Raw genomic sequence first — 138,871 nt, forward strand, 5'->3', positions numbered from 1 at the left:
TAATATCTTTATGCTATTAATCTTTATTACATCCGGGTTTACCTATTGGACAATGGTCATTTTATTATAAAAACCCATGCCTGATTTATAAACATGAGTTGGATTTCCAACCTTCAAGGCGGTCACTACGGATATTTCTTGGATTACCAGATAGTGAACTGTGTGTGAACATTATCTGGATTACCAGATAGTGAACTGTGTGTGAACATTATTCAAATTCGGAACTTTTATAAGGTGGATCGCCATCAACGGACAAATAATTCATTGTCTACGTTGGATTACCAATGCGAGTGAACTTTCATTTTATTTCTATGTAATGTGCCACATATGTTTGATATATGAGAAAGAAATACAATACAAGAGAAAAGCAAATTCCACTTGAATTCTTCGTTTTGTGTCCTGTGATTTATATCATTACCAACGGTCCGAACTGAACTTGAAAACAACACACATTTTCTTTATTAAAGGTGGTTAAATAGCAAAATATCCTTAACGGTTGCCTGAAGTATTGACTTTAAAATGTTGATTTAAATGTAGCTAAATGGCAATCCAAAAATAGTACCATGAATGAAGGAAAATGCATTTTTAAAATCTAGTTTTTAAGATGGTGAAACATCAGTACTTTACCCTTGAGTATTAGTAACGATTTTCTAAATATTGATATAAAAGCTTTTCCAAGATAACTTCCAGAACCGATATACGAAGATTCCCTTTGCTTATACAGTTCTACTGTAAATACCGGCTTTGAAAATGTCAGGATATCTTTAAATGTAGTCTGGCTATATATACATATATATATATACATATGTAAAAAGTCGTACACTTTTTTTTTTTTTTTATATTTTTCTTGGTTTATATACATGTGTATATATAGAACATCAATAAACATCTCCTGAAGAACAGCGGCAGCTGGGAAAACGTTAGCTCGATTGCAGATTTGTTTTAGTTTTGTTTTTTTCTATTTAAATTCCATCACAAGGATATTCAATATATATATATAAACATCTAAAAACGTGTTTTTCTCTCACAGGAGTAGCTTTACTTTTGAATTAGTATATTGATACAAATATAACTATAGATTTGCATGAAAAGCACAAACACAAATGGTTTACTACATGTATATCCGACGGTCTCTTTTAGCGGATGCTGATACTTATGTTGTATATGTATATATATGCAGTTTTAATCAATTCCAATAGTTAAGAAAAAAATCATCGAAGTTGTTAGGAAATTAGCTTTATAAAATGTCGGGACCCGTAGAAGGAATATCTTCTAGTAGATTTTAAATACCGCTCGCCAAAATAAAAAGCTAATGTATCAAGAATAAAAAATAACTAGTAAAAGAGGATGTATGAATTAAAATCCGTTAAAATCATTATAATAGTTATATAAACATGCAGATTTTCATGCAGGTAAAAACAAAAAGTAATATTTTAGAGTGAGCTGCGTGTTTACCATTGATGTGTTTTAAAACAGCTATGCTTGGGGTAATGATTTGTAGCATGTAACACTTTATGTACGTATCGTGTGCCATGACATGTGTCTTACTTTTAATCCGGATTTGGCCCCTCTTATGAAAAAAAAGATATTATTTTTATCTTTCTTTTAACGTTGTTGCTATGGTAGCTATTGTTCGTATATATCTAGTGACACTGACAGTTTCCGTTAGCGTAATTCATTATCCACTACTTTAGTGGATCCCGATGTGTATTCTTTTACTTCGTTAAATGGACTTTACTGTTACAACCTGAAATAAATTATGTTATTAAAACGCGTGTTTGTGAAAATAAATCAAATCTAATTTAGTATTTTTCTGTTTGTAGCTATTGACTTTATTTGACATGTACATGTATATAGTCAAAAGTTGCATGTTACATTGTTTTAGTTTCAATCTAGTTTAAATGAAGTCTACATATACATTATCTTTTTGCCTGGAAGTAGCGCATGCAAACTACATTTTATATTTAATCCACAGTACGCATTAATGTAAATTTAAAAAAAATGTGCTGATCGATAAGAAAAAGTTTAGTGACTCGTACTATATCATACTCGTAGAGCCAAATAATGTTGCTGTAAAGCCATTTTTTTCATTTCAACAGCCACGTGTGTTTGATATGATTTCAATTTGAAAACATTGCTAGCGACACCTCCCTTTTATGTATCCCATCCATGCAAGTGCTTGTTGAAAGTCATTGCTGCATTCTCATTCACTAAAATTTTATGCACCAATTACACGTGATAGAACCATTCTCCGTATATGTAATACAAAATGTGATTAATATTTACTGCTTTAATGTCAAAACAATTTCTTTTGTTTTTTCTTAAAACATAATTTCTCGATTTCCCTCATTTTCGGAGTGGAGTAAACGAAAATCGGAATATAGTATACGGACACCGATTAATTTGTTATAATGCATTTACAACTTCCTGTAGTTATAAGTAACCATGAACATTTTATTAATCCTTGAAATATGCATTCAATAGATCCACTCGACTGGACAGAAGGTTTGGAATCAATAGCTATATACAGTAGAGATGAAACATTGATAAAGAAGATGAAAACGAGCAAGGTATGTATACGTCGAAACTAATAATAGATGTAAACATCGGACTTATCCAGATATCCGGATTTCCTCGTTTCGATTTTAGTTTTAACCAGCGTTGGGAGCGACATAAAAAGTAAATCTACTCTTTAAATATAAAAGATGATAATTAATATAAACGAAAACACGTTTTATTTTTATCGTCTTGTTTAAAAATACATGAACTTCGTTTGGCCACTGTGGTCGATAATATTCTTCAGAAATTTCTTGGAAGTTCGATATTTATCTAACGATATTTATGACGATATAAAATTGTGGCTTGTCATTACACGATTTAATGAATAAAAGAATTACGGTTATCTTGTAAGATATTGAACAAAACTTCAACTGGTTATCTTGTAAGATATTGAACAAAACTTCAGCTGGCACGTTTGAATAAACTATAATACCAACGCAGTACATTATGATTTAGTTAAGGGTATAAATGATATTTTTTAATAAAAAATATTTTATAATTATAAAGACTTTTTCAGTCTGACAATAGAAAACAACAGTAACAACTGTATGATGATCTTGTTGTTGATTGTTAATTTCCCTTTTCTGGACAATGATATCGGGGGATTACATACATATATCTCTTTTGTCCCGTGTTGTCTTGTCTCATTTGTACAAATATTCTACATCTGTAGGTTTCTCTTTCATTTTCGATAGAAACAAATTGATGGAAACGAGAACGTTTTGACTGTTGCATATATATATATCATCCTCGATACACCAGGGGTTACCTTCACTGACGTTATATATCCACTCCATAGTAAAACCGCACTTAAATTATAGTGCGTAAATTCTTAGTATAATTCACGAGGTCACACGATCCTAGCTGATATTAAATTCCGATCCAGATTTTACCTGGATATGATTTTGAAATGCTTAACCACCCTGAGTACATTTGTTATTCTCATTACAAACTGATTTAGTCGTTTCAATAGAGATATAGATTTAGTATTATGATGCTTATAAAATTATGTTATTCAATAGATTGTGCGCACGTAGATTGTGGTTTATTTGTATATCACTATTCTTTGTTGATCATTGCTTATAACACGTGCTCTTATTGAATAAGGGGGTCTCTTATCTCTATCAATGCTATATGTTGCACTGTTTCTGCAATATAAAACGACGTCACACTCTTCACTAATATTAATTTTTCGACAATCACATTATATAATCTAGTACAGCTAGTAAATCTAACATTTGGCTGTGGGAGTAGTGATTTTAAAGATTAATAAACGTGTGAGATGCAATCAATATTCCTTTGTGGAGCTAGTTATGGCAGGTTCGCCGTGGTTCCGGTACTGGTGAGATTTATGGGATGGGTGAGGTGTGGGATGGCAGGATGGCCCTCGAGTATTTTATAATTCAACATTAAATCGAATAAGTTTCCTGTGGGACACACATATCGGAAAGGACAATAAATTCTAATTGTGATGATTTATAATAATTTCGGGGATCGGTCGGATATGGATATAATTACAAATGTAAAACATGTAAACATCACCAAAGATAAATTTACATTTCTAGATAGAGTCCCATGTGGTCATGGTATGGCAGCGTGTGGTAGACTTGTTGTGGATATATAGATAAATGATGGACCTTGGTGATATACTCAATCAGTACATGCCAGAAGTGTCCAAAGGTCAAAAAAAACAGCTTTGAGGAAAGAGAGTCTATAAAAGACACACTAGGGATAAAAAGATCACCAGAGCGTTAGTAAGTTAGCTGCTCCTTCACAAATACATATTATCTTGGCGCAGTTCCTAGTATACTAGCTATTCTATAAAGATTTTGCACATAAATAATAATAATAATAATTTACAAAAAAAGACAAACAAAAAAAATATAAAAAAGAATTAAAAACTTAAAAAAAACTAGTGACTACGACGCAATTAGTATTGAACACCATTCAAAGTCAAATGCGTTGTCATTTGCACAGCTTCGTTTAAATTGTGCTAGTATTACAAGTAAAATAATTACAAAAGTAAACATCAACACGTGTGTAAATCCATGGGCTAACTTAAAGGCTTCTGATTTAGGTAGAAATGTGAGGGTCACGGGAATTTTAACATCGATATTTAAACATCGATTTTAAAACACGAAAATATTTGAGCAGACATATCAACCGCTTCCAAAAGCAAAAAACCTGCCAAACATGTGATGCTGTACTTTTCATTATCTGGTATTGTTGTCAATTTTGGGAGGCTGCCGTGTGTTGATTGAAAATTAAATATTATCAGGGACTCCACAGGACGACAAACATATCTGATATTTCGATGAGATAACACTTTACGATAGATAATTGGAATTTGACCGTATGCTTGCAATATCGACATACAAAAAAAAATCGAAATCAAATCCCTCGAAACGATTAAACGAGTGATACAAATAAACTCTCTATATATATACTGGATACACCTAAACATCGATGGTCGGGGCACAGGGACCTTGCACGATACATTATTATCCCCCGCCCAACGAAGTTGGCGGGGGATATACAAATGGGTTTCCGTCCGTCCGTCCGTCCGTCCGTACGAATGGTTTCCGGAGCATAACTCTAAAACCAGAAGAGATATTTCCACGAAACTTCATAGACACATTAGTCTTATGGTCTAGTAGTGCCTTTTGCTATTTTAAGGTTTTCACTTTTTGTACTTTTTTCTGTAACCATGGAAACATTGCTGAAAATGGCAGATTTTTGTGTAAGAATCGTTTCCGGAGCACAACTCTAAAACCAGCAGAAACACATGAAACTTCATGGACACATTAGTCTTATGGTCTAGTAGTGCCTTTTGCTATTTTAAGGTTTTCACTTTTTGTACTTTTTAGCTCACCTGGCCCGAAAGGGCCGGTGAGCTTATGTCATGGCGCGGCGTCCGTCGTCCGTCCGTCGTCCGTCGTCCGTCTGTCCGTCAACATTTCCTTTAAATCGCTACTAGTCATAGAGTTCTGCATGGATTTTAACCAAATTTGGCCAGAAACATCCTTGGGGGGAGGGGAACAGAACTTGTATAAATTTTGGCTCTGACCCCCCGGGGACAAGAGGGGCGGGCCCCAATAGGGGAAATTGAGGAAACTACTTGTCCTAGAGTTCTGCATGGATTGAAACCAAATTTGGCCAGAAACATCCTGGGGGGAAGGGGAATAGAACTTGTATACATTTTGGCTCTGACCCCCCAGGGACAGGAGGGGCGGGGCCCAATAGGGGAAATTGAGGTAAATCCTATAAATCTCTACTTGTCCTAGTGTTCTGCATGGATTGTAACCAAATTTGGCCAGAAACATCCTTGGGGGAAGGGGAACAGAACTTGTATAAATTTTGGCTCTGACCCCCCGGGGACAGGAGGGGCGGGGCCCAATAAGGGAAAATTGAGGTAAATCCTATAAATCACTACTTGTCCTAGTGTTCTGCATGGATTGTAACCAAATTTGGCCAGAAACATCCTTGGGGGAAGGGGAACAGAACTTGTATAAATTTTGGCTCTGACCCCCGGGGGGACAGGAGGGTGGGGCCCAATAGTGGAAATTTAGGTAAATCCTATTAAATCGCTACTTGTTCTAGAGTTCTGCATGGATTGTAACCAAATTTGGCCAGGAACATCCTAGGGGGAAGGGGAACAGAACTTGTATAAATTTTTGCTCTGACCCCCTGGGGACAGGAGGGGTGGGGCCCAATAGGGGAAATAGAGGTAAATCCTATAAATCGCTACTTGTCCTAGAATTCTGCATGGATTGTAACCAAATTTAGCCAGAAACATTCTTAGGGGAATAGGAACAGAACTTATATAAATTTTGGCTCTGACCCCCGGGGGCAGGAGGGGCGGGCCCAATAGGGGAAATAGAGGTAAATCCTATAAATCGCTACTTGTCCTAGAGTTCTGCATGGATTGAAATCAAATTTGGCCAGAAAACATCCTTGGGGGAAGGGGAATAGAACTTGTATAAATTTTGGATCTGACCCCCTGGGGGCAGGAGGGGCGGGGCCCAATAGGGAAATTTAGGTAAATCCTATAAATCGCTACTAGTCTTAGAGTTCTGCTTGGATTTTAACCAAATTTGGCCCAGAAGAAACATCCTTGGGGTTAACAGAATTCCTATAATTTTTGGCTTTCACCCCCTTGAGCAGAAAGAGTGGGGCCCTAAATAGGGGAATTAGAGGTAAATATTAAAATTCCTTCAGAAAAGAAACAATGAACCTTACTAGGCATTACAAACCAGGTGAGCGATACAGGCCCTCTGGGCCTCTTGTTTCTGTAACCATGGAAACATTGCTGAAAATGGCAGATTTTTGTGTAAGAATCGTTTCGGAGCACAACTCTAAAACCAGCAGAGATATTTCCATGAAACTTCATAGACACATTGTTCTTATGGTCTAGTAGCACCTTTTGCTATTTTTAGGTTTTCACTTTTTGTGTTTTTTTCTGTAACCATAGAAACATTGCTGAAAATATCATATTTTTGTACCAGGTTCGATTCCGCAGCATAACTGGAAAACCGGTTGAGATATATGCACGGAACTCCATAGGCCACATTAGTCTTATGGTCTAGTAGTGCCTTTTGCTATTTTTAGGTTTTCACTTTTTGTATTTTTTTCAGTAACCATGGAAACATTGCTGAAAATGGTAGATTTTTGTGTAAGAATCGTTTCCGGAGCACAACTCTAAAACCAAGCAGAGATATTCCATGAAACTTCATAGACACATTGTTCTTATGGTCTAGTAGTGCCTTTTGCTATTTTTTAGATTTTCACTTTTTGTGCTTTTTCTGTAACCATAGAAACATTGCTGAAAATATCATATTTTTGTAGCAGGTTCATTTCCGGAGCATAACTCTAAAACCAGCAGAGATATTTCCACGAAACTTCATAGACACATTCTTTTTATGGTCTAGTAGTACCTTTTGCTATTTTTAGGTTTTCATTTTTTGCACCTTTTCCGTAACCATGGAAACATTGCTGAAAATATCATGGTAAATGGTAAATGTTACTTTGCAAAAACTCCATCCATCTTTTGTGTATATAGTCTAATATAAATGTCAAGGCTGTATACCTGATTCAACAATTGCAGCCCCGCTCTACTTGAATTATACTCCATCTTTCTTTAGCTCAACTTCCTTTTTCCTGGGTTTTTTTTCCATACACATAAGTCTCCACAATCAAACTTACTTCAGCTTTGATATCTCCATTGGCGGGGGATCTGAAATGACTATGTCCTTGTATATATGTATATTATTTTAGTACATAGCGTGACTTTATTATTTTTGTTTTATGATGTTATACCACCCCGATTGGAATTATCAATAGGATTATCTGAGGTGCTTGTTAGTAAGAAAAAGGATGGCCATAAGGGACACTACCCTGATGGACTCAATATTTTGGATAGTGGAATTTAAAAGTCCAATTTCGATGCGACTATGACGTCACAACACTAAAATTAAACTGATGTTTTTAGAAATAATCCGAGTCCATATGCTATACATCACAGGTTTACGACGCGCGCAAAAAAAAAAATCTAAAAATACTGTATTTTTTAGTTGTTTTTGTTTTTTTGTTTTTTTGCGCGTCGCAAACCTGTGTATACATCGACCTCAGCGTGACCATGGGATTAGCGGATTTTTTTCTTTCATACCTACGGGTGTAATACTAGCTGGTCCAGGGCAATACATTTACACTTATGTCACCCGAGGCTGTATTGCATGGCTACCCATGCAATAAAGCCTCGTGACGTCAAGGCGTCAACAAAATCTCTATTTCCTCGGTAGAATTTAAACATTTTTCTAACAAATATGACTGGTTTTCCTATGAAAAGATGCAAACAATGGAATTTGTGTTGAAAATATCACGTAATTTTTCATGTATAGAAAATTGTGACTTCAAGTCGTGGATTTCTGCGAATTTATTTCAAAATGGCGGGATATTATAGTTGTAAAATTGCAATAAAACGTCGAGGTATGGAAGAAAAAATACTCTTTCATAAGTGGATATGAAGGATAGGGATATTCTACCCTCGGAATCACAAAATGATGCAAAACCCTCGGTAAGCCTCGGGTTTTACTACATTTTGTGACCCTCGGGTAGAATTATCCCTATCCTTCATATCCACATATGAAAGTCTTATAGTCTTATATATTTGGATTTACTCGAACTTTTAAATAAAAAAATAATTCTTTGTACATTAATGGATTTGCTAGGAAGTATAGATAGTCCATGGGGAATATTTTAGCAACAGTATAGATACAAGCAAAGAGAAAATTTACTTCCTATAAATTGTGTGTAAAATGGTAATCAGAACCTATTCTAAAATGAACATGAAAATTATGTGGATGTACTTGAGTTTCGTGTAATAACGCCAAAGTTTCGCGTAACCACGCCAAAAATTTCGCGCAATAACGCCAAAAATTTCGCGCAATAACGCCAAAAGTTTCGCGTAATAACGCCAAATATTTCGCGTAAATAACGCGATAGTTTCGCAACTTTCGCGTAATTACGCGAAATTTGTTTTTTTTTCTTCTACCAAAATGAGCCCGATCGCCCTTTCGTAGAATCTTAACTGAATCCAAGTACTCGTAGTAAAGTGGGAAAAAGAACGATAACTCATTTCTCTTTGACCAATTTCACTAGCTTAGGGTATTAATTCTCGGACCGATACGGAGAGTACTGAAAAAGTGAAAACCATTGTACAGGCGAATATGCACTTTTTACATGCATGAAAATTCTTTATGTTACTAATATAACTCGGTAAATAATACATTGCCAAATGTTTATTGATAATTAGGGATGGGGGATCTCAGTTGTTCCGAGGGTCAAAAATGGGCGTCGAATGAAATCATTGTATTGATCTTTCGGCTAAATTAACAGACAACCGTACTGCCATCATATTTAATTGTTTTAACTATCACAGAAAGCAGCTGCTAACATTGATCCCCTACTTCGCCCTTCTGTTCCGGATCTAAATTAGAATCTCCATCGAGTTGTGTTTCGCCACCCCCGCTCGACATTCCGACAGACAGAGAAAAACCGCTTTAATCCCCATCATTATGGCGAGGACGTCAGTTGTAACACCTTACAATTAGTCAGCGTATATAATCCGTATTGATTGGCAGTGGCAATCAGCGGCGGTGCTCTTAAACAATCTTTCCTGTAAAGTAATCGTGGTAATTGTAGCTGTAAGTAGATCCTACAAGGTACCCCGGGATAGGAGCACCGACTTTCTATCGTGTAGAAACATCTGAAGATTTAAAAAACAAACAAACTTTATTTATAGAAGCGGTTTGTAATGAACGTAGACCTGATTTTCAATTCAAAGTTCCTTAACATGAACTATGTAAAAGTCTATATTCATCCTAATTCCCGAAATCAGGAATATTACATGAGTGGCTGTATATATGAAATTTATCAAACGGGTTCATTGTATATGATTTGGTATGCCACGAGCCTTTAGGTAACGAGTTGGATAAATTTCCTTTTGCATAGTCATATGTGTAAGATTTTATTTTGATAACTTTTTATTAATAGAGATATAAGTGAAACTTTTTAAATTTTGTCTCTATTTAAACAGTAGAAATCCGGCTCGGATGTGACTTTTTCCGTCTACTGAGACAGTGCCACAGAATTTTTCCGAGATGCAATATTAACTATTTTTGATATTTTTATCTTGAAATAAAATTGGAAGCTCAAAACTTTTAATGGTGGTAATGGTTTAAAGTAAGTAACTTTTGTAACTGAATAAAAAGACTAATTCGTATGCAGTGTGAACATTATCTGGATTACCAGATAGTGAACTGTGTGTGAACATTATTCAAATTCGGAACTTTTATAAGGTTTCTTAAAACAATTTCGATCATAGGATTGCTTGAATGTCGCCATCAACGGACAAATAATTCATTGTCTACGTTGGATTACTAATGCGAGTGAACTTTCATTTTATTTCTATGTAATGTGCCACATATGTTTGATATATGAGAAAGAAATACAATACAAGAGAAAAGCAAATTCCACTTGAATTCTTCGTTTTGTGTCCTGTGATTTATATCATTACCAACGGTCCGAACTGAACTTGAAAACAACACACATTTTCTTTATTAAAGGTGGTTAAATAGCAAAATATCCTTAACGGTTGCCTGAAGTATTGACTTTAAAATGTTGATTTAAATGTAGCTAAATGGCAATCCAAAAATAGTACCATGAATGAAGGAAAATGCATTTTTAAAATCTAGTTTTTAAGATGGTGAAACATCAGTACTTTACTCTTGAGTATTAGTAACGATTTTCTAAATATTGATATAAAAGCTTTGCCAAGATAACTTCCAGAACCGATATACGAAGATTCCCTTTGCTTATACAGTTCTACTGTAAATACCGGCTTTGAAAATGTCAGGATATCTTTATATGTAGTCTGGCTATATATACATATATATATATACATATGTAAAAAGTCGTACACTTTTATTTTTTTTTATATTTTTCTTGGTTTATATACATGTGTATATATAGAACATCAATAAACATCTCCTGAAGAACAGCGGCAGCTGGGAAAACGTTAGCTCGATTGCAGATTTGTTTTAGTTTTGTTTTTTTCTATTTAAATTCCATCACAAGGATATTCAATATATATATAAACATCTAAAAACGTGTTTTTCTCTCACAGGAGTAGCTTTACTTTTGAATTAGTATATTGATACAAATATAACTGTATAGATTTGCATGAAAAGCACAAACACAAATGGTTTACTACATGTATATCCGACGGTCTCTTTTAGCGGATGCTGATATTTATGTTGTATATGTATATATATGCAGTTTTAATCAATTCCAATTATTAAGAAAAAAATCATGGAAGTTGTTAGGAAATTAGCTTTATAAAATGTGGGGACCCGTAGAAGGAATATCTTCTAGTTGATTTTAAATACCGCTCGCCAAAATAAAAAGCTAATGTATCAAGAATAAAAAATAACTAGTAAAAGAGGATGTATGAATTAAAATCCGTTAAAATCATTATAATAGTTATATAAACATGCAGATTTTCATGCAGGTAAAAACAAAAAGTAATATTTTAGAGTGAGCTGCGTGTTTACCATTGATGTGTTTTAAAACAGCTATGCTTGGGGTAATGATTTGTAGCATGTAACACTTTATGTACGTATCGTGTGCCATGACATGTGTCTTACTTTTAATCCGGATTTGGCCCCTCTTATGAAAAAAAAGATATTATTTTTATCTTTCTTTTAACGTTGTTGCTATGGTAGCTATTGTTCGTATATATCTAGTGACACTGACAGTTTCCGTTAGCGTAATTCATTATCCACTACTTTAGTGGATCCAGATGTGTATTCTTTTACTTCGTTAAATGGACTTTACTGTTACAACCTGAAATAAATTATGTTATTAAAACGCGTGTTTGTGAAAATAAATCAAATCTAATTTAGTATGTTTCTGTTTGTAGCTATTGACTTTATTTGACATGTACATGTATATAGTCAAAAGTTGCATGTTACATTGTTTTAGTTTCAATCTAGTTTAAATGAAGTCTACATATACATTATCTTTTTGCCTGGAAGTAGCGCATGCAAACTACATTTTATATTTAATCCACAGTACGCATTAATGTAAATTTAAAAAAAAATGTGCTGATCGATAAGAAAAAGTTTAGTGACTCGTACTATATCATACTCGTAGAGCCAAATAATGTTGCTGTAAAGCCATTTTTTTCATTTCAACAGCCACGTGTGTTTGATATGATTTCAATTTGAAAACATTGCTAGCGACACCTCCCTTTTATGTATCCCATCCATGCAAGTGCTTGTTGAAAGTCATTGCTGCATTCTCATTCACTAAAATTTTATGCACCAATTACACGTGATAGAACCATTCTCCGTATATGTAATACAAAATGTGATTAATATTTACTGCTTTAATGTCAAAACAATTTCTTTTGTTTTTTCTTAAAACATAATTTCTCGATTTCCCTCATTTTCGGAGTGGAGTAAACGAAAATCGGAATATAGTATACGGACACCGATTAATTTGTTATAATGCATTTACAACTTCCTGTAGTTATAAGTAACCATGAACATTTTATTAATCCTTGAAATATGCATTCAATAGATCCACTCGACTGGACAGAAGGTTTGGAATCAATAGCTATATACAGTAGAGATGAAACATTGATAAAGAAGATGAAAACGAGCAAGGTATGTATACGTCGAAACTAATAATAGATGTAAACATCGGACTTATCCAGATATCCGGATTTCCTCGTTTCGATTTTAGTTTTAACCAGCGTTGGGAGCGACATAAAAAGTAAATCTACTCTTTAAATATAAAAGATGATAATTAATATAAACGAAAACACGTTTTATTTTTATCGTCTTGTTTAAAAATACATGAACTTCGTTTGGCCACTGTGGTCGATAATATTCTTCAGAAATTTCTTGGAAGTTCGATATTTATCTAACGATATTTATGACGATATAAAATTGTGGCTTGTCATTACACGATTTAATGAATAAAAGAATTACGGTTATCTTGTAAGATATTGAACAAAACTTCAACTGGTTATCTTGTAAGATATTGAACAAAACTTCAGCTGGCACGTTTGAATAAACTATAATACCAACGCAGTACATTATGATTTAGTTAAGGGTATAAATGATATTTTTTAATAAAAAATATTTTATAATTATAAAGACTTTTTCAGTCTGACAATAGAAAACAACAGTAACAACTGTATGATGATCTTGTTGTTGATTGTTAATTTCCCTTTTCTGGACAATGATATCGGGGGATTACATACATATATCTCTTTTGTCCCGTGTTGTCTTGTCTCATTTGTACAAATATTCTACATCTGTAGGTTTCTCTTTCATTTTCGATAGAAACAAATTGATGGAAACGAGAACGTTTTGACTGTTGCATATATATATATCATCCTCGATACACCAGGGGTTACCTTCACTGACGTTATATATCCACTCCATAGTAAAACCGCACTTAAATTATAGTGCGTAAATTCTTAGTATAATTCACGAGGTCACACGATCCTAGCTGATATTAAATTCCGATCCAGATTTTACCTGGATATGATTTTGAAATGCTTAACCACCCTGAGTACATTTGTTATTCTCATTACAAACTGATTTAGTCGTTTCAATAGAGATATAGATTTAGTATTATGATGCTTATAAAATTATGTTATTCAATAGATTGTGCGCACGTAGATTGTGGTTTATTTGTATATCACTATTCTTTGTTGATCATTGCTTATAACACGTGCTCTTATTGAATAAGGGGGTCTCTTATCTCTATCAATGCTATATGTTGCACTGTTTCTGCAATATAAAACGACGTCACACTCTTCACTAATATTAATTTTTCGACAATCACATTATATAATCTAGTACAGCTAGTAAATCTAATATTTGGCTGTGGGAGTAGTGATTTTAAAGATTAATAAACGTGTGAGATGCAATCAATATTCCTTTGTGGAGCTAGTTATGGCAGGTTCGCCGTGGTTCCGGTACTGGTGAGATTTATGGGATGGGTGAGGTGTGGGATGGCAGGATGGCCCTCGAGTATTTTATAATTCAACATTAAATCGAATAAGTTTCCTGTGGGACACACATATCGGAAAGGACAATAAATTCTAATTGTGATGATTTATAATAATTTCGGGGATCGGTCGGATATGGATATAATTACAAATGTAAAACATGTAAACATCACCAAAGATAAATTTACATTTCTAGATAGAGTCCCATGTGGTCATGGTATGGCAGCGTGTGGTAGACTTGTTGTGGATATATAGATAAATGATGGACCTTGGTGATATACTCAATCAGTACATGCCAGAAGTGTCCAAAGGTCAAAAAAACAGCTTTGAGGAAAGAGAGTCTATAAAAGACACACTAGGGATAAAAAGATCACCAGAGCGTTAGTAAGTTAGCTGCTCCTTCACAAATACATATTATCTTGGCGCAGTTCCTAGTATACTAGCTATTCTATAAAGATTTTGCACATAAATAATAATAATAATAATTTACAAAAAAAAGACAAACAAAAAAAATATAAAAAAGAATTAAAAACTTAAAAAAAAACTAGTGACTACGACGCAATTAGTATTGAACACCATTCAAAGTCAAATGCGTTGTCATTTGCACAGCTTCGTTTAAATTGTGCTAGTATTACAAGTAAAATAATTACAAAAGTAAACATAAACACGTGTGTAAATCCATGGGCTAACTTAAAGGCTTCTGATTTAGGTAGAAATGTGAGGGTCACGGGAATTTAAACATCGATATTTAAACATCGATTTTAAAACACGAAAATATTTGAGCAGACATATCAACCGCTTCCAAAAGCAAAAAACCTGCCAAACATGTGATGCTGTACTTTTCATTATCTGGTATTGTTGTCAATTTTGGGAGGCTGCCGTGTGTTGATTGAAATTTAAATATTATCAGGGACTCCACAGGACGACAAACATATCTGATATTTCGATGAGATAACACTTTACGATAGATAATTGGAATTTGACCGTATGCTTGCAATATCGACATACAAAAAAAAATCGAAATCAAATCCCTCGAAACGATTAAACGAGTGATACAAATAAACTCTCTATATATATATACTGGATACACCTAAACATCGATGGTCGGGGCACAGGGACCTTGCACGATACATTATTATCCCCCGCCCAACGAAGTTGGCGGGGGATATACAAATGGGTTCCGTCCGTCCGTCCGTCCGTCCGTACGAATGGTTTCCGGAGCATAACTCTATAACCAGAAGAGATATTTCCACGAAACTTCATAGACACATTAGTCTTATGGTCTAGTAGTGCCTTTTGCTATTTTAAGGTTTTCACTTTTTGTACTTTTTTTTCTGTAACCATGGAAACATTGTTTCCATTTACATTTACATGTACATTTACACTTATGTCACCCGAGGCTGTATTGCATGGCTACCCATGCAATAAAGCCTCGTGACGTCAAGGCGTCAACAAAATCTCTATTTCCTCGGTAGAATTTAAACATTTTTCTAACAAATATGACTGGTTTTCCTATGAAAGATGCAAACAATGGAATTTGTGTTGAAAATATCACGTAATTTTTCATGTATAGAAAATTGACTTCAAGTCGTGGATTTCTGCGAATTTATTTCAAAATGGCGGGATATTATAGTTGTAAAATTGCAATAAAACGTCGAGGTATGGAAGAAAAATACTCTTTCATAAGTGGATATGAAGGATAGGGATATTCTACCCTCGGAATCACAAAATGATGCAAAACCCTCGGTAAGCCTCGGGTTTTACTACATTTTGTGACCCTCGGGTAGAATATCCCTATCCTTCATATCCACATATGAAAGTCTTATAGTCTTATACATTTGGATTTACTCGAACTTTTAAATAAAAAAAATAATTCTTTGTACATCAATGGATTTGCTAGGAAGTATAGATAGTCATGGGGAATATTTTAGCAACAGTATAGATACAAGCAAAGAGAAAATTTACTTCCTATAAATTGTGTGTAAAATGGTAATCAGAACCTATTCTAAAATGAACATGAAAATTATGTGGATGTACTTGAGTTTCGTGTAATAACGCCAAAGTTTCGCGTAACCACGCCAAAAATTTCGCGCAATAACGCCAAAAATTTCGCACAATAACGCCAAAAGTTTCGCGTAAAAACGCCAAAAATTTCGCGTAATAACGCGATAGTTTCGCAACTTTCGCGTAATTACGCGAAATTTGTTTTTTCTCTTCTACCAAAATGAGCCCGATCGCCTTTCGTAGAATCTTAACTGAATCCAAGTACCGTAGTAAAGTGGGAAAAAGAACGATAACTCATTTCTCTTTGACCAATTTCACTAGCTAAGGGTATTAATACTCGGCCCGATACCGAGTACTGAAAAGTGAAAACCATTGACAGGCGAATATGCACTTTTACATGCATGAAAATTCTTTATGTTACTAATATAACTCGAATAAAACATTGCCAAATGTTTATTGATAATTAGGGATGAGGGATCTCAGTTGTTCCCGAGGGTCAAAAGGCGTCGAAGAAATCATTGTATTGATCTTTCGGCTAATTAACAGACAACCGTACTGCCATATTTAATGTTTTAACTATCACAGAAAGCAGCTGCTCACAAGATCCCTACTTCGCCTTCTGTTCCGGATCTAAATTAGAATCTCCATCGAGTTGTGTTTCGCCACCCCCGCTCGACATTCCGACAGACAGAGAAAACCGCTTAATCCCCATCATTATGGCAGGACGTCAGTGTAACACCTTACAATTAGTCAGCGTATATAATCCGTATTGATTGGCAGTGGCAATCAGCGGCGGTGCTCTTAAACAATCTTCCTGTAAAGTAATCGTGGTAATTGTAGCTGTAAGTAGACCTACAAGGTACCCCGGGATAGGAGCACCGACTTTCTATCGTTAGAACATCTGAAGATTTAAAAACAACAACTGTATTTATAGAAGCGGTTTGTAATGAACGTAGACTGATTTTCAAGTCAAAGTTCCTTAACATGAACTATGTAAAAATCTATATTCAATCCAATCCCGAAATAGGAATATTACATGAGTGGCTGTATATATGAAATTTATCAAACGGGTTCATTGTATATGATTTGGTATGCCACGAGCCTTTAGGTAACGAGTTGGATAAATTTCCTTTTGCATAGTCATATGTGTAAGATTTTATTTTGATAACTTTTTATTAATAGAGATATAAGTGAAACTTTTTAAATTTTGTCTCTATTTAAAACAGTAGAAATCCGGCTCGGATGTGACTTTTCCGTCTACTGAGACAGTGCCACAGAATTTTTCCGAGATGCAATATTAACTATTTTTGATATTTTTATCTTGAAATAAAATTGGAAGCTCAAACTTTTAATGGTGGTAATGGTTTAAAGTAAGTAACTTTTGTAACTGAATAAAAAGACTAATTCGTATGCTCTTGCTTTTTATTGAGGAAGATACTGTTTGTCAGCGATGGAGCATCTTTAATATTGTACAATGACTAACAGTTGTATTATTGCACCAAACTAAATAAGACATGTTAACATAAAGTCTTAGACAGTGGAAATCCGAGTTAAAAGTAAGATTATTTATTTAAGAACTTATTTAAATATCTAAAAGTGATGACTATTTTGAGAATGAAAGCTCGTTTGATTTCTTTTACTCCATGCAATTTACTTCATCTTGAAAAGCGTACAAATATGAGGAATTATTGACACAAGATAGTTTCTTAAAACAATTTCGATCATAGTTCAACATTGCTTGAAATTACTTTTTCTTTTATATTCGTTAATTATCATTACTCAAAAATATAATCATTTCTAAATCCAATTATTTTCAGTTCAATTTCAAAGGTTTCTATAAAATGTCTGTAAATATCCATATCGACTCAGTGAAACGGAGAATCAGACATGTTAAGTATTACGTAACCCTACAGTTTTTGTTCTTTATACCATTTAAATGACAAAATCGGTATTTAGATTTTGTATCACGATCTCGCTGGTCGTTGATATCATTCTTTGTTTCTATAATAAGATCCTACATGAAGCCTTTCAGGATTATCTAGAATGATAACGTTTTTATAGAGAATTGAAAATTTTTACTCCAGAAATAATGCTGGCGTTGATATCAGGAAAATCTTTCCTGTATGTAAAATATCATGCCAATTTAGAAATAATCAAGTATCCAGGATATTCCTTACACCGCAATGTCTAATGACCAATTAATGATAGATTGTAGAAAATCACGTTCCTCTTGGTTTTCCATTTTTGCTTTGGGATAAATATTTCCAAAATGATATTGCTGAATGCATGAAAATTTGTTATCGTTAAGAGCAAACTTTACGAACCAGAATATTTTGCTTTCTACAATCAGTCGTTTTATAAGTGACAGTATGAAGTTAATACTAAATATTTTACCAAAGATTTAAATGACGATTATTGTTTACATTTCAGTATGTGAAGGCTAACATTCCGGGTCCCGGTAGTGATATGGGAGATTTCGAGACGCAGATACTCGGCTGTCAATGTTCTTACTGTCCTGAAGCGTGTCCGTGCACCAACAAATATGGAAAGACTTACGAAGATGGGAAAATAAATCTGTCTCTGATCGACGGTAAAAGTATGGTGCCTATCTTTGAGTGTAATACTCGTTGTAAATGCCCATCAGATTGCCAAAATAGAGTAATTCAGAATGGAATTACCACCAAGCTAGAGGTTTTCCACTCTGAAAGAAAAGGACTTGGTTTGAGAACGTTGGAAAACATCGATCACGGAATGTTTGTGTGTGAATATGCCGGTGAGATTATATCCTTTGACGAGGCGAAACTGAGGACAAAACGACAGACAGAGCACGACATGAATTATATCATTGTTGTCAGGGAGCACCACGGGAAGGGTGTCATGGCAACACACATGTGGACCCGACCTATCGGGGGAAACATTGGACGTTATCTCAACCATTCATGTTGTCCTAACCTGGCTATGGTGCCAGTCCGGGTTAACACGATGGTACCAAAACTGTGTCTGTTCGCTAACAGAGACATTCCCTCTCAAACGGAACTGAACTTTGACTATGGACACAGCAGTTCTTTGTCTAACACGGGTAATGTGGAGCTGCCAGACTCCACTAAACCGTGTCATTGTGGAGCATACAGTTGTAAAGGTTATTTACCGTATGAACCGCTTCTATACCAATAAACTAAATCCATGATGCACAAGTGAAAGTAGGCTTTATTTTGTAGCTTTTGTTATTAAATTATTGAGTGTGGTGTTGGTGGAAAAAAATCTTATACGATGGCTATGGGAAAAATAAGTACAAAATGATTAGAACACTTGTTCTTTAGTACACCAAAACTAATTAATCTAAACAATGACATATCAATACATGTACTGTTTGGCTCCTTTGCGCTAACCCTATTAATATCGGATCGTATACATAGGTTATTCCCAATGCATAAAGCAATGTGACAGCAAAGAAAAGGAAACAGTCTAAAAATTTAATTAATTTTATTTATATTAAAAGCACATCAAACAAGTGCTCTCCTTTATGGGCCATGTTTGATATTGAATTGTATCTCAAGGCCTGTAGTCAAGTAGTCTAATGTTGTCAAAATGTTAAAGTTATCTAGAATTATGCGACTCAATACATGAAATTCGTTAATTTCGTTAACGAAATCCTTCTTCTTCAGTCTTTGTGGATGTTGCATATATTTCAAGATATTTTCAAATGAAGATGCTTTCCTTTTTGACCAACTAACTGTTTCCTTGAGTTGTGGTTCTCAAACATTTAAATGACATCGTCCCTTTGGCCACTTTATCCAGTCTTACTTACGGTTGTGATTCTCAAACGTGTGTGTGACAGTGTCCATCTTAACAACTTTACAGAAGCTTTACGGTTACTTATGGTTTCCTATTTGCTCACCTGTGTGACATCATCCATTTAATCTAGAACATTATCCAGTCAGAGAGTGTCACTTTTGTCTGTGATTTTAGGATACTTTTTTTGTTTTGTTAGGTTTATCAGAAGAAGTTCACTTTGGGTTGTGTTTCTAACATAAATGTGGCCAGTGCTATGTTAGATTGTGTTTCTCAAACATTTCTATCACACTATCCTTTTTGGCCAGTTTATCTGGAGTATTACCCGCCATATCCGGTACCAGTACTGCCCCATGTTTTAGTAGAATCTCCACACACATTGGGTGTTGGGCACCACTGGCAATGTGGAGCGCTGGAATGGTAGAATAAACAAATGTTTGAAGGGAGAAAACTCTTAGTACAGAGAAGATATAGGAATAATATACATGTAAATCTCAATAATGCTGTTTACAGAATTACTGGGGTTAAATGCCCCAAATCTTTACAACATGTAGGTAATAAGGTGCATAGACAGATATGTATCAACCTGTACCCGAAAAATATATCATAATGTTGTTATTAGGCCATGAGGTAGGAGGGTCCCACATGCACCCTTTCAAAACCTCCGAACCAATATTTTTCTGAACCCTAATGACCCACTGATTACAAATCAAAATATTAACATTGCATAAGTTGGGATGAACTTCCGGTTATAACGTCATCAAGATGGCCGCCATCTTGAATTTCACTGAAAATTGAAAAATAGTCACAATATTGACATTTTTTCAACCGAAGTAGACAAATGAGGTATCAAAATGATCAGAATAGAACAACAAATACATATCAGGACCAAATAATCCATTATATGTAGTCATTTTGACGCAGGAAACGAAAAAATGTTTTTTTAGCTAAAAAATGGCAATTTGCCATTTTAAGGATGTACACCTCTGAGAAGTCAAAATTTTCTTGTATTAAACTTTTTTTCTCATATAGATTTTTGGGAAAAAGGAGTTCATACCATAAAAGAAAATGAAAGAAAAAACATATGTCCGTGTGCTCGTTTTTGAGCTTTTGTCACTCAAAGACACCTAATTGACAAAATATTGGATTTTATGGGAATTTTGGCGTTTTGACCATATAAGATGGAGATTAAAGCCATAATTTCCTAATGAGGTGTTTGACATGTATGAATGTTTGTAGAATTCATTTTCTAGTAGTCTTCTTTAAAAATATACCAGTTTTGATCAATTAGACTAATATATTTTCTCAGAATAACAACTTATGCTACCCCTACCCCTTAATTTTGTGCTACCAAATGCACCATTTTCAGCCATTTTTGCCAAATTTAACCCTTTATAAAAAAAGTTCTGGTATTAAACTTTTGTTATTATTTTGCATATCAATAGGGAAACGGTTGTTCTTTCTAAATCAGGAAGAAAAATTGGGGGTCCGTGTGCTTACTTTTTTGCCCCATTTGAATTTTTGTTATTTTTAGCCCACCATCATCAGATGGTGGGCTATTCAAATCGCCTTTCGTCCGTGGTCCGTCGTCCGTCCGTCCGTCCTTCCGTCCGTCCGTCCTTCCCGTCCGTCCGTCCGTTAACAATTCTTGTTACCGCTATTTCTCAGAAAGTACTGAAGGGATCTTTCTCAAATTTCATATGTAGGTTCCCCTAGGACCCTAGTTGTGCATATTGCATTTTGCGACCGATCGGTCCACAAGATGGCCGACAGGCGGCCATCTTGGATTTTGATAGTTAAAGTTTGTTACCGCTATTTCTCAAAAAGTGCTGAAGGGATCTTTCTCAAATTTCATATGTAGGTTCCCCTAGGACCCTAGTTGTGCATATTGCATTTTGCGACCGATCGGTCCACAAGATGGCCGACAGGCGGCCATCTTGGATTTTGATAGTTAAAGTTTGTTACCGCTATTTCTCAAAAAGTGCTGAAGGGATCTTTCTCAAATTTCATATGTAGGTTCCCCTAGGACCCTAGTTGTGCATATTGCATTTCGGGACCAATCGGTCAACAAGATGGCCGACAGGCGGCCATCTTGGATTTTGATAGTTAAAGGTTGTTACCGCTATTTCTCAAAAAGTGCAGAAGGGATCTTTCTCAAATTTCATATACAGGTTCCCCCAGGGCCCTAGTTGTGCATATTGCATTTTGGGACCGATCAGTCAACAAGATGGCCGACAGGCGGCCATCTTGGATTTTGATAGTTAAAAGTTTGTTACCGCTATTTCTCAAAAAGTACTGAAGAGATCTTTCTCAAATTTCATATATAGGTTTCCCTAGGGCCCTAGTTGTGTATGTTGCATTTTGGGACCGATCGGTGAACAAAATGGCCGACAGGCGGCCATCTTGGATTTTGATAGTTTAAGTTTGTTACCGCTATTTCTCAAAAAGTACTGAAGGGATCTTTCTCAAATTTCATATGTAGGTTCCCCTAGAACCCTAGTTGTGCATATTGCATTTTGGGACCGATCGGTGAACAAGATGACCGACCGACGGCCATCTTGGATTTTGATAGTTAAAGTTTGTTATCGCTATTTCTCAGAAAGTACTGAAGGGATCTTTCTCAAATTCCAAGCATAGTTTTCCCCTTGTACCCTAGTTGTGCATAGTACCTTTAAGGACTGCTCCATAATGCTTTTTGGGACTGATCGGTAAAAAAGATGGCCAACCGGCCGCCATCTTAGATTTCATTGTTTTGATGTTTGTTACCACTTTTTCTTAGAAAGTACTATAGCGATCTGTCTCAAATTTTATATGTAGTGTGTTTGAAAAAGTTTGAAAAGCAGGGAAAAGATCCTCTTTCCATTGTCAGACATAAATCATTCTTTGGTGGGCGCCAAGATCCCTCTGGGATCTCTTGTTTAATTAAAGCTTTAGTATATAAGGTAAACAAAAAGCATTCTTAAATGATTCATGAAAATGTCACTGGTGATAAGAATGTTGTCAAATATATCTTCATTACAACTTTCACTACTGCTTTGTAACGGCCTGCGTACCATTTAGAATAATGATTATTCAACAGAGTTTATTAGCATTCATTTTCAGTGTGAGGTTTGAAATACCTTAGTGCAGTGAAACACTTAATATTTCTTTTAATAATCACATTTCATTCTCAACTTCTAAACAGGAATTAGATAAGGTAATGGCAGCACAGATCTACAAGTTATAGTGTAGACTTTTATATTTTATAGTAGACTAGATACATTATAGTTAGAAAAAAATATATCTTCACTTTAAATCCATTTGCTTTTCAGTAATACCAAATCACATTTTTAAAAGTTTGTCTAAGGGAGATAAGTCTATTACAATTCACAATTCCAAAACTGACAAGCAATTTGTTCACATTATTTTATCACCTCACTGTTTAATACCATATGTAATATAATTTTACATATTCATTATAAAAAAGAAAATCACATTTCACTTCTAACCTTGAAAAACAAAGTAGAAATTAGTTCTTTTGTTTATGTATTTGCATGTGTTGTACATTCTACTGAAACATTTACATTTATTTTTCGCAATATAATTGTACCTACTACCAGTAACATATGTTCTATCAACATTTTAGGAAAACTATGTACACAGTTCAAGGGAAATACTCATTGATAAATGTCTTTTGAATATCTAAGATATGAATTTCTTTTTCAACAGTATCAATTTTAGATTGTAGATACACGTACATACATGTACTTATTACTGATGTATATAAATGTATATACAAAATGTTCTTTGAATCTGTATTTATTCTCTGTGAATCCTGATACACTGTAAACACAACAAAACCTTACCTTATTTCTTGGTTTACACCTTTTTGCCTTATAGGAACTATCATATTTGAGTGGACTACTGGCCATTAAACGCCGTCAAGGACCAGAAAAAGCTATTGAACTACTCAATTCTGCCATCGAAGTTCACTTCCAAGGATTAAAGGTGAGGATTCACATATTTTAGCTGTGATCAAGTTTTGGACTAAAATTTAATTGTGTATATTACATTGTATTTGTGTTTTTATATAGCAACTGTTGTGAATACCAGTATTTGTCAGTTTGGTAACCAGATCAAATCCAATTCTGTGCTTACCTGGTACGGTAAATTTGATTATACCAAATTCAAGTTCATTTATGTTATCAAAGGCTAAAGGTCATTTTAAACAAACTTTTGTTAGGTTAATTCTAAGAAACTCAAATTACTGCTGAAGTCTGACTTATAATACATGTCTCAGTGTCTTCATCTGATAATTTACTACTGACAATGTTATTTATTGTATGTTTTTTTGTTACCAGGGATACCCTCTAGGAAATCATTATTACCTGCTCCTAAACCCAGACTTTCTACTACACAAATCATCAAGGACTATCTTCAGTTTGCTCCACAAACGGTAGGCTCAATTTTAATTTGTTCGACAGACATATACAATGCATACATTTCAAGATTGTGGTTGTCGTTAACGTTGATAGTGAATATACCATGGCCACAGCCTCCCCAAACTTACAGACATTCACACATGCAACATAATGGAGACTGTCATTAAATTACCTTTAGCTTTAATAGAATGTTTAAGCCTAATTAATCATCCAACTAACGATCAGTTATACCGGTAATATTGTTTTCATTTTGTTAATCATGTTCGAAATAAAGTATCATTGAAACTTTGTAATATTCAAAATCAAATAATCCTTGTGGATCAAGAAGTTTGAATAAAAAATCCAAGGATTCCATTATGTATATGAAATAGATAGTTATATTCTACAAAAAAATTCAGGTGTATGAGAAACACAAAAACAATTCATGATTTATGTAGCTCCCTTAGCTAATACAATGTGTTTTGCCATATGTAGCCCCCACAGACTGGCCAGGCTGTCAGCCCCGTCCTGAAGCGCTGTAATCAGGTGTTAGATCCACATAGCCAGAGCTGTTCCCGGTTTACTAGAGGCACTATATTATCTCGGCAGAATCAAGTTTCTACAAGGTTTGTACAAAGGATTTCAATATAAAGTAGTGTTGAGAATCATCTGTTCAATTTTCAAAACCAACTTTTTTTAGAGCTTTTCCAGTACTATGTCTAAGGAGCACCAGAAGTCTGGTAGATTCTAAATAGAGGATCTTGCATAGGTGGTTTTGTGATATGATATTTTTTTTTTTTCGTACAAGTAAAATGTTTGTATATATAAATGGTAGATGGAAATAAAAAGTGTATAATTGATGAGGCTAAAACTGAAATCACTGAATGTTATCACAAGTCAGGTGTATGAACGTGTTTGTGTTTCAGGGGATATCGACGGTGCCCAGGGCACACACTGAATCACTGTCTAGAAGTAGATACAAACATTCTCTGACGCCCACTATACTCATGGCACAGGTAGGTACTGCATAGTTAAAAAGTCAAAACTTGTGAATGACCTTCAAAACCTATCAATGATGATTTTATATCTAGGAATTTTGATAGTTGTTTTCAGAGCGATTGTAATATTACTGAAATTTGCTTGTCATAGCTAAACAGGGTACACTGATTAAAGATAGAACATGTATTGTTGAAAATAAGGTATCTGAATAGGATTTTTGTATAGTGTATTTTTTTCTTAATACAAAGTACCATAAAAAGCTGGTATTTCTTCATGAAAAAAAACAATCATTGAAAGTAATACAAATTCATTTTGACTGTAATTTTTAAGAATATCCGCTCTGATGAGTTTCTGATATAATTAACTTCTGATATTCTCTAATTCGTTGTTTCCTGACTTAGTTATACATCTCCACCAGGAGTAACATTCAAGTTAGCTACACCAGCACAATCCCTAGAAGTCGAGACTCAGCTACCAACCTTTGAGGTAAGTACAATAATCAACAAGATGGGCTAATGATACTTAATGATTAACGTATTTTTATGATGTAATTTTTATCTTAATAATAATTCCATGAATGACAAAATGAGATTAGGTTTATTATCTGTACTCTAATATATTTTGAACTTAGTACTGAGTCTCAAAGATGCTTTCTTTTGACGGTTAAAGCTACTAGATCTTCCTTTCTTCTAAGTATTATGTTCTTTACCTTATTTGATAAATTACTCAGATAGTGAGTATGAGTAAGAGACTAGAATTACATTGTCTTTCCTAAAGGTGCGTGACTCTCCTTGAGTACCACTCACATCAATAGCCTCTAGAATTCTGAAGAAACAAGGGGAACTACGCCGACGCCGTGAAGACACTTCAGATGGCCATGACGTTGCCTGGAGTGAAAACTTCGGGTAAGTATAATAATTCACCTACCCATAGAATTTTTTAAAGGACCATAGAAATTTAGGAAATAGGTTTGATTTTACATTTTGGACCCAATGGTATAGCAAAAACAAGATGAAACTGACTTGAAAATTAAGTGTAGATTGCTCGCAGATAATTAGGTTAGACTAAATGATAAATGTAAAAATCGTTTAACAGAATAGTACCAGTGATGAGAATTGTGTAAAAGACTTTGTCAGTTCTATCACACTTGACCTAATGTAATTTGTTTTCCTTTTACAGGTAGAGGAAATGTTCCAAAGAAAGGCAAAGCCACTGCGATAAGTGTCAATGACCGTGTCTCTGTGTTCTTAGAGCTGGCCGAAGCTCACAGACTACTAGGGGAACAGGTACATCTAGTAAAAGGGAATTTTCTAGAAAGTTGTTACAGTTAAAAAAATATTAAGTTATACACAACATTTAGAAGCTATATCTCTTTTAATATGCTTTAAATATTTTAACAGAGACGGTATTTTATATCCCAATAACATTCTTTGCATTCTAATAAAAATTAATAAGTATTCTTTGACTATAGACATGTAAAATTGCTTTTGTTTATTGCATGATTTTGTTATGTAATGAATTTTTAAGTAGTCTAAGAGTAATAGACACATTGTAAAAAATACAAGGTCTGTAAATTTTGTAAAACTACCATTTAATTTTAAATGAATTAATATAAATATTTAATAATCTAGTTCCAGAAGCATTTTTAAGCCCACACCATCATCAGATTGGTGGGCTATTCAAATCGCCTTTCGTCCGTGGTCCGTCGTCCGTCCGTCCGTCCGTTGGTACCGCTATTTCTCAGAAAGTACTGAAGGGATCTTTCCTCAAATTTCATATGTCGGTTCCCTTAGGACCCTCGTTGTGCATATTGCATTTGGGACCGATCGTTCAACAATATGGCCGACAGGCGGCCCATCTTTGATTTTGATAGTTAAACAGTTTGTTACCGCTATTTCTCAAAAAGTATTGAAGGGATCTTTCTCAAATTTCATATATAGGTTCCCCTAGGGCCCTAGTTGTGCAATGTTGCATTTTGGGACCGATCGGGTGAACAAGATGCCGACAGGCGGCCATCTTGTAATTTGATACTTAAAGTTTGTTACCGCTATTTCTCAAAAAGTGCTGAAGGGATCTTTCTCAAATTTCATCACTATATAGGTTCCCCTAGGGCCCTAGTTGTGCATATTACATTTTGGGACCGATCGATGAAACAAGATGGCGGAGAGGCGGCAATCTTGGATTTTGATAGTTAAAGTTTGTTACCGCTATTTCTCTCAAAAAAGTATTGAAGGGATCTTTCTCAAATTTCATATATAGGTTCCCCTAGGGCCTAGTTGTGCATGTTGCATTTTGGGGACCGATCGGTGAACAAGATGGCCGCCAGGCAGCCATCTTGGATTTTGATACTTAAAGTTTGTTACCGCTATTTCTCAAAAAGTACTGAAGGGATCTTTCTCAAATTTCATATATAGGTTCCCCTAGGGCCCTAGTTGTGCATGTTGCATTTTGGGACCGATCGGTGAACAAGATGGCCCCAGGCAGCCATCTTGGATTTTGATAGTTAAAGTTTGTTACCGATATTTCTCAAAAAGTACTGAAGGGATCTTTCTCAAATTTCATATATAGGTTCCCCTAGGGACCTTAGTTGTGCATATTGCATTTTGGGACCAGACTGGTCAACAAGATGGTCGACAGGCGGCCATCTTGGATTTTAATGGTTAAAGTTTGTTACCACTATTTCTCAAAAAGTGCTAAAGGGATCTTTCTCAAATTTCATATACAGGTTCCCCAAGGACCCTAATTGTGCATATTGCATTTTGGGACCGATCGGAAACAAGATGACCGACTGACGGCCATCTTGGATTTTGATAGTTAAAGTTTGTTATCAATATTTCTCAAAAAGTACTGAAGGGATCTTTCTCAAATTCCATGCATAGTTTCCCCTTGTACCCTAGTTGTGCATAGTACATTTTAAGGACTGATCCATAATGCCTTTCGGCACTGATCAGTAAACAAGATGGCAAACCGGCCGCCATCTTAGATTTCATTGTTGAAGTTTGTTACCACTATGTCTTAGAAAGTACTATAGCGATCTGTTTCAAATTTTATATGTAGTGTGTTTGAAAAAAGTTTGAAAAGCAGGGAAAAGATCCCTCTTTTCCATTGTCAGACATAGATCATTCTTTGGTGGGCGCCAAGATCCCTCTGGGATCTCTTGTTCATTATTTTAGAGTAAAAAATAAAAGTGCCCAAATTACCATTAAATGTAAAAATAAAGTCACTAAAGTGTATCGTTTCACATATTAATGCTAAATATTTTAATTACTACGAACCTAGTAACGATTTGCAACAAAAATTAGCTAAATACAGCTAAAAATGCCGGCGCAGTAATGATTTAAGTAAAAACAATTTCAGTAAAAAATGGTAAAACTGTGGCTCTACTTGAAGCAAAAAAAGACACAATTTCAAAATGGCCGCCAAATGGGCCATTTCTTAAAATCCCCGTATAAAAAAATCTACTAAAAATAGAAATGTAATTTTTTGACAAAATTTGCATCTGGCAACTTGCTACAGATACTGATAAATTATATTTGAAAATCTCATAACTTCTTTGGTCTATGTTGAAACGAGACTTCAACGGGACCAAAACCTCAGAAGAATACATCCTTAATGGCAATTTGCCATTTTTTAGCAAATTCTTTCATATTTGGCATGACGCAACAAAAATGTTTCCCAACAGCAAACTAATATTTCTAATCAGTTTTTTGACCACTTATTAATCAGCTTAAACAACAACAACAACAACAAGAGATCCCAGAGGGATCTTGGCGCCCACCAAAGAATGATCTATGTCTGATAACAGAAAGAGGGATCTTTTCCCTGCTTTTCAAACTTTTACTACATGCTATATATGAAACTTGAGAAAGATCCTTTCAGTACTTTCTGAGATATGTAACAGTAATAAACTTCAATTATTAAAATCAAAGATGGCTACTAGTCGATCATCTTGCTGACCGATAAGTCCGAAAATGCACTAGACCCCTTCAGGAACCTGCACATGAAATTTGAGAAAGATCCCTTCAGTACTTTCTGAGAAATAGCGGTAACAAACTTTAACTATCAAAATCCAAGATGGCCGGCGGTCGGCTATCTTGTTGACCGATCGCTCCAAAAATGCAATATGCACAACTAGGGTTCAAGGGGAACATGCATATGAAATTTGAGAGAGATCCCTTCAGTACTTTCTGAGAAATAGCGTTAACAAACTTTAACTATCAAAATCCAAGATGGCCGTCAGTCAGCTATCTTGTTGACCGATCGCTCCCAAAATGCAATATGCACAACTAGGGTTCAAGGGGAACATGCATATGAAATTTGAGAGAGATCCCTTCAGTACTTTCTGAGAAATAGCGGTAACAAACTTTAACTATCAAAATCCAAGATGGCCGTCAGTCAGTCTGCCATCTTGTTGACTGATTGGTCCCAAAATGCAATATGCACAACTAGGGCCCTAGGGGAACCTACATATGAAATTTGAGAAAGATCCCTTCAGTACTTTCTGGGAAATAGCGGAAACAAACTTTAACTATCAAAATCCAAGATGGCCGCCAGTTGGCCATCTTGTTGACCGATTGGTCCCAAAATGCAATATGCACAACTAGGGCCCTAGGGGAACCTACATATGAAATTTGAGAAAGATCCCTTCAGTACTTTCTGAGAAATAGCGGTAACAAACTTTAACTATCAAAATCCAAGATGGCCGTCAGTCAGTCTGCCATCTTGTTGACTGATTGGTCCCAAAATGCAATATGCACAACTAGGGCCCTAGGGGAACCTACATATGAAATTTGAGAAAGATCCCTTCAGTACTTTCTGGGAAATAGCGGAAACAAACTTTAACTATCAAAATCCAAGATGGCCGTCAGTCGGCCATCTTGTTGACCGATTGGTCCCAAAATTCAATATGCACAACTAGGGCCCTAGGGGAACCTACATATGAAATTTGAGAAAGATCCCTTCAGTACTTTCTGGGAAATAGCAGTAACAAACTTTAACTATCAAAATCCAAGATGGCCGCCAGTCGGCCATCTTGTTGACCGATTGGTCCCAAAATGCAATATGCACAACTAGGGCCCTAGGGGAACCTACATGTGAAATTTGAGAAAGATCCCTTCAGTACTTTCTGAGAAATAGCGGTAACAAGAATTGTTAACGGACGGACGGACGGAGGACGGACGGACGGACGACGGACCACGGACGAAAGGCGATTTGAATAGCCCACCATCTGATGATGGTGGGCTAAAAACCCAATGTTAACATTGTATAAGTTCCGGTTATGACGTCATCAAGATGGCTGCCATCTCGAATTTCACTAAAAATTGAAAAAAAAAATATTCATAACATTGACATATTTCAACCGCAGTAGACAAATGAGGTATAAAAATGACCACAATCGAATAACAAATACATATCAGAATCAAATAATCCAATACATGTAGTGATTTGTTCGCAGGAAATAAAAAATAAGATTTTAAAGATGCTCCACCGCTGACAAATGGTATTTTTACTCTATCAAAAACAGCAGCAGACGATTTAGTAATTTTCTTCAGTTACAAAAGTTACTTACTTTACACCATTATCACCATTTAAAAGTTTGAGCTTCTAATTTTACGTCAAGATAAAAATATAAAAAATAATTAATTGCATCCCGAAAAAATTCCATGGCACTATGTCCTATATGGAATGAAGTACTGATTGCGCATGCACCAAAAACAAAATGAATTATTTAATATTATTGTTTGTGTAAATTAGGCCTATATATACACAATTAAACACCAATTACTGTTCAAATGATGAGTGTCATTTATGCTCTGTTAACGGTGGAGCATCTTTAAGCTCAAAAATGGTGATATTTCAGCAAATTTTTCATACTTGGCTTGACGCAGCAAAATTGTTTCCCTACAACAAATTATTATTCGTAATCAGTTATTTGAACTCTTATCAATCAGTAAAAACAACAACAACAAAAACAAAAATATATAGAAATGCAAAAGAGAATTATTGTTACACTTTCATTAGGTTTACAAAACATCACCGGGTGCGTATAATTGGCATATACTATTTTTCGAACTCCAAACCGCTGACACTACAGTTTCCTGGTTTATTATACTTTCCTTAAATAGAACATCGACTATTGACGATTTATAAGTAGAAAAACAATCATTTAAAGTTGACAGAATATCTAGGTGGGACAATTCACAGTTTGCTTACTTCAAAATTTCCTAATATTCATGTAATCCATTTTGATGTTTCAAATGTTTTAGATTAGCAGCGTCTCAAAAACAATTATCAGAGCACAACACCTACTGATAGCGTATCAAATGTAACCTAGGATTAGCCTGTGTTTCCGGTAAAATCATTAAGTTTCAAAAACGTTTTTAAATGAGCACATTCATTGTTAATTTCCTATACATAGCATAAGCAAATGTTAGATGGTTACTACAGTGTCACATATTTCTTTCACTAGCTCTCAATGGTAACCATTATCATTGTGCGTGCTTTCTCGCCTCACTGCTCTATCCACTGAAGAGACTCGACATGTCTGGTAGCTGGTGCAGTAGTGACATTCAGTCCGAATCAGAGTAATCAAGATACCAGTATCCAATTCGTCGAAAGCCAGTGCGTCGTCTTCGATGTCGATGAGCCTATATGACACTACATTACCAGTGTTGTTCTAGCCTGTCATCTTTCATGGCCCATCCATGGCCAGAGTTCATATCAGAAACAACAAGTTCAGGGATGTGAAACAACAAGTTCAGGGATGTGGAATCTCCTTAAGATTCTAACATATCGTATATGGTGTGTCAGACTTCTCCGGCACAATTAAAATTACAACAAATCAATATTTTTCGAATGGTGGAATTGGTTCTCCTTAGCAAATAGCTCCATACTTCGTATGAGGTACCATTCATCAACCTTGTGGACCCTCGTACGACCGTAAATGGCACAGGTGATATCATCGAGGTCATTAATGAGGCCAAATATGTTAAATGTTTTTCATTTGTTTGACTTTTCCCACTCCATTGAAGGTGCTGCTTGTGTCACATGTGGTGTATGCATAAAGATACCATTGAAAAAAAAATCTACAGAAAAAAGTTCGCTTCAGTGCTTTTCAGACTTGGCAAAGAGTGGAACTTCACTCCAGACCTCATTTATGACTAAAATAATCCACCTGTGTGCTTTATAGGAACTAAGGAGAACCAACTCAACCCTCGGCAGAATGTGGATTGGTGTCTTTTTCATCATGCCGGGGAAGTATGGAACATCATATACGATATGTGAATCACTGGGTTGGAAACAGGAAGAGCTCCCACATCACTGAACCCGATGTTCCTGATGTTAACTTTGGCCATGGACGGTTGACAAGTTAGAACCAAGGTAATGACACATCAGCTCATCCGCTCATCGACATCAAAGAGGACACTCTGGCGATTATCAATGTTATATTCAGGGAATTCTAAGACACCAGGAAAAAGTGTCATCGGTTTGGAAAAAATAATCATATGCTCAGTATACGCACCCGGTGATGTTTTGTAAACCTAATGATGGTATAACAATAATTCTCTTTTGCATATATATATATATATATTTTGTTGTTGTTGTTGTTTTACTGATTGACAGGAGATCAAATAACTGATTACGAATAATAATTTGTTGTTGGGAAACATTTTTGCTGCGTCCGAATATGTATTTGTTGTTCCATTGTGGTCATTGTGATTGTCTACTTCAGTCGAAAAGTGTCAATTTTATGACTATTTTTCATTTTTTAGTGAAATTCGAGATGGCGGCCATCTTGTTAACGTCTTAATCGGAACTTATACAATATCAACATTGGGTTTATTTTGTTTTTGTTTTTTGTTGTTGTTTAAACTAATTAAAAAGTGGTCAAAAACTGATTTGAAATAATAGTTTGCTGTTGGGCAACATTTTTGCTGCGTCTAGCCAAATATGAAACATTTGCTAAAAAATTACCATTTTTGAGCTTAAAATCCTATTTTTTGTTTGTTTCCTGCGTTAAAAACACTACATACATTGCATTATTTGGTCATGGTATGTATTTGTTGTTCTATTGTGGTCATTTTGATACCCCATTTGTCTGCTTCGGTTGAAAAATGTCAATGTTATGACTATTTTTCAATTTTTAGTGAAATTCGCGATGGTGGCCATCTTGATAACGTCATAACCGGAAGTTCATCCCAACTTATGCAATGTTAACATTTTGATTTGTGATCCGTGGGGTGTTGCATGTGGGACCCTCCTAGCCCATGGCCTATATTAGAAATGCTGAAAATGCCAATTTATCATGAATTTAAACAAGTTAAAACCAATGAGAATTATTCTTTTGATATGTCATTGAAAACAGAAAAGGAAAAAATAAGAAGAGGAATGCTCACCAGATCTGCCTTTGTTGTCTACAGTGTTAATGTTAGCTCCCGCTCTCAACAGAAACTCTAGAACGGCAAGCTGGCCTTCCTGGTAAACATTGAAAACGCTTTATTATAGGGCATTATTCATGGCCAATTAGTAATTCTGTTAATGCTAACGATAATAAACATTTTTTGTACTGTAGCAAACCGTGGAATGATGTCTAGTATATATATTAGGATGAAAGGAGAAAATATAGGATTACTCATCACATCGACTTTGATAAGACGGAAGAGGATGACTATTGTTGGCAATCGAAGTACAAGAATGCATTTACATCGCTGACACCGCATCTGAGTCTGTAGCTAGTAGGCCTTTATTATACATATTGATATAGAATAAAGATATAAAGCTACTCGAATAACGTGGTTTCACATACCTAACTATTTCTTCTGACAAAGAAAAGGAAATGACAATCGAAGCCATCATTGTGGTTATATGTGATAGGGTACGTAAGTAAGCTTCTAAAAGACATACATTTGCATTGAAAGTCACGGTCTTGGTCGCTGAGTCTTGTTGCATTTTCATGCTTCTTGGACAAATTGTGCTGGGGTAAAAGGTTGAAACTTATATTGGAAGCCACAGTCTGGATCGTGGAAACTGTAACTGTGGGAGATATAGGATGACAACTAACCTTTAAAGTAACATTTAAGGTCATTGAACTAATTGTAGTAAGGCAGAACGTACCAAACTTAAAATTGACAGTCAGGGCAATGGAACTCATTGTGGTAGGCGTGTATGATACAGGATAGGAACTAACATGAGATCATTAGACAAGGGTTATTGGACCAGTTATGGTAGGTATTGGGCATTCAAAGGTATAGTCAGGGCTAGTGGTCTTGATGTGGTAGCTATAGGATGTAGGGTTATAACTAGTCATTGAAGCTACAGCCAGGCCAGTTGATCCTGATGTAGAAAGGGTTTAGGTTTTTTTACTAACCTTGGAAGCTATACAGCCATGGCTGTTGATCGTAATGTTGTAGGGTGTAGGTTTATCACTGGCCTTGGAAGCTAGAGCCACGGCTGATGTTGTAGGGGGTAGGGTTATTACTTACCTTGGAAGCTACAGCCACGGCTGATGTTGTAAGGTGTAAGGTGATTACTGAACTTGGAAGCTACAGCTTGAGCTGTTGATCCTGATCTTGTAGGGGGTAGGGTTATACTAGATGTAAGGTGTAGGGTTTTTATTGACCTTGGAAGCTACAGCCATGGCTGTTGATCCTGATGTCATAGGGTGTAGGGTTATTACTGACATTGGAAGCTACAGTCACGGCTGTTGATCCTGATGTTGGAGGGGGTAGGGTTATTACTGACCTTGGAAGCTATAGCCACAGCTGTTGATCCTGATGTCGTATGGGTAGGGTTATTACTGACCTTGGAAGCTATAGCCACAGCTGTTGATCCTGATGTCGTATGGGTAGGGTTATTACTGACCTTGGAAGCTATAGCCATGGCTGTTGATCCTGATGTTGTAGGGGCAGGGTTATTACTGACCTTGGAAGCTACAGCCACAGCTGTTGATCCTGATGTCGTATGGGTAGGGTTATTACTGACCTTGGAAGCTACAGCCACGGCTGTTGATCCTGATGTTGTAGGGGGTAGGGTTATTACTGACCTTGGAAGCTATAGCCACAGCTGTTGATCCTGATGTCGTATGGGTAGGGTTATTACTGACCTTGGAAGCTACAGCCACGGCTGTTGATCCTGATGTTGTAGGGGTAGGGTTATTACTGACCTTGGAAGCTACAGCCACGGCTGTTGATCCTGATGTCGTATGGGTAGGGTTATTACTGACCTTGGAAGCTACAGCCAGGCTGTTGATCCTGATGAGGGGGTTATACTACTTGGAAGCTAAGCAGGTGTTGACCTGATGTTAGGGTAGGGTTATTACTGACCTTGGAAGCTACAGCCAGGCTGTTGATCCTGATGTCGTATGGGTAGGGTTATTACTGACCTTGGAAGCTATAGCCATGGCTGTTGATCCTGATGTTGTAGGGGTAGGGTTATTACTGACCTTGGAAGCTACAGCCACAGCTGTTGATCCTGATGTCGTATGGGTAGGGTTATTACTGACCTTGGAAGCTACAGCCATGGCTGTTGATCCTGATGTCGTATGGGTAGGGTTATTACTGACCTTGGAAGCTACAGCCATGGCTGTTGATCCTGATGTTGTAGGGGTAGGGTTATTACTGACCTTGGAAGCTACAGCCATCGCTGTTGACCCTGATGTCGTATGGGTAGGGTTATTACTGATCTTGGAAGCTACAGCCATGGCTGTTGATCCTGATGTTATAGGGTGTAGGGTTATTACTGATCTTGGAAGCTACAGCCATGGCTGTTGATCCTGATGTTATAGGTGTGTAGGGTTATTACTGACCTTGGAAGCTACAGCCATGGCTGTTGATCCTGATGTTGTAGGGGTAGGGTTATTACTGACCTTGGAAGCTACAGCCATGGCTGTTGATCCTGATGTCGTATGGGTAGGGTTATTACTGACCTTGGAAGCTACAGCCACGGCTGTTGATCCTGATGTTGTAGGGGTAGGGTTATTACTGATCTTGGAAGCTACAGCCATGGCTGTTGATCCTGATGTTGTAGGGGTAGGGTTATTACTGACTTGGAAGCTAAGCCAGGCTGTTGATCCTGATGTTGTAGGGGTAGGGTTATTACTGACCTTGGAAGCTACAGCCATGGCTGTTGATCCTGATGTCGTATGGGTAGGGTTATTACTGACCTTGAAAGCTACAGCCATGGCTGTTGATCCTGATGTTGTAGGGGTAGGGTTATTACTGACCTTGGAAGCTACAGCCATGGCTGTTGATCCTGATGTCGTATGGGTAGGGTTATTACTGACCTTGGAAGCTACAGCCATGGCTGTTGATCCTGATGTTGTAGGGGTAGGGTTATTACTAACCTTGGAAGCTACAGCCAGGCTGTTGATCCTGATGTGTAGGGGTAGGGTTATTACTAACCTTGGAAGCTACAGCCAGGCTGTTGATCCTGATGTCGTATGGGTAGGGTTATTACTGACCTTGGAAGCTAAGCCACGGCTGTTGATCCTGATGTTGTAGGGGTAGGTTTATTACTGACCTTGGAAGCTACAGCCATGGCTGTTGATCCTGATGTCGTATGGGTAGGGTTATTACTGACCTTGGAAGCTACAGCCACAGCTGTTGATCCTGATGTCGTATGGGTAGGGTTATTACTGACCTTGGAAGCTACAGCCATGGCTGTTGATCCTGATGTTGTAGGGGGGGTAGGGTTTTATTACTAACCTTGGAAGCTACAGCCATGGCTGTTGATCCTGATGTTGTAGGGGTAGGTTTATTACTGACCTTGGAAGCTACAGCCATGGCTGTTGATCCTGATGTTGTAGGGGTAGGGTTATTACTGACCTTGGAAGCTACAGCCAGGCTGTTGATCCTGATGTCATAGGGGTAGGGTTTATTACTAACCTTGGAAGCTACAGCCATGGCTGTTGACCCTGATGTGTAGGGGTAGGGTTATTACTGACCTTGGAAGCTACAGCCATGGCTGTTGATCCTGATGTTGTATGGGGTAGGTTATTACTAACCTTGGAAGCTACAGCCATGGCTGTTGATCCTGATGTCGTATGGGTAGGGTTATTACTGACCTTGGAAGCTACAGCCATGGCTGTTGATCCTGATGTCGTATGGGTAGGGTTATTACTGACCTTGGAAGCTACAGCCACGGCTGTTGATCCTGATGTTGTAGTAGTGTCCACTTCCACACCCTGGATATCGACCAAGTACTGGACTGACTCTGTGTGTCCAGCTTGGGCAGCCTGATGGAGAGCCTGATATCCTACATTATCCACTTCATTCACATTGGACTGTGGACAATTGTATCAGATGTATAACATTTCTAGGTGGATGATTGAGAGCATAACAGTTAAGGTATGATATCACCTGCCTGAATTTTTTTGTTTTTGTCCCTTTTACTTTCCAATTAAATACATAAAGCTGATCATCCTGATAAGTTAATACAAGTAAATAGATTTCCCAGCTGCTGCTACCGTTATACGTATTTACATGATACTGACAAACTTTTATAGAATTATGTGGTATTAAAACTTAAGATAAGAAATCTAAAAAAGTCACATGCCATTGCAATTCGTCACTTCTTTACATTACTGTTAAACATTTATCTAATATAAGGAGTGAGGGAGATCGTTTATTCTATTTTGATTAATCTTAAAGATTTGGTTTAAAATTTAGAATTTATTTTAAAAGTATTTCTTATCATTATACTTTTCAAAGAGAGGAAATCATCATATCAATTGACCTTTCCCATTTTATTTTAATGATTCAGACCATGCAAACAACTAGATGTGTATTATACCATTGTCCCAAAGATATAAAAAAAACTGCATGAATATACATGGACAGATAAGGTAAACGTATATATTCAATGCACCTTTTGTTTCTCAAAAAGTAACTGTGCAACATTCACGTGGCCAGACCGCATAGCATCCATGAATGGAGTACTTCCGCAGCTATCCTTGACATCCACGGAATACCCACAATGGTCCAGTAGAAACAAGGTGACATCATAACAGCCATGTAGTGCTACAGAAAATAACAGGATATTTTAAATGAAAGTTTTTGAATAAGAATGTCATAACTATCCTAATGCAAGTTTAAAGTGTAAAGTAAAATGTCATTACAATGTTCATCCGAGTCACAAATGCAAGGCCAGAAAGAAAAATAGTGTATTTTATAACAAAGTTAAAAGATAGCTAAGTGATGTCACAAAAATAATGTATAGATATTCAAAGAGAAGGTGTGATGTCTGAAAAATGACATAAGCTGGTTACAGTGTTTGAATAACTCACACAAAAACTAATAATTCAATTTTCTGGATGATGCTGATTTATTACATTGTTCCATCAGGAATATCAGAAGCAGTTACAATGATACCCTAATTTTGCATTACACCATATTATCTGATCACAACTGCAGTAACTAGACTAGATTTACCTGTGGTATGTGACTAGATTTACCTGTGGTATGAGACTAGATTTACCTGTGGTATGAGACTAGATTTACCTGTGGTATGAGACTAGATTTACCTGTTGTATGAGACTAGATTTACCTGTTGTATGAGACTAGATTTACCTGTGGTATGAGACTAGATTTACCTGTGGTATGAGACTAGATTTACCTGTTGTATGAGACTAGATTTACCTGTTGTATGAGACTAGATTTACCTGTTGTATGAGACTAGATTTACCTGTTGTATGAGACTAGATTTACCTGTTGTATGAGACTAGATATACCTGTTGTATGAGACTTGATCTACCTGTTGTATGTGACTAGATTTACCTGTTGTATGAAGTGGTGTTCTTCCATTTTTACTGACAGTGTCCCAAAGATCCCCTCTGCACTTGTGGTAAAACTCTACTATAGGAAGATGGCCTTCTCTGAAAATGAAAATAATTCACTTTTAGACAATTGTATACCATAAATATAGGTATCATGGCGCCCACTAAAGAATTATTTATGTCTGACAAATGAAAGAGTGATTTTTTCTCTGCCTTTCAAAATTTTACTACATAATACATGTACTACAGATAAATTTGAGAAAGATCCTTTGAGTACTTTCTGAGATATATAACAGTAACAAACTCCAATTATCAAAATCCAAGATGGCAACCTGTCAGCCATCTTTTTGATGATCAGTCTGAAAATGCAATATGCACAACTAAAGTCCTAGTGGAACTTACATTTAAAATTTGAGACAGATCCATTCAGTACTTTCTGAGAAATAGTGATAAAAAACTTCAATTGTCAAAATCAAGATGGCGACCTGTCAGCCATCTTGTTCAACGAACAATACCAATATTCAATATGCATAACAAGGGACCTAGGGGAACCTGCACATGAAATTTAATACAGATCCCTTCTGTACTTTCTGAGAAATAGTGGTAACAAACTTCAGCTATAAAAATCCAAGATGGTAGCCTTTCGGCCATTTTGTTGATTGATTGGTCCCAATATGCAATATGCACAACTAGGGTCCTAGGGGAACCTACATGTGAAATTTGAGAAGAATCCATTCTGTACTTTATGAGAAATAGAAGTAACAAACTTTAACTACCAAAATCCAAGATGGCGGCCTGTCTGCCATCTTGTTCACCAATCAGTCTGAAAATGTGATATGCACAACTAGACACCTAGGGGAATCTGCATATGTAATTTGACACAGATCTCTTCTGAATCAGTACTTTCTGAGAATTAGTGGTAACAAACTTCATTTGTCAAAATCCAAGATGGCGGCCTGTCTGCCATCTTGTTCACCAATCGGTCTGAAAATGTGATATGCACAACTAGACGCCTAGGGGAATCTGCATATGTAATTTGACACAGATCTCTTGTGAATCAGTACTCTCTGAGAAAAAGTGGTAACAAGAATTGTTAACGGACGGAAGGACAGACGGAGGACGGTGAAAACTAGTGTAATTTGCACAAATTTTCTGTGCTGAAATGAATTTTGAAGTAGGGGGTGCACAAATTTCATTGATATAGGAGATTTACAAATTTTACAGGAAAAATGATCCAGCATCAGGGGCTATCAGTAGTTAAACAAGGACATAGTCATTCAGATCCCCCGCCAATGGAGATATCAAAGCTGAAGTAAGTTTGATTGTGGAGACTTATGTGTATGAAAAAAAAACAGGAAAAAGGAAGTTGAGCTAAAGAAAGATGGAGTATTATTCAAGTAGAGCGGGGCTGCAATTGTTGAATCAGGTATACAGCCTTGACATTTGTTGGCGATAATTTTCCCGTTTTTTTTTTTAATATTTTACTCCACGCAGTATTAAATTCAAGGTCTGTGTTGTCTAATGTCATAAGATACATATATCATTCAAATTTGACCGCAGTTTTAAATTCGTATTTTCTTTCATCCACCAAATAACTCTGCCACGAATATAATCCAAATGTTTTTCTTTCTTTTCTGGTAAGGGCAGATACAGCAAGGTGAATAGTTTTATGAATGTGAAGCATATAGGTGAAAAACTATTAACCTGTTTATAATTAGTACAATGACAGTGTCATAAAGGGCCTAAAAAGAATGTGTCTATGAAGTTTCGTGGAAATATCTCTGCTGTTTTTAGAGTTATGCTCTGGAAATGAACCTGCTACAAAAATATGATATTTTCAGCAATGTTTCTATGGTTACAGAAAAAAGCACAAAAAGTGAAAACCTAAAAATAGCAAAAGGCACTACTAGACCATAAGAACAATGTGTCTGTGAAGTTTCATGGAAATATCTCTGCTGGTTTTAGAGTTGTGCTCCGGAAACTATTCTTACACAAAAATCTGCCATTTTCAGCAATGTTTCCATGGTTATAGAAAAAAGTACAAAATGTGAAAACCTTAAAATAGCAAAAGGCACTACTAGACCATAAGACTAATGTGCCTATGGAGTTCCGTGCATATATCTCAACCGGTTTTCCAGTTATGCTGCGGAAACGAACCTGGTACAAAAATATGATATTTTCAGCAATGTTTCCATGGTTACGGAAAAAATGCAAAAAATGAAAACCTAAAAATAGCAAAAGGCACTACTAGACCATAAGACCAATGTGTGTATGAAGTTTCGTGGAAATATCTCTACTGGTTTTAGAGTTATGCACCGGAAACCATTCGTACGGACGGACAGACGGACGGACGCCAACTTCGTTGGGCGGGGGATAATTACTGAAGTAGGACATCTTGATTTACATCATACATAAGCAATTTCTTTCCTCAGAATTGGTATAAATACATCAATATATACTATCCATATCCATTGTTAATTTAGTATATAAGGCTTACCTACAAGCCAGATGGAAACAGTTCCAGCCATCTTTGTTCCTGATAACAGGATCAGCTCCAGCATTGACTAGTGTCTTTATGATGTCCTGGTCTTGCTTTGTACTGGCCAGCATCAGTGGGGTCCTGTGTGGTAAAATGATTGTCAAATATAATTATTCAAAACCATATAATGGTTGTTTTGTATCATCATGATTCATGAAAAACTGTAAGAATTCAAATTCATGCTAACTGACAGTAACTGTTGCATTTAATCAGAGTTTAGATTTCATTAATGTGTATGTATGACCCCAAAATCAGAAGCTGGCCATGGTTGACCATACTGGGTAGACTAAACAAAGCCAATATCACTAATTGTTTAATCATGGTTTTATTAGCAGGTTCATTATATATGGAAGCAACAGAATGTAACATTACACATGACACAATTTGAGAGGATAGTATGGATACAGGTAAAAAGTCTGTTCTTCATTTCATAATGGGGACATAAAATTGATAATTTTCTTTTTCAAAGTCCAGACCTTATTTCAGGTCTGATGTTCATTGACTATCACATAACAAAAAATTGGGTCTTCCATGACAAGGAGATAATATATTATTAGTGGTATTTTTAGGAATTTTCATGAAATGTTTTTTTTTTCAAGAGGAAAATATTGTTGGATTTGACCTACCAATCTGCCCTCTTTAAGGAGTCCACACACACATCCTGTGACAGTAAATACTTCACACATTGTTGATGTCCTGCCTGGGCTGCTTCGTGTAACGGTCGCTTCCCATCAAAGTTTGGCAGCTCTAAATCAGCGCCAGCTTTGTGTAGAAACTTCAGCAGATCTATATGACCATGCCTAGCAGCATAGTGTAGAAGGTTGTCACCTGATTTAGGGTATGTCACCTTCAGCCATTGATCAGAGAATCTGATGTGGGCATCACCATTCTGTAGTTCTTGAAAAAATTGAAGATCTCCCTGGGTAGCTGCTTTAAAGATTTCTTGAGGGGCTGGCATCTAGGTATCCTAATATCAATTTCCAACACTGTCCTGATATGGTACAATACAAACCACATGTAACGTCGTCTTTTTACGATTGAGCTTCATCAATTACTGGTAAGTCCCTGCTCAGTATTTATGTACTTCTGAGATTCAAAATTCTTGTTCAAATTGTGTATATTCCTATCTGGAAAGGATAAAGCATTAAAATGCTATTTTCAAACCGTCAAATAAATCCAATTTAATTCATCAAGACCAGTAGAACTACATACAAAACTGTTAAAAATGACAAATTCCCTCAAAGCATAAACCATGTAATATGTACATAAAAAAATAATACATGACTGTGTATGAGATATATAGCATAACTCAATACCTGTATCACAATACACATTACCTGTATAACAAAACACAGTACCTGTATCACAATACACAATACCTGCATCACAATACACCGTACCTGTATCACAATACATTGAACCTGTATCACAATACACAGTACCTGTATCACAATACACAGTACCTGTATAACAATACACAGTACCTGTATCACAATACACAGTACCTGTATCACAATACACAGTACCTGTATCACAATACACAGTACCTGTATAACAATACACAGTACCTGTATCACAATACACAGTACCTGTATCACAATACACAGTACCTGTATCACAATACACTGTACCTGTATCACAATACACAGTACCTGTATCACAATACACTGTACCTGTATCACAATACACAGTACCTGTATCACAATACACAGTACCTGTATCACAATACACAATACCTGTATCACAATACACAGTACCTGTATCACAATACACAGTACCTGTATACAAACACAGTACCTGTATCACAAAACACAGTACCTGTATCACAATACACGTACCTGTATCACAATACACAATACCTGTATCACAATACACAGTACCTGTATCACAATACACAGTACCTGTATCACAATACACAGTACCTGTATCACAATACACTGTACCTGTATCACAACACACAGTACCTGTATCACAATACACTGTACCTGTATCACAATACACAGTACCTGTATCACAATACACATACCTGTATCACAATACACATACCTGTATCACAATACACATACCTGTATCACAATATACCTGTATCACAATACACAGTACCTGTATCACAATACACAGTACCTGTATCACAATACACAGTACCTGTATCACAACACACAAGTACCTGTATCACAATACACAGTACCTGTATCACAATACACAGTACCTGTATCACAATACACAGTACCTGTATCACAATACATAGTACCTGTATCACAATACACAGTACCTGTATCACAATACACAGTACCTGTATCACAATACACAGTACCTGTATCACAATACACATTACCTGTATCACAATACACAGTACCTGTATCACAATACACAGTACCTGTATCACAATACACAGTACCTACCTGTATCACAATACACAGTACCTGTATCACAATACACAGTACCTGTATCACAATACACAGTACCTGTATCACAATACACAATACCTGTATCACAATACACAGTACCTGTATCACAATACACAGTACCTGTATCACAATACACGTACCTGTATCACAATACACAGTACCTGTATAACAATACACAGTACCTGTATCACAATACACAGTACCTGTATCACAATACACAGTACCTGTATCACAATACACAGTACCTGTATCACAATACACAGTACCTGTATCACAATACACAGTACCTGTATCACAATACACAGTACCTGTATAACAATACACAGTACCTGTATCACAATACACAGTACCTGTATCACAATACACAGTACCTGTATACAATACACAGTACCTGTATCACAATACACAGTACCTGTATACAATACACAGTACCTGTATAACAATACACAGTACCTGTATCACAATACACAGTACCTGTATAACAATACACAGTACCTGTATCACAATACACAGTACCTGTATAACAATACACAGTACCTGTATCACAATACACATTACCTGTATCACAATACACAGTACCTGTATAACAATACACAGTACCTGTATCACAATACACAGTACCTGTATCACAATACACAGTACCTGTATCACAATACACAGTACCTGTATAACAATACACAGTACCTGTATCACAATACACAGTACCTGTATCACAATACACAGTACCTGTATCACAATACACAGTACCTGTATCACAATACACAGTACCTGTATAACAATACACTGTACCTGTATCACAATACACAGTACCTGTATCACAATACACAGTACCTGTATCACAATACACAGTACCTGTATCACAATACACAGTACCTGTATCACAATACACAGTACCTGTATCACAATACACAGTACCTGTATCACAATACACAGTACCTGTATCACAATACACAGTACCTGTATCACAATACACTGTACCTGTATCACAATACACAGTACCTGTATCACAATACACAGTACCTGTATCACAATACACGTACCTGTATCACAATACACAGTACCTGTATCACAATACACAGTACCTGTATCACAATACACAGTACCTGTATCACAATACACAGTACCTGTATCACAATACACAGTACCTGTATCACAATACACAGTACCTGTATCACAATACACAGTACCTGTATCACAATACACAGTACCTGTATCACAATACACAGTACCTGTATCACAATACACAGTACCTGTATCACAATACACAGTACCTGTATAACAATACACAGTACCTGTATCACACAATACACCGTACCTGTATCACAATACACAGTACCTGTATCACAATACACATTACCTGTATCACAATACACAAAATGCCTGTATAACAATACACAATACCTGTATCACAATACACAGTACCTGTATCACAATACACTGCACAGTACCTGTATCATAATACCCAATACCAGTAACCCGTATCACGTACACTGTACATTTACATTCTGTATGTTGTTAAAATACTTTATCTAATGTTACAGATATAGAATACTCACCCGTCCCTGTTGCAAGCGAAAACGAAAGTAGCTTCATGCCGACAGGAAGTGCTTGTAAACAAGAACGATAACTCTCGTTAAAAATTAAAATTGCACGACTGACAGGTGAAAAATACTGGTATGTCTATAGACAGTTAGACTTATAGTTACGTATATGTGATTTAGATATTGAATAAGCTACTTATAGATGTGTAGTTTTGAAACCGTTCAGTATTTATATAGACTCATTGATGTCATTGTAAATGTATAAAATATTTTTCCCATACGCATACACTCGACTGGGTAAAGTTCACTCACAGGGCCATGTAGCCAGCCAGTATAGTATCTATATGAAAAAATAGCCAGGAATACATATAAAATGTATTTCTGGCTATTTTTTCATATAGAAACTATACATGGCCCTGTGGTTCACTTTAAACTTACAGTTTTTGTTTTGTAATTCACTAAGGGTTATGATCTAGATCTATTTCTTTGTTTGCGACATTTACTGGTGACATAATGACACATACATGGACACATACATGATCAAGTATAACATATAATCCTCTATACATGTCATCATCAACAGATCTAGAGCATACAATGTACTGTGTAATAGTAAATTCTGGTCATGAATATACATGTATGTGCATGGAGTGAAGTTAAAGGCAAATATATATATATATATTTTTACAAAATAAGGGTTATATTATTTACAGTGTACACAGTGATATACTAGCTACTGTTAACTACATGTACCCCAAGTCAGAAAGGGATATCTTTTCCACTACAATAGTAGCTAAGTGATATACATGCATGCATGTGAACAGCTTGAAGGTTTCTATAATGACGGAAAGATATCTAGCTGACGTTCTATAAAACATGCAACTATATGCAATATATAGTATGCCGCTCTGCCGGCTGCATGATCATGAGCAAATGGAAAATTACTAGCATAAAGTTCTAAGATTTAGATGCTATTAAAGACAACCATATATATCACTATTTAAAGCCTTTACAATGTATATTTGTAAAACCTGTTAGATTTATCTATATTCAATTGTTTTTATTGAAAGATATATAATCTATACTTATGACATATTACTGAAAATTAAAGAAGACAAATGATCTATAAGTATCGATGCAACTTAAATTGCCACACCATTTTTCCATTATTTCTTATCAAATGTGATGTACATGTATCAGTATATATATGCATGTAAGTAATTGCTTGCAATTTACAAAAAGAAAGGGGGGGTAAAGAAATTGAGGATCTATTTTTATTTGTTTTGTGCAATGTTTGCTTATTATGTATTAAATATCAAATAGATTGATATACCTCGAGGAAATAGCTCTTTCCAGGGAGACAATTCTAGATGTATCTCGACACATTATTGGCCCATTATAATGGGTTGAGGTTTGTTCAACTATGTTTTAAATGTAAATTGACATGATGTTTCAGCATTATGGATATGATGTGGCCTATACCAAACTTAAATGTCCTCGTCACTGTATCCCTGGCTGTTGTCATTGTGTGTAAGCTTATCCACAGTTACCTTCGATATACTCGCTGGGTCAAGAGTTATGAGCAGTTACCTGGTAGCCAGGATACACATTGGTTCTGGGGTCACATGCACCTGGTAAGTACAATTAACCTATTGTATTCACGGTAATACGGGGGTTTTGAGATCCTAAAACAATGTGGGTACAGTATAATTTACTGTCGATTAGTCCTACCGTCTGGTGAATATTGTTTGACGTGATTTTTGTGAGGTAATTATTATGGTAAATCATACTTTACCCATGTTGTTTTGGGATCTGGAAAACCCCCATACTAGTTCCCCTCCTCCCATAAGCTCTCTCCCCTCTCTTCTGGAGAAGGAGTTGAAGTTATATCAATATAAACAACCCCATCCCATGCATTAATTAAACAATGCTTATAACATCGGCATTGTATCACATATAACATGAACTTGAATCACGATGTAATTGATAACGCGTCTCAAAGAAAAGAAGGTATTAACTATGACAGATTCATGTGCCATAAGTACAGAAAGATTTTTTGAGAGTTTTTTTTGTCCATGCTTTTCTTACCTTATAAGCACCTCTCTTTGGTATAATTTTTAAATGTCCTGGCAATAAATACTGAGAATACTGTAAGTTTTTGAAAAATTCTATTTTCTTTCTCATCATCATTGAATCAAAGTTTCATTGCTATTAATGGTAGGTCAGCTTTAAGCTATACTTTTAGTATCTAACATAAATACAAAATGATTTATGTAAACATGTAGCAGAAATCAAGAAGTGTAGTTTGGAAAATTGGGCCTTGGACCCTTTCAATTTGGAATTAAAGTCATAAAAATTGAATTTGAAATCTGAAGCATGCTGTAAACATATTTTTTATATTACTCGGGCCTCCTGTTAGCATTACTTGAAGAGATATACATGTACAATAAAACATGGTTATAACGAATCCCTTGGGGCCAAATCACTTTGTAATAAGCAGGTTTTTCTGTTATACATACATAATATAATTATAGGTATTTAAAGTTGTATTGTCTATCACTTTCGCTCTTTTTGTCATAGTGAAAATAAGTGTTATACATATTTTTCTCCGTCTGTCTAAGTTTTGAACTTTCTAATATTACCACTTTTTCTAAAGTTGCAGCACTGGAAGTATTTTTAATTATAAAAGTAAAAAATCTTTTTAACGTGTACACGTGAAAAATAGGCTCGAAAGATGCCGAATCATTCCGAACTCTTCCGAACATCGTCGCGACAATCTCGAAGTAAAACGAGAGTTGTGAAACCAAGAGAAAATGTCAACAATTTTTCATAAACAAAACACGTGGTCGACCTCAGCAGACTCTATCTACAAAGAAAATAATGCTCGCACATTACAATATTTGATACACACAATATTTTACGGCAATGTGTAAATTGGATGTTTCAAATACTCAATCTGTGGACATATACCAGCATGATTTGCTCATATTAGCCAGAAGGAAAACGTAAACAAACACATGTGCGCTTACGCTAGTTACCTGGCTCACCACGTGCAGGCCGTGTAGACGTTAGTCATGTGAAAAGATTAGAACTTCCGACAAAACCCGAAGTCACTGAACATGGCGGTGATTGAAGGCGCTTTATTCAAAACCAGGAATATATGATCCCTAGATTTCGGCTCTCTTATAGGCCGACATATGCTTTTGGGAAGCTTAATCATCAAGTTACATGTCAATGTTTAAATATCAAATGTTTTAGTTACATATCGTTACAGTGAAATTAGCAGCAATATAACTTTAAGTCATATTGAAAATTACTACGCTTTTTTTAAGCATGTTATTGTATAATGATTTACTGTAGTATTTATCCTATATTTTGTCTAGTATCCAGGACCAAATGAAAAGGGATTGGCATTCCAAAGAGAACGTATACAAGAGTTTCCACTCTTCCACAGAATTTGGGTCAGCTACTTTCGTTGCGTATTAATCTGTCATCATCCAAAATCAGTGAAGTTTCTTCTTAAGTCATCAGGTAATACTAAATACTTACTGTACTTATCTATCAGTCATGTATATTACAGAAAAAGTGATAATCTGTAGTGATTTAACATTATATATTACCTGATATATTTGTTGAATATTTCATATCCTCATCAGGAGCATAGGTCTTTAATGTAGGCAAACTAGACATCTCCAGTTTGCTGACCCTACTTAAACTAGTACTGGAGATTTTGAATGAAAAATAATTATCAATGGTAACAGTTATCAGGGTTGGGGTAATTAAAAATGTAATTGTAATTAATTGCAATCAATTACATTTTTTCAAGTAATTGAAAGTAATTTGTAATTAAGAAATATTTCAATTACATGTAATTGTAATTGTAATTAATTACATTCTGAAAATGTGTAATTAACAATTACATTTCAATTACTTTTCAATTACATATACATATTTAGTAATGTCTAATACTAAGATGTAAGACATGTATTTGGCTAGATAGAAATTTTAACAGGTAACATATGTGAGGCAGTGACCATAGTAGACAAGTACACTTGCATCTGTTTTACCTGTAGTTTACCCCTCCGGCAATATACAGGTGTGAGGTGTGAACACATCGCCTGTGATTACAACTCACAAAGGTCTGGCTTATATAACACCTGTTGTTTACCTAATTAGTATATCTGATGAAGGCAAAAATATAGATGATAGTTCAGATTAGTCTTCAACCGCCCCCTGCCAAGAAAATTAAAACAGAAGACTTTTTTCAGTTTTCTTCCCACTACACCCTCACGAAAGAGACACAACTCAGGTCTTAAATCCAATGAAGTAGACATCTACACGGGTACATTGGTGAATATTGCATAGAGAAATGTTGTGACCCATTAAAGTTCTGGAAAGATAATTCTTGCAGATTTCCAAATTTGTCTATTATAGCTAGCAAGTACTTAATGTAGCTATACCAGCCACTTCAGCTCCAGTAGAGAGATTGTTTAGTGTTGCTGGCAAAGTATATCGACCAGACAGAAACAGACTGTCTGATGATAATTTTCAAACTAAGTCTCTGATGATAAAATACAATTCAAAAATATGAATACCTGGTACGGTACCAGGTATTCATATATTTGAATTGCATTTTATCATCATCAGTGTATGAAAAGTTTTAAATGTATATTTTTATTGAACTTATTTTTATTGGACCTAGGTCCAATAAAAATGTATGTGTAAAACTAATACACCCTACCAATACTCAATTGTAACTTGCGGTTTATGTGAAGCACGTGTTCTATCAAAATTTACTGATAGTGACATATATATGTATAAATGCTTCATTGTATGACTATACAAATGTGTATATGTTATCAAAAATAAACATATTAAGAAAATGTAATGTGTAATTGTAATTAATTACTTTTTGATTGTAATTGTAATTAATTACATTTACAAAACTGAGTAATTGTAATTGTAATTGGGTTTTGAACAAGTAATTGTAATTGTAATTAATTACATTTACAAAACTGAGTAAATGTAATTGTAATTGTAATTGAGTTTTGACCAAGTAATTGTAATTGTAATTAATTACATTGCAATGTAATTGACCCCAACCCTGACAGTTATCAATTGTAAAAACTGCAATTCTTTCTGTATTTGAGTAAAAGATTTAAAAAATAGAAAAAAAATACCACAAAGGTTGGAATTTTCTTACATCTTTTCACACAAATGGGAGAAAACTGGTCCAAGACATATTTGGAAATTTTTGATCAACATTGACCCACTTGGGTCATCTTTTTCAAACTGGAGTCAGTTTTTTTCTCTCCGTCCAATGTAGGAAATTTTCCAGGTTAAGATACAAGAGTAGCCAAAGATACTCCAGAGCACACTACTATATAAAAACGTTTAATTCACTGTCACTGTTTGGTATCGGGCCAAGTCATCTCCTATTCAGGCTGCTTACAAAATATTAGAACCAAGAAGTGTCACTTATGTATACCTCGGTTTTTCAACAAATGAATAATCTATATACCCAGTGCTCTCTGGCCTGACTTCTGCAGACATCTATCTATCATATTATCTAAAGTGTAGTGTCAGGGCCAGAGTATCTCAGGCAATACCAGAGTTAAACTAGTTATATTTGACTTACTGCTCAGCTAATATAGGAAACTATTTATAATAATTATAATACTACTGGTAAGTTGATCGTAAGGCCTGTAAATCAAAAGTCTAGGAAACTATTTATAATAATTATAATACTACTGGTAAGTTGATCGTAAGGCCTGTAAATCTACTGGTAAGTTGATCGTAAGGCCTGTAAATCAAAAGTCTAGGAAACTATTTATAATAATTATAATACTACTGGTAAGTTGATCGTAAGGCCTGTAAATCAAAAGTCTAGGAAACTATTTATAATAATTATAATACTACTGGTAAGTTGATCGTAAGGCCTGGTAAATCAAAAGTCTAGGATACTATTTATAATAATATTATAATACTACTGGTAAGTTGATTATAAGGCCTGTAAATCTAAAGTCTAGGACTTAATATAAGCTCCAGCAGAGGTAGTTAATAAGTTTAAAAGAAATATGGCTGCATCAGAATGTGATTAAAAGACAATATAGTTGGTAGAGCCCAAAGAGCAGAGCCTGGTGTGTAAAGATTATTTACTGATACATGTTATTTTTGTTTGATAAGAGTAAAGGTATAACTATTAGTATATTGGTACAGAACCCAAACCTACCGAGGTTGGTACATCCTATGTGTTGGGTAAGACATGGCTTGGGGATGGACTCCTGCTAGCTAACGGTAAAAGATGGGCAAGGAATCGACGCCTCCTGACACCCGCATTCCACTTTGATATATTACAGCCTTACATGACAGTATATAATGAAGTCTCGGATATACTACAAGTGAGTAATTGTATAATTATTTACACGTTATGTTTTAATAAGTTCAATTAGGTCAAATATTAAAACTGGTGAATTATTAATAGTTTTCTATCTAAAATATTCTTTTTTAAAGGTCATATTGAAATATTGCATGTAACGCCTGAGACATTTAAATGTTTCTGTCTGTCAATGTCTGTTGGTCAGTCTGTAGAAAATGTTTTCTCCAGGTTTTCTTTTGCTAAAATTTTGATTTCCATGTGCATAATATATGCATGGTAAACAGGTCACTATACATACACGTAGGTTCTGTAAATTTTCAATAATTCATTGAACTTCATTAGCTTTTGGATCAATTCTGTTCTAATATCGATCTATATTTCAAATCAGTACTTGCTTCAATAACGGTCACTTTGGACACTAATGGTGGCCAATTAGTATAATCAGACTAGCTAATCCAGAAGGCATGCTAGCCAATTAGTATAATCAGACTAGCTAATCCAGAAGGCATGCTAGCCAATTAGTATAATCAGACTAGCTAATCCAGAAGGCATGCTAGCCAATTAGTATAATCAGACTAGCTAATCCAGAAGGCATGTGCTAGCCAATTAGTATAATCAGACTAGCTAATCCAGAAGGCATGCTAGCCAATTAGTATAATCAGACTAGCTAATCCAGAAGGCATGCTAGCCAATTAGTATAATCAGACTAGCTAATCCAGAAGGCATGCTAGCCAATTAGTATAATCAGACTAGCTAATCCAGAAGGCATGCTATTGATCTCGTAAGTGGAGACCATTTGTTTTCATTCTGTCCTGCCTGTACATCAAAACTGATCAGAAATAAAAATCATTTTGAATTATAAATCACTTATATATTTTTAAGTGTCACTATGAAAATAATATCTATGATATACAGACATGGAAAATGCCAATTAAATCATCCATTAGTAAGTGTTGTGAATCTTAGTTTACATAATTTATTTGCTTGTAGGTAAAAATTGGGGACTGCTGTGAAAAAGGCGAGGCCTTTGAGCTATTTAACTTTATTGGTATGGCCTCCCTGGATAACATCCTTAGATGTGCATTTTCTTACAAAAGTGATTGCCAAGTCCTAGGGTGAGTAAAATTAGGACACGTTCCAAAATAATAGATATATAGAATTCTGTCACACCGCCATGTTCATTTTTCTTGGAATGCTTCTCAATTTTACATACTGTGACTGCATTATGCAAATTATGTAGTGTTGCACTTGTCTGTAAAACCGAGGAGTGTTCCAAAGAACAAATGAACATTGCAGTGATGGTTAAAGTAAGCGAGCACCATGATGTTTAAATGGAGTTTCTACAAAGTGCGGGACATGACACCTCCAAATTTAAGGAGATTGTGGATGAACACAGTTATGGGTACTGTTTACTGCCACAAGCGTAGATTTCAGCTTGGTTTTTGAGGTACCCATTAGAGGCGAGATGACATTTCGAGCGGACATGGAAATGTCTACCTAGCCTATTTTTTGTAAATTTCCCGATTCATCCGGCCATAACTTGGTCAATACTAGGCCAATTTTGTTCATAAAAACACTCATTCGAAAGATGAACTATTTCTCTTTAATGTAACCCGTTTATTACATAAATCACAGTTTGGTCCGTTTTTCTCGGCCGCCGAGTTCATACCCTTGATACTATAACAGCTATGTATACTGTTGGTTATTTTGTGCCATGTCCCTGCGCGCTGGGGCATGATAAAAAATCTTTATTCACTCTCCTATTTGTTAAGTATGAATCATGATTACCAGAAAGCAGGTGAGCGATTTGGGCCCATTAGGCCCTTGTTAATTCAAAAATTGATAATATTTTCTAACTTAAAACTATAATAAATGAAACTGACTTTGTGTGTGTTACAGGGATAGTCATCCTTATGTAAATGCTGTTAATAAACTGAGCGATCTATGGGTAGCAAGGTCACTGTAAGTATAATTATAAAATCGAGCGATCTATGGGTAGCAAGGTCACTGTAAGTATAATTATAAAATCGAGCGATCTATGGGTAGCAAGGTCACTGTAAGTATAATTATAAAATCGAGCGATCTATGGGTAGCAAGGTCACTGTAAATATAATTATGAAATCGAGCGATCTATGGGTAGCAAGGTCACTGTAAGTATAATTATAAAATCGAGCGATCTATGGGTAGCAAGGTCACTGTAAGTATAATTATAAAATCAATCTAATTCATGTTTAATGGTACACTGTCATGAACTTCGTTTTCTTTAATCTGTAAACGTTTTAGATTACATGCATGTGGTTGCATATTTCAACTATATCACAAAGAAATGTTTTTGAGTACTATAAATTAAGGGAAAAATTATGTAATATTCTAACATTTTGGTGGCAAAGCCTTCATACATTCAATGACTGAAATTGTTCTTAAAAAACATCCTGATTACTAGAAATGACAAACTTAATTGAATCATAATATATATTTATAATGTACTAAGTAGGTCTAGTAATTCACTCCCAATAAACTGATTAACAGTGGTGAGAAAATAACAGATTTTTTAATTAGAAGTCCTTTGTTTTAAATTGATATCAATTTGAATTAAGACCTTAAGCCTTTAACCTTAACAGATGGGTAACATTCTACAACATCTCTATGAAAGTAACTTTACACAATGTACTATCAATGTCGAATATTTTCTGTGTTTCAGGAATATATTTCATTACTTTGATTTTATATTTTTCCTGTCTGCTAATGGCCGTCAGTTCAAAAAATACAGTGATTACGTACATTCTGTAGCGGAGGAGGTTATCCAGAAACGACAGTTGACTCTAGTAAGTACTACAGTACACAGTACATGTACCTCTAAAATATATCATATTGCATTAACTTAGTATAAATATGTAAACAATAAAATGGTATATTTATCTATTATGGCCTGGTTGAGAGGGCACTATTGCCTCATAGTATTGTCGAGGGATGGAATAGTGCCCGAGCCGAAGGCGAGGGCACTATCCCATCATGAGACAATACTATGAGGCAATAGTGCCCTCTCAACCAGGCCATAATGGGTTTAGTACATCACCCTGACATGAGACCGTTTTCCATGTTATCGCAAACTTTGAGAAGCATGTCAAGCGATAGGCCTACCTCGCAACGCTTCATTTCCACACCTCATTGTTACATTAAAAGTACAACATATAAATTGTGGCAGAGATATGGGGTTCTATAAAAACGGGATTCAGCTTCATGAAAATTAAAAGAAGATCAATATAGAACATTAGTGAACAGTCTTCTGTAGAAAAACAAGATTTGCTTCCATCCCCGCACAAAACAGCCTGTCCGCCATCTTGACGTCTTGGTCGAAGCGCAACGTTATAATGACGTCATGTAATGGTGACGTCACAATACATTCACATTCAATTTCGCGCCACTTCAATAGTGCCCGCTTGCCCGGGCACTATTGCAAATAGTTTCCATGTGTGTAGCCAATCAGAATCCAGTATTCTGTCACGTGATGTACTAATGTGCAATAGTATTGATCTTGTAATATTTTTAGCCCACCATCATCAGATGGTGGGCTATTCAAATCGCCCTGCGTCCGTGGTCCGGCGTCCGGCGTCCGTCCGTAAACAATGCTTGTTATCACTATTTCTTAAAAACTACTGCAGGGATTTTGTTCAAACTTCACATGGAGGGTCCCCTTGGTCCATATTTGTGCCATACAGATTTTGAGACAGATCAGAAAAACAAGATGGCCGCTAGGCAGCCATCTTTGATTTTGGCAGTTGAAGTTTCTTATCAATATTTCTTGAGAACTACTGAAGGGATTTTGTTCAAACTTCACATGGAGGTTACCCTTGGTCCCTAGTTGTGCCATACAGATTTTGAGGCTGATCGGGGAAAAAAGATGGCCGCCAGGCAGCCATCTTTGATTTTGGCAGTTGAAGTTTGTTATCGATATTTCTTGAGAACTACTAAAGGGATTTTGTTCAAACTTCACATGGAGGTTACCCTTGGTCCCTAGTTGTGCCATACAGATTTTGAGGCTGATCCGAAAAACAAGATGGCCGCCAGGCAGCCATCTTTGATTTTGGCAGTTGAAGTTTGTTATCAATATTTCTTGAGAACTACTGAAGGGATTTTGTTCAAACTTCATATGGAGGTTACCCTTGGTCCCTAGTTGTGCCATACAGATTTTGAGGCTGATCCGAAAAACAAGATGGCCGCCAGGCAGCCATCTTTGATTTTGGCAGTTGAAGTTTGTTATCAATATTTCTTGAGAACTACTAAAGGGATTTTGTTCAAACTTCACATGGAGGTTACCCTTGGTCCCTAGTTGTGCCATACAGATTTTGAGGCTGATCCGAAAAACAAAATGGCCGCCAGGCAGCCATCTTTGATGGCAGCCATCTTTGATTTTGGCAGTTGAAGTTTGTTTATCAATATTTCTTGAGAACTACTGAAGGAATTTTGTTCAAACTGCACATGGAGGTTACCCTTGGTCCCTATTTGTGCCATACAGATTTTGAGGCTGATAGGAAAAACAAGATGGCCGCCAGGCGGCCATCTTGGATTTTGATAGTTAAGGTTTGATATCCCCATTTCTCAAAAAGTGCTGAAGGGATCTTTCTTCAAATTTAATATGTAGGTTCCCCTAGGGCCCTTGTTGTGCATATTGCATTTTTGGACCAATCAGTGAACAAGATGGCCGCCAGGCCGCCATCTTGTATTTCGATAGTTAAAGTTTGTTATGGCTATTTCTCAGATAGTACTGAAGGGATCTGTCTCAAATTTCATATATAGCTTCCCCTAGGGACCTAGTTGTAAATATTGCATTTTAGGACGGATCGGTTAACAAGATGCCTGCCAGGCAGCCATATCGGGTTTTGTTATTCAAAGTTTGTTATCACTATTTCTCAGAAAGTACTGAAGGGATCTGTCACAAAATTCATATGTAGGTTCCCCTAGGGCCCTAGTTGTGCATATCGTGATTTGGGACTGATCGGTCAACAAAATTACTGCCAGGCAGCCATCTTGGATTTTTATTTTCAAAGTTTGTTATCGCTATTTCTCAGAAAGTATTGAATGGATCTTTCTCAAATTTCACATGTAGGTTCCCCTAGGGCCTTTGTTGTGCATAAAGTGATTTGGGACCGATTGATCAACAAGATGGCCGCCAAGGAGTCATCTTGGATTTTGATAGTTGAAGTTTGTTACCGCTATTTCTCAAAAGGTACTGAAGTGATCTGTCTCAAATTTTATATGTACATAGTATGTTTGAAAAAGTTTAAAAAGTAGAGAAAAGATCCATCTTTCCTTTGTCAGATATAGATCATTCTTTGGTGGGAGCCAAGATCCCTCTGGGATCTCTTGTTTAGATTATACAAATATATAGATGTATTATTGGCCATCCAACATGAAGTGTCATGCCACATGCAATTCCCACTTTTAGGAAAAAGAAGGTCTCCCAAATGGACGTAAATCACGATATCAGGACTTCCTGGATATTTTACTCACAGCAAAAGATGAGAATAATGTCGGGATGACACCACTTGAAATTCGTAATGAAGTGGATACTTTTCTGTTTGAAGGTAATAACGGCATTGTTTTAGTTTTATTCGGACTTTAACTTATTGTCTTTTAATTGGTTCTTTAAAGCCTCAGCACTTTTTACGGTGAACTAGTTATGATTACATCACTCATACTATTTTAGATTGACTAAAAGATTCCTTTGAGATGGAGGGGGATTCATATTATCGATATTGTTGCTGGTTTACCAAAGGGCTGAGAGGTGATCTCAAAGGAGCCATTTTGGCTATTCTAAAAACACATCTTCCCTATTATATACTAAGGGTCTTTATTCAGGAAATGATAATGAATTGGATAATGATAATTAATTAAAAGGGAGAAATGTTTTTTGAATGATATTACAATATACATTAACTGTTAAATACCATAAGTTGTTTAGAAATTAATAATAATTATCCCCCGCCCAACGAAGTTGACGGGGGATATACAAATGGGTTCCGTCCGTCCGTACGTACGTACGAATGGTTTCCGGAGCATAACTCTAAAACCAGTAGAGATATTTCCACGAAACTTCATACACACATTGATCTTATGGTCTAGTAGTACCTTTTGCTATTTTTTAGGTTTTCATTTTTTGCACTTTTTCCGTAACCATGGAAACATTGCTGAAAATATCATATTTTTGTACCAGGTTCGTTTCCGCAGCATAACTGGAAAACCGGTTGAGATATATGCACGGAACTCCATAGGCACATTAGTATTATGGTCTAGTAGTGCCTTTTGCTATTTTAAGGTTTTCACTTTTTGTACTTTTTTCTGTAACCATGGAAACATTGCTGAAAATGGCAGATTTTTGTGTAAGAATCGTTTCCGGAGTACAACTCTAAAAACCAGCAGAGATATTTCCATGAAACTTCATAGACACTTTGTTCTTATGGTATAGTAGTGCCTTTTGCTATTTTTAGGTTTTCATATTTTGCACTTTTTCCGTAACCATGGAAACATAGCTGAAAATATCATATTTTTGTACCAGGTTCGTTTCCGCAGCATAACTGGAAAACCGGTTGAGATATATGCACGGAACTCCATAGGCACATTAGTATTATGGTCTAGTAGTGCCTTTTGCTATTTTAAGGTTTTCACTTTTTGTACTTTTTTCTGTAACCATGGAAACATTGCTGAAAATGGCAGATTTTTGTGTAAGGATCGTTTCCGGAGCACAACTCTAAAACCAGCAGAGATATTTTCATGAAACTTCATAGACACATTGTTCTTATGGTATAGTAGTGATTTTTGCTATTTTAGGTTTTCACTTTTTGTGCTTTTTTCTGTAACTATAGAAACATTGCTGAAAATATCATATTTTTGTAGCAGGTTCATTTCCGGAGCATAAATCTAAAACCAGCAGAGATATTTCCACGAAACTTCATAGACACATTCTTTTTATGGTCTAGTAGTACCTTTTGCTATTTTTAGGTTTTCATTTTTTGCACTTTTTCCGTTACCATTGAAACATTGCTGAAAATATCATGGTAAATGGTAAATGTTACTTTGCAAAACTCCACCCATCTTTGTGTATATAGTCTAATATAAATGTCAAGGCTGCATACCTGATTCAACAACTGCAGCCCCGCTCTACTTGAATTATACTCCATCTTTCTTTAGCTCAACTTCCTTTTTCCTGTTTTTTTCATACACATAAGTCTCCACAATCAAACTCACTTCAGCTTTGATATCTCCATTGGCGGAGGATCTGAATGACTATGTCCTTGTTATCATTAACATGTAATAATATTGATTTAGTTATGTTAATAATTACTCGAACAAACCTTAATTATGACTTATAAATTCACCTTGAATCTGATCAATATGCTTTAACATCAATATATATACCATTGTGATTTCAAATGCGTTTCACCCACAGTGAAAATAATAAATTAATTCCTGTGTTTGTAGGTCATGATACTACGACAAGTGCCATGTGTTGGACCCTTTACTCTCTGGCTGAGCATCCTCAGTGGCAGAAAAAGATCCAGGCCGAAGTGGACGGTATTCTAGAGGGGCGGGACTTGGACTTCATAGAATGGTACGGTGTCATTAGATCCGGAAGATACAATAATGATGATTTATATTGAATAATGAGTAAATAGTTTTCTGAAATATCTAAATAATTTGATGAATTAAAAATAAATTAAATATGATTATGCATGCATATGTAAAACTTTGTCATCTTAATTCATTCTATTATTTTCCCTTATAAACCAAAATACAACATGATTGGAAACACTGTAAAACCTAGAAAACCATTACTTGTTGTGTGTTTCTAGTATCCTTAGTGTAAATCTTCATCGTATTCATCAAGTGAATGAAGCAATGTTTATATTCCTATATTCACATGTATGTAGGTTTCAAATAGAGGTGCAAAATGTCATCTCTGCCAATTTTTAGGTCACCTGAGACGAAGTCTCAAGTGACCTATTCTAATCGCCTTTTGTCCGTCGTCGTGCGTCGTGCGTCGTGCGTCGTCCGTCGTCCGTCGTATGTCCGTAAACAATTTACATTTTCAACTTCTTCTCCAAAACTGCTGAAGCAATTTCAATGAAATTTTGCACAAACCTTCTAAGGCATAAGGCCAATCAAAATTGTGAATTATATGATCCTCACCCCCCAGGGAGCTATGGGAGGGGCCAAAAGGGGTAAAATTGACTAAAATTTCAAAAATCTTCTTCTCCACTCACAGATGTGATGGAATTAAATACTCTTCATAAATAGAAAGGTCCTAAGGTCCTTTACAAAAATTGTGAATTATATGACCCTGGGGTCTCAGGTTTCCCCCTGGGGAGGGGGTTAAGTTTACTATAGTTTATATAGGGAAAACACATTTTTGAGTATTATTTGATCATTTGTAATAGGAAATGAGTCAAATATTGTCAGAATTATCAGTATGAGATGGCTATTGAATCCTATTAACCAGTTTTCCATGACTGACCCCCAGGGGCCTTAGGGGCGGGGTCAAAAGGGGTCAAATAGGCTCAAACTTTAAAAATCTTCTTCTTAAATACTGGAAATGGTAGAATCACATACTCTTCATAGATGGACAGGTCTTAAGGTGTTTTATTAAAATTGTGAATTATATGACCCTGGGGTCTCACGTTTCCCCCTGGGGAGGGGGTCAAGTTTACTATAGTTTATATAGGGAAAACACATTTATGAGCATATTTTGCTCAATTTTCATAGAAAATGTGTGAAACTTGTTTAGAATTATTAGCCTGAGATAACATTTTATTATCATATATCTATATTGGTCCTGGTCAACCCCCTCGGGGCAGAGGGGTGGGGCCAAAAGGGGCAAATAGGCTCAAACTTTAAAAATCTTCTTCTTAAATACTGGAAATGGTAGAATCTAATACTCTTCATAGATGGACAGGTCTTAAGGTGTTTTATGAAAATTGTGAATTATATGACCCTTGGGTCTCATGTTTCCCCCTGGGGAGGGGGTTAAGTTTACTTTAGTTTATATAGGAAAAACACATTTATGAACATTATTTAGTCATTAAAATAGGAAATTAGTCAATTGTTGTCAGAATTATCCCTATGTGATGGCCATTGAATCTTATCAACAAATTTTCCATGACTGATCCCCAGGGGCCTTAGGGATGGGGCCAAAACGGGTCAAATAGGCTAAAACTTTAAAAATCTTCTTCTGAAATACTGGAACTGGTTGAATCAAATACTCTGCATAGATGGAAAGGTCTTAAAGTCCTTTACAAAAATTGTGAATTATATGACCCTGGGGTCTCAGATTTTCCCCTGGGGAGGGGGTCAAATTTACTATAGTTTATAAAGGAAAAACACATTTATGAACATTATTTGCCTATTTTTCATAGGAAATTAGTCAATCTGGGTTAGAATTATTAGCCTGAGATAGCATTTTAACATCATATCCATATTGGTCTTGGCCGACCCCCAGGGACCAGAGGGGCGGGGCCAAAAGGGGTCAAAATGGATAACATTTCAAAAATCTTTCTTCTGAATTCACATAATCTTCATAGATTAAAAAGTCAAATTTATAAAATCACTGACTGACTTCAAGGGCCTGATGGGCCAATATATAGTGTTTATATGCATGTCTTTGTTTCATTCTGTATCTGAAATCAGGTGACCGTTAAGGCCCATGGGCCTCTTGTTATATAGTTTCTACTTAAAAATACCCAAAGCAAAACAGAAGAATCCTCAAATTGTCAAATTTAAAATTATAGGCATGTCCGTCTTTTTCAGGAGTGACTTAGGAAAGCTTGAAAACCTGACTTTGTGTATAAAGGAAGGTCTGCGATTACATTCACCCGTCTCCTTTATACAACGAAACACCACCAAGCCGTTTGAGGTAGAGGGATATCATGTTCCAGTTGGAACTTCTGTAGCTATTCAGATCTATAACCTCCACCATAACCCATACGTGTGGGACGATCCGATGGAATTCCGGCCTGAACGCTTCCTTCCAGAGAATTCTGTCGGTCGGGATTCTTATGCATTTGTGCCATTCTCAGCTGGGCCTCGGTAAATATTTTACTTTTACATATTGATCATAGTCATTTAAATATTAATTCACAACAGTCACTGTATTTCATGCTCACTAAACTCTTGATGACAGTCTCAGAACAATATACTTTTTTTCCCATTGGTCTAAGAACAGTGATTGAAATTGATTGCATTGTCAAACTAGGGGGAGATAATCAAGTTAATAGACTTTATAAAAGCATTATTTAATACCATTTAATGTATTTTTAAATTAAAATTATTGTAATGAAATTAATAATTAATTTTGTATTTGAAACTTAAAACATATGCAGTTACTGTCATAGTAACATATTAAATGATCATTTGTGAATTCCTACCTATAGTTAATTATCGACTGTGCCTAAATTATTTACTAACATTTTAATTTAGAAACTGCATTGGTCAACATTTTGCCATGAACGAACAAAAGGTCACTCTTGCTCGACTTCTGAGAAGGTAACTATTAGTAACACTTTTCATGTCGGTTAAAATGTCTTAACGACTTAGTGCAAATTTGATGTTATAGTAACATTTTGAAGTAAAAAAGGAAAGAAAAAAATAATCTAAAAAGTGGTTACCTACATGACATAGGAAGCCAGATCACAGCAGATTGTAATCTGATTGACATTTAGTCGACCCATCATCTATCATAGTAATGATAGATTGGTTATTTAAAGGAACTTTGTTACTAAGTATGAAATTATTAAAAAATATGAAGAGAGTACAGTACATTTGTATTTTGATGATCATGAAACAATGAAAAATATAACTACAAAATGAGAACACCATGTTTATATCAGATATAAGTATGTAATGTCATTTCTGTAGATTCACCTTTGAGTTGGACCCAAAACATGAAGTTTCAAAGAAAATTGGTGTTGTGATGCGTGCTGAAAATGGTATCAAAGTTTTCGCGAAGCCAAGGAAATTGTGATGCACATCTATACTACCTACTGTCATTGTGTAGTTTGTTGGAGAGTTGGTTTGTGTACACTATAAATGGGGGAAATAGTTTATCATAAAAAATATGTTACTCAAGTAAGAAAAGAAACACTAAGTTATATTGTGTGAAATAACCTGTAGATAGGTTCTATTTGCGATTAACAATGAAATGTATGCAGTAAAATGCAAATTGCAACTTTTGATATTAATATAAAGATTAAGAAAAGATACATTAATGTATTCAGGAACTTTTATTAATTATTTTGTCTTATGATGAAAATTCATGTTACTCAAGCTTGAAAAGTAAATTATTGTGTGAAATAACATGCAGATTAGTACTATATTAATATCAATTTTACGATTAACAATTGCAATGAAATTTAAGCACTGCTAGTAATATATTTATAATCACGTGCAAATTGCAACTTTTAATTTTGACAAAATGATTTAATATAAGTATAAGGCAAACCAATGTACCCTGTTATTCAGCAACTTATTTTATCTTAATATGATGAACACATAATCTGCAGTATTCATAAAGGAAAAAAATAACAATTTTGGTTGAAACTGTTGAAGCCTTGTGGACCAGCATACATATGTTCTGTACCCCTGGCAAACAACATCATCCTGTTACGTAAATAGAAACCCTCAGTTAGTACAGGTATAATGTTTTAAATCAATGTTGGTACCAGTAATATTTTACATTGTGTAATGTTGTAAATCAATGTTGGTACCAGTAATATTTTACAAAGTAAATTAATAATGGTACATTGTGTAGTAATATTTTACAAAGTAAATTAATACTGGTACATTGTGTAATGTTGTAAATCAATGCAATCAATCAAAATGTAAGCCAGTAATGTTACCATTATTAATTTCATTTTTTGTTGTAAATTTTGTCAAATGTGTTGGTCTCAATATATTGATATTTTGTATTTAATATTGTTTTGTTTATTGGTGATTTAGTAATAGAAAACTTGTTATTAATGATTTAAAAGCAATTAACAATTAAATTGTGTGCAGTTTTTTTGAAATCAATAAGCTTTAAAGATGCTCCATCGCTGACAAATGATATTTTTTCACTATCAAAATCAGGAGCAGACGATTTAGTATTCTTCTTCTGTTACAAAAGTTACTTTCTTTACACCATTACCACCATTGAAAAGTTTGAGCTTCTAATTTTACTTCAAGTTAAAAATATGAAAAATAATAAATTGCACCCCGAAAAAATTCCGTGGCACTATATTCTATATGAATGAATTACTGATTGCGCATGCACCAAAGGCGAAATAAATCATTTTTTTATTTTTTTTTTTTTTTGTGTTAATTAGGCATATATATACACGATTAAACACAAATTGTTGTTCGAATGATGAATATCATTTATGCTCTGACGGCGGTGGAGCATCTTTAAGGTTATCACACATTTTTTTTGTTTTCATTTATTTTATATATGATATACATGTATGTATTACATGATTAGTACACGCACAGTGTTGGAAATTAACGCCTGTCTGTCTGCCCGCGACCCCTAACTTTATAGTCGGAAAGACAAGTTTTACCATGTAGCTGATCCTTTGACCGGCAACTTTTGGTTCAGATAGAAGATATACAAAACAAAAATGGCAGTAGAATTGTAGAAGGCTTGAAGTTCAAATTGTACAAAACAAATTTTTGTAATATTCTGGTTTTCAGTCAACTTTGTTGAGAGCCTACGATACTAATTTGGATATGCAGATAGATTCTATCTTTTGTTAGTAAAACTATTACTTTGCTATTAATTATATAAACTGCAAGGATGAATTGTAATTTTGTAAGGACCAGTAACTTTCAGTCAGGACCATGCAGTAAATTTTAGGGTCAGTCGGTTCTTAGGAGTAGGAAAAAATCCTTGAGGGAGAACACTGTAATGCAACACTGTTTTTTGTTTTAATTTAAGGTTTATAAGGTTAAAGGTAATTTTTGTGGTCAAGAGAAATACTATTTACAGTAATTGTTAAATAGTTACTTCTGTTTGTGTTCTATGACTCAAAATGGCTAGTCATACGTATTCATAACATGTTTCATATCAATGCAATGATAAATATATTGCTGTAAATATATTAACATTAATTTGAAACATTTACCTGTCCAGTACCCATTATATTGATATTATTGGTTTTAGTTTGGAATTGTTATCAAATCAGAAATATATGCTAGAGAGAATGGCAACTCCAATATTTTTACGACGAACAGATACCTCTGTATGTGTCTAGTAGGTTTTTATTTTATACTCCTAATAGTTAAATACAGGGAGATAACTTTGATAATGTTATACAAGTTCAGTAATTTCCATATGCATGGTCTACTGGGTACGATTTTAAGAAGAAAAAAAAGATATATTTGAACTTATAACAGTAAATGGAAATCCCCTATCGGTTTTGAATGTCTGATTTTTGAAAGAACAATTAAAACTGCTTATTTTCATGCTTTCAAAAGCCATATTAAAACATATACATGTAATGTACATGAAAAACTGGTCATATTAGACCATTCATGTTATGTTTAAAATTATGCAAAAAATATCATATGGATACGCTTTTAATATAAGTAGTTAGCCAAGAAAAATAGGCATATAACTGGAGGTTCTTCTGCCGTCAGACTTAAAGTAGTAGGCAAATGAAAATGTGTAAAACTGAAGGTCCTTCTACCATCAGACTTAAATGTAGTTAGCCAACTTAGGGAAAATGTATATACCTAACTGGAGGTCCTTCTACTATCAGACTTAAGTGTAGTTAGCCAACTTAGGGAAAATGTATATACCTAACTGGAGGTCCTTCTACCATCAGACTTAAATGTAGTTAGCCAACTTAGGGAAAATGTATATACCTAACTGGAGGTCCTTCTACTATCAGACTTAAGTGTAGTTAGCCAACTTAGGGAAAATGTATATACCTAACTGGAGGTCCTTCTACTATCAGACTTAAGTGTAGTTAGCCAACTTAGGGAAAATGTATATATCTAACTGGAGGTCCTTCTACCATCAGACTTAAGTGTAGTTAGCCAACTTAGGGAAAATGTATATACCTAACTGGAGGTCCTTCTACATCAGACTTAAGTGTAGTTAGCCAACTTAGGGAAAATGTATATACCTAACTGGAGGTCCTTCTACTATCAGACTTAAGTGTAGTTAGCCAACTTAGGGAAAATGTATATACCTAACTGGAGGTCCTTCTACCATCAGACTTAAATGTAGTTAGCCAAAGGAAAATGTATATACCTAACTGGAGGTCCTTCTACTATCAGACTTAAGTGTAGTTAGCCAACTTAGGGAAAATGTATATATCTAACTGGAGGTCCTTCTACTATCAGACTTAAGTGTAGTTAGCCAACTTAGGGAAAATGTATATACCTAACTGGAGGTCCTTCTACTATCAGACTTAAGTGTAGTTAGCCAACTTAGGGAAAATGTATATATCTAACTGGAGGTCCTTCTACTATCAGACTTAAGTGTAGTTAGCCAACTTAGGGAAAATGTATATACCTAACTGGAGGTCCTTCTACCATCAGACTTAAATGTAGTTAGCCAAAGGAAAATGTAAACTATATAACTGGAGGTCCTTCTGCCGCCAGCAGACAATGCAGCACAGACAATGAAGGAGATTCCAATCTCTATGTACATGTACTTTGTGCATTATATAACATAATGATTCAGACCAGATGTATTTGTCTTACTGCCTTAACATCATAATGTTAATTTGTTGTGTTTATTGAAGTTCAGGTAACTATAATGTGAATATCTTACAGTGCTTTATTTCAGTTTCAATTTCAGCTAAAGAAACCACAGTAGCTTTAAAGTGTGTCTGTGCATAATCACCAAATTTTGTATTTACTTTGTACATTGTATACACATTAAATAGTACATACACAGTTTATACTCTAGTTTCTTGCCAACGAAATCACACATGTAGCAGCTTTAAAGTGGGTACATGTATATATTCACCAAATTTTGTATTCACTGTAAGTTTAATTTATTATCATGATAGTATATTGTATGTTCGTACACCCTTTTTACTGTAAAATATTATGATGAAGGTTTTGTGAAATAGTTGAAAAATACCTGATAACCAATTATGATATGAATAAGCTTTTGAAGAGAAAGTTAGCAGAGATTTGGTCTTACTGATATTTTTCTAGTCAGAAAATTGTATGTTTCTTTAATTTAAATCTAATTTCTTTCTTATAAATACATGGATGAAAACATGTATCAACTGTTACTGTTCATGTAAGGCTATTGATTTATCATTGTCACTATTAGTTGATTGTGGTTATTAAAAACAAAGGTTAATGTTTTATTATGATATGATCAAGTTACAGAAGTAATTCTAAACAGATCCAACAGCGTGGATATAGTAGATTGTCAAATTTTTGGGGCAATCTGTCTTTATCAAGGCACACATAATACAAGTTAAGATAACATAATCTAAATAAAAGAATAGAAATATAAGAAGATATAGTGAGGGGTGCTGTGTCGTCTTGTGTTTCCTATATTTTTAATGTAAACATACTTGAATGGTGTCCTTAATTATTTTGACCATCTTTTTTGCCCACACTGTTGTAATTATTTTTTTGCCTCCTATTTTTACCACTTCAAGTAATGTAATTGTATCATAGATATATCTAGATATTTAGATATGGATTTGGCATGTTATCTGGCATGGAATATTACAAGTGTTGACATTACCTGTATTTGACTTGTACACCCCAAGAGTTGTGCTTGATTTATTGTGTTCTAGTTTGACACAAATTTCATGCAATATAAAAATCACAAAAATAATAATTCATACATCAGATTTTCTAAACCATACACTATTATATATAATAATTATAAGAAATGAAATATGTAAATATGGATAAATTAACAAAGAAAAAGAGAAATTATGAACAAAAACCTTACTGGTACATCAAAATAAAATTAGCGTATGATTATTTATTTTATGTACAACTCCGTAATACATTTAAATGTAAGTGCAGGTGATGTCAAATAATCTACATGTAATTTTATAGATAATTTCAAACTTGTGCCTATTTATAGAGATAATATTGAACTTATCTAAGTGTAAACTGACTTAGATAATGACGTTTATATATGTTATAAATTACCATTTTTTGCAGCTATAGAAAATTTGTAACTGTTCTTAATTTAGTGATTTTAGAATATTTGTAAATATTCTCTGTGATCTTTACAATTGTGTTGTGAATTTATTTTTTTTCGTATTTTGAGAACCTTACAGTTGAACCTTAAAGCTAATGCTATCTTGAAATTGCATGTTTCAAAGCTAAGGTCATGTTCCAGTTTGAATACTGTTAGTTTTTGATAAACATTACTGTGTAATAACGATCCAACAAACCAAAGACTCATTTAAAAGTTAAATAATAAGTTTAATCTGCACTATGTCATTGCATGACTTAATTTTACATTTGTTTATGGTAAATTATACATGTACACTTAATTTAGTTGATTAGTCGAGAACGTTTTTATAACTATATGTTGTATTTAGTATAGAGTTATACGACTTTGATTAACTATTTAGATACAGATGCTGTACATACAGTGGTGCTTACATGTACATGTAATTGATTTAGTATTTGTTTAACTGCAGAACCATTATATATAATGATATATTCCATCTCAGGTTATTTTCATTTTTTTTTATCTTTGTCAAATCACCAAAAATCTGATTTTATACAATCCATGAGTTACAATAATAATTTTAATTACATTGTTATCAAACTTGTATTAATTGGTGGCTACTGTGCATCCGATTATTTCTGGTAGTGACCTTACTTTGTGAAGTTGGATTACGATATACTTTTGATATAGTGAGATATCAACTGCCGACAGAGCATACCCCAAAAACTCATCATTTTGACAATAACTGATGTTTTATCTTGTATATATTATGTGTAACACAAAAATACATATTAAATAATTTATTTTGGTTTTGGGCATGCGCAATTAGTACTTTATTCCATATAGGACATAGGTCATGGATTCTTTTCAGGACGCATAAAAAATCATATCATATTTTTATCTTAAAGGGACAATTCAGTGAGGCTAATTCTGTTACACAACCACAAATCAAAATATGACATAAATGTATGGTTCTATGTTCCTTGTGAAACATACAACAAGAAATATTGACAAATTCCATGACTTTGTTAAGTATTTTGATTTATACCGTTGAAATTCCAAATTGTTCATCAATACATAACCACTGTGGAGTTGATGAAATTATATTTAGACAAGAACATGCATCTAATAACGTAAACATACTTTAAGAGCGATCTGAGTAGTTCTAGACAAAAATTTCTTAACAACCAATGACATTCGACATATTTCAGTGGGCTTTTCTGGCATATCACAATAAAACCAACTAATATAATTTCCAACAGAACTTGAACAAATTTTGATGTACTCTTAGACTGAATTATATTGTCCCTTTAAACTTAAATAAGAAGCTCAAACTCCGAGATGAAAATTAAGTGTTTTTTTTTTCATTTTACATAATACTTGATGGTATGAAAAAAATAAAACCCCAATATTCAAAACCATAGACATTGAATTTATACATACATATACACGATGGATGGAATAATTTAAGTGTTCAGTTGGGACTCTATATGATATTGGTATTACTCCGAGATATATATAGTAGTCTCCCGAAAATCATGAACAACGCCTTCTTCACCGTCTTCCTCCGCGACAGACTTTCGGTGGATTTTGGATTGTGTATTATTATTTGAATTTTACGTAACTGATGCAACTGATTGATTATTGTAGTCAAATTTTAGGAAGGTAACTGCAAAAGAAAGTTCTTTTAAAGCTTATAATAAAATTTTTGTGTTGGTTGCATTGATGAACTATATCTGATTATATTATTGTGCAGTAAAAGTTAATAGTTTTGAGTACGATCGAGTTTCCTCCGAATAACTCTAAATCACAGGCACTCTAGGGCACCACGTATCGAGAGTTCATAAGGCAGATTTTGATTGATAGCCATGTCAATAACGTATACGGGCAACTGAAACTGTAGGCAAATAGATGTTTCTTATAGTGTTCCGCATTATTCATTTGTTTCATATGATAATTGTGAAACTAATCTCATATATATTCATATTTATATATTGAATGTAAATGCCTGATTTTAGCCAGACCAGTTGGTCGTGCTGTCATGCCCAACATTATTCAAACACATAGCCTACAACTGCAACCTATTTTACACACAAACATTGACATATCCACGGACGTCCACAACAACCGAATGAAAATGTAAACATAATTGAATTTCAACTACAAATACTTTATAAGTAAAAAGATTTAAAAACAAGAGATCCCAGAGGGATCTTGGCGCCCACCAAAGAAAGATCTATGTCTGACAATGGAAAGAGGGATCTTTTCCCTGCTTTTCAAACTTTTTCAAACACATGACATATAAAATTTGAGACAGATCGCTATAGTACTTTCTAAGAAATAGTGGTAACAAACTTCAACAATGAAATCTAAGATGGCGGCCGGTTGGCCATCTTGTTTACCGATCAGTCCCGAAAGGCATTATGCATCAGTCCTAAAAGGTACTATGCACAACTAGGGTACAAGGGGAACCTACACATAAAATTTGAGAAAGATCCCTTCAGTACTTTCTGAGAAATAGCGGTAACAAACTTTAACAATCAAAATCCAATATGGCCGTCGGTCGGCCATCTTGTTTACCGATCGGTCCCAATTAACAATATGCACAACTAGGGTCCTTGGGGAACCTTCATATGAAATTTGTAAACGATACCTTCAGTACTTTTTGAGAAATAGCGGTAACAAACTTTAACTATCAAAATCCAAGCCATCTTGTTGACCGATCGGTTCCAAAATGCAATATGCACAACTAGGGCCCTTGGGGAACCTTCATATGAAATTTGAGAAAGATCCCTTCAGTACTTTTTGAGTAATAGCGGTAACAAACTTTAACTGTCAAAATCCAAGATGGCCACCTGTCGGCCATCTTGTTCACCGATCGGTCCCAAAATGTAACATGCACAACTAGGGTCCTAGGGGAACCTGTATATGAAATTTGAGAAAGATCCCTTCAGCACTTTTTGAGAAATAGCGGTAACAAACTTTAACTATCAAAATCCAAGATGGCCACCTGTCGGCCATCTTGTTGACCGATCGGTCCCAAAATGCAATATGCACAACAAGGGTCCTAGGGGAACCTACATATGAAATTTGAGAAAGATCCCTTCAGTACTTTCTGAGAAATAGCGGTAACAAACTTTAACTATCAAAATCCAAGATGGCCGCCTGTCGGCCATCTTGTTGACCGATCGGTCCCAAAATGCAATATGCACAACTAGGGCCCTAGGGGAACCTATATATGATATTTGAGAAAGATCCCTGCAGTACTTTTTGAGAAATAGCGGTAACAAACTTTAACTATCAAAATCCAAGATGGCTGCCTGTCGGCCATCTTGTTGACCGATCAGTCCCAAAATGCAATATGCACAACTAGAGTCCTAGGGAAACCTGTACATAAAATTTGAGAAAGATCCCTTCAGCACTTTTTGAGAAATAGCGGTAACAAACTTTAACTATCAAAATCCAAGATGGCCGCCTGTCGGCCATCTTGTTGACCGATCGGTCCCAAAATGCAATATGCACAACTAGAGTCCTAGGGGAAGCTACATATGAAATTTGAGAAAGATCCCTTCAGCACTTTCTGAGAATTAGCGGTAACAAGAATTGTTAACGGACGGACGGACGGACGGACGGACGGACGGACGGACCACGTACGAAAGGCGATTTGAATAGCCCACCATCTGATGATGGTGGGCTAAAAACCCAGAAAAGCAATGATGATGGCGGTAGATTGGTTGAAGATACAGCTGTAACGTTAGGCATTTTACCAGAAACATACGTCAGGGATGGGTTCCATTACGTAACAATGTAATTAATTGAAATTAATTATTAAATTAAGCAAATTTACCAGTGTAATTAATTAAATGACACATTACTTTCAGTTTTTTATTATTTATCAATAAGAAAATAACTTTACTTGTATCCGGTTTACTGATCAATAAGTGAAAAAAATAACTTATGAAATAAATACAATACATATCCATTTTTTTTTTTGAAATATTGCATTTATAAGAATAGACATATAATTGTGTATACTTATGTTTCTCATTTCATCGGTCAATTAATACAATTATGTAGAAGTACATTTAATTTTTGAGTTTACATTTAATAATGATCAGAGTTTCAAAGTTTTTGTGGAGAGAATGTTTAATTATAGTATGAACAATACGATCGTCTACATGTACAAATTTAATGTACATTGTACATTGGCAGAATTAAAAGGAAAGAAGTATAAGGTAATGTTATATATCTTTGCCACCTTTCAAACTCTATAGATGTGATGAAGTCATTGTATGCATGTCGTGTATGAAGTCATGTATGATGTCATGTATAACATGTGTATATATCCTTTAAGTAATTTTGTTGGAAATTAAACCTAAATGAAGCCATATACCTAGCCTAGTGTCATTTTGAATTTCACAGTGGGTGTGATTATAACCTATCAATCTGCTCAGAAATAGTGAAGTTACCGATCTATTGTTCTCACTTATGCTATTTGCCTCAAGGTATGATTGTCTATAATTACCAGGTACACTTGTACCCATATCTGTATAAACATTACCGTTACTACATGATAGCTGATTCAGACCCCCCTGTTCTACATTTAAAGATGCTCCACCGTTGACAAATGGTATTTTTTCACTATCAAAAATAGGAGCAGACGATTTAGTATTTTCTTCAGTTACTAAAGTTACTTACTTTACACCATTACCACCATTGAAAAGTTTGAGCTTCTAATTTCACTTCAAGTTAACAAGAGGCCCATGGGCCTTAACGGTCATCTGACTATTAGTACAATACAACATAGTCGTTTAAAGATTTTAGCCTATTTGACCTCTGTGACCTTGATTGAAGGTCAAGGTAATTCATTTGAAGAAACTAGGTAGCCCTACATCCCAGCATGCTACATGCTCAATATCAGTACCCTGGGCCTTCTGGTTCTTGAGAAGAAGTCATTTAAAGATTTTAGTCTATTTGCCGCCCATGACCTTAAATGAAGATCAAGGTCATTCATTTGAATAAACTTGATAGCCCTCCATCCAAGCATGCTACATGCCCAATATCAGTACCCTTGGCCTTCTAGTTCTTGAGAAGAAGTCATTTAAAGATTTTAGCCTATTTGACCCCCGTGACCTTGAATGAAGATCAAGGTCATTCATTTGAACAAACTTGGTAGCCCTTCATCCCAGCATGCTACAGGCCCAATATCAGTTCCATGTGCCTTCTGGGTCTTGAAAAGAAGTTGTTTAAAGATTTTAGCCTTTCTGACCCCCATGACCTTCAATGAAGATCAAGGCCATTCATTTGAACAAACTTGATAGCCCTTCATCCAAGCATGTCAAAGGCCCAATACCAGGTCTCTAGGCCTTTTAGTTATTCGCAAGAAGTTGTTTAAAGGATTTTAGCCTATTTGACCCCTGTGACCTTATATGAAGGTCAAGGTCCTTCATTCGAACAAACTTGGTAGCCCTTCATCCAAGCATGCTGTAGGCCCAATATGAGTATCCTGGGCCATTTAGTTCTTGAGAAGAAGTCATTTAAGATTTTAGCCTATCTAACCCCTGTGACCTTGAATGAAGATCAAGGTCATTCATTTGAATAAACTTGATAGCCCTCCATCCAAGCATGCTACATGCCCAATATCAGTACCCTTGGCCTTCTAGTTCTTGAGAAGAAGTCATTTAAAGATTTTAGCCTATTTGACCCCCGTGACCTTGAATGAAGATCAAGGTCATTCATTTTAACAAACTTGGTAGCCCTTCATCCAAGCATGCTACAGGCCCAATATGAGTATCCTGGGCCATTTAGTTCTTGAGAAGAAGTCATTTAAGATTTTAGCCTATCTAACCCCTGTGACCTTGAATGAAGATCAAGGTCATTAATTTGAACAAACTTGATAGCCCTTCATCCAAGCATGTCAAAGGCCCAATATCAGGTCTCTAGGCCTTTTAGTTATTCGCAAGAAGTTGTTTAAAGGATTTTAGCCTATTTGACCCCTGTGACCTTATATGAAGGTCAAGGTCCTTCATTCGAACAAACTTGGTAGCCCTTCATCCAAGCATGCTGTAGGCCCAATATGAGTATCCTGGGCCATTTAGTTCTTGAGAAGAAGTCATTTAAGATTTTAGCCTATCTAACCCCTGTGACCTTGAATGAAGATCAAGGTCATTCATTTGAATAAACTTGATAGCCCTCCATCCAAGCATGCTACATGCCCAATATCAGTACCCTTGGCCTTCTAGTTCTTGAGAAGAAGTCATTTAAAGATTTTAGCCTATTTGACCCCCGTGACCTTGAATGAAGATCAAGGTCATTCATTGGAACAAACTTGGTAGCCCTTCATCCCAGCATGCCACAGGCCCAATATCAGGTCTCTAAACCTCTTCATTATTCACAAGATGTTGTTTAAATGGTTATAGCCTATTTGACCCCTGTGACCTTGAATGAAGGTCAAGGTCATTTATTTGAACAAACTTGGTAGCCCTTCATCCATCAGGTCTCTAGGCCTCTTAGTTATTCACAAGAAGTTGTTTAAAGGATTTTAGCCTATTTGACCCCTGTGACCTTGAATGAAAGTCAAGGTCATTTATTTGAACAAACTTGGTAGCCCTTCATCCCAGCAACCTACAGGCCAAATATGAGTACCCTGGGCCTTCCGGTTATTGAGAAGAAGTCGTTTGAATGAAAAGTTTATGCACGGCGCACGACGATGGACGGTGCATGATGACAATAGGTCATCCTGACCCTTCGGATATAAATATAAATATCCATATAAATATGAAAAATAATTAATTGCTTCCCGAAAAAAATCCGTGTCACTATATCCTATATGGAAGGAAGTATTGATTGGGCATGCACCAAAGACGAAATGAATTATTTTATATTATTTTTTGTTTTAATTAGACATATATATACATGATCAAACACCAATGATTGTTCAACTAATGAATATCATTTATGCTTTGTCAGCGGTGGAGCATCTTTAAGTAAAATTAAGGGCGTACATGTAGATGAGAAACAAATTGTTCTCGCCATTGCTCATGAACAATAAACAAGAGGCCCAGAGGGCCTGTATCGCTCACCTGGTTTGTAATGTCAAGTCATGTTCTGAATACAGGTTCATTGTTTCTTTTCTGAAGGAATTTGAATATTTACCTCTTATTTCCCTATTGGGCCCCGCCCCTCCTGCCCCCGGGGGGTCAGAGCCAAAATTTATACAAGTTCTGTTCCCCTTCCCTCAAGGATGTTTCTGACCAAATTTGGTTACAATCCATGCAGAACTCTAGGACAAGTAGCGATTTATAGGATTTACCTCTATTTCCCCTATTGGGCCCCGCCCCTCCTGCCCCCGGGGGGATCAGAGTCAAAATTTATACAAGTTCTGTTCCCCTTCCCCCAAGGATGTTTGTGGCCAAATTTGGTTACAATCCATGCAGAACTCTAGGACAAGTAGTGATTTATAGGATTTACCTCTATTTCCCCTATTGGGCCCCGCCCCTCCTGCCCCCGGGGGGATCAGAGTCAAAATTTATACAAGTTCTGTTCCTCTTCCCCCAAGGATGTTTCTGGCCAAATTTGGTTACAATCCATGCAGAACTCTAGGACAAGTAGCGATTTATCAGATTTACCTCTATTTCCCCTATTGGGCCCCGCCCCTCCTGCCCTTGGGGGATCAGAGCCAAAATTTATACATGTTCTATTCCCCTTCCCCCAAGGATGTTTGTGGCCAAATTTGGTTACATTCCATTCAGAACTCTATGACAAGTAGCGATTTAAAGGATGTACCTCTATTTCCCCTATTGGGCCCCGCCCCTCCTGCCCCCGGGGGATCAGAGTCAAAATTTATACAAGTTCTGTTCCCCTTCCCCAAGGATGTTTGTGGCTAATTTGGTTACAATCCATGCAGAACTCTAGGACAAGTAGGATTTAAGATTTACCTCTATTTCCCCTATTGGGCCCGCCCCTCCTGCCCTGGGGGATCAGAGCCAAAATTTATAAGTTTTTCCCCTTCCCCAAGGATGTTTGTGGCCAAATTTGGTTACAATCCATACAGAACTCTAGGACAAGTAGCGATTTAAAGGATTTACCTCTATTTCCCCTATTGGGCCACGCCCATCCTGCCCCTGGGGGATCAGAGCCAAAATTTACACAAGTTCTGTTCCCCTGCCCCCAAGGATGTTTGTGGCTAATTTTGGTTACAATCCATACAGAACTCTAGGACAAGTAGCGATTTAAAGGATTTACCTCTATTTCCCCTATTGGGCCCCGCCCCTCCTGCCCCCCGGGGATCAGAGCCAAAATTTATACAAGTTCTGTTCCCCTTCCCCCAAGGATGTTTGTGGCTAATTTTGGTTACAATCCATACAGAACTCTTGGACAAGTAGCGATTTAAAGGATTTACATCTATTTCCCCTATTGGGCCACGCCCCTTCGGGCCAGGTGAGCTAAAAATTTGTGACGTGTACAACAGACGAAATTCTTACAACTTGATGATTTGGCCCATGCTGGCATTCATACACCTCACTGTCCAGAACAATAAATGGTGTGAGAAAAGTCAAAGGATGGCCTATATCTACAAACCATATCCTCTTCCCTACCATAGTACGAGTGATGTTCTGAAATTAATGTTACTTGCGCAATATCTCGTGCAAATCGTGCTAAATGGGCTTAAAACTACCTCGTGGCGATAGCGTGATATCTGAAGCGTGATATAGGTAAATATCTGGCTCACAATTACTCTGACCTTGGTGCTGTGTACATTGTTTTGTAACGCACTCGTTACACTCTATACAAATATGGTTGGCAAGAGAGTTGAAAACGTAATTGAAATTAGGGCCTATATCAAAGGTAGGTCTCTACTTGGCTAAAGGCCGGTGGATATTCATCGTGAGGTGTGTGATATATATGGGAAGGGTCAAATGTCATGTATGACTATTTGTAGGTGGGTTGCTCCATTTAAGTTGGGACACCAGCAGCTTAAAGATGCTGCCCACACAGGTCGCCCTGCAACAACAACAACAAAGCATAACATTGAACTAATTCTGCAAATTCTTGAAAAAGATGAAAGGTACACTGTCCGGCAGTTAGCTAAAATGACAGGCTTGTCTTTAGCACGTATTCATTGCATTTTAAAGAAACATCTTAAGCTGGGCAAGATCAATGCCAGGTGGATACCCCATTTACTAACTGACAACCAAAAGAGGTCCCGGGTTGACTAGATATAGACCAAATCCTTATTGAAAAAATACCAAAAAGACAGCAAAAAGGCTTTTGATAATTTGGTCACAGGTGATGAAACATGGGTGTACTTTTTCGAACCCAAAAGAAAATGCTCTAATCGAATCTGGGCAAACAAAAACGCCAGGCGCCCTAGCATTGCTAAAAGAATACGCACCGTGAGGAAGGTTTTGTATGTCATATTCTTTGATAACAAGGGTCCAATTATTCAAATCCCTGTTCCAAAAGGCAAAACTGTCACAGCAAAGTATTATAGAGACGTTGTACTTCGAAAACTTAAGAAAGTCTACAAACGTCACCGCCCACAGACAGGTTTGAAGTACCTCAGGCTCTTACATGATAATGCGCCAGCACACAAGGCCAAGGCGCGCATTGTAACAGAGTTTTTAAAGGCAGAAAAGGTCACTGTCCTCCCCCACCCATCCTCTATACTCCAGGGGTTCCGATCACTTACGATCTCTACACCCCTGGACTATCTCATAGTGAAATTGAAGGCAGCTCAGCTGAAAATATTTGACCAATCACAGACCAGCAAAGATTTCCTTTGAAGACTACAGAGAGAGCGACTCCCAACTTCAAAGCCACATAGTCAACCACAGTGTACCTTTGATGTACATTAAAGGACTAAATTACCTGTTCTGTTCTGTTGCCTCCAGTTTTACGATGAGATAGTCCAGGGGTGTAGAGATCGTAAGTGATCGGAACCCCTGGAGTATCGAGGATGTCCCCCATCCTGCATATTCACCAGACTTGGCCCCCTGTGACTTTTTCTTGTTCCCCGAACTAAAATTTCACCTGTCTGGAACAAAATATAAATCAAGAAATGCCCTTGGCTCTGCCATTTACCAGTATCTTATGAGTATACCAATTCAAGAGTATGAAAACTGTTTCCAAAAGTGGATCGATCGGTTGAAACGATGCATAAATGCAGAGGGGGAGTACTTCGAGGGACAGGGCAAAGTAAAATGATCAGAATTACTTCTATCAAAGAGAAATCACCAAAGTAACAATAATTTTGGAACATCCCTCGTATCTGCTTCAATGACAAAAAAATAACATTAAAAACAATGAAATATTATTATCAACTGATCTGTAGTCATTGTACTTAAAAATAATTCAGAGTTGAATTCAAATTTAAGACCACTCAAGCTCCATGAAACTGTTAACCTAACGCACATTTTAAAGGGAAAAAAAATCTATCTCAGTTGTAAATAAAGGTTTCAAAAGCCACTGATTGACAATTTTACTGTAACTATTTACTTGTACAATAGACCTAAATAAGATAATGCAACCTAAATATATCTTGGTTTGGTGAACCCGACCAATAACCTTGCATGTATGTAGGTAGGTTTCACTTTTAGGAATTTCCTAACTTAAATATTAACACCAGCTGCTTCACTTCTGGGTTTTATTTTTTTTATTGGCTTGCTGCTTGTGTACTATTTGTACAAACCCTACAAGTGAGTTGTCTCCCTTTGGCATCTTCTCTTTTTGTGACGTGTCCAATGCAGTAAGTTTCATGGGTTTTTCACATTAATTAATCTATTATATTTATAGCTTACATTTAAGGTTGAGTACTGTGACAATTCAGTTGTGTGGGAACATCTTTCATCCTCGATACTCCAGGGGTTCCAATCACTTTTGGTCTCTACACCCCTGGACTATCTCATAGTAAAACTGGAGGCAACATAACATAACAGGTAATTCAGTCCTTTGATACACATTAAAAGAGCCGTATATTGGTACACTGTAGTTGACTCTGTGGTGTCACTTTCTGAAGTCTTCAATTAAAGTTTTTACTGGCCTATGATTGGTTCAGATTTTTTTCCTCTGAGCAGCATTCAATTTTACAATGAGATAGTCCATGGGTGTAGGGATCATAAGTGATTGGAACCCCTGGATTATTGAGGATATACATCTTTTTGCTTGCAATGTACATGGTCTGTTAAACAGGTTTTTGTCGTCTCTTTTATACATGCTATAGACCGAAGAAATCAAGAAGAATTAGTGAGGGACTATTTGAAATCCATTGGTTTTTTCCCTTTCAACTTGCATTGTCAGCTTAATGGTGAATATTACTTATGAAGTTATCCTTGTTTGATCAAAAGTATTTTTCTTGGCACTGTACATGTACCACCTTTATATTTCAATAAATGAATGGTATCCAAAATAACTTTTTACAAAACAGGAAAATTACAGTATGACTACAGTAGCTAAATCAAAATGACATGTCATCTCTTACCATCTAAACACAAAGATATATGCCTCCGTTGTTTCACAAATCACACATTATTGTTAGTTTCTTCTGACATTATTGCTTGCGACAACGCTTCCTCGCAAGCAAAAACATGCTCGCCATGTTGCTTCAACAGGAATCGGATGCAGTTGTGCATAGGCCTAACTCATCAATATTAATGACAATGAACTGGGCGTTGTCTATGAAGTAGGCGTGGCAACCCTCAATACGTGATGACCTTCAATGCTTGGGATATAATTTTTCTCCAGATGTGTTATTTCTGGCTCTGTCGGGGTGAAAGGGGCTCCATACGGGGTTTTTTATAAATGGGCTTTCAAAATCGGGAGATAACTGTCTTTTTGAACAATACGATTGGCAAATGAGATAGGGAGTCTGAAATCAGGAATTTCCCGACAGAATCGGGAAAGTTGGCAAGTATGCGATACTCAACAGGGGCGTAGGAAGCATTAGGCCACCACAGATAACTACAGCTAAAGGTGACTATTGTGGCCAAAAAGGCTATCATGATAGTATTGCGATAGTAAAATTACTATTGCGATAGTATCACGATTGTCTAGGGAGCTATTGCGATACTATCACGATAGTTATATTTGCAGATTTCGTAATAATTCAATGTATAATTTTCCGTGGCCTATTTCAAGAGATATTTATGTAACATGCATTTTTATTGTCAGCAGAACTTGATATTGACGTTAAAGTTTTATTACACTGTATTTTAATCGTCCATTCACATATGAAAGGGCACTTACCCTGGAATTTATGGAAACAAGAGGCCCAGAGGGCCTGTATCGCTCACCTGGTTTGTAATGCCAAGTAATGTTCTGAATACAGGTTCATTGTTTCTTTTCTGAAGGAATTTTATTATTAACCTCTAAATCCCCTATTGGGCCCACCCCTCCCGCCCCCAAGGAGTCAGAGCCAAAATTTATACAAGTTCTGTTCCCCTTCTTCCAAGGATGTTTATGGCCAAATTTGGTCACAATCCAAACAAAACTCTAGGACAAGAAGTGATTTATAGGATTTACCTCTATTTCCCCTATTGGGCCCCACCCGTCCTGCCCTTGGGGGGCCAGAGTCAAAATTTATACGAGTTCTGTTCCCCTTCCCCCAAGGATGTTTGTGGCCAAATTTGGTTACAATCCATGCAGAACTCTATGACTAGTAGCGATTTAAAGGATTTACCTCTATTTCCCCTATTGGGCCCCGCCCCTCCTGCCCCCGGGGGACCAGAGCCAAAATTTATACAAGTTCTGTTCCCCTTCCCCAAAGGATGTCTGTGGCCAAATTTGGTTACATTCCATTCAGAACTCTATGACTAGTAGCGATTTAAAGGATTTACCTCTACTACCCCTATTGGGCCCCGCCCCTCCTGCCCACCGGGGGACCAGAGCCAAAATTTATACAAGTTCTGTTCCCCTTCCCCCAAGGATGTTTGTGGCCAAATTTGGTTACAATCCATGCAGAACTCTATGACAAGTAGTGATTTAAAGATTTACCTCTATTTCCCCTATTGGGCCCCGCCCCTCCTGCCCCTGGGGGATCAGAGCCAAAATTTATACAAGTTCTGTTCCCCTTCCCCCAAGGATGTTTGTGGCCAAATTTGGTTACAATTCATGTAGAGCTCTAGGACAAGTAGAGATTTAAAGGATTTACCTCTATTTCCCCTATTGGGCCCCGCCCCTCCTGCCCCCAGGGGGTCAGAGCCAAAATTTATACAAGGTCTGTTCCCCCTTCCCCCAAGGATGTTTGTGGCCAAATTTGGTTACATTCCATTCAGAACTCTATGACTAGTAGCGATTTAAAGGATTTACCTCTATTTCCCCTATTGGGCCCCACCCCTCCCGCCCCCAGGGGGTCAGAGCCAAAATTTATACAAGTTCTGTTCCCCTTCTTCCAAGGATGTTTATGGCCAAATTTGGTCACAATCCAAACAAAACTCTAGGACAAGAAGTGATTTATAGGATTTACCTCTATTTCCCCTATTGGGCCCCACCCGTCCTGCCCTTGGGGGGCCAGAGTCAAAATTTATACGAGTTCTGTTCCCCTTCCCCCAAGGATGTTTGTGGCCAAATTTGGTTACAATCCATGCAGAACTCTATGACTAGTAGCGATTTAAAGGATTTACCTCTATTTCCCCTATTGGGCCCCGCCCCTCCTGCCCCCGGGGGACCAGAGCCAAAATTTATACAAGTTCTGTTCCCCTTCCCCAAAGGATGTCTGTGGCCAAATTTGGTTACATTCCATTCAGAACTCTATGACTAGTAGCGATTTAAAGGATTTACCTCTACTACCCCTATTGGGCCCCGCCCCTCCTGCCCCCGGGGGACCAGAGCCAAAATTTATACAAGTTCTGTTCCCCTTCCCCAAAGGATGTTTGTGGCCAAATTTGGTTACATTCCATTTAGAACTCTATGACAAGTAGTGATTTAAAGAATTTACCTCTATTTCCCCTATTGGGCCCCGCCCCTCCTGCCCCTGGGGGATCAGAGCCAAAATTTATACAAGTTCTGTTCCCCTTCCCCCAAGGATGTTTGTGGCCAAATTTGGTTACAATTCATGTAGAGCTCTAGGACAAGTAGAGATTTAAAGGATTTACCTCTATTTCCCCTATTGGGCCCCGCCCCTCCTGCCCCCAGGGGGTCAGAGCCAAAATTTATACAAGGTCTGTTCCCCCTTCCCCAAGGATGTTTGTGGCCAAATTTGGTTACATTCCATTCAGAACTCTATGACTAGTAGCGATTTAAAGGATTTACCTCTATTTCCCCTATTGCGCCCCACCCCTCCCGCCCCCAGGGGGTCAGAGCCAAAATTTATACAAGTTCTGTTCCCCTTCTTCCAAGGATGTTTATGGCCAAATTTGGTCACAATCCAAACAAAACTCTAGGACAAGAAGTGATTTATAGGATTTACCTCTATTTCCCCTATTGGGCCCCACCCATCCTGCCCTAGGGGGGCCAGAGTCAAAATTTATACAAGTTCTGTTCCCCTTCCCCCAAGGATGTTTGTGGCCAAATTTGGTTACAATCCATGCAGAACTCTATGACTAGTAGCGATTTAAAGGATTTACCTCTATTTCCCCTATTGGGCCCCGCCCCTCCTGCCCCCGGGGGGTCACAGCCAAAATTTATACAAGTTCTGTTCCCCTTCCCCAAAGGATGTCTGTGGCCAAATTTGGTTACATTCCATTCAGAACTCTATGACAAGTAGTGATTTAAAGAATTTACCTCTATTTCCCCTATTGGGCCCCGCACTTCCTGCCCCCTGGGGACCAGAGTCAAAATTTACACAAGTTCTGTTCCCCTTCCCCCAAGGATGTTTGTGGCAGAATTTGGTTACAATTCATGTAGAACTCTATTACAAGTAGCGATTTTAAGGATTTACCTCTATTTCCCCTATTGGGCCCCGCCCCTCCTGCCCCCGGGGGACCAGAGCCAAAATTTATACAAGTTCTGTTTCCCTTCCCCCAAGGATGTTTGTGGCCAAATTTGGTTACATTCCATTCATAACTCTATGACTTGTAGCGATTTAAAGGATTTACCTCTATTTCCCCTATTGGGCCCCGCCCCTCCTGCCCCCGGGGGATCAGAGCCAAAATTTATACAAGTTCTGTTCCCCTTCCCCCAAGGATGTTTGTGGCTAATTTTGGTTACAATCCATGCAGAACTCTAGGACAAGTAGTGATTTAAAGGATTTACCTCTATTACCCCTATTGGGCCCCGCCCCTCCTGCCCCTGGGGGACCAGAGCCAAAATTTATACAAGTTCTGTTCCCCTTCCCCCAAGGATGTTTGTGGCCAAATTTGGTTACAATCCATGCAGAACTCTAGGACAAGTAGCGATTTAAAGGAAATGTTGACGGACGGACGGACGACGGACGGACGGACGGACGGACGGACGGACGGACGGACGGACGGACGGACGACAGACGCCGCGCCATGACATAAGCTCACCGGCCCTTCAGGCCAGGTGAGCTAAAAACGAATCGTGAAATTTGATCGAAAAATAGTCAAAATGCATTAAATATTATGAATAAGTTAAATATCAATAATATATCAAAACGTTTAAATGCTAATAAATTAGAAATGTGTTTGTTCCAAAATATTTTTATTGTATCATGACTGAAATATAACTTTTTAACAACTTTCATCGGATGTCACTGCTGTGCATCTGCACATAAACATCGAGTTATTCTCCTCATAAATTCGGAGAAAAGAAATGAAAGTCATTAATTCTCGTGCAGCGATAGACTTTATAATATTTCAAAGGGAATACGGTCAAAACGGCCCTACTGTCAGAACGGCCCTAGTTAAAATGGCCCTAGTAAAAACGGCCCTACTATTATATAGTGATATAGACAGTGATGTATTAAAAGTTATTTAGTATTGAGTTTTTTTAACTTAAGTGTTTTAATAAAAGATTTATTAAAAAAATATATGTTGTTTGTGTATTATTTTTATCTGAGGATTGATGCGATGCGAGATACATCTGACATGAAAGTAAATATATATAACAATTACTAACGTATGGACCTATACCATAAGGAAATAAAATCTGTAATTATCAATGTTGTATTATGTTTTACTAGCTAACATTTAATACAAAAATTTAGATATAAATTATAGAAATATAGATTCCAAATATGCTATATATATGTGATTTTGCAAAAATAAGTAAAATAAATAAAATGATATAATTTTGAAATTATTTTGTTTTTCTTCTCTAACACAACATGCGCTAACTACGGCGGGCTTGTTGATATTAATGATTATCCTAATGAGTTTGATTGTACAGCTTAATTACTTTGATTGGGCGATCATAATTACCTTAAATTTTGAGTGACTCTGTTATACCAACACTTTCGCTTATTGGTCAGAAGTCGACACAAAATAGGCATACAGTAAAAAAAATATCCCCTTTTATTATACAACTGTTGTGTAGTAAAGTACTCTCGTTGATCATATTCCTTGGATTTACCGATTTCATACATAATTCGACATGAGGCAAGCATTCACGCGATGTTTGAGTTGTGGTCAAGCTGTCCGACCAAACAGCATGCGCTGCAGTGCGATGGTTGTGATAGATGGCAACATAGATTGTGTGTGACACTGGTAAGTTCCAATTTATTAAAATTTTAGAAATATACAAGGCTATTCAGATAATATGTCCCGACTTTAATAATTAAATCCAAATTTGTATTGGTATGTACAGTATCATTATAATTTGGTTGTGTGTATTTTAAATCATATTATCATAATTATATACTATTTTATTTCAACGCGTATCTATTAATACTTAAATCGAATTGTGTTTTGTACAGTATAAGGAATTTCTAACGTACATATTTGTGATAATCGTATGAACTGAACGACGCTCGCGAGTTTGTACATGTAGATTACTGTAACAGTGCATATTTTTCGCGGTAACGATATTTTCGCTGTCGTTAATTCGTAAATGCGGAGAGATGACGGTCTGATTGCATGGTTTTGCAGAGACTGTAGTATCCCTCATCACACTAGTGAATTGGATACGACGGAAGAGGTAAATATTGAATGAAATGTTTATGATAGTGTACATTATATTACATATATAATTTGGTGTATAAAATTCAAAATCACAAGTTTTTAAATATCTTTTAAATTACTTTAAACACAGTGAGTATATAGCTAAATAAACCATGATGTTATATAATAATTATAAAATTCTAATTGATATATATTGTATTCTAGCCGCCTGTGTTGGAACTTTCCAATCATCCTCCTTCTCCAGTTTCCGAACCCAGAGATGACCCGCCTGTGTTGTACAGTTTCCTTGACGATGACGTGCGCGTGGATGAGGTAAAAAAAAGAACTCATGTGCTTTTATGAAATAATATAGATACTACATGTAATATAATATTTATTTTATTATGTTTATTCATTATTTAATACTGTTCATTCCCTTAGTTTGGTTGGTTGTGCGTCATTCCGTAATCAATATAATTAATCATAATTATTTATTTTATTTCATTAAAACGAACGAGTTATATAATTTTTTCGTATATATTCAACTATATTTTTTATTTATTTCAGCCAGCACCAACTAACTCCACATTTATAGGATTCCGACCAGACATTCGTCGCAGCTTTGGTGTTTCTCCGGTTTGACGTTCCGATACATTTGTCTTACCGTCTCCCGAGCGTCGACCACAGACCCCATATATATTATGTTCATTTATCTTCACAACGTGTACAAAGTTTAATAAAATTTAAATATCTTTTCCCATTAATACACTTGATATAAGTATAATAATCAACTTGTATATATTTATGCATAATACTATATAAATGTAATCATTATCTTATACATATACATTGGCTGATCAATTTCAACAAATTATCTTTTTTTCGATTTATCCTTTAAATAAACTTCAATTAGAACTCTAAATGGACAACATATTAAGTACATATGTCTTTAAAAGTATTTTATTACTATGGCTATTTAAAACTAGGGCCGTTCTGACGCTAGGGCCGTTTTTACTTGGGCCGTTATTGCACTTGGGCCGTTTTAACCTAGATTCTTTCAAAGCTAAGTGCCGAATTGTTTTCAAAAAGTGCCGAACATTCCAAATGCCGAAAATAAAAGTGCCGAGGTGACCAAGTGCCGAGACGTCTATGATTCGTGTGTAACATCCCGACATGTGCACGCGTGGGAACAGACATTTGGCATTTAAAAAATACAAAATGTTTCCATGTAAGTCCATGTAACCCACCATATTTATACCATCCAAATAACTGAGGTTTCGGTCACGGCGGAAGTTTACATCTGGAACATGTCGATTTGCGCATGCGTGCTGACGGTTTTCACAGTACTTTCTCACGCGACACCGGAAGTACCACAATACTATGTGACATTATAATTAGTAAATACAAACAATTATTTTTCAAATATTGATAATGGTATTTAACAATACTTTTTCTCAACCAAATGCATATGGCTTTAGCCTATATAACAGGTGATGTTTAAAATACTGCGCATGGGCTTCTTTATAAAAGTATATTTGCTCCCTCCAGGTGCGTGTGCAAGCGGCATAAAGCTCGGCTGTTCCATTAATCAAACAATCATGTCATGAAGTATTTTTATGTCATAAATATGTTAGTTGTAATACCTTTCACAAAACATATTTTTATCATAGGTTAAAACCGTAATTTTAAAAAACAGTTTTGCACATAAAGTGTTTTTACATTGAAGATTTTATTTTATGTCTAGAGATCTTTCTCTGGGCAAGTCAATTAATTTAACAGCCGTCGAATGTCACATTCTCTGCTGAGTGGCTGGCAGTCTCTGAAATCTCACTGGCTCCTGCATTGACCAACCAATTTCTCAAGTTCTTCTCAATCACAGAGGTTTGTTGATACTATCCTAATGGCCATTGGTCTACACGTGCGATTATTTTTAATCAACATACGAGCTAATACTTCAATGAAAGCTAAAAATCTAAAGCAAATCATGCCCGTCTCAAGGAAGACTTTAGGAATGTTAGAGAGTCGCCATTTTCTTTGTGTTCGGAAAGCAGAAAATGATTTCCTTGTGGATATTAGTTTTGTCTCGGTCGTTCATATTTGAAGTGTGATGACAGGGGACAGAGAATGATTCAAAGCGCTTCATTCAATAAATTTATGTTTCGATCTCTACTCAATATCTGTATATGTCATTTAAAATATGTTTCATATAAAATATTGACAAGTGGATGGTGTCAATCGGTACAATCACAGGGGTTTGTAATGATAAACTTAATGAAAATGAGAAAGCAGGCTACTTGATTTCATGGCTTTAAACAGTGATATTTTGCAAGCCATCATTACTGTGCTGCAGGCTGGAGAAGACATAGAACTCGTGTGAATTGCATTGATGGAACCAAAATAATCATGCCATCGTGGGTTCAGTTGTGAATTGCCAGGTACTCCAACTTGCCTAGTGTAGTAAATGCAAATGGCTGCTATTTTGTTAAGAAAGCCATCTCAATTGATACAAATGTTTTAATAGACACCATAAGGTACTCTGAACATAACAAGAAGACTCTTCACGAAAAAAATAGTTCAAACAATCTGTTTGGGGCGAAAAATGCAAATTTCCGGAAAGAGCCTCAAAGTCCACATTTTAACTAATTTTTTTTCGTAAATATTCTTCTTGTCATGTTCAGAGTACCTTATAGTGTATATAAGAGCACACTTGTATCAATTAAAATGTCTTCTTATATGCTATATTTGTGATCCGCCATTTAAAGCAGCCATTTGCATTTACAACAATAGGTTCCTGCGCTATTCGCTGGTCCGATTTTGCCAAACAAACTGTTGGAGTACCTGGCATAGTCACTACTGAACACGATGGCATGTTTATTTGGTGCCATCAATGCAATTCACACGAGTTCTATGTCTTCTCCAGAAATATAACATTTTTCTCTTATTTTACTGAAATTTACAAGCAGCTTCACAAATTACTTATCAACAGTAAGACTGACAGTTAGCCAGGGTATATACCAACAATTAATGAAATTAGTTTCTGTTCGATTGCAGCACAGTAATGCGTTTTAGGCTTGCAAAATATCACTGGTTAAAGCCATTCCATGAACCTTAGGACACAAATGACGAAGTCATATAATCAAATATATCATTTTTATACCGTAGAATAAACCCTTCAAAGCAAATAAACATATATATGTCCAGTACCTTTGAGAAACAAAAATTAAAAGTTTCTTAAAAGACAATGATATACGAAAATGTATATTAATGGTCTAAGAGGATGTTATGACACTAACCAAATGCAGTATTCCCAGTGTAAACTATGTTCACAGTGAAAATTCATGTTGTTTTTGCCGTCTAGCGCAACGATAATCAACCAACATACGGTAATTAGGACAGCGCGTTATAAAAATTAGCATTTAATTTATTTAAATTAAATTGTTAAGAAGGTGATTGTAGGTGTAACTTATTAACAGTAAGTTTATAACTTTTGTGACTATAAATTGTTTTACATTCCCAATATAGAATTAAAAGTCATTTCGGAATTGTAGTGGCCCATTAAAGATTATATACGTCACAATCATATACAATGGATGTTAGATTTACTTATAAAGTGATAAAATGCTATCACATTATAAAATTACTCATTCGACATAATTTACATCAAACAAACGTCATTTACACATTCACCATTACTTTAAAACAATTTATACACATTAACACATTTCACACAAAATACCTACCCTCTCGATCCGACAGGGGTTCTACGTCATATACATTTAGTATTGTAGGTATTAAGATATTCATAAACCTGTAGAAAAATAACTTAAGCCCAAAAATACTAGAATAAGGGTGAATACGCGGACCACGCCCGGAATTCGAAGGTTATTCAAATATACCAAAATTACAAAGTTTTAAATACAATAAATATCAATATGTAAATTAAAATGATTTAGATAATACTTATGGAAATAAACAGTTGATAACTTACGTTTAAAAGATCATACCGTATATATATCCCCCACTTAGTCTGTCTCAGTTTTGTCGAGATGCCCGCTCATCTCTGCCAAGTGTGTGAATATGAACATACAAGATCATACAGGTGCGCGAACGAAAAGGTACACAATCACGTGATACATTTGCATGACACAACAACACATAAGGACTGCTGACACAACACATTTGACAAACAAACCGTTTATGCAAGTACATGTAACATACGTCCCTATATATATATTTACATTTACTTGTCACTATAACTAACCAAGACAAAGTGAGGTGTATCACGGTATAACTGACACCCAAAGGTGACCATTATGATGCAAGGGTTTCAATATCAGGCGGTACCCGGTACTGTTTGCCAGTTGAACCTGGCTGTGGTACCGCCTGATTTGGGCTAAATTACATTAGATAGCATGCAGATGGTATAGAAAAGTACCCCCTGAAATTGCAATTGTACCGCCTCTGCTGAAAGATAATGAAACCCCTGTGATTTCACTAATGTTGACGTGGTGACGTCAACTGATCACCGTCAAAATGGCTGTTCCGTCTTGTGGATTAAAACGTCGTTAATAAATGGTTATCCTGGTCTAGTTTAAACAATGTTAATGCAGAGACCCTAAAATGAGTTGATAATGTAAATTTAAGCATTAACTATCTTCCTATGGCATCTATGGTCTATATAGATGCCAGAGCTTTGCAGACAATTATCTCATAATGCGCTAGCGCACATTAAGCTTCGCTGATTCTTCGCTGATGGCGGCCTCGTTGAAAGCGTAAACACTTATGGAGAGGCATTGATGATGTATTAATCTTTGTGGCAATAGGGGTTTTTTCCCCTCCTAAATTATGAAGACATGATTGTCTGCAAATTTAATTAAATTCATATTTTCACTACAAAAATATTGTATAAAAAACTTATGACAAACTTTATTAATTATGAATTATATATACAATGACACAGCCACAAAAATAACAATAATCCATGCAAAGTAGATCGAGATTCAAGAATACACAGTTTTTCATTAGATTACAAATCCCTGTCGTTACTTATAGGTTTTATGATAAAAGATTTGTATATATAATTGATTTTTTATTTCTTTTGAATATTGAATATCGCTATATCACACACTCATTCAAAAACAGCTTACTCATATCATCATCATCAATCATCACAACCATCATCATTCCATGATTTTCATCATCATCATGATCATCACCACAATCATCAACGTCAGCAGCAGCATTGCCACCATCAACATCATTACATCACATCTCTATTATCTCATCATACTGTCACTTATAACATACTGTCATCTTGTATTAAATTATTAATCATTCAAGAACAATTACACTATTCCTTCCACACATACAAAACAAGCATACATAATCATATATTCTCTTTTCTCATACTATCTTTCACTCATGACGGTGGTTATTAGTAAGATGATAATAGTAAATTATATTCAAGTTAAGACATATGGACGGTATATACATATATTGATAGAGGTATATTGCGTTTACACGTAGAGCAGAAAGAAAAGAAAAGTAATAACAAAGGGGTAAGATTAAGATTTAGAAAGGAAGAAGGTAGGTTAATTAGCAGAATTGTGGTACTCAGCCTTTTCAAAAACAATCTTACATATTTACATACATTTCTTTTTTAGCCCACCATCATCAGATGGTGGGCTATTCAAATCGCCTTTCGTCCGTGGTCCGTCGTCCATACGTCCTTCCGTCCGTCCGTCCGTCCGTTAACAATTCTTGTTACCGCTATTTCTCAGAAAGTACTGAAGGGATCTTTCTCAAATTTCATATGTAGGTTCCCCTAGGACCCTAGTTGTGCATATTGCATTTTGCGACCGATCGGTCAACAAGATGGCCGACAGGCGGCCATCTTGGATTTTGATAGTTAAAGTTTGTTACCGCTATTTCTCAAAAAGTACAGAAGGGATCTTTCTCAAATTTCATATATAGGTTCCCCTAGGACCCTAGTTGTGCATATTGCATTTCGGGACCAATCGGTCAACAAGATGGCCGACAGGCGGCCATCTTGGATTTTGATAGTTAAAGATTGTTACCGCTATTTCTCAAAAAGTGCTGAAGGGATCTTTCTCAAATTTCATATACAGGTTCCCCCAGGACCCTAGTTGTGCATATTGCATTTTGGGACCGATCAGTCAACAAGATGGCCGACAGGCGGCCATCTTGGATTTTGATAGTTAAAAGTTTGTTACCGCTATTTCTCAAAAAGAACTGAAGGGATCTTTCTCAAATTTCATATGTAGGTTCACCTAGGACCCTAGTTGTGCATATTGCATTTTGGGACCGATCAGGAACACAAGATGGCCGACTATTGTGTAGGCGGCCATCTTGGATTTTGATAGTTTCAAATTCATATGTTTAGCATAGTTTCCCCTTGTACGCATTTCTCAGAAGTACTGAGGTCTTTAAATCCAGATAGTTGTGCAGTGTGCTAGTACCTTTAAGGACTGCTCCATAATGCTTTTTGGGACTGATCGGTAAAAAAGATGGCCAACCCGGCCGCCATCTAAGATTTCATTGTTGAAGTTTGTTACCACTTTTTCTTAGAAAGTACTATAGCGATCTGTCTCAAATTTTATATGTAGTGTGTTTGAAAAAGTTTGAAAAGCAGGGAAAAGATCCTCTTTCCATTGTCAGACATAAATCATTCTTTGGTGGGCGCCAAGATCCCTCTGGGATCTCTTGTTTAATGTATGATAAAAATTAGTCTGGCTAGCTCAGATATGTGATGGTCAAGTTTTACCTTAGTTTGCATGGTTGATTAATCTGGCTAGCTCAGATATATTGTGGCCAAGTTTTCCTTAGTTTGCATGGTTGTTTAAATTTATTCTTAAATAGACACGGTCATATAACTAATAAAGACGCCAGATTTATAGGTGGAGAAAAACCAGTACCGGTAGTCATTAGTCAGTATATTATAAATATTACGTACATGTGCTTGAGAAGATATGAGATTCAAACTCACTAACCAGAGTTGGAAGGCTAAAAATGTTGCGACATATATATTCTAATTTAAGCCTTGATTTCGGCCATCAAAGTCATATTTTCCCCAAAAAATGTTCTTTAATTTAAATTCATGCATTAATGATCTCAAAATTAAAGTTATCATGTTGTTTATAAATTCCGTCAGTTTTCAATATTTTTTTTCAAACTTTATATTATACCCAGGTATATTTTTCAAAATCTTACTAGAGTTATTGCCCTTTGTAAACTGTTTTGGATATCAAGGTAAAATGCATGTTTTTCATGATTGCAGTCCTATCAAATTTTGTGTGGAAACAAAATAATGTTAACTTCAGAGTTTCGACATGCATACATTTGCATTTTTGACATTTTTAAACATTTAATTTATATACTGTATTTGACCCAATAACACCCATATCCCTATAAGCATCTCCCATTTTTGAGGTCTTATTTCAATTGCTCAGGCATAGGACCAATACTATAAAAATGTATAGGTTTGCAATAAATTTTGTCTTATTAAGCACCTTTTTATTTTAATTTTTTTAATGCCCTGGGCAGTTATTGGGTCAAATACGGTAACAGATTCAGTGTGCAAAACAGTACCACAAAATGAATCGGTACTGTATTTTCCTTGGCATTTACACTCTAAATATTTCTGAAGGTTCCAGGTTCAGTCCTTGATCTAGATATGGCCATTACATTTTCTTCATTCCTGTTACAAATTTGGTGTCCAATTATAGTGTCTTGGATCTCCAAGGGTGTCACTGTGAAGACTTTGAAAAAGGAGGGAGGATTGAAGCAGGATCGGATTGGACTTGGTCATTCATTGGTGACCCGATAGCTATAGCTCAATTGGTAAACCATCAGGCTAGTGTTTGTAGGTGCATGGTTTGAAGTTTGGTCTAAAAAATAAATTGTATGTTTAAAATTGCTATTAAAGTCCATTTTCATTTTACTATTTTTCTTCAAACATGCATGCACCTAGCTGTTCTAATATCCCCAAAACATTGGTACTTGTATATACATGTCGCCCATCCATACTGGGAAAATTAAATACATGGACCAGTTTACAAACAGGTGTAGTGGATGGCACTAGTTTGATAGGTAAACAGATCATATTAGTAACTGAATATTGTGTTGATAATATCTGAAATCAACTTTTTTGTTCAGGTGAGCTAAGATGGATGGTAATTCAGGAGATGGTGCTGTGGACAGTCTCGGTGAATCCATGTTTTCTGGATCTGTTCAACTACAGGATGGTAAGTACATAATTCAAATTAGAATTATTCTTCGTATACACATACGACAGCATTCTCTAAAATAGCTGTATGTATACCCTTCCTTCACTATGCTTAGTCAATCACTTGTCAGAAAAATGAATTTTGCTTCCAGAAATACTCTTCCAGCTACATATACCGTCTTAGCATATCATAGAGTTATTTACCCTTGCAGGAAGGTATCCATTTTTATGTCTATATAATGTCATTGCAATCAATACCTGTCTGCAAGGGCAGATAACTCTAGATGTTTGATATGTAAAGATGGAATACCGGTATCTGCAGTCGGTGTTTATTATGGTTACACATGGTCTTAATATTGTACAGGTAGATTACATTCATCTTGGTATTACTGGATCAAAGATGTTTCTAACAAAGAACAATGGATTCCATTTAATACTGTCTATGTAATTACTGATTAGTTAATTAGTTATCAGCTACATGACACCGTATATAATTAATGAATTTTCAATAGTTATTATATGACTACTCAAAGTTAATCATTATTTTTCAGATGGGGATGATACTTTACAGTCAGTTGAAAATGATGATGAACCCCGGGATAATGAACCATTAAGAGAACAGGTCTGTTGTGTTGGATACACTGGCAACCGGTTCACACGGAGAAATGGTCACCAGCTGATCACTGTTGTAAAGCTGATGATCGTACCAAGATAGGGAAAGGCTTGCACAGATTGTATGTTTGCAGCTCTAGTTTGGCCTCTAATTGGCATATTTTCATAATATTTTTTCATAGTCAGAAAAGTAACGATTGTCCGCTATATAATTCATGCACTAATGATAGTTATACATTGTATGCATGCTGGGTCATCAAGTTCACAGTGGTCAAAAATCCTTAAATCTTTCGACTTCTTCTCAAGAACCGAACGGCCCAGGATACTCATATTGGGCTTGCAGCATGCTTTGATGAAGGGTTATTTAGTTTATTCAAATTGTTGACCTCGACCTTCATTCAAGGTCACAGAGGTCAAATAGGTTAAAATCTTTAAACAACTTCTTGAGAATAACTAGGAGGCCTTGAGACCCAATATAGGGCCTGTGCCATTCTTGGATGGAGAGCTACCAAGTTTGTTCAAATGAATGACCTTGACCTTCATCCAAGGTCACAAGTGTCAAATCGGCTTAAATCTTTAAATAACTATTGTGAATCGAATAATTAAGAGGCCTAGAGGTCTGATATATATTGGGCCTGTGACATGCTGGGATGAAGGGCTACCATTTTTGTTTCTAAAAAAATGACCTTGATCTTCATTCACAGGGGTCAAATAGGCTAAAATCTTTAAACGAGTATATTGTATTGTGCCATTAGTCAGATGACAGTATTATGATTTGTATGTTAAATACATATCAGACACACAATTTATATAGACTTGCATAAAAACAACATACCAATAGACCAATATGAGGCTGAAATAGAGCTGCAAACATACAAATGGTGCAAGCCTTTCACCAACGTGGGATGTAGGTACCACATGGATGGTACGATCATCAGCTTTACCACGGTGAATATAGCAGATCTCTTTATACACATATTGTAAAATAATTTAAGGAATGTATCAAATTTACAATAGCATCCTTTGACAGACTATAAAATGATAGATTTTATTGTCACTGTTTGTTTCTTTAGTCTGTTGATGAATGATGATATATAACCAAGTATATTGTAAAAGATATATACTATTATATACTCTATGCACAAACCATATAATAATTTGAACTAAATAGATAATATATATATCATATATTCATTAGAAGACAACAGTATGTGTTCCTGGGTTATCCTTACATTCATTAGAAGACAACAGTATGTGTTCCTGAGTTATCCTTACATTCATTAGAAGACAACAGTATGTGTTCCTGAGTTATGCTGATGTACAGTGTATTTGTTATCCTTACATTCATTAGAAGACAACAGTATGTGTTCCTGGGTTATGCTGATGTACAGTGTATTTGTTATCCTTACATTCATTAGAAGACAACAGTATGTGTTCCTGGGTTATCCTTACATTCATTAGAAGACAACAGTATGTGTTCCTGAGTTATGCTGATGTACAGTGTATTTGTTATCCTTACATTCATTAGAAGACAACAGTATGTGTTCCTGGGTTATGCTGATGTACAGTGTATTTGTTATCCTTACATTCATTAGAAGACAACAGTATGTGTTCCTGGGTTATGCTGATGTACAGTGTATTTGTTATCCTTACATTCATTAGAAGACAACAGTATGTGTTCCTGGGTTATGCTGATGTACAGTGTATTTGTTATCCTTACATTCATTAGAAGACAACAGTATGTGTTCCTGAGTTATGCTGATGTACAGTGTATTTGTTATCCTTACATTCATTAGAAGACAACAGTATGTGTTCCTGGGTTATGCTGATGTACAGTGTATTTGTTATCCTTACATTCATTAGAAGACAACAGTATGTGTTCCTGGGTTATGCTGATGTACAGTGTATTTGTTATCCTTACATTCATTAGAAGACAACAGTATGTGTTCCTGAGTTATGCTGATGTACAGTGTATTTGTTATCCTTACATTCATTAGAAGACAACAGTATGTGTTCCTGAGTTATGCTGATGTACAGTGTATTTGTTATCCTTACATTCATTAGAAGACAACAGTATGTGTTCCTGAGTTATGCTGATGTACAGTGTATTTGTTATCCTTACATTCATTAGAAGACAACTGTATGTGTTCCTGAGTTATGCTGATGTACAGTGTATTTGTTATCCTTACATTCATTAGAAGACAACAGTATGTGTTCCTGGTTATGCTGATGTACAGTGTATTTGTTATCCTTACATTCATTAGAAGACAACAGTATGTGTTCCTGGGTTATGCTGATGTACAGTGTATTTGTTATCCTTACATTCATTAGAAGACAACAGTATGTGTTCCTGGGTTATGCTGATGTACAGTGTATTTGTTATCCTTACATTCATTAGAAGACAACAGTATGTGTTCCTGAGTTATGCTGATGTACAGTGTATTTGTTATCCTTACATTCATTAGAAGACAACAGTATGTGTTCCTGAGTTATGCTGATGTACAGTGTATTTGTTATCCTTACATTCATTAGAAGACAACAGTATGTGTTCCTGGGTTATGCTGATGTACAGTGTATTTGTTATCCTTACATTCATTAGAAGACAACAGTATGTGTTCCTGGGTTATGCTGATGTACAGTGTATTTGTTATCCTTACATTCATTAGAAGACAACAGTATGTGTTCCTGGGTTATGCTGATGTACAGTGTATTTGTTATCCTTACATTCATTAGAAGACAACAGTATGTGTTCCTGAGTTATGCTGATGTACAGTGTATTTGTTATCCTTACATTCATTAGAAGACAACAGTATGTGTTCCTGGGTTATGCTGATGTACAGTGTATTTGTTATCCTTACATTCATTAGAAGACAACAGTATGTGTTCCTGGGTTATGCTGATGTACAGTGTATTTGTTATCCTTACATTCATTAGAAGACAACAGTATGTGTTCCTGAGTTATGCTGATGTACAGTGTATTTGTTATCCTTACATTCATTAGAAGACAACAGTATGTGTTCCTGGGTTATGCTGATGTACAGTGTATTTGTTATCCTTACATTCATTAGAAGACAACAGTGTATGTGTTCCTGGGTTATGCTGATGTACAGTGTATTTGTTATCCTTACATTCATTAGAAGACAACAGTATGTGTTCCTGAGTTATGCTGATGTACAGTGTATTTGTTATCCTTACATTCATTAGAAGACAACAGTATGTGTTCCTGAGTTATGCTGATGTACAGTGTATTTGTTATCCTTACATTCATTAGAAGACAACAGTATGTGTTCCTGGGTTATGCTGATGTACAGTGTATTTGTTATCCTTACATTCATTAGAAGACAACAGTATGTGTTCCTGGGTTATGCTGATGTACAGTGTATTTGTTATCCTTACATTCATTAGAAGACAACAGTATGTGTTCCTGAGTTATGCTGATGTACAGTGTATTTGTTATCCTTACATTCATTAGAAGACAACAGTATGTGTTCCTGGGTTATGCTGATGTACAGTGTATTTGTTATCCTTACATTCATTAGAAGACAACAGTATGTGTTCCTGAGTTGATTACAGATGTGTATTTGTTATCCTTACAGGACAGATTTCTACCTATTGCTAATGTCGCAAGAATAATGAAGAAGTCGATCCCCAAATCTGGTAAAGTAAGTAAACCTGAAACCTGGTGATTTTATTTTTGAGTACTGGTGTTTTTAGCCCACCATCATCAGATGGTGGGCTATTTAAATCGCCTTTCGTCCGTGGTCCGTCGTCCGTCCGTCCGTTAACAATTCTTGTTACCGCTATTTCTCAGAAAGTACTGAAGGGATCTTTCTCAAATTTCATATGTTGGTTCCCTTAGGACCCTCGTTGTGCATATTGCATTTTGGGAGCGATCGGTCAACAAGATGGCCGACAGGCGGCAATCTTTGATTTTGATAGTTAAAGTTTGTTACCGCTATTTCTCAAAAAGTGCTGAAGGGATCTTTCTCAAATTTCATATACAGGTTCCCCTAGGACCCTAGTTGTGCATATTACATTTTGGGACCGATCGATGAACAAGAATAGCGGAGAGGCGGCCATCTTGGATTTTGATAGTTAAAGTTTGTTACCGCTATTTCTCAAAAAGTATGGAAGGGATCTTTCTCAAATTTCATATATAGGTTCCCCTAGGGCCCTAGTTGTGCATGTTGCATTTTGGGACCGATCGGTGAACAAGATGGCCGACAGGCGGCCATCTTGTAATTTGATAGTTAAAGTTTGTTACCGCTATTTCTCAAAAAGTACAGAAGGGATCTTTCTCAAATCTCATATATAGGTTCCCCTAGGACCCTTGTTGTGCATATTGCATTTTGGGACCGACTGGTCAACAAGATGGCCGACAGGCAGCCATCTTGGATTTTAATGGTTAAAGTTTGTTACCACTATTTCTCAAAAAGTATGGAAGGGATCTTTCTCAAATTTCATATATAGGTTCCCCTAGGGCCCTAGTTGTGCATGTTGCATTTTGGGACCGATCGGTGAACAAGATGGCCGACAGGCGGCCATCTTGTAATTTGATAGTTAAAGTTTGTTACCACTATTTCTCAAAAAGTATGGAAGGGATCTTTCTCAAATTTCATATATAGGTTCCCCTAGGGCCCTAGTTGTGCATGTTGCATTTTGGTACCGATCGTTGAACAAGATGGCCGATAGGCGGTCATCTTGGATTTTGATAGTTAAAGTTTGTTACTGCTATTTCTCAAAAAGTACAGAAGGGATCTTTCTCAAATCTCATATATAGGTTCCCCTAGGACCCTTGTTGTGCATATTGCATTTTGGGACCGACTGGTCAACAAGATGGCCGACAGGCAGCCATCTTGGATTTTAATGGTTAAAGTTTGTTACCACTATTTCTCAAAAAGTGCTAAAGGGATCTTTCTCAAATTTCATATACAGGTTCCCCTAGGACCCTAATTGTGCATATTGCATTTTGGTACCGATCGGTGAACAAGATGGCTGACAGGCTGTCATCTTGGATTTTGATAGTTAAAGTTTGTTACTGCTATTTCTCAAAAAGTACTGAAGGGATCTTTCTCAAATTTCATATGTCGGTTCCCCTAGGACCTTAGTTGTGCATATTGCATTTTGGGACCGACTGGTCAACAAGATGGTCGACAGGCGGCCATCTTGGATTTTAATGGTTAAAGTTTGTTACCACTATTTCTCAAAAAGTGCTGAAGGGATCTTTCTCAAATTTCATATACAGGTTCCCCTAGGACCCTAGTTGTGCATATTACATTTTGGGACCGATCGATGAACAAGATGGCGGAGAGGCGGCCATCTTGGATTTTGATAGTTAAAAGTTTGCTCCCGCTATTTCTCAAAAAGTATTGAAGGGATCTTTCTCAAATTTCATATATAGGTTCCCCTAGGGCCCTAGTTGTGCATGTTGCATTTTGGGACCGATCGGTGAACAAGATGGCCGACAGGCGGCCATCTTGTAATTTGATAGTTAAAGTTTGTTACCGCTATTTCTCAAAAAGTACTGAAGGGATCTTTCTCAAATTTCATATATAGGTTCCCCTAGGGCCCTAGTTGTGCATGTTGCATTTTGGTACCGATCGTTGAACAAGATGGCCGATAGGCGGTCATCTTGGATTTTGATAGTTAAAGTTTGTTACTGCTATTTCTCAAAAAGTACAGAAGGGATCTTTCTCAAATCTCATATGTCGGTTCCCCTAGGACCCTTGTTGTGCATATTGCATTTTGGAACCGACTGGTCAACAAGATGGTCGACAGGCGGCCATCTTGGATTTTAATGGTTAAAGTTTGTTACCACTATTTCTCAAAAAGTGCTAAAGGGATCTTTCTCAAATTTCATATACAGGTTCCCCTAGGACCCTAATTGTGCATATTACATTTCGGGACCGATCGGAAACAAGATGACCGACTGACGGCCATCTTGGATTTTGATAGTTAAAGTTTGTTATCAATATTTCTCAAAAAGTACTGAAGGGATCTTTCTCAAATTCCATGCATAGTTTCCCCTTGTACCCTAGTTGTGCATAGTACATTTATGGACTGATCCATAATGCCTTTCGGCACTGATTGGTAAACAAGATGGCAAACCGGCCGCCATCTTAGATTACATTGTTGAAGTTTGTTACCACTATGTCTTAGAAAGTACTATAGCGATCTGTTTCAAATTTTATATGTAGTGTGTTTGAACAAGTTTGAAAAGCAGGGAAAAGATCCCTCTTTCCATTGTCAGACATAGATCATTCTTTGGTGGGCGCCAAGATCCCTCTGGGATCTCTTGTATTAAAGACTTATTTAACTCTAACAAAGCATTATACACAGTTGAACAAATATAACTTGTACTTTATTGTAACTAGATCGTGTCAATCATTAGTGACCAGACAACTACTTCCTCTTATAAAAGTCTACTCTAGGGCCCAGTGAACATAACTGAACTTTATGGAATTCCTTAAGATAAAATTCCCAATAGGAAAGCAATGCAGAAAATAAGAAAAAATAATGAAGTTAATATAAGGAGCCTTCCATAAAATCTAACAGTGGACAAATTAAAGTTTAAGGCCCACTATGTATGTAAAGGTTTCTGAAAACTATTAATAACATAAGAAAATATTTATTGATGGCCTAAGATATGGTTACTATGCCAAACATATGCAAGGTTTCATGCATAATATATGATAACTGTGCAGATTGATTTCGCTGTTTTGCTGTCTAGCACAGTGATAATCAACTACCGCACAGTATTTAGGATGACGGCAGGAAACATAAGACGACCTACGTTATGGAAATAAACATTTTCTTTATTTGAATTAAATTGTTCAGAAGGTGATGATAAGTGTAGTATTAACAGTAAGTTAATAACTTTTGTAACTTTACAAAATTATCGATCTCGTTTAACATTCCCATTAATAAAAATTAAAGCTGTTTCAGAAAGGTAGTGGGCCTTTAAGGGATTCTTTAATGTTTAGGAAAGTTCATGTCACTGGGCTCTGGCCACTACATATATTTATTCTCCTCAGTTATTATGGTACAAACACTTCAATTTCAAAATTATATTTATTTTGCTGTACAAAATATAATTGATATATTAAATCAATGTTCCTATCATTTCAGTGTATGTTGTGATCCCAATGACCCATTAGTTTCCGTGGATATTACAGATTGCTGTTTTGTATTTTAGATTGCTAAAGATGCCAAAGAATGTGTTCAGGAATGTGTTTCAGAGTTCATTAGCTTTATCACCAGCGAGTATCCTTTGTTTAAACATTTCTGACTGAATTGTTTCCCTTCCTTCTCATGTCTATTGGTTATGAAATTATGGTATGCAAAATTTCTTTCTTAATGACCGCATCTAGAATATTTTATGTTTACACAATTAGTAATTATACATGTTGTCATTGTATAATATTGAATTGGCAATTTTTTCTTCTTCCTTAAATTATCGTGATGAGCCCTACCCCACCTCCCATTATTAAATCTGACCTCGTATAACCAGGTGTATGATACCCTTAACACTGTGAAGAGCTAGTGAGAGATGCCACCAGGAAAAACGGAAAACAATTAACGGAGAGGACATTTTATTTGCAATGTCAACTCTGGGATTCGATAGTTATGTTGAACCACTTAAGCTGTATCTCCAAAAATACAGAGAAGTATGTTGATACAACTCATTGAAAAACGATAAATGTATGCCCATATTTTGAAATTGTATTTATTGTCTTTTAACATTGTATTAGTGCTTAATTACTAATAAGGTATAAAAAAATAATAAGATGGCATATCTGATAGATAACATAAGTTAATTACAGAACAGTTTAATTTTTTGATACGAGTTATTGATCTTATTGAAAAGTGTGAAGAAACAATATGTTATTTAATACTAAATGATGTATATATAAATGATTGATTTTAAAATCTGATGTTTTTACTGGGATTGTATTATTTAACATACCTATATATAACATATAGCTTGAGTTGATGGCCCTGTATGTATATTCCAGTCTGCTAAAGGGGATAAATCTGGTCAGATCCCAGAGGAACCAAGACTGGAAGATCTCTCAGAAGATAGTTTTAGTAAGTAATATTTTATCTTAGAAGATCTCTCAGAAAATAGTTTTAGTAAGTTACATTTTATCTTAGAAGATCTCTCAGAAGATAGTTTTAGTAAGTAATATTTTATCTTAGAAAATCTCTCAGAAGATAGTTTTAGTAAGTAATATTTTATCTTAGAAGATCTCTCAGGGGATAGTTTTAGTAAGTAATATTTTATCTTAGAAAATCTCTCAGAAGATAGTTTTAGTAAGTAACATTTTATCTTAGAAAATCTCTCAGAAGATAGTTTTAGTAAGTAATATTTTATCTTAGAAGATCTCTCAGAAGATAGTTTTAGTAAGTAATATTTTATCTTAGAGATCTCTCAGAAGATAGCTTTAGTAAGTAACATTTTATCTTAGAAGATCTCTCAGAAGATAGTTTTAGTAAGTAATAATTTATCTTAGAAGATCTCTCAGGGGATAGTTTTAGTAAGTAACATTTTATCTTAGAGATCTCTCAGAAGATAGTTTTAGTAAGTAACATTTTATCTTAGAAGATCTCTCAGAAGATAGCTTTAGTAAGTAACATTTTATCTTAGAAGATCTCTCAGGGGATAGTTTTAGTAAGTAACATTTTATCTTAGAAGATCTCTCAGGGTATAGTTATATTTAAGAGATATTTGGAGTTCTCATGTCCATCACATGTCTCACTAAAGATATTGGTAAAAAAATTGTTGAGAAATGTGAGCAGTTTTATTACCAAATTATGGTATATCCCAAGTATCAAAAATAAAATAAGAACCACAGAAATATTATCTTGATAAATTATGTATATTGATGTTTGAACAGATGCCCACACGTTACAAAGTAATATCTTGATATATTTAATGTTTGAACAGATGCCCACACATTACAAAGTAATGTCTTGATATATTTAATGTTTGAACAGATGCCCACACGTTACAAAGTAATATCTTGATATATTTACTGTTTGAACAGATGCCCACACATTACTTAGTAATGTTTTGATATATTTAATGTTTGAACAGATGCCCACACATTACAAAGTAATATCTTGATATATTTAATGTTTGAACAGATGCCCACACGTTACAAAGTAATATCTTGATATATTAATTGTTTGAACAGATGCCCACACGTTACAAAGTAATATCTTGATAATGTTTGAACATATGCCCACACTTTACTTAGTAATGTTTTGATATATTGATGTTTGAACAGATGCCTACAGGTTACAAAGTAATATCTTGATATATTTAATGTTTGAACATATGCCCACACTTTACTTAGTAATGTTTTGATATATTTAATGTTTGAACAGATGCCCACACGTTACAAAGTAATATCCTGGCAACAGATCAACAGAATGTAATATACACAGCAACATACCCTAACCAGGTAAGTAGGTCTTACTACATCAAATCTGCTCAGTTAGCTGTATCACATATGAAGGATAGGGTTATTCTACTTTAGGGTCACAAAAATGTTGATCCCAAGGATCAGTCAAACTATATAGCTAGCTTTGTTAGTTCATCTGACCCGAAGGGTCAGGATGACCTTTTGTCATCATGCACCGTCAGTCGTAGTGCGATGTGTGTAAACTTTTCATTCAAACGACTTCTTCACAAAAACCAAAAAGCCCAGGATACTCATATTGGGCCTGCAGCATGCTTGCATGAAGGGCTACCAAGTGTGTTCAAATGAATGACCTTGACCTTGGTTCAAAGTCACAGGGGTCAAAAAGGCTAATATCTCTAAACAACTTCTTCTCAATAAGCGAAAGACCCAGGGTACTCTTATTGGGCTTTCTGTTGGAAGTTATCAGTATATAATTTGTTATCAGTTACAATGGAGGTATGGTAACACTCCAAAACAATGATACCCTCAGTACTTTGCACTCTTAAGGTGAATAGTATTATTTTGATAATGTTATTTTTATGTGCATGTTCTAGCATTTAATTCTTTAGGGATTTTGATCGTTCCATTTTTTAACCTTATCTAAGGATTGATACCTAGTTTACTCAAGTTGTCTTTCTGTTTTCAGATATCACAACAGATAACCTTTGGATGAAGTAGATATGTATGTTGTATCCTACATCCTCGCTCCATACATGGTGATGAACTATCTTTTATCTTGTGGGATTATTGCAATATTGAATCACAGTGTTTTATTCCGTGATAACTCACATACCATGTTATGCCTATCTTTGTATAGTCATGACTTGTAACTTGCATCACAAAGAGAAAGAACTTACCAATGTAGCCAACAGGAAGTGGTATCAACAGGAAGTAGTACCAACAGGAAGTGGTATTAACAGGAAGTGGTACCAACAGGAAGTGGTCATCATGTGATCTACCAATGATTCACAGATTCTAGGTAAAGTTCCCAGTGGCGGTGACGTGTGCCACCATCTGGAGATGAATTTCTTGTGTAACCTATAAGGTTAAGGAACCTTTCAGAGCCTTGACCAAATTTCTTATCAGATATATTCATACATGTACATTGTGACAATTACACAGTGAATCTACATGTCTGACCATCAAAAGTTACAACTTGTCTGTAAAGAGATGCGTAACATGTACTTTACAAGTTTACAAGGCTCAGCTTAGTGTAACTACCATTTAACAAGGGGAGATAACTCTAACTTACAGACTATTATCTCAATCACAGATTTTAACAGCATGTCTGCAATGTATTGCAATGTTTTAATAATAGAGACCGACACTGTCTGATCCATTGTTTATGATTTGTATTCTAAAAGTCAGCTACTTAAAACACAAATGGATAGGATCTACATACCAAGTATTTAGGATTCGCATCACACATTATATGAAATGTTAAAAAGGAAGCATAAATTGCCATCTCCAATCATGGACAATGTATCCCATACACTTTACTGATGTATTTGTATGAAGCGTTGCTTTATAATATAGGATAAGCCACTTTGGATTGTAATCCTTATTTTTTGTCATGTAAAAGATCTGAATCCTGAAGATTTGTTTACAGATTAATAGCTGTGCTATGTTTGTGTATCGTATTAGAAAGTTAAAATACTTGATGGGATCTGAATGAGAGGATGAATATAAGTAAGACAACTATTTGATGTAAGATTGTATTTGAAGATATTTAGCAATACTACCATATTTGCAGTAATCAGCGCCCAGGGTGGTTAAACAAATGTAACAAAGGGGGCACTTATGAGTGAACCAAATTGTAAATTGTGGAAGAAAAATGTCAGCCATATTTTATCTCTTTCCGGATTCATGACACATTAATCTTTTACAGTAAAAGACTCCCAAGTCCATGTAATATGGGATACAATGCTGATGTCAGAGGCATCACATGTAAAATTATGTTTAATCCATGTGATGGGGGGCGTTTATACAACTTCAACTCCTTCTCCAGAAAAAGGGACGGCGCTTATAGGGGGAGGGGCACTAATTACGGCAAATAAGGTATTATTATTCATTATTTATTGACGTATGAGGCAACAGTGTGTTGGGATTTCTCTCTCATCCATTTATACCATGACAATTTAATTCCTGGTAACCCAGTCCAGGCTATTTTTGTACAAACTGCATGGCATCCTTGGAAATAGTACTAATTATCTTTACTGTTGTAAACGGGAATTTATATGTAGAGCTTGGATTTCCAAGACTATTTCAATCTGGAAATTTAATAAGATAAAAGATCAAAAGACAAAGAATATTCATTTTACACCTGACCTTAATTTCTCGTCATACAAATGTAACTTATACTTATATGCATCCAGGTTAATTGATAACAAATTTTCCAGCATGAGGTACTGTAAAGCTTTCAAAGAAATCTGTTTTAATTTTGTCTATTTGCTTTAGAAATCTTCTTTTTTTTCTATTAGCTTTTACTCATTTAAAAAAGATGCATTGACCTGTTAAAATTGATTTAGGAGTGACCTTCCTTAACCTAGTATTTGGTCACAGTTGTACTTAGAATAGTTGATGGTTTTCTGTAGCCTGTAATAAGAATAATGTCTGGTGAGGTAGAACATCATTTTACAGTGAAATAGTTTAGTTTACATATGTTTGAAGATCAAGGATTAGTTATGTCAACTTTTAATGTAGGAAAAGTTTGTTAGAGACGCCAACCTCTGTTTATAATGAAATATTTCTTTTTACTTGTAAGGTCAAATACACACACTTAATGATCAGTTTTGTGTAGATAACAATTTATTTTATAACCCGTGATATGATTCTGTCGTTATTAGCTTGCCTGCCTATAAGGGCAAGCAAGCTTAATCTTATATTGGTGTTTTTGTCTGGCATCATCTATTCCCTTCAATTTCTTCCAAATCTTAGATTGATGTTAGTTCTGCAGCATGCTTAGTTGTAGTATGGCTATTTAAGGTTTGCAGATACATGTAAATGGAATTGGCCTGCATTCAGGGTACCAAGTGCTATATTGGCGAAAATCTTTCAAATGGCTCCTGATCTACTATAGATTTTGACCTGAGAATAAAATACTTGGGTGAAAGTTTGTTATAGAGCTAGTATGATTAATGTCTTTACATGAGATCATATATTGATTGACCCTTGACCTTTAGTAGCTTCAGAAGTCAAATCAAAATTTCTCCGAAATCTGAAGAGTCAAAACCATGTGCTTTAAACTCAAGATACATCTAAGTTTTGGAATAAGAAACATACTCTCATGGGTCTACTGGATCTCTTGGTCTGTAGGAACTTTAACATTAAGAATAAGATTTAATGTCTTCAGGAAGTTAAACATATTAGGATTTAATGTATTTGGGAAGCACGGAACTTTATCATAAGGTCTAGGACTTAATGTATTTGGGAACTTTAACATTTAAGGACTAAGATGTTTTAGGAACTTAATGTTTGATTAAGATCCCTTGGGATCTGATGTTGGCCCTGTTACATGCACAAAGAGCATCAGATAATGCACTATAGTATAGGTGAGCGATTCAGGCACTTGATACCCGACATTGTTATTGGTATGTCTTGTGAAACTATTTCTTTGTGTTTTATATGTTACTATATTGAGAACAGAGATATTAAAACAATGTGGTGCTTTTACCCAATACTAAGGGAACTTTTGTACAGATAGATTGTGGATGTTGATGATTTCAATCAAATCATGCATTAAATAAACTTTCCACAACATTGAAATATTTGTTTGTTTTATTGTTTTATGTGTTTACAAGTCCTCCATTCTGGGACTCAAGATCGAATGCCGTGTGGGGCAGTTGCCAGATACTGACCGCTGGTCAGTGTTTTTGCCAGATACTGACCACTGGTCAGTGTTTTCCCGGAGTACTCTTGTTTTCCACCTTCATCTAAACATGATATATATGTGTACTTAAATGACCCCACCTGTTAATAGGATGTCAATCAGAGCACCAGTACACTACAACAAAGGCTTTACGTATACCAAGTAGGCGCTAATGCCTATAGATTGAAAATGTTGAAACATAAATCTTTTTAAAGGGTTTAATAATTGTTATGAAAAAGCATGCATTTATACGATAAAATTTCACTGTTTTGAGTGTAAGATTATATCAATCGTAAGACTGTCTGGACAGACGCCGTCTCTTTTGGCAGGTGATACACGTATTAACGTCTAGCAGAAGCAAAACTTGCACAAGAGCAAGAAATGTCCTGTTCACGTTTCCACATTATCTGTCTACGACACTGATGAAGAAGATTCTTGCTACAGCTGTAGCATATATCCTATCACTTTACGCTCCTATTTTGGTCATTTCGCGAAGTCCAGTCCATCTTCGATATAAAAAGAGAGAATGTTTACAAGTCGATGTTTTGGAATGTGCTTTAAGGCGAACCTCCATTAACTAAGGTTTGAGAAAGCGTCCGGTGTGAGCTCTGCATTATTGGAGTGTCGTTCGGACACAACGTCGGCGATTTCGGCTTTCCCGAGTTCCTTTAATGCTCTGTCCAATTCCTTCACCTTCTCGCGCTCCTTGGCCCCAGCGCGCATGCTCTTCCAGTGCAATAGACACCTGCGCGTTGTCTCTGTCCTTAGAGATTCGTTGGCGTCGAGGAGTCCACATTCGGACGCACTGTTGGCGATGTTTACAATGTCTGTGTTTGGCACATTGAGGTACATGGTCAACACGAGTCCGTTCAGGTCATCCTGTCCGATCTCCTTGGCGAGAATGGCCAAACTGCCGTCCTTCAACACCGCAGACTCCTTGGTCTTGGTCGCTGTAGCCACTGTAAACATATTCAATTAGCATAATAAATGTACAGGGGACGTGCAAAACATCACTGTAAACTATATATATAAAACATATACAAATAGTATAATAAATGTACTAATACAGTGCAAATCACGACTGACAGAGATATGATATGCTGTAGTTTTGTTTATGATATCACGACTACAAAGATCTGATGTGCTATAGTTTTGTTTACACAGTACATATCACGACTACAAAGATCTGATATGCTGTAGTTTTGTTTACACAGTACAAATCACGACTACAAAGATCTGATATGCTGTAGTTTTGTTTACACAGTACATATCACGACTACAAATATCTGATATGCTGTAGTTTTGTTTACACGGTACAAATCACGACTACAGAGATCTGATATGCTGTAGTTTTGTTTACACAGTACAAATCACGACTACAGAGATCTGATATGCTGTAGTTTTGTTTACACAGTACAAATCACGACTACAGAGATCTGATATGCTGTAGTTTTGTTTACACGGTACAAATCACGACTACAAAGATCTGATATGCTTAGTTTTGTTTACACAGTACAAATCACGACTACAAAGATCTGGTATGCTGTAGTTTTGTTTACACGGTACAAATCACGCTACAAAGATCTGATATGCTGTAGTTTTGTTTACACATTACAAATCACGACTACAAAGATCTGATATGCTGTAGTTTTGTTTACACGGTACAAATCACGACTACATAGATCTGATATGCTGTAGTTTTGTTTACACAGTACAAATCACGACTACAGAGATCTGATATGCTATAGTTTTGTTTACATAGTACAAATCACGACTACAGAGATCTGATATGCTGTAGTTTTGTTTACATAGTACAAATCACGACTACAGAGATCTGATAAGTTATAGTTTTGTTTACACGGTACAAATCACGACTACAAAGATCTGATATGCTGTAGTTTTGTTTACACCGTACATATCACGACTACAAAGATCTGATATGCTGTAGTTTTGTTTACACAGTACATATCACGACTACAAAGATCTGATATGCTGTAGTTTTGTTTACACAGTACATATCACGACTACAAAGATCTGATATGCTGTAGTTTTGTTTACACAGTACAAATCACGACTACAGAGATCTGATATGCTATGGTTTTGTTTACACAGTACAAATCACGACTACAAAGATCTGATATGCTGTAGTTTTGTTTACACGGTACATATCACGACTATAAAGATCTGATATGCTGTAGTTTTGTTTACACGGTACAAATCACGACTACAAAGATCTGATATGCTATAGTTTTGTTTACACAGTACAAATCACGACTACAAAGATCTGATATGCTATAGTTTTGTTTACACAGTACAAATCACGACTACAAAGATCTGATATGCTGTAGTTTTGTTTACACAGTACAAAATCACGACTACAAAGATCTGATATGCTGTAGTTTTGTTTACACAGTACAAATCACGACTACAAAGATCTGATATGCTGTAGTTTTGTTTACACAGTACAAATCACGACTACAAAGATCTGATATGCTGTAGTTTTGTTTACACGGTACAAATCACGACTACAAAGATCTGATATGCTGTAGTTTTGTTTACACAGTACAAATCACGACTACAAAGATCTGATATGCTGTAGTTTTGTTTACACAGTACACAACACGACTACAAAGATCTGATATGCTGTAGTTTTGTTTACACAGTACAAATCACGACTACAAAGATCTGATATGCTGTAGTTTTGTTTACACAGTACAAATCACGACTACAAAGATCTGATATGCTGTAGTTTTGTTTACACAGTACATATCACGACTACAAAGATCTGATATGCTGTAGTTTTGTTTACACAGTACAAATCACGACTACAAAGATCTGATATGCTGTAGTTTTGTTTACACGGTACACATCACGACTACATAGATCTGATATGCTATAGTTTTGTTTACACAGTACAAATCACGACTACAAAGATCTGATATGCTGTAGTTTTGTTTACATAGTACAAATCACGACTACAGAGATCTGATATGCTATAGTTTTGTTTACACAGTACAAATCACGACTACAAAGACCTGATATGCTGTAATTTTGTTTACACAGTACATATCACGACTGCAAAGATCTGATATGCTGTAGTTTTGTTTACACAGTACATATCACGACTACAAATATCTGATATGCTGTAGTTTTGTTTACACAGTACAAATCACGACTACAGAGATATGATATGCTGTAGTTTTGTTTACACGGTACAAATCACGACTACAAAGATCTGATATGCTATAGTTTTGTTTACACAGTACATATCACGACTACAAATATCTGATATGCTGTAGTTTTGTTTACACGGTACAAATCACGACTACAGAGATCTGATATGCTATGGTTTTGTTTACACAGTTCAAATCACGACTACAAAGATCTGATATGCTGTAGTTTTGTTTACACGGTACAAATCACGACTACAAAGATCTGATATGCTGTAGTTTTGTTTACACAGTACATATCACGACTACAAATATCTGATATGCTGTAGTTTTGTTAACACAGTACAAATCACGACTACAAAGATCTGATATGCTGTAGTTTTGTTTACATCTCCCTAGCTAACATGAAAGACATCAACGTTCAGGCTCCGATAAGGAACTAGACAGTAGTATAAACTATAGTAATTCTTGTTTTCAGTGTTACTTTTGGTTTATTTATTTTATTTTTACGTCCTATTAACAGCCAGGGTCATGTAAGGACGTGCCAGGTTTGTTGGTGGAGGAAAGCCGGAGTACCCGGAGAAAAACCACCGACCAGCGGTCAGTACCTGGCAACTGCCCCACATGGGATTCGAACCCGCATCCCAGAGGTGGAGGGCTTGTGGTAATATGTCGGGACATCTTAACCACTCGACCACCGCGGCCCCTCAGTGTTACATAACATTTTACTAGATCTGCCATGAGAAAAAAATATGTGATGGATCTAGAAAAGGCACTGTCTAAAGATAAAAATTCTTTACCAACACGCCGGATTATCTTGGCAAACAATTGACTTACTCTTCTTTTTCTTTGGTACCCGAGTCGCCGGCATTTCGAAAAAATGATATAATCCTTTGATAAAATTAACAGAACCTCACTACATGTAATTGTCGTTTTAGGTAAATTCCCACGTTAACAAAAAATAATGCCTTCACTTCCAACATAAATACACTTGTAACACTATGTAGGTAGGTTATCCAGATAGTTTGCCAACATTCAGATAGATGCTGTCCTCTATGTAGTGTCAACTCCTCCAAGGCGACAAACAGACCATATGTAAATTCTCGCCTGTGATTGGGTCGTGTCAACACTCGTTCTCGGAATTAATTTTGAACTGTACATACGAAACCTGTTTAGTATAACGCATCCATTGATTTTATACAATCGTATCAGCTAGCTTTGGCTGGGACAATAAACTCTACAGAACTGTCAATGACAATAGAATAATGATCACTGTAATCTCCATCACTGCAACTTGTGGTGTGTGGGGATTAAAATCCATTAACTTCAATACAACTAGGATTTGCAGATTATTGAATATGGCGGGGGACACATTTTAGGGTTGTGAAGTAGACTAATTAACTTATTTTGTACAGTTTAGCTTGTTTAATGTGAGACCAATATATCGATAAGGTTTACTCATCCGTAATTTAAGTGCAAACATTAATCCATTTATCCCGATCGGGAAATTAACTTGTTTACAGTGCGTGTCGCTCTGTTTATGTAATATTATATTAGAAATTCAACCACTTAAAATACGCGATCATAGTAAAACCTAAGGATTTTGACGCATGCAGGGATACTAATTATCAAATTGCAACTTATAGATACCGGTTTCAATCCAGCTTAGAAAAAAGTATTTTTTTTCTGAATATGTGGCAACATTCGAATAGCATAATGGTCTTGGTTACTGCACGTGACGCGTTTGGTACTAGTTTGGTGTTTTGGGAGACTGAGGGTGGATCCTTTGTCTGCTGTATAGTGTTGTCACGCTGAAACATGCCGACAGCCACACTGAACAGATCACAAACAAATACACGGAGATGGTGACAGATTCACTGGCGGCGCGACCAATCTACATCGTGTGTAGATCGCTTTCAAAATAAACAGTCTGAATAGTGAGCTTAAAAATAACCCGGCGGTCTGAATTGAATGGTAGACCATAGTCTGAAGATGTGTCAAAACAAAAGACAAACGTGAAAGGAAATGGAGAATATGAAAGACAATTAAAAAGTCTGCCGAATTAGGAATTTCGTGAAACAGACAATAGAAGGATTTCCTTTTACAAATGGTTACCTATCAACACGTATATTATTTGATAACAATTTAGAATTCAATATTGGTTGGATTTTTTTTTATAAATCGATCGTTTAAACATTAGACATAGCCCCCGACTGCGCTGTCTAAACCCTCTTTACGTTTGATTGATGGACACATTAACCCTATTCGTGTGATCAGCAAACACCGGCGAACAGAAAGTCGTGTGTGACAGGCTACAGGAAATTACGTCAATGTGTACTGAGGCATAGAATATAAACACAACCCTCCCGTCAATATGACAGGCCAGATTTAATATAAAATCACATTAAACAGACTTTGCTAGGATCCAATATATTGCCGGAGTGTTCACATTCCAAGACACTCCAAAGGATATAGATCTAGAGAGAGTGCAGTTCAGAATAGACTTATCGATTACCAGTATCCCGGACCATTATGGTCTAGATGTTCAGATAGTGATCACAATCAAGTCATTGTTTACACATACATTTTACATTACAGGTAATACTGGTGTATTGTTAGTGAGAGTAACAATAGTAATATGATTCATACCTTCCTCCGTCATGCTTTCCTCTACGGATAAAAAAGTACAGAGAAAAAACGTCCCGGATACACAGTACACTTCAGTAGATATATATATATTTATAGGAGTCGAATAGTTTTGACAACAACAGCATAGCAACCACGCCACTGAGCCATTGAATACCTGTCAGGTGTATACATACCGGTAGACGTATATCAGGTGTGTAGTCAGTATATATGTACTGTATAACAATGTACATTTACCTGTATAGATGCAAAAGTTGTCATTAATAAAATGTGAGCAATTAAAGACATAAAAGACATTAAACACCCTGCTGCTGATAATAGTATTGATTCCTATTATTTCTATTGTTTCCCATTATTACTATTGTTTCCTATTATTTCTATTGTTTCCTATTATTACTATTGTTTCCTATTATTACTATTGTTTCCTATTATTTCTATTGTTTCCTATTATTTCTATTGTTTCCTATTATTTCTATTGTTTCCTATTATTACTATTGTTTCCTATTATTTCTATTGTTTCCTATTATTTCTATTGTTTCCTATTATTACTATTGTTTCCTATTATTACTATTATTTCTATCGTTTCCTATTATTTCTATTGTTTCCTATTATTACTATTGTTTCCTATTATTACTATTGTTTCCTATTATTACTATTGTTTCCTATTATTACTATTGTTTCTTATTATTTCTATTGTTTCCTATTATTACTTTTGTTTCTTATCGTTTCTTTCTGTTTCTATTATTACTATTGTTTCCCATTATTACTATTGTTTCTATATTCATGTTTCTATTATTTCTATTGTTTCCTATTATTACTATTGTTTCCTATTATTTCTATTGTTTACTATTATTTCTATTGTTTCTTTATTCTATTGTTTCTATTATTACTATTGTTCTTTCTATTCTTTACTATTGTTTCCTATTATTTACTATTGTTTCCTATTATTTCTATTGTTTCCTATTATTACTATTGTTTCCTATTATTACTATTGTTTCCTATTATTCTATTGTTTCTATTATTTTCTATTGTTTCCTATTATTCTATTGTTTCTTATTTATTGTTTCCTATTATTTACTATTGTTTCCTATTATTACTATTGTTTCCTATTATTACTATTGTTTCCTATTATTACTATTGTTTCCTATTATTTTCTATTATTCTATTGTTTCCTATTATTACTATTGTTTTTATTATTTCTATTGTTTCTATTATTTCTATTGTTTCCTATTATCTATGTTTCTATTATTCTATTGTTTCCTATTATTACTATTGTTTCTATTATTCTATTGTTTCTTATTATTTCTATTGTTTCCTATTATTACTATTGTTTCCTATTATTACTATTATTTTCTATTGTTTCCTATTATTTCTATTGTTTCCTATTATTACTATTGTTTCTTATTATTTCTATTGTTTCCTATTATTACTATTGTTTCCTATTATTACTATTATTTCTATTGTTTCCTATATTTATTTTTTATTTCTATTGTTTCCTATTATTACTATTGTTATTTTCCTATTTATTACTATTGTTTCCTATTATTACTATTGTTTCCTATTATTACTATTGTTTTATTTTCCTATTATTACTATTGTTTCCTATTATTTCTATTGTTTCCTATTATTACTATTATTTCTTTCTTATTTCTATTGTTTCCTATTATTACTATTATTTCTATCTTATTTCTATGTTTCCTATTATTACTATTGTTATTATTTCTTATTATTTCTATGTTCCTATTATTACTATTGTTTCTTATTATTTCTATTATTTCTATTGTTTCTTTTATTTTATTCTATGTTTATTTACTATTGTTTCCTATTATTTCTATTGTTTCTATTATTCTATGTTTCTATTTACTATTGTTTCCTATATTACTATTTTTTCTATTATTACTATTGTTTCTATTATTACTATTGTTTCTTATTATTCTATTGTTTCCTATTATTTCTATTGTTTCTTATATTATTTCTATTGTTTCCTATTATTTACTATTGTTTCTTATTTCTATTTTCTATTGTTTCCTATTATTACTATTGTTTCCTATTATTACTATTGTTTCCTATTATTTCTATTGTTTCCTATTATTACTATTGTTTCTTATTATTTCTATTGTTTCCTATTATTTCTATTGTTTCCTATTATTTCTATTGTTTCCTATTATTACTATTGTTTCCTATTATTTCTATTGTTTCCTATTATTTCTATTGTTTCTTATTATTTCTATTGTTTCTTATTATTTCTATTGTTTCCTATTATTTCTATCGTTTACTAGTATTTCTATCGTTTACTATTAATACTAGAACATTTAATAATGAATAGACACATTCAGTTGCCAATAGAAACGCGTTCATTTTGTTACATGTCTGTATTTTTGTCCCGGTTTTGTTTTTATTTACAATTCTGTTCCACGAAAATATATAATAAATAGTAGAACAAAACACACGCAATGATCTGAATAAAGCTAATTATGTCTATACGCGTAGTTAAAACATAGTTGTGATGCCATCTATTGTTGTTTCTGGACTTTAACTCCAGGATTATGGGACCATTACCTGTAACTTTCCTACATGTTACCTTTTACTGTCTAATATGTGACTCTTATATAAGACAGTCAATTATAAGGCAGTAGAAGGTAACTTATGGGAGAGTTACACAATGAGGGTGAGTATATGTCTCCGGGCATAATCCCATAATTATGTTAACTTACTGCATACTTCCAACCTCTCACAAAGGAAAAGTGTGGCCAATAAATGTCTTGTTACCACAGTTGAGTCCACAATAACCACCTTTCATGGCCAATCAGGATTACTTGACCATGAAAGGGGCTGAATTCCCCATTCATGGCAAATCAGGATTATTACATGACCATGGAAGGGGCTGGACATGTGTGCAGTCAACCATGGTAACAAATGCTGTAAGGAAGGGGAGATAATCATATCTCACTTTGTTCTAATGATAGATCAATCAATAGACCAACTTACCAATGCTGACATTTTTCTAAAAATACAATGCAATAAGAAAATCACATTTATTTAAATGCACATCAAAAAGCTTCATTAATTATTATTCCAATTAATTATTATATGATAGGAACTTCGCATTTTAAGGAAAAGTTTTCACTCTTAATGTATATGCATTTTATCAATTGAAAGCACAGATATAGAATTAAAATAAAATTTACTTACATTTAAAGTTTCCGACAATTTCTTTTTTCATTTACTGATTTTTCTTGCAATCGCTGAACAGAGCTTAATAATACTCCAATTGTTTCATACTGTACATATCTCCTAAAACATTTTGATGCAGTATTTTGCAGAATCAAAGTTTTTATCTCTACACATGGCAAAACTCCTTACGATGGACAGTGACAAACTGATATATTAATAGATATAATAATATCTTAGAAGCTGAATGCTTTCCAGCAGACTGGTCGTCAGCACTTATTGTCCCTATTCATAAAAAGGGTGTTACTACAGACCCTAACAATTTTAGAGGAATAAGTTTAATAAGCTGTTTGTGTAAATTATTCACTTCTATTCTTAACAAACGACTTGCAAATGTTTGTTCTGATCAAGAAATTCTTACGGATGCGCAGTTCGGTTTCCGATCGGGTTTAAGTACAGTTGATGCAATTTTTGCTTTACAATCTATAATTTCCAAATCTTTATCAACCAAAATACGATTATATTGCTGTTTTGTTGATTTTCGGAAAGCATTCGACTTTGTTGATAGAGTAAGTTTATAGTATAAGTTAATCAAACTGGGCATCAGAGGGAAATTCTTGAAAGTCATTAAGGGTCTGTATTCATTTGTAAAATCATGTGTTTTTGTGAATGGGAAATGTTCTGATTTTTTTACTAGTCATATTGGATTGATGCAAGGGGAAATCTTATCCCCTCTACTCTTTTCCATGTTTATAAATGATTTTGAAAATAGTTTTATTGAAAATGGTGCTAGTACATACGAATTCGGTGATCTCAGTCTATTTTTTCCTTTTATATGCCGATGATTTGGTTCTTTTCTCTGAATCTGTCGAAGGTTTACAAAGTTTGCTTAATTGTTTATGTGATTACACTAAAAGATGGAAGCTAACTGTTAACACTGAAAAGACCAAAATTGTAGTTTTTCGAAATGGTGGGAATATTAAGGAATCGGAATCATGGACATATGAAGGAAACGGTATTTCAGTTGTTGATGAATTTTGTTATTTAGGCGTTTTACTACGATTTAATAACAAGTTCAAAACCACTATTAAACACGTAGCTAGTCAAGCTCGCAAGGCCGTTTTTGCCTTGCGGGCAAAGTGCAATCAAGTAAATTTCAATATTAAAACTTTATTACATTTATTTGATACATATATTGTTAGCATCCTTCATTATGCTTGTGAAACTTGGCGGGATATAAAGCTGATGAAGTTGAAAAGGTTCATTTAGAATTTTGTAAAAATATTTTATGTGTGAAAAAAAAATCAACTTGTAATGCAATGGTTTATTATGAACTTGGTCGTTTTCCCTTGGTAAATCAACAAATCTTCAAAGCCTTCAAGTATTGGTTTAAACTATTGAACAGTAATAACTGTATTTTGAAGGAAATATATCAGTTCTTTTTTAAGGAAACGGAAAAAGTACATCCAAAACATATTTTTTTTAGTGTTTATTAAACAAAAACTATCTGAACTTGGGTTAGGTTATATATGGTTAAGGCAGTCTCCTGCTGATATCATTTTACTTCCGTTAATTAAACAACGAATTGATGATCAGACAAAACAACTGTTGTTGGCATCAATAAGCACTTCCAGTAAATGTGATCTCTTTAGATATCTAGTAGATGACGTAACATTACAATTTTATTTAACGAAGTCTCTTTCAAAACAACGTAGAATTTCTGTATCCAAACTCCGTCTTTCAGCTCATAATCTTGCAATCGAGACAGGTAGATATAGAAATGTTGAAAGGAATAATAGATTATGTAGAAACTGTGAACTCTTCGAAATAGAAGATGAATATCATTTTTTATTTATTTGTCCAAAATTTTCAGATATTCGGAGAAAATACATTAAAAACTATTTTTGGGTGAAGCCATTTGTTTACAAAGTTATTGAATTGCTAAATACACATAACATAAAAGATCTTAACTTATTAGGCAAGTACATAATTGAGGCAAACAACAGCAGAATCACTTAATCACATATGTGCATTTCAATTTGTCTATTTTACCCTTGTTGATTGTATATATGCATATTTTATGTTAATATTCCAATAAGTTGTATAGTTACGGAAATAAAGAATTTCGAATAATAGTGAGCAAAGAACCTCTAATACTGAAAAGTGCTCACAAGCATAACACGTACAGGTAAACCAAAACAGAGAACAACGGGAGAGTGGAGGGATGGAAAGGTGTGTATTTTTTCAATCAACCTGTCTTTTTGTTCGAGGTTAAGAAGCATGCAGTAAGTCAGTTATTGCATGATTTCTCGTCACTCGGGACTTATAACCCACTCGCTTCGCTCGGGTGTAATAAATCCCTTATTACTCGAAAGCAATGCAATAACCTTTACACACAACCTGCCGGAATATTGCATAAATCTTAAATCCAAATTACGAATAAAATCACACACAATGAAGATGCAGAATTAAACACATCTACAGAATTTCTGTATATACCCATATCGAGTTTTCCTCCTTATTATGAATTCACCATTTAACACTTATCTACAGCATTAACTCAAATTTCCGCTTTCTGAAAACCTTGTTTTTGTACACCACTTTTGATTTTAAATTTCCAACTACACTGTAGTTTTACAGAATTTTACCTAAATCCCATTGGCTTGTTGAATGAAATTGCACATGGTATAAATAAATCCAAGATTGTCCCTAGAGAGGTCGAAATTTTCTGGTGGTACGGACTGTTTTGAACTAGCCTGGAAAATCACTATTATATGCGATCATTTTTGCAAGACGCTTTCAAACAAAGACCTAAATTGCCAGTCTAGTTTCATATGTCATTTCTTGACCATATCAGACATTGGACAGAAATGTCCTTTTAGCAATAAAAGTCACTAAAGTCACCTATATATCCCTCCATCACTGTCGGTGGACATGGTTAAAGTGAATTTACAGGTAAGTTGTCCAACCCAAAAGCATGCTTCATGCGTTACGTTCATGAATGCTATTTATCACATATAACACAGGCAATATGTTGCCATTATCTATATTGGATTTGTCATGGTTTAATGCACATTGGTAGAGTTACCTGAGCTCACAGACAAAGGCAAATAAGTGGCTTATATTAGAAATAAAAGTGAATTTTATTAACACAAAGACTTACTATGTTTTAAGTTAGAGTTAAGCCTCAAACTGTACAATATGTTGGAGAAAGAACAGATCTCGGCTCTGACGGGCCTCGATACAGTTCTTTCTCCAACACATTGTACAGTTTTCGGCTTATCTCCATCACACATATAGTGCCACCAACCATTAGAGTGAAACGACAATCAAATCACGCAGATGGATGTTTTTGCGAGTATGTGTACAATCGTATACGTACTGCTAAGTAATCGCTTTATTCCGTTATGTAGTTAGTGATAATTCTGAGAAAAGATTTAAGTACTATTTTCCAACGCTCTATCAGTCATATAATATACAGTGGTTGGCATTACAGCTCTTCCAACGAAATACCAGCGTTAAATTATGGTTTACCAACATGATTGCTTCCTATATATATATCATAAATACATTGATTAAGGAGTAATACTGGTAGGTCCTATTCATTTCACGTTCTTCCTCCAAAGGTGAGCAGGCCCAATCAGGAATCATAGCTCTGGTAACTTTTGGTAGTTTACTAGCTTCCAGTAGGTTTTTTTTCGTCATGGCAAGTACTGTGTCTGATGACCAAACTCTTACCACCTTTGTATCCAGCAAACTCCACCTACCTACTTAAATAGTAGTAGTGATTTAAGGTGTCCGGACATCCTTCAAAAGGCAGTCAAAAGGAAGTCTAGCAAATAGAGAAGGAAGACAAAAGGAAGTCTATCAAATAGAGAAGGAAGTCAAAAGGAAGTCTATCAAATAGAGAAGGAAGTCAAAAGGAAGTCTATCAAATAGAGAAGGAAGTCAAAAGGAAGTCTATCAAATAGAGAAGGAAGTCAAAAGGAAGTCTATCAAATAGAGAAGGAAGTCAAAAGGAAGTCTATCAAATAGAGAAGGAAGTCAAAAGGAAGTCTATCAAATAGAGAAGGAAGTCAAAAGGAAGTCTATCAAATAGAGAAGGAAGTCAAAAGGAAGTCTATCAAATAGAGAAGGAAGTCTATCAAATAGAAGTCAAAAGGAAGTCTATCAAATAGAGAAGGAAGTCTATCAAATAGAGAAGGAAGTCAAAAGGAAGTCTATCAAATAGAGAAGGAAGTCAAAAGGAAGTCTATCAAATAGAGAAGGAAGTCTATCAAATAGAGAAGGAAGTCAAAAGGAAGTCTATCAAATAGAGAAGGAAGTCAAAAGGAAGTCTATCAAATAGAGAAGGAAGTCTATCAAATAGAGAAGGAAGTCAAAAGGAAGTCTATCAAATAGAGAAGGAAGTCAAAAGGAAGTCTAGCAAATAGAGAAGGAAGTCAAAAGGAAGTCTATCAAATAGAGAAGGAAGTCAAAAGGAAGTCTATCAAATAGAGAAGGAAGTTAAAAGGAAGTCTAGCAAATAGAGAAGGAAGTCAAAAGGAAGTCTATCAAATAGAGAAGGAAGTCAAAAGGAAGTCTAGCAAATAGAGAAGGAAGTCAAAAGGAAGTCTATCAAATAGAGAAGGAAGTCTATCAAATAGAGAAGGAAGTCAAAAGGAAGTCTAGCAAATAGAGAAGGAAGTCAAAAGGAAGTCTATCAAATAGAGAAGGAAGTCAAAAGGAAGTCTAGCAAATAGAGAAGGAAGTCAAAAGGAAGTCTATCAAATAGAGAAGGAAGTCAAAAGGAAGTCTATCAAATAGAGAAGGAAGTCTATCAAATAGAGAAGGAAGTCAAAAGGAAGTCTAGCAAATAGAGAAGGAAGTCAAAAGGAAGTCTAGCAAATAGAGAAGGAAGTCAAAAGGAAGTCTAGCAAATAGAGAAGGAAGTCAAGAAGGAAGTCATATCAAATAGAGAAGGAAGTCAAAAGGAAGTCTAGCAAATAGAGAAGGAAGTCAAAAGGAAGTCTATCAAATAGAGAAGGAAGTCAAAAGGAAGTCTAGCAAATAGAGAAGGAAGTCAAAAGGAAGTCTATCAAATAGAGAAGGAAGTCTATCAAATAGAGAAGGAAGTCAAAAGGAAGTCTAGCAAATAGAGAAGGAAGTCAAAAGGAAGTCTATCAAATAGAGAAGGAAGTCTATCAAATAGAGAAGGAAGTCAAAAGGAAGTCTAGCAAATAGAGAAGGAAGTCTATCAAATAGAGAAGGAAGTCAAAAGGAAGTCTATCAAATAGAGAAGGAAGTCTATCAAATAGAGAAGGAAGTCTATCAAATAGAGAAGGAAGTCTATCAAATAGAGAAGGAAGTCAAAAGGAAGTCTATCAAATAGAGAAGGAAGTCAAAAGGAAGTCTATCAAATAGAGAAGGAAGTCAAAAGGAAGTCTATCAAATAGAGAAGGAAGTCTATCAAATAGAGAAGGAAGTCAAAAGGAAGTCTAGCAAATAGAGAAGGAAGTCAAAAGGAAGTCTATCAAATAGAGAAGGAAGTCAAAAGGAAGTCTATCAAATAGAGAAGGAAGTCAAAAGGAAGTCTATCAAATAGAGAAGGAAGTCAAAAGGAAGTCTATCAAATAGAAGAAAGGAAGTCTAAAAGGAAGTCTACAAATAGAGAAGGAAGTCAAAAGGAAGTCTATCAAATAGAGAAGGAAGTCAAAAGGAAGTCTATCAAATAGAGAAGGAAGACAAAAGGAAGTCTATCAAATAGAGAAGGAAGTCAAAAGGAAGTCTATCAAATAGAGAAGGAAGTCAAAAGGAAGTCTATCAAATAGAGTCAAAAGGAAGTCTATCAAATAGAGAAGGAAGTCAAAAGGAAGTCTATCAAATAGAGAAGGAAGTCTATCAAATAGAGAAGGAAGTCTATCAAATAGAGAAGGAAGTCAAAAGGAAGTCTATCAAATAGAGAAGGAAGTCAAAAGGAAGTCTATCAAATAGAGAAGGAAGTCAAAAGGAAGTCTATCAAATAGAGAAGGAAGTTCAAAAGGAAGTCTATCAAATAGAGAAGGAAGTCAAAAGGAGTCTATCAAATAGAGAAGAAGTCAAAAGGAAGTCTATCAAATAGAGAAGGAAGTCAAAAGGAAGTCTATCAAATAGAGAAGGAAGTAAAAGGAAGTCTATCAAATAGAGAAGGAAGTCAAAAGGAAGTCTATCAAATAGAGAAGGAAGTCAAAAGGAAGTCTAGCAAATAGAGAAGGAGAAAGGAAGTCTATCAAATAGAGAAGGAAGTCAAAAGGAAGTCTAGCAAATAGAGAAGGAAGTCAAAAGGAAGTCTAGCAAATAGAGAAGAAAGGAAGTCTAAAAAGAAGGAAGTAAAAGGAAGTCTATCAAATAGAGAAGGAAGTCAAAAGGAAGTCTATCAAATAGAGAAGGAAGTCAAAAGGAAGTCTAGCAAATAGAGAAGGAAGTCTATCAAATAGAGAAGGAAGTCAAAAGGAAGTCTAGCAAATAGAGAAGGAAGTCAAAGGAAGTCTATCAAATAGAGAAGGAAGTCAAAAGAAGTCTATCAAATAGAGAAGGAAGTCAAAAGGAAGTCTAGCAAATAGAGAAGGAAGTCAAAAGGAAGTCTAGCAAATAGAGAAGGAAGTCAAAAGGAAGTCTATCAAATAGAGAAGGAAGTCAAAAGGAAGTCTATCAAATAGAGAAGGAAGTCAAAAGGAAGTCTATCAAATAGAGAAGGAAGTCAAAAGGAAGTCTATCAAATAGAGAAGGAAGTCAAAAGGAAGTCTATCAAATAGAGAAGGAAGTCAAAAGGAAGTCTATCAAATAGAGAAGGAAGTCTATCAAATAGAAGGAAGAAGTTATCAAAAGGAAGGAAGTAAAGAGTCTATCAAATAGAGAAGGAAGTCAAAAGGAAGTCTAGCAAATAGAGAAGAAGTCAAAGGAAGTCTATCAAATAGAGAAGGAAGTCAAAAGGAAGTCTATCAAATAGAGAAGGAAGTCAAAAGGAAGTCTATCAAATAGAGAAGGAAGTCAAAAGGAAGTCTATCAAATAGAGAAGGAAGTCAAAAGGAAGTCTATCAAATAGAGAAGGAAGTCAAAAGGAAGTCTATCAAATAGAGAAGGAAGTCAAAAGGAAGTCTATCAAATAGAGAAGGAAGTCAAAAGGAAGTCTATCAAATAGAGAAGGAAGTCAAAAGGAAGTCTATCAAATAGAGAAGGAAGTCAAAAAGGAAGTCTATCAAATAGAGAAGGAAGTCAAAAGGAAGTCTATCAAATAGAGAAGGAAGTCAAAAGGAAGTCTATCAAATAGAGAAGAAGATCAAAAGAAGGAAGTCAAAAGGAAGTCTATCAAATAGAGAAGGAAGTCAAAAGGAAGTCTATCAAATAGAGAAGGAAGTCAAAAGGAAGTCTATCAAATAGAGAAGGAAGTCAAAAGGAAGTCTAGCAAATAGAGAAGGAAGTCAAAAGGAAGTCTATCAAATAGAGAAGGAAGTCAAAAGGAAGTCTATCAGCAAATAGAGAAGGAAGTCAAAAGGAAGTCTATCAAATAGAGAAGGAAGTCAAAAGGAAGTCTATCAAATAGAGAAGGAAGCAAAAGGAAGTCTATCAAATAGAGAAGGAAGTCAAAAGGAAGTCTATCAAATAGAGAAGGAAGTCAAAAGGAAGTCTATCAAATAGAGAAGGAAGTCAAAAGGAAGTCTATCAAATAGAGAAGGAAGTCAAAAGGAAGTCTATCAAATAGAGAAGGAAGTCAAAAGGAAGTCTATCAAATAGAGAAGGAAGTCAAAAGGAAGTCTATCAAATAGAGAAGGAAGTCAAAAGGAAGTCTATCAAATAGAGAAGGAAGTCAAAAGGAAGTCTATCAAATAGAGAAGGAAGTCAAAAGGAAGTCTATCAAATAGAGAAGGAAGTCAAAAGGAAGTCTATCAAATAGAGAAGGAAGTCAAAAGGAAGTCTATCAAATAGAGAAGGAAGTCAAAAGGAAGTCTATCAAATAGAGAAGGAAGTCAAAAGGAAGTCTAGCAAATAGAGAAGGAAGTCAAAAGGAAGTCTATCAAATAGAGAAGGAAGAAGGAAGTCTATCAAATAGAGAAGGAAGTCAAAAGGAAGTCTATCAAATAGAGAAGGAAGTCAAAAGGAAGTCTATCAAATAAGGAAGAAGGAAGTCTATCAAATAGAGAAGGAAGTCAAAAGGAAGTCTATCAAATAGAGAAGGAAGACAAAAGGAAGTCTATCAAATAGAGAAGGAAGTCAAAAGGAAGTCTATCAAATAGAGAAGGAAGTCAAAAGGAAGTCTATCAAATAGAGAAGGAAGTCAAAAGGAAGTCTATCAAATAGAGAAGGAAGTCAAAAGGAAGTCTATCAAATAGAGAAGGAAGTCAAAAGGAAGTCTATCAAATAGAGAAGGAAGTCAAAAGGAAGTCTATCAAATAGAGAAGGAAGTCTATCAAATAGAGAAGGAAGTCAAAAGGAAGTCTATCAAATAGAGAAGGAAGTCAAAAGGAAGTCTATCAAATAGAGAAGGAAGTCAAAAGGAAGTCTATCAAATAGAGAAGGAAGTCAAAAGGAAGTCTATCAAATAGAGAAGGAAGTCTATCAAATAGAGAAGGAAGTCAAAAGGAAGTCTATCAAATAGAGAAGGAAGTCAAAAGGAAGTCTATCAAAGAGAGAAAGGAAGTCTATCAAATAGAGAAGGAAGTCAAAAGGAAGTCTATCAAATAGAGAAGGAAGTCAAAAGGAAGTCTATCAAATAGAGAAGGAAGTCAAAAGGAAGTCTAGCAAATAGAGAAGGAAGTCAAAAGGAAGTCTATCAAATAGAGAAGGAAGTCAAAAGGAAGTCTATCAAATAGAGAAGGAAGTCAAAAGGAAGTCTATCAAATAGAGAAGGAAGTCAAAAGGAAGTCTATCAAATAGAGAAGGAAGTCAAAAGGAAGTCTATCAAATAGAGAAGGAAGTCAAAAGGAAGTCTAGCAAATAGAGAAGGAAGTCAAAAGGAAGTCTATCAAATAGAGAAGGAAGTCAAAAGGAAGTCTATCAAATAGAGAAGGAAGTCAAAAGGAAGTCTATCAAATAGAGAAGGAAGTCAAAAGGAAGTCTATCAAATAGAGAAGGAAGTCAAAAGGAAGTCTATCAAATAGAGAAGGAAGTCAAAAGGAAGTCTATCAAATAGAGAAGGAAGTCAAAAGGAAGTCTATCAAATAGAGAAGGAAGTCAAAAGGAAGTCTATCAAATAGAGAAGGAAGTCAAAAGGAAGTCTATCAAATAGAGAAGGAAGTCAAAAGGAAGTCTATCAAATAGAGAAGGAAGTCTATCAAATAGAGAAGGAAGTCAAAAGGAAGTCTATCAAATAGAGAAGGAAGTCAAAAGGAAGTCTATCAAATAGAGAAGGAAGTCAAAAGGAAGTCTATCAAATAGAGAAGGAAGTCTATCAAATAAGGAAGTCTATCAAATAGAGAAGGAAGTCAAAAGGAAGTCTATCAAATAGAGAAGGAAGTCAAAAGGAAGTCTATCAAATAGAGAAGGAAGTCAAAAGGAAGTCTATCAAATAGAGAAGGAAGTCAAAAGGAAGTCTATCAAATAGAGAAGGAAGTCAAAAGGAAGTCTATCAAATAGAGAAGGAAGTCAAAAGGAAGTCTATCAAATAGAGAAGGAAGTCAAAAGGAAGAGTCTATCAAATAGAGAAGGAAGTCAAAAGGAAGTCTATCAAATAGAGAAGGAAGTCAAAAGGAAGAATCTATAGAAAGGAAGTCAAAAGGAAGTCTATCAAATAGAGAAGGAAGTCAAAAGGAAGTCTATCAAATAGAGAAGGAAGTCAAAAGGAAGTCTATCAAATAGAGAAGGAAGTCAAAAGGAAGTCTATCAAATAGAGAAGGAAGTCAAAAGGAAGTCTATCAAATAGAGAAGGAAGTCAAAAGGAAGTCTATCAAATAGAGAAGGAAGTCAAAAGGAAGTCTATCAAATAGAGAAGGAAGTCAAAAGGAAGTCTATCAAAAATAGGAAGTCAAAAGGAAGTCTATCAAATAGAGAAGGAAGGAAGTCTATCAAATAGAGAAGGAAGTCTAAAATAAGTCTATCAAGTAGAAAAGGAAGTCTATCAAATAGAGAAGGAAGTCAAAAGGAAGTCTATCAAATAGAGAAGGAAGTCAAAAGGAAGTCTATCAAATAGAGAAGGAAGTCAAAAGGAAGTCTATCAAATAGAGAAGGAAGTCAAAAGGAAGTCTATCAAATAGAGAAGGAAGTTCAAAAGGAAGTCTATCAAATAGAGAAGGAAGTCAAAAGGAAGTCTATCAAATAGAGAAGGAAGTCAAAAGGAAGTCTATCAAATAGAGAAGGAAGTCAAAAGGAAGTCTATCAAATAGAGAAGGAAGTCAAAAGGAAGTCTATCAAATAGAGAAGGAAGTCAAAAGGAAGTCTATCAAATAGAGAAGGAAGTCAAAAGGAAGTCTATCAAATAGAGAAGGAAGTCTATCAAATAGAGAAGGAAGTCAAAAGGAAGTCTATCAAATAGAGAAGGAAGTCAAAAGGAAGTCTATCAAATAGAGAAGGAAGTCAAAAGGAAGTCTATCAAATAGAGAAGGAAGTCAAAAGGAAGTCTATCAAATAGAGAAGGAAGTCAAAAGGAAGTCTATCAATAGAGAAGGAAGTCAAAAGGAAGTCTAGCAAATAGAGAAGGAAGTCAAAAGGAAGTCTATCAAATAGAGAAGGAAGTCAAAAGGAAGTCTATCAAATAGAGAAGGAAGTCAAAAGGAAGTCTATCAAATAGAGAAGGAAGTCAAAAGGAAGTCTATCAAATAGAGAAGGAAGTCAAAAGGAAGTCTATCAAATAGAGAAGGAAGTCAAAAGGAAGTCTAGCAAATAGAGAAGAAGGAAGTCTATCAAATAGAGAAGGAAAGGAAGTCTATCAAATAGAGAAGGAAGTCAAAAGGAAGTCTAGCAAATAGAGAAGGAAGTCAAAAGGAAGTCTCAATAAGAAAAGTCAGAATCAAATAGAGAAGGAAGTCTATCAAATAGTCTAGAATAGAGAAGGAAGTCAAAAGGAAGTCTAGCAAATAGAGAAGGAAGTCAAAAGGAAGTCTATCAAATAGAGAAGGAAGTCAAAAGGAAGTCTAGCAAATAGAGAAGGAAGTCAAAAGGAAGTCTATCAAATAGAGAAGGAAGTCAAAAGGAAGTCTATCAAATAGAGAAGGAAGTCAAAAGGAAGTCTATCAAATAGAGAAGGAAGTCAAAAGGAAGTCTAGCAAATAGAGAAGGAAGTCAAAAGGAAGTCTATCAATATAGAGAAGGAAGTCAAAAGGAAGTCTATCAAATAGAGAAGGAAGTCAAAAGGAAGTCTAGCAAATAGAGAAGGAAGTTAAAAGGAAGTCTATCAAATAGAGAAGGAAGTCAAAAGGAAGTCTATCAAATAGAGAAGGAAGTCAAAAGGAAGTCTATCAAATAGAGAAGGAAGTCAAAAGGAAGTCTAGCAAATAGAGAAGGAAGTCAAAAGGAAGTCTAGCAAATAGAGAAGGAAGTCAAAAGGAAGTCTATCAAATAGAGAAGGAAGTCAAAAGGAAGTCTATCAAATAGAGAAGGAAGTCTATCAAATAGAGAAGGAAGTCAAAAGGAAGTCTATCAAATAGAGAAGGAAGACAAAAGGAAGTCTATCAAATAGAGAAGGAAGTCAAAAGGAAGTCTATCAAATAGAGAAGGAAGTCAAAAGGAAGTCTATCAAATAGAGAAGGAAGTCAAAAGGAAGTCTATCAAATAGAGAAGGAAGTCAAAAGGAAGTCTATCAAATAGAGAAGGAAGTCTATCAAATAGAGAAGGAAGTCAAAAGGAAGTCTATCAAATAGAGAAGGAAGTCAAAAGGAAGTCTATCAAATAGAGAAGGAAGTCAAAAGGAAGTCTATCAAATAGAGAAGGAAGTTAAAAGGAAGTCTATCAAATAGAGAAGGAAGTCAAAAGGAAGTCTATCAAATAGAGAAGGAAGTCAAAAGGAAGTCTATCAAATAGAGAAGGAAGTCAAAAGGAAGTCTATCAAATAGAGAAGGAAGTCAAAAGGAAGTCTATCAAATAGAGAAGGAAGTCAAAAGGAAGTCTATCAAATAGAGAAGGAAGTCAAAAGGAAGTCTATCAAATAGAGAAGGAAGTCAAAAGGAAGTCTATCAAATAGAGAAGGAAGTCAAAAGGAAGTCTAGCAAATAGAGAAGGAAGTCAAAAGGAAGTCTATCAAATAGAGAAGGAAGTCAAAAGGAAGTCTATCAAATAGAGAAGGAAGTCTATCAAATAGAGAAGGAAGTCAAAAGGAAGTCTATCAAATAGAGAAGGAAGTCTATCAAATAGAGAAGGAAGTCAAAAGGAAGTCTATCAAATAGAGAAGGAAGTCAAATAAAAGGAAGTCTATCAAATAGAGAAGGAAGTCAAAAGGAAGTCTATCAAATAGAGAAGGAAGTTAAAAGGAAGTCTATCAAATAGAGAAGGAAGTCAAATAGAGAAGGAAGTCTATCAAATAGAGAAGGAAGTCAAAAGGAAGTCTATCAAATAGAGAAGGAAGTCAAAAGGAAGTCTAGCAAATAGAGAAGGAAGTCAAAAGGAAGTCTAGCAAATAGAGAAGGAAGTCAAAAGGAAGTCTAGCAAATAGAGAAGGAAGTCAAAAGGAAGTCTAGCAAATAGAGAAGGAAGTCAAAAGGAAGTCTAGCAAATAGAGAAGGAAGTCAAAAGGAGAAGGAAGTCTAGCAAATAGAGAAGGAAGTCAAAAGGAAGTCTATCAAATAGAGAAGGAAGTCAAAAGGAAGTCTAGCAAATAGAGAAGGAAGTCAAAAGGAAGTCTAGCAAATAGAGAAGGAAGTCAAAAGGAAGTCTAGCAAATAGAGAAGGAAGTCAAAAGGAAGTCTAGCAAATAGAGAAGGAAGTCAAAAGGAAGTCTAGCAAATAGAGAAGGAAGTCAAAAGGAAGTCTAGCAAATAGAGAAGGAAGTCAAAAGGAAGTCTAGCAAATAGAGAAGGAAGTCAAAAGGAAGTCTAGCAAATAGAGAAGGAAGTCAAAAGGAAGTCTATCAAATAGAGAAGGAAGTCAAAAGGAAGTCTAGCAAATAGAGAAGGAAGTCAAAAGGAAGTCTATCAAATAGAGAAGGAAGTCAAAAGGAAGTCTAGCAAATAGAGAAGGAAGTCAAAAGGAAGTCTATCAAATAGAGAAGGAAGAGTCTATCAAATAGAAAAGTCAAAGGAAGTCTATCAAATAGAGAAGGAAGTCAAAAGGAAGTCTAGCAAATAGAGAAGGAAGTCAAAAGGAAGTCTATCAAATAGAGAAGGAAGTCTATCAAATAGAGAAGGAAGTCAAAAGGAAGTCTATCAAATAGAGAAGGAAGTCAAAAGGAAGTCTATCAAATAGAGAAGGAAGTCAAAAGGAAGTCTATCAAATAGAGAAGGAAGTCAAAAGGAAGTCTATCAAATAGAGAAGGAAGTCTATCAAATAGAGAAGGAAGTTCAAAAGAGAAGGAAGTCTATCAAATAGAGAAGGAAGTCAAAAGGAAGTCTATCAAATAGAGAAGGAAGTCAAAAGGAAGTCTATCAAATAGAGAAGGAAGTCAAAAGGAAGTCTCAAATAGAGAAGGAAGTCAAAAGGAAGTCTATCAAATAGAGAAGGAAGTCAAAAGGAAGTCTATCAAATAGAGAAGGAAGTCAAAAGGAAGTCTATCAAATAGAGAAGGAAGTCAAAAGGAAGTCTATCAAATAGAGAAGGAAGTCTATCAAATAGAGAAGGAAGTCTATCAAATAGAGAAGGAAGTCAAAAGGAAGTCTATCAAATAGAGAAGGAAGTCAAAAGGAAGTCTATCAAATAGAGAAGGAAGTCAAAAGGAAGTCTATCAAATAGAGAAGGAAGTCTATCAAATAGAGAAGGAAGTCAAAAGGAAGTCTATCAAATAGAGAAGGAAGTCAAAAGGAAGTCTATCAAATAGAGAAGGAAGTCAAAAAGGAAGTCTATCAAATAGAGAAGGAAGTCAAAAGGAAGTCTCAATAGAAAGGAGTCAAAGGAAGTCTATCAAATAGAGAAGGAAGTCAAAAGGAAGTCTATCAAATAGAGAAGGAAGTTATCAAGGAAGTCTATCAAAAAAGGAAGTCTATCAAATAGAGAAGGAAGTCAAAAGGAAGTCTAGCAAATAGAGAAGGAAGTCAAAAGGAAGTCTATCAAATAGAGAAGGAAGTTTATCAATAGAGAAGGAAGTAAAAGGAAGTCTATCAAATAGAGAAGGAAGTCAAAAGGAAGTCTAGCAAATAGAGAAGGAAGTCAAAAGGAAGTCTATCAAATAGAGAAGGAAGTCAAAAGGAAGTCTATCAAATAGAGAAGGAAGAAGTAAAAGGAAGTCTATCAAATAGAGAAGGAAGTCAAAAGGAAGTCTATCAAATAGAGAAGGAAGTCAAAAGGAAGTCTATCAAATAGAGAAGGAAGTCTATCAAATAGAGAAGGAAGTCAAAAGGAAGTCTAGCAAATAGAGAAGGAAGTCAAAAGGAAGTCTATCAAATAGAGAAGGAAGTCAAAAGGAAGTCTATCAAATAGAGAAGGAAGTCAAAAGGAAGTCTATCAAATAGAGAAGGAAGTCAAAAGGAAGTCTATCAAATAGAGAAGGAAGTCAAAAGGAAGTCTATCAAATAGAGAAGGAAGTCAAAAGGAAGTCTAGCAAATAGAGAAGGAAGTCTATCAAATAGAGAAGGAAGTCAAAAGGAAGTCTAGCAAATAGAGAAGGAAGTCAAAAGGAAGTCTATCAAATAGAGAAGGAAGTCAAAAGGAAGTCTATCAAATAGAGAAGGAAGTCAAAAGGAAGTCTATCAAATAGAGAAGGAAGTCAAAAGGAAGTCTATCAAATAGAGAAGGAAGTCAAAAGGAAGTCTATCAAATAGAGAAGGAAGTCAAAAGGAAGTCTATCAAATAGAGAAGGAAGTCAAAAGGAAGTCTATCAAATAGAGAAGGAAGTCTATCAAATAGAGAAGGAAGTCTATCAAATAGAGAAGGAAGTCAAAAGGAAGTCTATCAAATAGAGAAGGAAGTCAAAAGGAAGTCTAGCAAATAGAGAAGGAAGTCTATCAAATAGAGGAAGTCAAAAGGAAGTCTAGCAAATAGAGAAGGAAGTCAAAAAGGAAGTCTAGCAAATAGAGAAGGAAGTCAAAAGGAAGTCTAGCAAATAGAGAAGGAAGTCAAAAGGAAGTCTATCAAATAGAGAAGGAAGTCAAAAGGAAGTCTAGCAAATAGAGAAGGAAGTCTATCAAATAGAGAAGGAAGTCTATCAAATAGAGAAGGAAGTCAAAAGGAAGTCTATCAAATAGAGAAGGAAGTCAAAAGGAAGTCTAGCAAATAGAGAAGGAAGTCAAAAGGAAGTCTATCAAATAGAGAAGGAAGTCAAAAGGAAGTCTATCAAATAGAGAAGGAAGTCAAAAGGAAGTCTATCAAATAGAGAAGGAAGTCAAAAGGAAGTCTATCAAATAGAGAAGGAAGGAAGTCTATCAAATAGAGAAGGAAGTCAAAAGGAAGTCTATCAAATAGAGAAGGAAGTAAAAGGAAGTCTATCAAATAGAGAAGGAAGTCTATCAAATAGAGAAGAAGTCAAAAGGAAGTCTATCAAATAGAAGAAGGAAGTCTATCAAATAGAGAAGGAAGTCAAAAGGAAGTCTATCAAATAGAGAAGGAAGTCAAAAGGAAGTCTATCAAATAGAGAAGGAAGACAAAAGGAAGTCTATCAAATAAGAGAAGGAAGTCAAAAGGAAGTCTATCAAATAGAGAAGGAAGTCAAAAGGAAGTCTAGCAAATAGAGAAGGAAGTCAAAAGGAAGTCTATCAAATAGAGAAGGAAGTCAAAAGGAAGTCTATCAAATAGAGAAGGAAGTCAAAAGGAAGTCTATCAAATAGAGAAGGAAGTCAAAAGGAAGTCTATCAAATAGAGAAGGAAGTCTATCAAATAGAGAAGGAAGTCAAAAGGAAGTCTAGCAAATAGAGAAGGAAGTCAAAAGGAAGTCTATCAAATAGAGAAGGAAGTCTATCAAATAGAGAAGGAAGTCAAAAGGAAGTCTAGCAAATAGAGAAGGAAGTCAAAAGGAAGTCTATCAAATAGAGAAGGAAGTCAAAAGGAAGTCTAGCAAATAGAGAAGGAAGTCAAAAGGAAGTCTAGCAAATAGAGAAGGAAGTCAAAAGGAAGTCTATCAAATAGAGAAGGAAGTCAAAAGGAAGTCTATCAAATAGAGAAGGAAGTCTATCAAATAGAGAAGGAAGTCAAAAGGAAGTCTATCAAATAGAGAAGGAAGTCAAAAGGAAGTCTATCAAATAGAGAAGGAAGTCAAAAGGAAGTCTATCAAATAGAGAAGGAAGACAAAAGGAAGTCTATCAAATAGAGAAGGAAGTCTATCAAATAGAGAAGGAAGTCAAAAGGAAGTCTAGCAAATAGAGAAGGAAGTCAAAAGGAAGTCTAGCAAATAGAGAAGGAAGTCAAAAGGAAGTCTAGCAAATAGAGAAGGAAGTCAAAAGGAAGTCTATCAAATAGAGAAGGAAGTCAAAAGGAAGTCTAGCAAATAGAGAAGGAAGTCAAAAGGAAGTCTAGCAAATAGAGAAGGAAGTCAAAAGGAAGTCTATCAAATAGAGAAGGAAGTCAAAAGGAAGTCTAGCAAATAGAGAAGGAAGTCAAAAGGAAGTCTATCAAATAGAGAAGGAAGTCAAAAGGAAGTCTATCAAATAGAGAAGGAAGTCAAAAGGAAGTCTATCAAATAGAGAAGGAAGTCAAAAGGAAGTCTATCAAATAGAGAAGGAAGACAAAAGGAAGTCTATCAAATAGAGAAGGAAGTCAAAAGGAAGTCTATCAAATAGAGAAGGAAGTCAAAAGGAAGTCTAGCAAATAGAGAAGGAAGTCTATCAAATAGAGAAGGAAGTCTATCAAATAGAGAAGGAAGTCAAAAGGAAGTCTATCAAATAGAGAAGGAAGTCTATCAAATAGAGAAGGAAGTCAAAAGGAAGTCTATCAAATAGAGAAGGAAGTCTATCAAATAGAGAAGGAAGTCAAAAGGAAGTCTATCAAATAGAGAAGGAAGTCTATCAAGTAGAGAAGGAAGTCAAAAGGAAGTCTATCAAATAGAGAAGGAAGTCAAAAGGAAGTCTATCAAATAGAGAAGGAAGTCAAAAGGAAGTCTATCAAATAGAGAAGGAAGTCAAAAGGAAGTCTAGCAAATAGAGAAGGAAGTCAAAAGGAAGTCTAGCAAATAGAGAAGGAAGTCAAAAGGAAGTCTAGCAAATAGAGAAGGAAGTTAAAAGGAAGTCTAGCAAATAGAGAAGGAAGTTAAAAGGAAGTCTATCAAATAGAGAAGGAAGTCAAAAGGAAGTCTATCAAATAGAGAAGGAAGTCAAAAGGAAGTCTAGCAAATAGAGAAGGAAGTCAAAAGGAAGTCTATCAAATAGAGAAGGAAGTCAAAAGGAAGTCTAGCAAATAGAGAAGGAAGTCAAAAGGAAGTCTAGCAAATAGAGAAGGAAGTCAAAAGGAAGTCTAGCAAATAGAGAAGGAAGTCAAAAGGAAGTCTATCAAATAGAGAAGGAAGTCAAAAGGAAGTCTAGCAAATAGAGAAGGAAGTCAAAAGGAAGTCTATCAAATAGAGAAGGAAGTCAAAAGGAAGTCTATCAAATAGAGAAGGAAGTCAAAAGGAAGTCTATCAAATAGAGAAGGAAGTCAAAAGGAAGTCTAGCAAATAGAGAAGGAAGTCAAAAGGAAGTCTATCAAATAGAGAAGGAAGTCAAAAGGAAGTCTATCAAATAGAGAAGGAAGTCAAAAGGAAGTCTAGCAAATAGAGAAGGAAGTCAAAAGGAAGTCTATCAAATAGAGAAGGAAGTCAAAAGGAAGTCTATCAAATAGAGAAGGAAGTCAAAAGGAAGTCTATCAAATAGAGAAGGAAGTCAAAAGGAAGTCTATCAAATAGAGAAGGAAGTCAAAAGGAAGTCTATCAAATAGAGAAGGAAGTCAAAAGGAAGTCTATCAAATAGAGAAGGAAGTCAAAAGGAAGTCTAGCAAATAGAGAAGGAAGTCAAAAGGAAGTCTATCAAATAGAGAAGGAAGTCAAAAGGAAGTCTATCAAATAGAGAAGGAAGTCAAAAGGAAGTCTATCAAATAGAGAAGGAAGTCAAAAGGAAGTCTAGCAAATAGAGAAGGAAGTCAAAAGGAAGTCTAGCAAATAGAGAAGGAAGTCAAAAGGAAGTCTATCAAATAGAGAAGGAAGTCAAAAGGAAGTCTATCAAATAGAGAAGGAAGTCAAAAGGAAGTCTAGCAAATAGAGAAGGAAGTCAAAAGGAAGTCTATCAAATAGAGAAGGAAGTCAAAAGGAAGTCTATCAAATAGAGAAGGAAGTCAAAAGGAAGTCTATCAAATAGAGAAGGAAGTCTATCAAATAGAGAAGGAAGTCAAAAGGAAGTCTATCAAATAGAGAAGGAAGTCAAAAGGAAGTCTATCAAATAGAGAAGGAAGTCTATCAAATAGAGAAGGAAGTCTATCAAATAGAGAAGGAAGTCAAAAGGAAGTCTATCAAATAGAGAAGGAAGTCAAAAGGAAGTCTAGCAAATAGAGAAGGAAGTCAAAAGGAAGTCTATCAAATAGAGAAGGAAGTCAAAAGGAAGTCTAGCAAATAGAGAAGGAAGTCTATCAAATAGAGAAGGAAGTCTATCAAATAGAGAAGGAAGTCTATCAAATAGAGAAGGAAGTCTATCAAATAGAGAAGGAAGTCAAAAGGAAGTCTAGCAAATAGAGAAGGAAGTCAAAAGGAAGTCTATCAAATAGAGAAGGAAGTCAAAAGGAAGTCTATCAAATAGAGAAGGAAGTCAAAAGGAAGTCTATCAAATAGAGAAGGAAGTCTATCAAATAGAGAAGGAAGTCAAAAGGAAGTCTATCAAATAGAGAAGGAAGTCTATCAAATAGAGAAGGAAGTCTATCAAATAGAGAAGGAAGTCAAAAGGAAGTCTATCAAATAGAGAAGGAAGTCAAAAGGAAGTCTATCAAATAGAGAAGGAAGTCAAAAGGAAGTCTATCAAATAGAGAAGGAAGTCAAAAGGAAGTCTAGCAAATAGAGAAGGAAGTCAAAAGGAAGTCTATCAAATAGAGAAGGAAGTCAAAAGGAAGTCTAGCAAATAGAGAAGGAAGTCAAAAGGAAGTCTAGCAAATAGAGAAGGAAGTCAAAAGGAAGTCTATCAAATAGAGAAGTCTAGCAAATAGAGAAGGAAGTTTAGTCAAAAGGAAGTCTATCAAATAGAGAAGGAAGTCAAAAGGAAGTCTATCAAATAGAGAAGGAAGTCAAAAGGAAGTCTATCAAATAGAGAAGGAAGTCAAAAGGAAGTCTAGCAAATAGAGAAGGAAGTATCAATAGAGAAGGAAGTCAAAAGGAAGTCTAGCAAATAGAGAAGGAAGTCAAAAGGAAGTCTATCAAATAGAGAAGGAAGTCTATCAAATAGAGAAGGAAGTCAAAAGGAAGTCTAGCAAATAGAGAAGGAAGTCAAAAGGAAGTCTAGCAAATAGAGAAGGAAGTCAAAAGGAAGTCTAGCAAATAGAGAAGGAAGTCAAAAGGAAGTCTATCAAATAGAGAAGGAAGTCAAAAGGAAGTCTATCAAATAGAGAAGGAAGTCAAAAGGAAGTCTAGCAAATAGAGAAGGAAGTCAAAAGGAAGTCTATCAAATAGAGAAGGAAGTCAAAAGGAAGTCTAGCAAATAGAGAAGGAAGTCAAAAGGAAGTCTATCAAATAGAGAAGGAAGTCAAAAGGAAGTCTATCAAATAGAGAAGGAAGTCTATCAAATAGAGAAGGAAGTAAAAGGAAGTCTATCAAATAGAGAAGGAAGTCAAAAGGAAGTCTATCAAATAGAGAAGGAAGTCAAAAGGAAGTCTATCAAATAGAGAAGGAAGTCAAAAGGAAGTCTATCAAATAGAGAAGGAAGTCAAAAGGAAGTCTAGTCAAATAGAGAAGGAAGTCAAAAGGAAGTCTATCAAATAGAGAAGGAAGTCAAAAGGAAGTCTATCAAATAGAGAAGGAAGTCAAAAGGAAGTCTATCAAATAGAGAAGGAAGTCAAAAGGAAGTCTATCAAATAGAGAAGGAAGTAGGAGTATCAAATAGAGAAGGAAGTCAAAAGGAAGTCTATCAAATAGAGAAGGAAGTCAAAAGGAAGTCTATCAAATAGAGAAGGAAGTCAAAAGGAAGTCTATCAAATAGAGAAGGAAGTCTATCAAATAGAGAAGGAAGTCAAAAGGAAGTCTATCAAATAGAGAAGGAAGTCAAAAGGAAGTCTAGCAAATAGAGAAGGAAGTCAAAAGGAAGTCTAGCAAATAAGAAGGAAGTTATCAAATAGAGAAGGAAGTCAAAGGAAGTCTATCAAATAGAGAAGGAAGTCAAAAGGAAGTCTATCAAATAGAGAAGGAAGTCAAAAGGAAGTCTAGCAAATAGAGAAGGAAGTCAAAAGGAAGTCTATCAAATAGAGAAGGAAGTCAAAAGGAAGTCTATCAAATAGAGAAGGAAGTCAAAAGGAAGTCTATCAAATAGAGAAGGGAAGTCTTCAAATAGAGAAGGAAGTCAAAAGGAAGTCTATCAAATAGAGAAGGAAGTCAAAAGGAAGTCTATCAAATAGAGAAGGAAGTCAAAAGGAAGTCTATCAAATAGAGAAGGAAGTCAAAAGGAAGTCTATCAAATAGAGAAGGAAGTCAAAAGGAAGTCATAGCAAATAGAGAAGGAAGTCAAAAGGAAGTCTAGCAAATAGAGAAGGAAGTCTATCAAATAGAGAAGGAAGTCAAAAGGAAGTCTATCAAATAGAGAAGGAAGTCAAAAGGAAGTCTATCAAATAGAGAAGGAAGTTTATCAAGTAGAGAAGGAAGTTAAAAGGAAGTCTATCAAATAGAGAAGGAAGTCAAAAGGAAGTCTAGCAAATAGAGAAGGAAGTCAAAAGGAAGTCTAGCAAATAGAGAAGGAAGTCTATCAAATAGAGAAGGAAGTCAAAACGATGTCTATCAAATAGAAAACTAAGTAAAAATGAATCCAGGTCAATTTCAGGTAAAACTTTAAGGTAAAATTTACATGAAAAGATATTTTAAGTTAATTCATGTCAAAACCTTAACCTTAAATTCGTATGAAATTGATCTGAAGTTTTCTTCATGTAAAAATTGACCTCAATTTCAGATTTTTTTCAGGTCAAAATTGACTTGCTTGTGTGAAACCGATACACCTTACCTCTAAAGGCAAACGCAACATCTCTCATTTCTGTTCTTGACTTTTGTCTGACAGCTGTTACTTCTTTAGCCTCGTACATGTCCTCCCATGACAATCAAGCCATTGAGGATGAAAGACGTTCTGCTTTGATGTAAAGACGTGTCGGATCAGCTGGTCGCCGACACTAACCACTATACACTAAACACTAGCCTTAATGTGATTATGTTCTACTACAGCAGGTTGGTTGGTACGGTAGTGTACTAGAAAATGTGTTTTGTTATAGTTGAAAGCCATGCCTGTGACTCCATTTTCTAGTAGTCACTCCCTGATCGTTTTACTTCCTCACAAATAATAACACTATTCTTCACTCTCGCTGTCACCTCTTTACCTATCGTTAAGATTTCTGGTCGAGTCATGTCCCTGCATTTGGTGCCGATTCTACAGGCTCTGATTTGGCCTTGATTATTTAATGAAAAAGACACCATAATACTATCGACAATATTCCCGTCCTAGAGAATGGTCTCTGCGTCTTGAAAAGTCAGTCTATGTGGATAACTTCGCTTCTCTGACCATAAGAAATATTAGAAATATCTTTGCTATACTTTATACCCCCATGACCAACTTCAGGAAGTTGTTTGCAGGCTAGTTCTAAGATGAATCAGACACCATTGAAGGGATGAAGGCAAACACTGATTTATTATCTCCTTAACAGTCCTTACCACTTATTTGCAGTATGAACATTTCATAAACTAGCAGTGCCTATATGAATCTTTGCATCAAATCTTCTTCTGGCCTTCTGTTCACAACTTCCCTCTAAATGATATTTTGTCTTACTACTGATTTGAATTTCATAAGCACCTAAGCGACCATCTCGTCAAGGTTTCTTCAAGGGCTATGATCCGTACGACCCGCCTGATCCGCCTACTCCTCTTGTAGTTGATCGTAACCTTGGCTAGCGAAGATAGTTTTCAAGGGGTTCAAGGTCTCTCAGTGACTAATCTCTTAATGCTTATTTGAACCAAATGTTATTTGAAACATCTCTTCCATGCCTTCTCTCATTTCTAGGGACTATCACTTCGATGTTCCTCAGAGTAGCACTCTCTTCAGGGTCTTTCAGCGCTAAAGTTAAGATCTCGGTGATGGTTACTTAGACCATTCCTTAGAGACCCCTTTAATTCCAATATATTCTGATTCCATCCCTTCATGTTCCTCGGAGTAGCAATCTCTTCTAGGTTTTTCTGAGCCCCTGACCAACTCCCCAAGGTCTCAAACACTTATTGCAATCTCTTGCTTCACAAAACAATCAAATCAATGAATAAATGCCTTTCTCCTAAAGGCTTTTTTGAGAGCTCTAATGACCACAATCTCT

The 138,871-nt window shown here is 35.5% G+C and overlaps 5 protein-coding genes, 2 long non-coding RNA genes and 1 pseudogene across 10 annotated transcripts; 6 read left to right on the forward strand and 2 right to left on the reverse strand.

Annotated features, from left to right (window-relative positions):
* Positions 1–12,627: 12,627 nt before the first annotated feature.
* On the forward strand, positions 12,628–19,460 carry LOC138304924 (histone-lysine N-methyltransferase SETMAR-like). The gene is made up of 2 exons (XM_069245320.1): positions 12,628–12,785; positions 18,578–19,460. Exons 1-2 carry the CDS (start codon positions 12,687–12,689, stop codon positions 19,319–19,321), a joined length of 843 nt encoding a protein of 280 aa, XP_069101421.1. The 5' UTR covers positions 12,628–12,686; the 3' UTR covers positions 19,322–19,460.
* A 153-nt stretch (positions 19,461–19,613) lies between these two features.
* On the reverse strand, positions 19,614–45,728 carry LOC138304923 (ankyrin repeat domain-containing protein 16-like). Its single transcript, XM_069245318.1, has 8 exons — positions 45,613–45,728; positions 42,275–42,775; positions 41,607–41,729; positions 39,111–39,208; positions 38,203–38,354; positions 37,460–37,618; positions 33,735–33,813; positions 19,614–20,351 (listed from the first exon to the last, which is right to left on the reverse strand). Exons 2-8 carry the CDS (start codon positions 42,604–42,606, stop codon positions 20,194–20,196), a joined length of 1,101 nt encoding a protein of 366 aa, XP_069101419.1. The 5' UTR covers positions 42,607–42,775; positions 45,613–45,728; the 3' UTR covers positions 19,614–20,193.
* Positions 23,483–25,084, forward strand: LOC138304925 (uncharacterized). Its single transcript, XR_011205649.1, has 3 exons — positions 23,483–23,926; positions 24,280–24,374; positions 24,835–25,084. It is a non-coding gene; the product is annotated as an uncharacterized lncRNA (long non-coding RNA).
* LOC138304922 (ultra-long-chain fatty acid omega-hydroxylase-like) lies at positions 45,603–66,574 on the forward strand. Its single transcript, XM_069245317.1, has 12 exons — positions 45,603–45,730; positions 47,054–47,231; positions 48,981–49,128; positions 51,817–51,998; positions 52,967–53,091; positions 53,876–53,938; positions 54,678–54,801; positions 57,423–57,561; positions 59,456–59,585; positions 61,778–62,056; positions 62,447–62,512; positions 62,885–66,574. The coding sequence occupies exons 2-12, from the start codon at positions 47,058–47,060 to the stop codon at positions 62,988–62,990; spliced, it is 1,536 nt and encodes a 511-aa protein (XP_069101418.1). The 5' UTR covers positions 45,603–45,730; positions 47,054–47,057; the 3' UTR covers positions 62,991–66,574.
* An 18,541-nt stretch (positions 66,575–85,115) lies between these two features.
* Positions 85,116–86,394, forward strand: LOC138335948 (uncharacterized). The gene is made up of 3 exons (XR_011210368.1): positions 85,116–85,202; positions 85,391–85,498; positions 85,733–86,394. It is a non-coding gene; the product is annotated as an uncharacterized lncRNA (long non-coding RNA).
* A 537-nt stretch (positions 86,395–86,931) lies between these two features.
* On the forward strand, positions 86,932–107,254 carry LOC138304926 (nuclear transcription factor Y subunit beta-like). 3 transcript variants are annotated; one of them, XM_069245322.1, is made up of 10 exons: positions 86,954–87,046; positions 92,911–93,025; positions 93,341–93,429; positions 93,962–94,032; positions 97,619–97,684; positions 101,218–101,285; positions 101,560–101,689; positions 102,038–102,110; positions 103,413–103,489; positions 104,136–107,254. In XM_069245322.1, exons 3-10 carry the CDS (start codon positions 93,351–93,353, stop codon positions 104,160–104,162), a joined length of 591 nt encoding a protein of 196 aa, XP_069101423.1. In that variant the 5' UTR covers positions 86,954–87,046; positions 92,911–93,025; positions 93,341–93,350; the 3' UTR covers positions 104,163–107,254. The 3 variants fall into 3 exon arrangements, with proteins under 3 accessions (XP_069101422.1, XP_069101424.1, XP_069101423.1); XM_069245321.1 differs by lacking the exon at positions 92,911–93,025 and having other exon boundaries at positions 86,932–87,046; XM_069245323.1 differs by lacking the exons at positions 92,911–93,025; positions 103,413–103,489; positions 104,136–107,254 and adding an exon at positions 102,920–103,014 and having other exon boundaries at positions 86,932–87,046.
* Positions 107,255–107,561: 307 nt separating this feature from the next.
* On the reverse strand, positions 107,562–113,337 carry LOC138304927 (uncharacterized). 2 transcript variants are annotated; one of them, XM_069245325.1, is made up of 2 exons: positions 113,177–113,337; positions 107,562–108,316 (listed from the first exon to the last, which is right to left on the reverse strand). In XM_069245325.1, exons 1-2 carry the CDS (start codon positions 113,187–113,189, stop codon positions 107,931–107,933), a joined length of 399 nt encoding a protein of 132 aa, XP_069101426.1. In that variant the 5' UTR covers positions 113,190–113,337; the 3' UTR covers positions 107,562–107,930. The 2 variants fall into 2 exon arrangements, with proteins under 2 accessions (XP_069101426.1, XP_069101425.1); XM_069245324.1 differs by lacking the exon at positions 113,177–113,337 and adding an exon at positions 111,365–111,733.
* A 3,790-nt stretch (positions 113,338–117,127) lies between these two features.
* LOC138305090 (uncharacterized) lies at positions 117,128–118,363 on the forward strand (annotated as a pseudogene).
* Positions 118,364–138,871: the final 20,508 nt, after the last annotated feature.

Source organism: Argopecten irradians, chromosome 12, assembly GCF_041381155.1.
Source record: "Argopecten irradians isolate NY chromosome 12, Ai_NY, whole genome shotgun sequence".
NCBI classification, from domain to species: Eukaryota; Metazoa; Mollusca; class Bivalvia; order Pectinida; family Pectinidae; genus Argopecten; species Argopecten irradians.

Coding starts and splice junctions, on each gene's coding strand:
- LOC138304924 (XM_069245320.1), top strand. CDS start 12,687: ATGCATTCAATAGATCCACTCGACTGGACAGAAGGTTTGGAATCAATA. Junction 12,786..18,577: donor AGAAGATGAAAACGAGCAAG/GTATGTATACGT, acceptor TTTACATTTCAG/TATGTGAAGGCTAACATTCC.
- LOC138304923 (XM_069245318.1), bottom strand. CDS start 42,606: ATGCCAGCCCCTCAAGAAATCTTTAAAGCAGCTACCCAGGGAGATCTT. Junction 37,619..38,202: donor TACTTTTTGAGAAACAAAAG/GTGCATTGAATA, acceptor AATTGTCCACAG/TCCAATGTGAATGAAGTGGA. Junction 20,352..33,734: donor AGACAACAAAGGCAGATCTG/GTGAGCATTCCT, acceptor CTACCATTCCAG/CGCTCCACATTGCCAGTGGT.
- LOC138304922 (XM_069245317.1), top strand. CDS start 47,058: ATGGATATGATGTGGCCTATACCAAACTTAAATGTCCTCGTCACTGTA. Junction 57,562..59,455: donor GGATACTTTTCTGTTTGAAG/GTAATAACGGCA, acceptor CTGTGTTTGTAG/GTCATGATACTACGACAAGT. Junction 62,513..62,884: donor CTTGCTCGACTTCTGAGAAG/GTAACTATTAGT, acceptor TCATTTCTGTAG/ATTCACCTTTGAGTTGGACC.
- LOC138304926 (XM_069245321.1), top strand. CDS start 93,351: ATGGATGGTAATTCAGGAGATGGTGCTGTGGACAGTCTCGGTGAATCC. Junction 97,685..101,217: donor CGATCCCCAAATCTGGTAAA/GTAAGTAAACCT, acceptor TTTGTATTTTAG/ATTGCTAAAGATGCCAAAGA. Junction 102,111..103,412: donor TCTCTCAGAAGATAGTTTTA/GTAAGTAATATT, acceptor ATGTTTGAACAG/ATGCCCACACGTTACAAAGT.
- LOC138304927 (XM_069245324.1), bottom strand. CDS start 111,398: ATGCCGGCGACTCGGGTACCAAAGAAAAAGAAGA. Junction 108,317..111,364: donor GGTACCAAAGAAAAAGAAGA/GTAAGTCAATTG, acceptor ATATGTTTACAG/TGGCTACAGCGACCAAGACC.